Genomic DNA, 144,179 nt, shown 5'->3' with positions numbered 1-144,179 from the left:
CTGAAGCTTTTTCTGATCAACTTCCCCCTCCTACAATGTATTTAATTATTTTTCCACTTGTCCCACCTTATATCTGTGGAGGCTGAGAAAATTAAGGTCATCTCACCTCAAGTTTAGCTGATGTGGGAAACAGAAGCAGAAGAAAATCATTAAAATTCTTTACCTACTGACAAGCCCTTGAAACAGACAGAGTGGCTCTGCCCTGGGGACTCAACTGCCCTCACCTTGAGGTTTTGCTAAGGATAATCCTAGCCTGATGGACCCCCTACCCCGACAGGTCTGACCAGAATCCTGTAAGTCTACTTTAACAATTCCTTTAGGAAACTTTATCTCTAAACCTCCAAGATAGTTCGAGAATCATTCCCAAGCATATGGCCCACTGATACATCTAAAGAGTCTAACAAGAAGATTTTTATTATTGGTAATAAATAACCTTTCTCTCAACAATAGCTAGCCCCTCAAGGTCCTGGAGACCTTGCATCCAAAAATCCTTGGAGACTTACATCATCCATAATCCCCTTTGTCCTCACCCACCCTCAAGTCCACCCCTACTCTGCCTTTAAAAACTCTGACTTAATCTCACAAAACAAACTGAGGGTTGCTGGGGGGAGGGGGTTGGGGGGGTTATTATGGACATTGGGGAGGGTATGTGCTATGGTGAGTGCTGTGAAGTGTGTAAACCTGGCGATTCACAGACCTGTACCCCTGGGGAAAAATATATATATGTTTATAAAAAATAAAATTAAAAAAAATAGTATTAACCCAAATATAAAAAAAAAAAAAAAAAAACTCTGACTGTAATCTAGTACGGGGTCCAAGTCCCTACTCCGCTGTGTTGGGTATACTTGAGCCTTGAGCCCAACCTTAAGCTTGTCAAATAAACCCTCATGTGGTTGCATCGGTGCTTGACTCCTTGGTGGTCTCAGACGCAAAAACTCGGGCATAACATTATCCTTGTGAATTGTCAAGCATACAAATCACATTTTAATCATATGTTTTCACGTTCTTTTTGTGATTCATAGAACAACAGCATCAAAATTACTGGGGAACTTTTTAGATAACGCAAATTTGGGATTCCCATTTTAGAGCTGCTAAATCAAAAACTCTGGGTGGGGCCTAGCAAGCTCTCCAGGTGATTTTGATAAATGTAAAATTTGAGAACCTACTGTCCAAAGAACTTGCTTTACTCATCTTCTATCCCAAATACCTAGCACAAAGTAGATAATAAGCAAATGTTTACTGAGCTGAAACTTTAGCTTCCAACAATAGAAACAATAGTCTTCTGGGTGACTTCCCCAGTTAAGATTCCCAAATGTTTAAAAAAATAATAAAAAGAAGAAAACAGAGACTGAAAGACAGCTATTGACCCAGGCTAATTTATTTTGGCAATGAAACTAGTAAAAAAAATATGTATATAAAGTTGTGAAGAATGTTTCCAAATAATCTTTGTAAAATGTTTACAGAATATGTCCAAGAAACATGGAGCCAATACGAGTTTAGTACCAATTTATTTTTCCCTTCAAAATAATTATCTCAAACCACAAATTTAAGTTATGTGAGGGTCATGAAGTTACTGGCAGGAAATATTCTCTCATTGAAACTTAGGAGAATTGTGTTGTCATAGTTTGTGAGTTTCTCTTTATACAAGAAATTATGTGCTGGGCTATGAATCTTGAGCATTGTGGAAATTCACAGATGCTGTCTCTCTGGCCCTTTATCTCCAAAATAGCATCCTCTTTTATCAAGAATGATACTCTTAAATGGAAGAAATCAATCCTCATCTGCCTGGATTCACCATTGCCTAATTAACTGATTTCGTGCTCTTTTAAATGAGCCTAAAAATATTAGAAGCAATCAAAAGTAGAGCCTGGCAGTAAATGCTCTCAATCCAATCTCTGGGATTACAGCTATCAAATAACAGTAAATAAGAGAATTATTTGGCCGAGCAGTAACCTGGTGTTCTTGAACATTCCTCTGGCACTTTCACTATTTAAGATTAGTACACATACAGATCACTTTGAGCAACTCATTACTGATAACATTCTCATCAATACTTTTAATATTTCTCCTTGTGAAAGAGAAAATCAGAGTAGGAGGAAAAAGATCTTTCATACATAGGATGAGCCTCCTCCCTAGAATTCACTATACCTAAGAGTACCAGTCAGTCCACCAACACTCCTCCTTTTTGAAAAGAGCTGCTCCTTATTCCATGAAAGTTAAAAATCAATGCAGAAGAGTCTAAAGTTGAAGGAAATTTTCTGAGATGACAAGAGGGATGTACAGAACCTTCATGTTCTCTTCCTCTGTCCTTTTGCTTATAGACTAAAACAAAATTGTGTAAACTTCAGCCACAGAGAAGTAGTGCAGGGATTTTGATAAGGGAAGAGTTACAGCCTAATAAGTCTTTGTTCAAAGCATGCAAATCCTTAGAAGTGATTTAAGAAACAAAGTTTTACTCCCTGCATTTGAAACAACAAGATTCCAGAAACTTCTGCATTACCTACTGCTACGGTCTGTTTGTGTACCCCAAAATCCATGTTGGAATCCTAATGCCCAATGTGATTATATTGGGAGGTGGGGACTTTGAGAGGTGCTTAGGTCATAAGGGTCTGGCCCTGATGAATGGGATCACCACCTTTATTAAAGAAATGATAGAGCTCCTTAGCCCTTTCCATCAGGTTGGACACAGTGAGAAGCCATCAGCTCTGAACAACAAATAAAATCCTCACCAGAACATGACCATACAGGCACTCTGACTTGGACTTCCTAGGTTTCTAGAACTATATGAAATAAATTTCTGTTGTTTACTAGCCTCCCAGTCTGTGGCATTTTTTTACAGCAGCCCAGATGGGCTAAGGCACCTACTATGTACCTGCTACATATACAGAAAAACTTACAGGTCTCTGCATATCTATCCAAATTGCTAAAATCACTAAATATCCTACTGTGAGATCAAGGTCTACGTCGGGGAACTCAAAAGAAAGACATAAAAGGTGTTTGGAAGAGCCGAAAAACCAAAGATGGGTCCTTGAGACAACCCAGAAATTAGTAACCAAAGGAATCTGTGACCCCCTTTAGGTCTAGAGGGACTAGAAGAGGAGGAGATGAGGGGACCAATCCTAAAAGCCAAACTATGCAGTAAGAGTTGGTTTCATGAGTTGATGCCCCATAATTAGCTGGAATAATCATGGAGGGCCATTCTACAAAACCCTGTAACCATGATGAGACACAAACACTGCCAGAGAGAAGTCTCCCCAACCCAAGCAAATGAGGGAGATGGAAATGCCCGGACATCTTGTCCTCCAATCTCCCGCCAATATCTTCCATTGGCCCAAACTAGGCAGAATGTGTCTGCAAGGGGAAAAAAAAAAGATGGAGTGGGTAGAGTGGAGTTGGGAAAAGGGATCTGAGAGCAAATAGGTTGCTCTGAGCAGCTCCTTGTTGATAACACTCCTATGGTAGAAGTCATCTCACTTTTCATCCTAGTTTTTGTTTTTAAGGCTTTGGGGGATGTTAAAATGCAATGGGATACATAGAGCTGCAGTTTTAACTTTTAGAGATTAATGAATGAATCTGCAGTTCTTATATATGAAGTATTCCTGTCTTAGAAACAGAAACTGTTTTAAAGCTACTCCCGGAGTACGGCCATGGGAAAATACACCCCAGCATTTTTAAAAATTTATACAGCATCATAAATGTACCCATATGTTATAGTAATTATGCTTCTCTGAAATGAAAGCCTTGCATTCCATAATAGTCTGGGAGAATGGATTGCCTATGAAAGCATAAGGTACTAACTTTATAAAATTCACATGGAAACACATGGGATGAAGTGAGGTTGTACATATCTTATAGAATGTAGAAAAGACTGATGACTTAGGTAAGAACAATTTCTGAAAAAAGTAATAATTCTGATGATAATAACTAAAACACATTAATTAAAATATATTGAATACTAAGTCAAACTTAGTAATCATCTCTTACAAATTTCTACCTACTGCAACCATTGACTATTTCTCCCCCAGATTCTGATCTATTTGAATTCAACCTGGATTACATGCCTCCCATCCATAGGGAATTGTAAGCATACAAGGTAAATTGAAAATAGATATCATGTGTTGAGCACTTGCTATCTGCAAAGTATTGTGCTAAACTTGTTAGATACTTCAATACAGTTAGTCCTCCACAAAACTCTACAAGACGGGTACTGTCAATACCCCGATTTTACAGATGAAGACATCAAGGCATAGAGAGATTAAGTAATTTGCACAAAGTTATATGGCAGATTACCTAAGATGATTTTTAGTCTGGTGGAGTATGTGTCTTTGTCACTAAAATATACTGTTTCTCTTAGACAAAAGAAGAGCAAAACTTAATGTTGGAGATAAAGTAAGTAGTAATGACAATGACCCAAAAATGAGAAAATAAATGCTACAAGAAAAGGTACAGAGTGTTATAGGGTAGGCTCAGATAGGTCTGACCAGATCAGCTCAGTCCATCAAAAGTTCATTCAGCCTCGCACATTCCAGGATTAATGTCAGGTTCTAGGAATGTAAAGATAAAGACATGGTGCCTGCCTGGAAGTACACAGAGGCTAGTGGAAAAAGGGATCTGTGTATATACTAATGGCAATAAGATGCACTATACAAATTATGTACAAAGACAACACATGCAAGGTGTAAAATAGGCACTATCATTTTGAAATTGAGATTGCATATAAAGGTAATGATATATTGTAGATATTTTACTGATCAAGTCCTGAAAAAAATCCCCAAGAATTACAGATTCTAATTTATAACATGACTTCTAGATAGATGTTTTTATTTCCCTATTGCCCAACACTATGCATTCCTTTGCAAAAATTAGTCACTTTTAGGATTGGAGAGATCTTCAGAGGTCATTGCCATTGTCCTACACCCTTACCCCATCTCTGTCTTAACATACCAGACAGATAAGAAAATTCTCCACTTTTGGAGGCAGCCAGAGGATGGGATTTCACAACCTCAGTAGCTCACTCCAAAGTTAAACAGTCCACTGGGTCAGCCAGTTTTCTCTCCCATGTTATCTTTTGGGCCAGTGTTTTGTTCTTTCTAGAGAAAAAAAGTTGAGGCTCTTGGATATCATATGTGTATTGGTTATAAACTGTGGACATTGAAATATCCTCAGAAACCTCAAAGCTTTAACCAGAACCTTTGGTCCCCAGGCATCCTTATCCCTTGCTACCATCATCTTTACCTATAGAACACAGACTAATAGCCTTAAATCCATGTATAAAAAAACAAAAAAACATAATCACACTCCTGGGTATTTATCCCAAAAAATATAAAAACACTAATTCAGGGGGGATGGGGTAACTGGATGAGGGACATTAAGGAGGGCACAGGATGTAATTAACACTGGGTATTATATAAGACTGATGAATCACTGAAGCCTACCTCTGAAACTAATAATATAGTACATGTTAATTCATTGAATTTAAATTTTAAAAATAAAAAAAAGATGCTTCTGTGCCAAAAAACAAGGAACTAAAGATAGATAGAGACATAGCTATTTTTAAAAAACAATTAATTCAAAGCAATTAATTTAAATAATGTTGCAATAAACATAGGAATGTATGTAATTTGCATATATATGTATGTATGTATGTATATACACTCCTATGTTTATTGCAACATTATTTAAATAGCCAAATTATGGAAGCAGTCTCAGTGTCCATCAACAGAAGAATGGATAAAGAAGATGTAGTATATGCATACAATGGAACATTATTCAGCCATAAAAGAGAATGAAATCTTTCCATTTGTAATATTGATAGGTCTAGAGGGTATAAGGCTAAGTGAAGTAAGTCAGTCAGAGAAAGATAAATACTATATGATTTCACTCATACATGGAATTTAAAAAACAAAACAAATGACCAAAGGAAAAAAGAGAGACAGGGAAACCAAGAAACCGACTCTTAACTACGGAGAACAAACTGATGGTCGCCAGAGGGGAGGTGGGTGGGGGGGTGGGTCTAATAGGGTTATGGGGATTAAAGAATGTACTTATTGTTGAATCACTGTATTGTGCACCTAAAACTAATATAACACTGTATGTTAACTGTACTGGAATTAAACTTAAAAATTAAATTAGGGGCACCTGGGTGGCTCAGTGGGTTAAGCCTCTGCCTCCCACTTAGGTCATGATCCCGGGGTTCTGGGATGGAGTCCCGCATCGGGCTCTCTGCTCTGCAGGGAGCCTGCTTCCTCCTCTCTCTCTCTCTCTCTCTGCTTGCCTCTCTGCCTACTTGTGATCTCTCTCTGTCAAATAAATAAAATCTTAAAAAAATTAAATTAAATTTAGATTAAAATTTAAATTAAAATAAAATGAAAACTTAATAAAAAAAAAAAAAGCCTTGTACCTACAGAGTGTTGGGACTTACACCAGGCATTTTCACCTAGAGTATCCCACCTAATTCATTCAACCTAATGAGAAAAAAATATTATATATGTTCTTTAGAGGATGTCTTCCTATTCCATAAGGGATATCTTTCTCCACAGAATAGGTATAATAATTTATTTTTATGAATAAGATTAATAACATTATTTTTTACATAGCAACTTTATTTTCCCCAATGACAGAAATGTCAGAGATTTGAGTGTCACTATGAAAAATTATACATTGTGACACTGGTGATAAGAAAAGAAACTTAATATTCTCTATTACCCAACTGAGAAATTCTTCCTGGAGCTCATTTTCCCAAGTAAATGCCTGCAAAAACACTTTCTTCTTCTTCCATCAGAGATCCATCTATCTTTTTGCTGTTTGAGGCAAAAATAAACCCAGCACTCTCTAGCTGGTTCTTGAATAGTCTTATAGGATGTGCACCATAATTTATCTCTCAGTACTTTATATAATATTTTTAAAGTGTGTATTATCATGTTTAACACTTTAAAATAGAGTCAGACTTTTTCCAACAGAAAGTAAATCCAATTCAGTTAATTAATTTGAACATAAAGATGACTTTATAAATTAAGATGTTGGCAAATATGTTCTACAAATTAAATGAGCTAAATTTGCAACTTCAATATTTGGGGGAATATATATTTAGGGCAATGTGAAAAGATTAAAATATCTTTCAAGTCCTAAAACCATAAAACTCCTAAAATAAAATATAGGCATTAATCTCTTGGACATCAGCCTTCTCAATATTTTCTAGATATGTCTCATCAGGCAAAGGAAGCAAAAGTAAAGATAAAGTATTGGGACTACTTCAAAACAAAAGGCTTTTATACAATGAAGGAAACCATAAACAAAACAGAAAAGCAACCTACTGAATGGGAGAAGATCTTTACAAATCATGTATCTAATAAAGGGTTAATGTCTAAAATATATAAACAACTTATACAACTCACCAAAAAGACAAATAGTCCCATTAACAAATGGGCAGAGAACCCAAATAGGCATTTTTCCAGAGACACATCAATGGCCAAAAGACATGTGAAAAGATACTCCACCTCACTAAGCATGAGGAAAATGCAAATCAAAACCACAATGAGGGGCACTTGGGTGGCTCAGTTGTTGAGCATCTGCCTTTGGCTTGGGCAATGATCCACTGTCCTGGGATGAAGCCCGCATGGGTCTCCTGGCTCGGTGCAGAGCCTGCTTCTCCTTCTCCCACTCCCCTTGCTTGTGTTCCCTCTCTGGCATTTTCTCTCTGTCAAATAAGTAAAATTTTTAAAAAACAGACAGACAAACAAACAAACAAAAACCACAATGAGATAACCCCTTCCACCAATCAGAATGGCTAATATCAAAAAGACAAGAAATAACGAATGTTGGCAAGGATGTGGAGAAAAAGGACCCCTCCTGCACTGTTGGTAGAAAAGTAAGTGGGTACAGTCACTGTGAAAAACAGTATGGAGTTTCCTCAAAAAATTAAAAATAGAAATAACATATGAGCCGGAATGCTACTACTGGGTATTTACCCAAAGAAAATGAAAGCACTGATTCAAAAAGATATACGCACCCCTGTGGTTATTGCAGCAGCATTTACAAGAGCCAAGATGCAGAAGCATTGCTGGATGAGTAGATAAAGATGATGTGATAATTTTATATACACATAAAATTTTGCCACTTGCAACAACATGGGTGGACCTGGATGGTATTATGCTAAGTGAAATAAGTCCATCAGAAAAAGACAAATACAATGTGATTTCACTTATATGTGGAATCCAAAGAACAAACTGATGGTTGCCAGAGGGGAGGGAGATGGGAGGATGGACAAAATGGTGAAAGAGAAAGTAGGGTGTGGCTTCCAGACATGGGATGAGTAAGTCATGGGAGTAAAAGGTACAGCACACAGAATACAGCAATGGTATTGTGACAAACTTGTACGGTGACAGAGGGTAGCTACACTTGTGGGTGAGCATAGCCTAATGTATAAACTTGTTGAATCACTATGTTGTACACCTGAAACTAATATAACATTGTGTGTCAATTATGTTTCGATTAAAATGACACAATAAATAAATATCCTCACTTAAATAAATAAAAAAAAAGATGTGATGTATCACACATACAACACACGTGGGAATATTGCCCAGCCATTAAAAAGAATTAAGTCTTGCCATTTGTGACAAAATGGGAGGACCTAGAAGATACGCTAAACTAAATAAGTCAGACAAGAAAATAGAAATACCATATGATTCCACTTACGTGTGGATTCTAAAAAATAAAATGAGAACAAAGAAAACAAAAATAGACTCATAAATACAGAAAACAAATGCGTGGTTGCCAGGGGTGGGGGATAGGGAGAATGAGCTTAATAGGTGAAGGGGACTAAGAGGTACAAACTTCCAGTCATAAAATAAAGAAGTCATGGGGGTGATCAGTACAGCACAGGGAACATACTCAATAAATTGTAATAGCTTTGCGCGATGACAGATGGTAACCACATGCAGCGTGATGAGCATTTTGTAGGGTGTGTAATTGTCAGATCACCATGTTGTACACTTAAACCTAATATAATATTGCCATGTTAACTATCTTTCAATTTTAAAAAATGTTATATTGGCAAAGATGCACAAAATTAACATCCCAAATTTCCAATCTTTCTAGTATATTGGATTAAACAAGGAGCTTCTAACTTAAAAAGCAGCATATATTACTGATAATTATTCGGTAAGTCTTGGTAGAGCCTTTTGGGATAGGACTCCCAGAAACTGAAAGTAAATGATTCTAATGACTGGGTAACAAATCCTTTGTCAAGTCAAGTGATTTCTTATTCTTTGCTTTTAATTAGAGTTGAAAGAGATGTATACTAATAAATTATTAAATATAATTTTTCATGACAGATTTAGGATGTATATTAGTTGTCTATCACTGGTGATAGATAACTTGATAGATAATTTCCGCCAAATGTGTTGGCTTGAGACAGCAAACGTTAGCTCAAAGTTGGGTCTGGAATCCAAGCATGGGTGAGCTGGATCCTCCAGCTGAGGGCATCTCAAGAGGTTGCAATCAAGGTATCAGCAATGCTAATGTCATCTCAAGAATCAACAGGGCAGAATCTGCTTTCATGCCCATTTAGTGGGTGCTGGCAGGATTTAGTTCCTTGGAGGATATTGGACTAAGGGCCTCTGTTCCTCACTGGCTCCCAGCCAGAGGCTGCTGTGGTCCCTTGCCATGTGAGCCTCTCTGTAGGACAGCTCTTAACAGGGCAACTGGCTTCATCAGAGGGAACGGGTGAGATAGTGGGAGAGTGCCAGAGGGAAGTCCTTTATGACCTAAGCTCAGAGTGATCCACATTACTTTTGTCATTCCATTCATGAGAAGCAAGTCACTGTTTAGCCTGCACTAAAGAGAAAGGGACCACACAAGCTGTGAATGCTGGGAGGTGGGAGTCAGTGGCACTGTCTTAAAAGCTGCTTACCACATATTGGTTTCTGTTGCTTTTAATAACCACAATAACAAAGGCCTAATTTAGTTTGCTGTGGAGTTTTGATGATATTAAGTTGGCATCATGACCTCACTGAAATGAGGGAATACCAAATTCTAACAGAGCTACCCCTTTCCTGATGTTTCAAATGGAATTGTAGCTTCAGGGACAATAACAAAAACAACAAAAAGGCAACATAAAATTTTTTTCTTAACCGAACTTGAATTGGAAACCCCTACACACACGCACACATATGCACACACTCTAGTAAGTTTAAGCTTATGGTTTTGCCTCAAAATAATTCCAAATTCAAAACCCTAATATTACAAAGAGTTGGCCATGTAGGGAGAAAGAAAAACGGAAGAGATGGAAATACCTGAGAATACCCATGGGCATGCCCAGATTCATATAGTAGTCCCTCTCGTCCATGGGGGATATGTTCCAAGACCCCCAGTGGGTACCTGAAACCATGGAGAGTACCAAACCCAATAAACACTGTTTTTTTTTTCTTTACATATATACCTATGATAAAGTTTAATTTCTAAATTAGGCACAGCAAGAGATTAAGAATAACTGATGGTACAATAAGAACAATATACTGTAGTAAAAGTTGTGAGAATGTGGTCTTTCTCAATGTCTATTCTACTGGACTTAGCCTTCTTGTGATGTGAGATGATAAAATGCACACGTGACCAGATAACATGAGGCAAATGACATAGTTATTGTGACAAAACGTTAAGCCACCATTAACCTTCTGACCATAATCAAGGAAGATCATCGGCTTCTGGACTGTGATAACTAAACAGATAACTGGAAACTAGGACAACAAAGCTGAAACCACAGTTCAGAAGCAAATGATCCTTCTGACAAATAGTCAGAAGGTCAATAGTAGCTTAATGTCAAATCACAATATGTATGTCATTTACCTCATGCTATTTGATCATGTAGGCATTTTATCATCTCTCATCATCACAAGAAAAAGGGTGAGTACAATACAACCAGAGAGTTTGTTTGTTTTCTTTTCTTTTCTTTTTTTAAAGATTTTATTTATTTATTTGACAGACAGAGATCACAAGTAGGCAGAGAGGCAGGCCAGGGGAAGCAGGCTCCCCGCCTGATGCGGGCCTCGATCCCAGGACCCTGAGATCATGACCTGAGCCAAGGGCACACTTTTAACCCACTGAGCCACCCAGGCACCCCACAACCAGATAATTTGAAAGAGACCACATTTATATAACTTTTAGTACAGTATATTGTTTCAATTACTCTATTTTATTATTGTTAATCTCTTGCTGTGTCTGCCTTATAAATTAAACTTTGTCATAGGTATCTATAGGAAAAAACTATATTTATATATGGGGTTCAGTACTCTCCATGTGTTCCGGTATCTGCTGGAGGTCTTGGCTGACCTGTGGATAAAAGGGAACTGCTGTACATGCCTAAATCCAGAAAATAAAAGAGGAAATGAGTCTGACAAATAAACAGAGTTTTAAGAGGACATTTGAAAGACAAAGCCCCATGGGAACAGAAGCCAAACATGTAAATGTCATAATATAACTGCTTGCTGGCCTTGATGGAGATGAAACAGAATCTCCTTCCCAGCAACTTCGAATCAGGTATGCGCCATTCTCCATTTCATCGTAATGAAATGGAACACCTCACTTATCCAGATGTCATTTATCCAACAAATCAAATCATTGAAACGCAACTAAACACAAGACAGAGAAATACAGGGATGCCTGGGTGGCTTTGTTGGTTAAGCGACTGCCTTTAGGTCAGGTCATGGTCCCGGAGTCCCAGGATCAAGTCCCGCATCAGGCTCTTAGCTCCATGGGGAATCTACTTCTCCCTCTGACCTCCCCTCTCATGCTCTCTCTCATTGTCTCTCTCTCAAATAAGTAAATAAAATCTTAAAAAAGAAAACAGAAAGAAATACTACAGAACAGCCTCAGTAAATATACAAGGTCCATGTACTTTACTAAGAAAGATTCTTGGGCTCTTATTTTAAAATGCTTTACCTAAGTACACAGAAGAAAGAAAATAAAAAGATGGTGGGAGCGAGTATAAGAGAGCACCTCTATGGTACTCATAAGAAAGAACAGAGGGACACCTGGGTGGCTCATTTGTTAAGCCTCTGTCTTCAGCTCAGGTCATGATCCCAGGGTCCTGGGATCAAGTCCCACCTCGGGCTCCTTGCTCAGTGGGGAGCCTGGTTCTCTCTCTGCCTCTGCCTGCAACTCTGCTTGCTTGTGCGCTCTCTCTCTCTCTCTCTCTCTCTCTGACAAATAAATAAAATCTTGGGGAAAAAAAAAAGAAAAAGAAAGAACAGAGATAGGAAATTAACAATCCATAACTTATAGGGAGATATTTATTGCAGAAAAAGCTCAGTCTTCCCTGAGGTCATCACCCTAGTTCATAAGGCATCATAATTGAGGTCCTCATTTAGCAAATATTTAAGGAGAGTCTACCTTGTGTTAGTCGGGGGCACTGTGAATGCAGCAGAGAAGAAAACACGTTCCTACCTTGGAACTCATCTTTTACCAAAGAGAGATATTACATAAAGAAAGAATATTTCAGAAAGTGCTAAATATGGGTATTTTTAAGTGTGGGTATTTCCCTCTGCTGTGGCTCTGATGAAATGGAAAAATAAGACAAAAATGAGAGATTGAGAATAGGTCAAATATCACCTTTATTATGGATAAAGACTAAGTTGAGGGATATGGCTGACAAGTAAGTAAGCCAGTAATTCTAAGCCCCCAAATTAGACAGGCTTTCCCCACCCAGCCATAGGCAAGTCTAGACAAGGTAAGACATCCTCTTATGGGGAAACTGCTTTGGCTGACTTAGGGCATGTAGAGCCAGGACAAAGCTGACTGCGTAGTCAGAATCTCTCTCCCAAGAGAGAAGTAGGGAGCTGAACCCCATGCATGCACAGTTTATTCTTTCCAAATGTTCAAATTAGGTAAGTCATTTCTCCCTCTGTAGCTCTACACTGAGCAGAGGATTGGAGAGGGACTGTTAGCATCACATTAATTCAACTCCCTCAACATGGAAGGAGACATCAGCATTAAAGAAAAAGCATTTCTACCGTTTTCTCCAACAGTTGCTCACGTTTGTATCTTTTCTTCTCGGGCTTAACCAGTAAGTCTATGGTCAACCATGGGTTTTGCTCTCTTTCCCAAAGTAGCGGTAAGAAATTTACTAGAATAATTGCTGTTGCCTTCCTGAGGCCACACCTCTAATACTAGCCACTTTTGGGAGGATATTTTTGGGAGGTATAGAATTTTCTCCCAGAAAACCCTAAAATGGGTTAGAACAGCATAATTAAACCAACTCCAAGTCACTCTGTACTAAGGTTGGCTACTCACTCCCTATTCAATTTCTCATACCCAGTTGTTGATAAGCCACATTTTCTAAGAAAGCATATCAGAGATTTTTTAGTAAAAGTAAACAATTTAAGGCACTCTACAATAATACGCCAACACAGAGCTACCCCACAATTAGATATAAACTCTCTTTTTTGTTGTGTAATTTCAGAGAAAAATGGAAAGTTCAGAGATTAAATCCCTGTGATTTAATGTCCAAAAGTATGAAAATCCAATGGAATCAAATACTCTCGCCCGTGTAAGTTAAAGGTCAACAAAATTCAGATCCAGATTTTTCCTCCAAAGTGTCTCACATTCGGCTTTGAAGGGGTTCTCGTTGCCTGGGTGAAGTTGGGGGTCCTTTAATCAGCCGCAGTGTGTGCTGTCTCTTACGGGAAGAGAGCGGTTGCCTCAGGGCTGCTCAGCGCAATGCCAAGTCTTTGATGTCCTTCCCTCATTATAGAGTCCAAAAAGTTAATTGTACACATAAGTAGATCATGGCACCAGCCAGCACCCACTAAACTAGAAAATAAACAAATCCCCACACCCCCCAAAACTGTTATCTTAAGAAAAATTATGTTTCAGAAAACTAAATATTTAGTGTTGCAAAGACTCAATGTTATCTTTGAAAAAGGAGGCTAGTGTTGCCAGAATGTTAGTCAGCTAAACCTGGGACCCAAAGCCCCAGATCTAGAGACCTACCTTAGGTCAGGAGAACTTAAGTTTGGCTAATTTTGGCCTTAAACATTTAGCATGAGGAGGAGGGGAGAGGGATTCACTTGTGTGTTTTGTCTCTCTTCTAGGTATGTGGCATTGAGAAGTTACTGTCTTCTTACAAGGCTGAAAGTTTATGCTGGTGAGAGCACCAGACACCAGTTCTTTGTCAAAGACCCTTATATTCCCTTTGTACATGTCTAATTTCCATTTCCCTCTGAACCCCCAATTATGGCACCCCATTAGATAGAACCCAGGGTCCCCGTGTTCACAGTCCCTTGAAATCAGATATTTTTTCATCCTAGGCCACAATGGCTGTTTCCTCTACTCATCAAGGGATTATTAGACCTGAAAAAAGGTGTCTCCTGGAGAATATCTCTCTTGGACAAAATTAACCAATCAAGAACCAACCTGAGACCATGGAGTGAGAGGGAACCCTTGACCTCTGTATGGAAAGAACATGTACATCCAGACTTAACCTTCCACAAGCCTTCCTGAGTGGAATTTGGGGCCATGAATGTCGTGCTGCCTGCGGCACCAACAATTGAGGATAGACTCCCTCTCCAACCACCCCCCCTACAACCCATCCAGTAATGCTCTGAGTGCCCATGGGACTTGGTTGCTTTGCTGTTTAAAGGAAATTAATTCCCTTCACCTACTGTCACAAAGGACCACCGCTTGGAAAACCACTTCAGTCTACTGTGGGACTCTCACTCCAGCGCTGTGCTGAGCAGCTTACCCCGGAGCCCCACAGATGTGCTGAGGCCCTTGCGCTTGCCAAGGCCCGCACCTGAGGGGGGCCCGCCACCTCCTGCACTTTTGCTTGCCACTTTTGTGAGGGCTGCCCACACAGCCAGCATGTGCCAAGGCTCAAGAGACCCCGGTGCCCTGGCTGAGGCCCATTTAGCCCCCCTTTTCAGAGACCTACAGCCCACAGTCTTGATGCTGTAGAAAGAGAATGGCTGTGGCACCTGGGTGGCTCAGCCGGTTGAAGCCTCTGCCTTCAGCTCGGGTCATGATCCCAGGGTCCTGGGATCAAGCCCCACATCGGGCTCTCTGCTCAGCAGGGAGCCTGTTTTCTCCTCTCTCTCTCTGACTGCCTCTCTGCCTACTTGTGATCTCTGTCTGTCAAATAAATAAAAAATAAAATCTTTAAAAAAAAAAAAAAAGAGAGAATGGCTTCTGGAATTAGCTGTCTACCAGGGTAATCATTCGCCCAAGGTAAAATATTGCATGGCTTAAGGCTGAAAGCCTCGTGCCTCAGCCATAGCAGTTAAAAACTGCCCAAGTATAATCCCCTAAAAATAGTGGAAGTCATTATACCCTAGCCACACAATAAAATCCCCAATCAAAGGCTGCATGCTCTCTGGGGTGCCTGGGTGGCTCAGGCCCTTAAGTGTTGGTTAAGCATCTGACTCTTGGATTTGGTTCAGGTTATGATCTCATGGGTGGGTGGTGGGGGTGGTGATGGGGGGACTGAACCCCCGCATGGGGCTCGGTGCTCAGCAGGGAGTCAGCTTGAGGATTTGCGCCCTCTGCCCCTCCCCCAACTCATGTGAGCGCCCTGCGCGCATGTGTGCCCTCCCTCGCAAACAAATCTTTGGGAAAAAAAAAAAAAAAGCCCGCTTACTCTCACCACACCAGAAACCTCAACTGTTCACATATTACTGTGCTTCCCCCAGTTTCCAATCCTTTCTTTATTTCTCAGTGCATCCAACATTAGGGCCTCAAGGGGTCCGGTAGATATCTCTCCTTTTCCCTCAATTCTGAACAGATTAACATATATGATGACAAAGCAGAGTCCGAAATAACACTTTTGTTACTGAAAGGCTAGATATGAGGGTCTTGCTAAAGGGGCCAAAAAGTCATCAAACCTCAGATTGAGCCAAACTTACCCCCGTGGTCACAGGCAGCACTAAAGGGAGCAAGTTCCCTCACTTGCTCTCCGAGAGAAACACACCAGGAGGAAAAAGAAATGAGAGCTGAGCCCAAAACACCCAGCTTGTTCTGACCAAATATGCCAATCAGTTAAGTCATCCCACCTTCCCTGGGGGGAGGGAATAAGGACGACGCGAGTTTTGCCCTAATTGTGCTCCCTCCATATTAAAGGAGACACCTGGGTAGAGTAAGTGGCTAAAACAAGGCAACGGCAAATGGAACAAAGGAAGTAAAACCATGTCATCTTGGTAAGGAATGAGAGCGAGGGGCGCCTGTGTGGCTAGGTCAGTTCAGCATCTGCCTCTTGATTTCCGCTCAGGTCATGATCTCAGGATCATAACATTGGGCCCCACATTTGCCTCCGTGCTGGGTATGGAGCCTGCTTGAGAGTCTCCCTCTCCCTCTGCCCCGCCCCCCAATGCGCACGCACGTGCGCTCGCTCTCTCTCTCTCTCTTAAAAAAAAAAAAAGTAGGGGCGCCTGGGTGGCTCAGTGGGTTAAGCCTCTGTCTTCAGCTCAGGTCATGATCTCAGGGTTCTTGGATGGAGTCCCACATGGGGCTCTTTGCTCAACAGGGAGCCTGCTTCCCCCTTTCTCTCTGCCTGCCTCTCTGCCTACTTGTGATTGCTCTCTCTGTCAAATAAATAAATAAATATCTTAAAAAAAAAAAAAAAGTAATGAGAGTGGGATGGTTAACATGACACTCGAAGCAGAGACCTGGCCAAGCAGGGAAGCAAGCTGTGTGGTATCTGGAAGAAGGCAGAGAGAATGGACGATGCAAAAGTCCTGAGGAAGAAGCATGTTTGACAGGTTAGAGCGGTGGTTCTCCATCAGGATCCATTTTTCCCCCAATCCTTAGAGACCACTTGGCGATGTCTGCAGATTTTTTTTTTTGGTCACAATGGAGGAATGTTACTGTCATCTACTGAGAGGCCGGGATGTTAGCAAACATCTTACAATGGACAGGACAGCCCCTCCGGAGCAAGGCAAGATGGAGAAACTCTGTAGGAGAAGTACACAGAGGAAGCCAGTGGAAGAGACGGAAGATGAAGTCAGAGAGGAGGCAGAGGCCAAGGCCATTCAGACCTTACGGATCATGGTAAGGGCTTTGGATCTGACTCTGCAACAATTATAAAGCCACTGCAGGTTTTTGACCAGAACGGTGGCATAGTCTGATGACATTTTTAAAGAAACCCTAAAATATGTAGGGAACGGGTGCTAGAGAGGCAAGGGTGGCAACAGAGAGAGGTTATTGAACTCCAGCTAAGAGACAATGGTGGTGCTGTTGGAGGTGGTGAGAACTGGTGGACTCCTGAATATATTTTGAGGATAGAATGAAAAGAATTTTCTGATGGCTTAGCTATGTGGGGTGAGAGACACAGAGGGAGAATGGAAATGGCATTTGCTGAAATAAAGATGACAGTAGGAGGAAGAGCTTGAGGAGGAAGAGCTTGAGAAGTAAAAGCGAGGGGCTCATTTGGAGAGGTCAGGCATGAGATGTTCATTAGGCACCGAGTGAAAGAGACAACCATATAATTGAATGTAAGAGGGAAGTTCAGAGGGAGGTTCTGACTGGTGGTGTTTAAAGCTTTTAAGACCTAAGAGGTTAGGGAGCTCACCTGAGCCCCAAGAGGAGACAACAGAGAAGAACTGAACATTTGAAATTTTAGGACTTGGGGAAGCAAGAAGGAACCCTTAGAGGAGACAGAGAAGCCACTAAACTAGGAGTCAGACAAAGTGAGTGGCATCTTGGAAACCAATGTTACTTATAATCATGACTTTAAGCTATTGATAAAAAGATGGAATATTATTCAGTATGCTTTTTTAAAGATATAATGGTGGGGTTATTTAAAATACATATACATTTTAACAAGATACCCACTTGGGTGGCTCAGTCTGTTAAGTGTCTGCCTTCAGCTCAGGTCATGATCTTGGGGTCCTAAAATTGAGCCCCATATCAGGATCCCTGCTCTGGGGAATCTGCATCTCCCTTCCCTCCCCCCAACTCATGTGCTTTCTCTCTTTCTCAAATGAGTAAATAAAATCTTTAAAAAAAAAAGATATCCACTAAAATATAATTTAAGTAGGCTTTATAAGTTATCCCAGTTATATTGAAAATTCATAGATGGTGAATACTGGAATTTCCAAATAGTGTTCTGATATAATATAGGCATCCAGTACAGAATTCTCTTATTCTTATTTGGCTTTCAACTTATACACTTGTTTTTTTATAGCATGCTTTATTTCATTGATCTTTAAGATTCATATTTTTAACATTTTGACAGCTGTAGAGTTAGGACGTGTCTTGCAATTGAGGTGTTGGATTGTGTTTCAATTAGCAGTGTTTTGTTTTGTTTTTTCTTTTGTAGTGTGTAAAAAATAAAGGTGCCTCATATAAGCAGAAGATCAAAAATTTGGTAAAATATTTAGATAATATCTTAGGAATGTGACTGAGGATCAGATCTCCATATACTAAACTGTGGAATGAGGACAGGAAACCAAGTCAACTTTAGCTGACTCACTTTTTATTAGGCAGGCAACCATCACCCCCTACAGGCTAAGAAGATTCTCTCCACCCTGACTAGAATTTGCAGGCACGGAAGGAGGAAGGATGTTGTTAGCAAACCTTCACGTTCTCTCTTTAGTTTCTTCAAGGTGCTGTGGCAGCCCAGAAGAAAGCTTAGGGCTCAGGTATGAAATGAGACAGGTGACTAGTTTTACCATGTAAAGAGTATCGGGGAACACCTCTCCGCCGTACCCACACCCTTTTACAACTACACGTAGCCAGCTTTTGGCATAAAACCCAAAGCCAGACCTCAGTTCCAGCCTTCATCACCCCTCATCTGCTTCCTAACCAGCCATCGCCCTCCCAGACTTTTAGCACTTCTGGCCCCACATGCAATCCATAAACAAATCCATCAACAAATGTTTACCTTCAGAATATCTCCAGAATCCCATTGTTTCTTACTTTCATGCTACCACTCTCTGTTGCAATAATCCCCCTACCTGTTTGCCACTTTCTGCTTTTGTTTCCCCCACAATCTCTTCTCAGCACAGATCCAGAAGGATCCTTTCCAAATGTAAGATTGTGTCACCCACCTGCCCTTGAAACCTCTACTAGCATCTTTTGTCTTCAGAGTAGAGCCAAGGCCCCCACCATGGTGGCCTCTGGGATTGGCAAGTCATAATCCACCTTATTTATTTTTTTTCAAAGATTTTATTTATTCATTTGACAGACAGAGATCACAAGTAGGCAGAGAGGCAGGCAGAGAGAGAGAGGAGGAGGAAGCAGGCTCCCCACTGAGCAAAGGGCCCGATGTGGGGCTCGATCCCAGGACTCTGGGATCATGACCCGAGCCAAAGGCTGAGGCTTTAATCCACTGAGCCACCCAGGCACCCCAGTCCATCTGCTTTTTAATGATAAGTTCCTGCTGTGTTTTGGACACAGCCATAACCTTTCATTCACATATTGTCTAGGGCTCCTTTCATGCTAGGATGGCAGAGTCACACACGGATTATTCATTTAATAATAATGTTATTAGTACTATGCAATAATATATAACATTTGATTCATCACAATTTCAAGAGAAGTAATACTTATGAGAAAATAAATCCAAGGAGAGAAAAGCCCTCGTTTCTCAGGGGCTGCCCCTCGTAGGGATGGCCACACTTCAGCGGTGGGGGCAGTGCCTGAGCATGGGAAGTGTGAGCCGGAACATGACCACATGATGTGGGATGTGGCTCTTCAGGCAAGGGGAAAGGGGGAAATTAACAGGAAGACAAATTTAGCTGAGAGACTGAGAGCGGTTCTTAGCAGCTGTCATGAACGGCATGGAATTTGGAGAGACAATGGAACAAATGACTGGAACTATTCTAGAGTATTTCTTAGAAGCTTCTTTACGTGTTAGACCCTCCAAGATCTCTGGGCCTGCTTCTTTCAGAAAATAACCCCCACATTCCTACATCATTCGTCAAAGCTTCTGGAGTTGGATTTCTACTTCCTTTTATTTAATTCCTTGTAAAGACAGAGGCACGTGGTACATCCATTTTTATTTATGTTGCATTTGCCAACATTCTTTGAGAGCTTCCTGTGTGCCAGCAACTGCACTAAGAACTTCGCATGAATTATCCCATTAAATCCTCCCCCAAAATAAGCCATTTAGAGAATTTTCATTTCCTCGTTTTCACAGATGAGGAAATTGAGGCTTGTGGAGGAACTTCACATGTTCAAGGTCACAGTTGGTAAGTTGTAGATCCTAGGGTTTGAGTGATTGGATTGGCTCTCTCACTGGAAGTTCCAAAAGGATGAATGTGAGGAACTAGTTTCCTGAACAAGGACCTCCCAGCACGGGGTGGGGGATGAGGTGGAGGAGACCCAATGGTAAGCAAGGAGCACTTAGCACATCCCATCCTGTCGCACAACTCTTACCTCTAACTTGGGTGCTTCGTCTCCTCACAGCCCATAACTTCCTTCCATCTTGTGGACTCAGACCATGCACAGAAGATATGATACCACCTTTCTAGTAAAATCTTAAGTGGCTCACTGAAGGCAAGAGTTGTATTTTATTCCTTTGTTTTCCTGTGACTAGGACAGTCTCTAGGAAAATGGTAGGTTTTATTAAACATGTGTTGAATTAATTCTAAGACCCAGAAGAATATTCTAATCTATCTGCTTCCCAGGGTCAAGGGGTGGTATTTAGAAAAACGAGCCCAAACTGCTTGTCAGGGGCTAGAGATGCAGAAAACTGCGGTTTAAATTACAGATCTTACGTGGGAGGAACACCCCACTGCATGATAACCGATCACAGACACTGTACCGAAATAGAATTTTCCGTTTTATCATTGGAGTCTGGAGAGGCTCAGGGGAAATGACACAGGAAGAGTAATGATGATGAAGGGTGATGAAGGGTTAACAGGAAAGGAGAGAAGAACTTTGTGAAGGAGAAAGCTTAGGAGAATTATTTGATCAATTCGCTATTTTACCTACGATTTTAATTATTTCTTGCTCCATATAATTATCATTAGGTCTTTCAAAAACAGAGCAGAAATTCTATAACAAACGAAATTGCAAGCCCTTGCTCCTCCTTCCCATAAGGTCTAGTCCAACTCTACTAAACTTCAGTCTCTGGCATAAAACATACGATCCAACCTTCCTCTCTTAGCCCCCACCAAGAAACCAAAGTGGCTCTCGGAGCTGAGCATTCCCATTGGCCCTGGTACTTTGTAGCTGTCTATTTGGGGAAAATAGCAACGATCTCCCCACACTCCACTTTCCTGGATTTCTTTTCCTTATTCTTCAAGAGGAATGTAAGGTATGAGCGGGTAGATCCGCCGGACCCTGCCAATCTGTGAGGATAAAGACATTATAAGCTGCATATTACCCAAAGCTCGTTTGCCAAAAAGTCTGACTTGATTGTTGGGAATAACAATGTTACTGTCGGGCAGATTGTGCTACACATGCGCGTCTCATTCTTCCTCCAGAGACCCCTGTGCTCATACAGACGCTTTCTCACCAGTAGCATCGAGTGCATTGCCATTGCCTTTTGGTTAAATTAAAAGTCACGTTATCCCACCTCAAGACAGTCACATAAATAATGCGTTATGAGAAAGAAAGTCTGCAAGGAATATATTCTGGATTTGGGTACTGGGATATTTGGCAAAAGCTTGGACTTGCGGTGAAGCTGGAAATGAAATATGAACACGATTTGGCTTTTGGCTACGGGAAGCATAGGAAATCGATCCCAGAATCTCCAGCTATTACAAGCATACCTGAGACGGTAGAAAAGCCCAGACTAGTAGGACTGGTAAAGCTGGAGTTGGGGTTAGTGCCCACATGATCAGTTTCACTAATACCATTGTCTGGCTGCCTATCAAGGCACCTACCCAAATTACTTCAAAGGCCAAGATAACAGAAGTCATAGAAAACATGCAATATGCCCCATTTGAGAGCTTAATAGATCTAGGGTTGTTTTTTTTTTTTTTCACTGAAATTATTAAAATGCGTCTTTTTCCTTTTGTTTCTAACTCTAAATTTTCTTGAGGCTCAGTCCAAGCAAACATTTTCTGAGGTTTCAGGGAAACATTTTTTTCACTAAACCCAGACCATTTTACACATAGGAAAAGAGGTAAAATTCAAAACACTGGGTCTCATCTTTGCTTTATTTGGTTTCATGGCTGCCTAGGGAATAATAAAAGCCATGCTGCGAGTGTTTATTTCCTGCACTGCCAAATCACAGTGCCATGTTGTTAAGTGAACGGTGAAATCCATATTAATTAATGGTTAAAAGACAAAGTCAAATAAAAAATACTCAGTAATAGAATAATATTCTCAACGTTCAACTCCATAAACTGCACAAAAAATATAAGGTGTGATTCTGAAGGGTAGGCTGTCTTATTAAAAGACTGAGTTATTCACTTTTTATATACATACAGATTTCATTTAATCTTGACTTACATTCCTTTCTTCTATTTACCAATATGCTATAAAATGATTTACGTAGTCATATGCTGTTTTTAACACCAAGATGTGTTATTTAGCATAAAAAGCTGAGTTCTGGAATGCCTTGTATTCTTGATTCAGAATGACTTTTGTTTGTCTGTTTGTTTTTCAGATCTCTACACTAAGTTCAATTTCTTAAGTGTATCTTGCCTAAGCCAGTATGTGGGCCATTTTTCTTCATTCTAATCCTATCAGAATGTATTAGAATGGAAATCATCATTCTTAGTACTATTGACACTTGTGTTAGGGTTTCTAAGAGAAACAAAACTGAGAGAACACATATATATACACACATATATATGTATGTGTGTGTGTATATATAAACATGTATATATTACATGTGTAATATATCACATATGTTATGCATAATATATGACATATATATTACATATGAGATATATTACATATGTATGTTTTATTACATGAAGACACTTATTATAAGGAAGTGACTCACATGATTATGGAGGCTAAGTCCCAGGACCCGCAGGCAGCTCCAAACGCAAGAGAACTGAAAGCGTTACTTCCAGTCTGAAAGCTGGCAGGCTTGAGACCCAAGAAGAGCTTGTTTTTCAGTTTAAGTTCAAAAGTAGGAAAAAAGACTAATGTCCCAGCTCAACAGTCAGGCACGAGGAGCTCCATGTTCTTCTTGGGAAGATCACTCTCTTTACTTCCTGTGGGACCACCCACTCGCAGGAAGCAGTCTGCTTTACTCAGTCTTGGATTCAGCTGTTCATCTCATCAAAAACACCCTCCTAGACACACCCAGAATGAGGCTGGATCAAGTATCTGGGCACCCGGAGGCTCCGTCCAGTTGACACATAGAATTGACTATGACAACATTTGAACACATCCTTTGGTTTGGTTCTTCTTCCCAAGAACCAAATCCTGGTTTTCCTGCTCATGAAGGAAAATGGCCACACAGGGATAACAACCTAGGATGGTCTCCCTGATCCTTAATCTCTGGAAACTGTGTGAAAACACTTTCTACTATTTTCCAGAATTCTCAATATCAGTTCTGCTGAGGTTTTTTTTCCTTAAGGTTTTATTTATTTATGTCAGAGAGAGTGAGAGAGAGAACACAAGCAAGGGGGCAGGGGCGGCAGGCAGAGGGAGAAGCAGTCTCCTCGCTGAGCAGAGAGCCTGACTTGGAACTCGATCCAGGACCCCAGGATCATGACCCAAGCAGAAGGCAGACGCTTAACTGACTGAGCCACCCAAGTGCCCTGAGTTCTGCTGAGCTTTTGTCTTTTCTACAAAATATGAAATGTTTCCTCACCTTCCTGTCTATGCCACAGTGGCACAGGTACCTGGGGGTTTAGCCCACACAGGCTTCCCCAATATGAGTGGGAATTACCTGCTCCTGTTCCCAACCAGATGGAAAAAACTCTGAACAATCCAACCCATTCTGTCCCTCCTAATCATTACAATTATATGCACACATTCTATCTTTGAGGTCTGTTTTCATTTTTCTTTTTTTCTTAAGCAGGCCTCCACATAGTGGGGAGCCCGAGGCAGGGCTCAATCCCAGAACCCTGGGATCATGATCTGACCCAAAGGCAGTTGCTTAACCAACTGAGCTACTCAGGTGTCTCCGTTTTCATTTTCCAAGGCAAAGATGATGTCTGTTCTTTAATTTGACCCCAAATGAAAGATTCCCTCATAGTGCTGATGCCCGACACAATCAGTCTGATTCAGAGATGAAGGGTATTGTATTCTTTTCCAATTGCTCTCCTTGCATTGGGTGAAATGCCTTATACATATCCCAAATAAAGACAAATGGTAACCTATAAGTTACCACTTTGAGAAAGAATCATTCAGAGCCAAAAATCTAAAGTTCTTAACATAAGTTAACATGAAAAAAATGATTTGTTACTTATTTCTATATATTAATGGTACTAAAAAACCATTCTGGGGGCACCTGGGTGGCTCAGTGGGTTAAGCCTCTGCCTTTGGCTCAGGTCATGGTCTCAGGGTCCTGGGATCGAGCCCCGCATCAGGCTCTCTGCTCAGCAGAGAGCCTGCTTCCCTCTGCCTACTTGTGATCTCTCTCTTTATCAAATAAATAAAATCTTTAAAAAAAAAAAAAACCATTCTGCCCTCATTGGAACTAAATGATGTAATTTGTATTAGCAAAGTATATCTGAATGGCAGTATGTCACAGTATGCTGAAATTGACCAAATGAGGGAAGGTATCATCGTCAGCAACTCTGTCCTGTGGAACTACCCTTCATCTCTCAGGATCAAAGTTATTTCTACCACTCACGTCATATTTCCTTGTATCAGCAACTCTTCCAAGGGCTTTACATGCATCAGTTCATTTATCTTCAGAATGATTCAATGAAACAAATACTATTTTTATTCCTCTTGTATAGGTGAGACAAAAGAAGCACAGAGAGTTAAAGGTTTCAGGGAAGGTCTCATAAGTGTTTGCTCTAAAAGATAGGACTAGGGGCACCTGGGTAGCTCAGTGGTTTAAAGCCTCTGCTTTCGGCTCAGGTCATGATCCCAGTATCCTGGGATCAAGCCCGGAGTCAGGTTCCCTGCTCAGCACGGAGCCTGCTACCCTTTCTCTCTCTCTCTGCCTACCTCTCTGCCTACTTGTGATCTCTGTCAAATAAGTAAATAAAATCTTAAAAAATAAATAGAATAAATAAATAAATTAGTTAATTAATTAAAGATGGGACTAAAACCCAGACATATGGTTGCAGAGTCTGTGATCCTAGCCATGATGCACATTGCCTTCTACCTCAGGTATCAGACATGGTACCTCAAGTCCAACATGCAATCCAAGTTAGGCTACCAACCTTGATTTATGTATCAGCAAAGCTTCATTTCTTTCTTAATTTTTCGGTAAAGAATAAGTAGAAATAGAAAATAAATGTTTTCTTTCTGTATCCCAGCATTTCATCCTTCTTCAAGGTCTGTACCCATTTTGGAGCCTTCTGGCTAAGATACCAGGCTCACTTTCACAACAATTCCTTTCTTGGAAATTCTGAAGCTTTTTAGTACTCTCTGTTGGGTTGTTTGTTTGTTTGTTTTGGTGGGGGGTTGTGGGTTTCTTTTTCTTTTTCTTTTTTTTTTTTTTTTACTATCCATGTAACGAATAACTTTTGCAGCATGTATGCATCTCCTTTAAGACAAGTCAAGTTAGGGGCACCTGGGTGACTCAGTCCTTAAGCATCTGCCTTTAGCTCAGGTCATGATCCCAGGGTCCTGGGACTGAGCCCTGAATCAAGCTCCCCACTCAGTGGAAAGCCTGCTTCGCCCTCTCCTACTCCCCCTGCTTATTTTCCCTCTCTCACTGTCTGTCTCTCTCTCTCTCTGTCAAATAAATAAATAAAATCTTTAAAAAAAAAAAAAACAGGGGCCCTTGGGTTGCTCAGTGGGTTAAGCCTCTGCCTTCAGCTCAGGTCATGATCTCAGGGCCCTGGGATTAAGCCCCACATTGGGCTCTCTGCTCAGTGGGGAGCCTGTTTCCCCCACCCCCCGACCATCTCCTGCCTCTCTGCCTACTTGTGATCTCTGTGTGTCAAATAAATAAATAAATAAAGTCTTTAAAAAAAAAAAAAAGATGATGCAGAAAAAAAATTAAAAATTAAAAAAAATAAAAGCCAAGTTAGAGGAGTATGAGAGTAGAAGTAAAACTAAGGAATGCTTCCCCCCATGACATGCATTTTGCTTCTTCTGGTTCATTAAATTAATAAGCATTTAGCCAATGGAAACAAGCCTCTATAAATTAAGCAAAATTTATAATGTATCTCATCACCTGCTCCTGTATTTAATAATCAATTATTCAATTCCCTTCATTATTAAATAAACTGTTGCTGATCTTAAGATTTTTCATTTTTTCTAGATAAGCTTTTGGTGAGATTTTCTTACCAGCTCCTTGATTTACTCTTGAGACTGCCTCCCATATCTCAAATGTATGGAAATAACTTCAGGGTCTCTGATCATCTCACAGTGATTTGATTTCCTTAAGAACTGCTTACTGCACCACACCAACTTTCTGCTATACACACACACACACACACACACACACACACACACACTTCTGATCTTATGTTAGCCAATGACACTTTTCTCTTTGCAATAAAGACTCAGACACAGCTAATTAACTTTTGCCATCTGACTAGAACCAAGATAACGCCAACTTGTAGCATAATGAACTGGGGGTAGCCATCTACCCTCATGCACACAAAGAAGCAGATGATTCCAGTTAATAAAAGAGAATAAAGCAGAATGATGAGCAGATCAGAGACCAGAGACTGAAGAGAAAGAGTGTTGCCTGGGTTAGAGATTTATCTTTTCAGTTCCTGCTCCAGTAGGCCCTACATGCAGATGTTCTTAGGTTCTATGAGATAGCAAAATATTTTCCAATACATTCTTTTTCTTGATGTTGATTGTTTGAACTATCTCAAATTGGCTTTATTCATTAAAAACACACGTTATACTGTGTTTCTCATCCTCCCCTATGAACTACTTATGGCAGTTCATGGCCTCACAAGGCCACTTCTATATCAGCTAAGAAAAATACACAATTTGATAAAAATTTCACCCAGTATAGGCTGACATGCTATAATTACCCCAATCCAATCCATTTAGCACAATCACAGTGACTAACAGTTTACGAAAGATGACACTCATTCTCAAAGCTACCAGGATATGAGCAGCCTAAGAAGGAAAGAATATTTGACAGATAAAAATCAGAGTGACTGATTGTGAGGAAGATGGAGACTGGCAAGTATGTTCAGAATCATTCACTGCTTCATCAGTAATTTAGGACCATATCCCATAACCAATGAGAATGCAGCATAGGCTAATAATATAGTAGCCCCCCAAACCCCCGTGGCTTATAGTTCATGTTACACACCTATTGTTGGTTTGTAGGGACTTTTCCACACAGAGTCCTCAAAACTCCAGGCTAAAGGAAATTTCTATCTCCACCATCTGGAATGTGCAAATGGCCACAGTCCCCACAGCAGAGAAAAAGTATTTGGTGAGTCAGACTCCAGTTTTTCTATACTTCTGCATGAAACCAACACATGTCACTTTTGCCCACAGTCAATTGGCCAGAACTGGTAACATGGTCTGTCTCACACAGGGGGCTGGTAAATGTTACGGAGCAGATGGAAGATTTGGTGAGCATCTCTCCCTTTCATACAAATCATGAACAGATTTGAATTTTCTTATTTTAATTGATTCATTGAGCATACTTCTTAATTTCTTGAAGCTATTTTCAGTCAGCATTTTTATTAAAGTAATTGTACTTAACTCATATAAGACATTGGTGACAAAGGACCAAAACAACTTTGTGAGATGTTACACGTCAATGGGAAGATAATGTCTAGAGTATCTAGAAGCTCAACTGACTATGTTCACACACATGGAAAACCCCGTTGTGATATAGGACTGGACAAGGAGTCAGGAGATCTGAGTTTTTGCTCTGGCCTATTGCTAAACATTTATCACTTTCTCATTAGTTTATCTGAATCTTGTGCTTTTTGGCAAGAAAGCACAAATGGCAAAAGGAAGGCATGGCCTGGATCAGTGGCCTCTGACCACAAGCCAACAGATTAAAGCTAGCCTAACGTAAACTCAACTCATATGACACAATGGGAAAATGAATAATGTAAATTTTTCATGAACTAAATTTACTTAATAGAAGGGATAGAAGGGAATATCCTATATACTGAGAGTAGATAGTTCTCAAATTGTTGTTAAATAGCCTATCTTCTGTGAAATGAGAATGATAGCATAAATTTTGCTATTTTTTAAGAGAGTTTATTTATTTATTTTTTTAAGAGAGTGAGTGAGGGTTGGGAGGGGCAGAGAGAGAATTCTAAGTAGACTCCACACACAGCATGGAGCCCATCTCTAGCGCTATACCCCGAGATCATGACCTGAGCCAAAATCAAGAGCTGGACCCTTAACCCACTGAGCCACCCAAGCACCCCGGTCCTTTTATTTTCTTAAACAGCAAATTAAAAGTCCTTAATCCTATTACAGCCATCAAATTTTTAAATAATACAGTATATGAATCCCTGGTTTCAGCCATGAAGAAATAACAGGAGCTGGATTTACCCTCCCGCATTAAATAAGTAGAAAACCAGATGAAATACATCAACAACTGCTTTCAGACATTGGACAACAGAAAGTACAGGGCTGTGATCTCTGAAAATATAAAAATGAATGAATGCACCCTAGCTTCCTGCCTGGAAAATTTCGATGCCTCAAAATATAGAGTGGAAACACAAACAGAACACTGAGTCATCTCACTGAGTTAAGGAAATAGAGATCAGAATATGGGAAAGTGAAAGCATTGAGAATCAGGGCAGAATACCTTAGAGGAGAGAGTTCCTCTTAAATCTTTTGCTCAATTTTGATCTGTGCTTGCAAGGGTAATACTCCATAAGGTGGTAATCTTAAGAACCACCAAACAGCAGTGTGTCAAACAATTCAGAGTTCACTCAGCACTAAGAATTTCTGTCCCACAAGCCAGATTGAAAAGATCTCAATATAGGAGACAGTAGGTAGAGTCCTGAAAAGTATACGTTCATAACCTTAGTCTAAAGACTACTCCAAACAAAGCTTAAAAGCAAGCCTCAACAGGGTCAAACAAATTCCAAGTAACTTACCTGCCTGCTAGAACAAAGCCCAAAAATATTTAAAAGAATATAACAAAACCCAGCAACAAACAACATAATTCACAATTTCTGGCATCAAAACAAAAATTACCAGGCACAAAAAGAAACAGGAAAATATGACCTATAAGTAAGAAAAACACTAACCAATAGAAACCAATTCGGAAATAACACAGTTAATGGAATCAGGAGACAGGGGCATTAGAGCCAGGATGTGGTCATTCCACAATCCCAAGCTGCCATGCACTTGCCCCTTAAAGTTTCCTAGTGAGTAAAATCAACAAGTGCATAAATATAAGTAATATCAGCATAAAACCAACTGCAATAGATGTAGAATAAGAAATGGCAATAGGGAAAATATCGAATTTTGCTAGACCCATCACAGAGGAGAACTGTGGTCATTTGATTTTGTTATTTTGTCAAATATTTTTTGAGCACTTAATACTTGCTCTGCCAATGAGGAAATATTAGCTCCTAAGATATGCTTTATTTATAACCGTATTAAAAGTAATAGCTTTCCTTATTATTAGATAAATGTTAAACATCATAACAAATACTACTCCTCGTAGAACATTTAATGCAAATTCTATGATAAATATAGACCCATTCATTCTATGAGCATTTACCTAACACCTACTTTAAGGTACTATCTAGATGGACTAGACAGATATGATGATGTATGGATCTTTTTCATTGAAATATATTTATTTATTTGAGAGAGAGAGCGTGCGCACATAAGAGCATGCATTAGCAGGGGAAGAGACTGAGGGAGAAAGAATCCTGAAGCTGACTTCTCACTGAGCACAAAGCCCACCTATAGGGGTGGGGCTCAATCCCAGGACCCCAAGATCATGACCTGAGCTGAAATCAACAGGTGGCTGCTTAACCAACTGAGCTACCCAGATTCCCCTGATGAGATATGGTTTTTACCCAAAATAAAATTAAAGTTCATCATATGCCAACTCCGATAAGTTTGCTGAAACCTATAATCACTCTGAAACTTACACATTGTTCTCTAAACTTAAGATTTCACATCAGAAAATTTACACATTGTTCTCTAAACTTAAGATTTCACATCAAGTTCTGGGAGTTTATTTTCAATTCAGTTCACTTAGGAAAGTATTTCTGTAACTATCTCTTTTCTTAGCCTGCTATTGAAATCATGCCACACAGATTTCAACTCTACTCAATTATTTTAGCTCTAAATTGACTTTATATAAGGAAAAGTTAAAAAAAAAAAAACCTAGCAAAAAGAGAAAAAAAAAATAGTACATCAATTGTAGCCAGGCACTGGGCCAATAGTTAACATTATAAAGATGAAAAGATGGAGTTTCCCCTGAAGGGATCACAGTTTGACAGAGGGGATAAAAATGGTTGCAGAGAGCTATAATATAGGGTGCTGTATGCCATACCAGAAGGGAGTATGATGTTCCACGGGAAAAAATAAATGTGCAATTAACTTGGTCAGAAAGCTACAAACTACCAAAAATAAAATCCACTTGTTTTCAGATTATATAATTTTATTGTTTATGCTATTTCAAAATAGTTATATGGTGCCTAGCATACAGCTGGTACTCAAGATATGCTTGTTGAAGAAAATGTAACCAGAATGATTTTTCTGTTTTTCATTCTTCAGTTTGACTTAAAAACAAACAGCTTTTATAATTATCACTTAATGAATAACCCTCCAGACTCCTGTGCTTATTTCTATGGACTTATGAACACATGTGTGAATAATGTGTACATGTGTGCATAAAAGAAAGCTCAAGAGCTTGATGTTTTAAAGTTGTGAGCAGCTTCAAAGTCTCACAGTTATGATGACCTTCCACCTTGGACAAATCTTCATTCTTAGCTGAATCTTTCAGTGGACTATTTTGATCATATGATGTAAAGTAGAAGGCAGAACTAGAGTTTCTAGGTTTGGCCAAGTTATACTCCTTAGTATGCTGAATCTGAGAATACCAGACAAAAGATGCTTGAATTCACATTAGGAGTTTGAAAGTATCCTGTATGAAAGAGATTGAAACTAATTCCCCATCTCTTAGAATTAAATGTAAGTAGAACATCTCTGTAGGATTAAGGAGGTCCCAGTTTAGACCAGCTCTCTACAAAGTATACCAAGGGCTGTGAAGAAGTCACAGGGAGGCGAGGTTTGAGCATGTCAAAAAGCAAAAATTTGAACCCATCCTCCCTATGGCATCAATCACTCTACCACTCTAGGTTGGGTGGACTTTAAGGAAGGTGGTCATACAATTTATTACCCAAATCAAGATATTTTTGAGAGTGAGAAGGAATACTATTAATAACTTTTGCTTTGTTAAAAATAGCTGTGTGTATGACTATCAGTTAAAGAGTTTTAACATTGGGAACCCAGAACAACATGGGTGTGTATCACCTTGACTGTTTATAGCACTGACCATGGGTGAGAGGAAGTTTTCCTCCCAACATCTGGAAGAATAACTGAAACCTTTTTTTTTTTTCCTATTTGCCCTGGGCATGCATTTTGTTTATTTATTTTTATTCTTATTAATTTTTTTGGCCCTGAAAAGCTTAAATTAATTTAAGCCCTAATTTAAGCCACTGGGATTACAGAACAAGTTAGCAACCCTTGAGCTATGTCACTCAGGGTATATAGTAATATTTCTTTACATGAACATTTAACATTTCTTACTCTTTTGTCTATGTTCCAGTTAGCAGAATGAGAGGCCTGCATGGGTACAAATAGAAGATGAAGGTAGAATCAGGCCCAGTGACATTGCATCACCAAATCAGAAAGTGTAGGACCTCAACACAAGAAGGGACAGCAGCAGTAGGTGACAAATGTATTTGGAATGCTGTGTTTCAGATACCTCATGCTTGGTGGCTGACTTAAAAGCCAAGGTAGGCTTTCAGAGCTAATTTCCTATAGTAGTCATAAAGACTTCTGGCCCATACTTATCCTGAAGGTCTCACACTTATCCTGAAGATCTCAGCACTTAATATTACTCCTCAAAGAGCATTTCCCAAGTCTTTCAGTGTAAACTAAGTGCCCCCACTAAAGTGTTGGCACAAAGGGGGTAGGTTAAACCAGAGAGTAGATTATACTGCTTAAAAAAGATATGTAAAGTAGGACATGAGAGCTAGAAACCCTGGAATACACCAGCATTTGAAGGGATAGAGAGAAGTTACAGATTGGTGGCCAAAACTGTAATAGCTAACATTTTCAAGTGATGGCTATGTGCCATGGATTCTATTGTTTCTGCACATAACATATTGTTACTACTCATGAAATGTGAGGTAAAATATGAAGTCAATGTGAAAAATGTGAGGGAAAACGCCACATTGCTGTTTATTCAGTTGTTAACAAGACAGACACTTTAGCTGTCCTGGAGCTTGGACTACCTGGGGAGGAAGATACTAAATCACTAGTTATACAATTATAACTGGGGGAGAAGTCTGACAGGGAGATAGCCCCTACAAATACTGAAACAAGGGAGCCTGGCCTGCCTAATAGGTATGGGAAGGATTTCTGGGATGTTCAAAAACTCAAGTCCAAGTCAGTTTGGTGAGGAAAGGGAACACCTAGAGTTTCCTTCGAGGCACACAGAGTTTGTGGGTACCTGTGACCACACATAGTGGATAGATGACTGCACAACTCAGAGGACGGGCCTAACTAGAAAAATGAATCTAGGAGTCATCAGGGGGATAGATAAGAACTGAACCGTGGGCGTGGATGAAATCACCCGGGGAAAGAATAAAAAATGAGAAGAGGCTTCAAGAAATTCCAGCCACTTAAATATGAAATAAAAGAAGATGAGCCCGAAAATGTGACTAAAAGTGGAGGAGGGGAAGAGAGATTAAAAAAAGAGAGAGTACAGCGTCCAGGAAACCAAGAGAAGCAAATATTGTGGAGTTCAAGAAGATGAGAATGAACAATGCCTGGGATTTCTGGACACAGTATTGCAAAGTACTGAGCAAGTCACTGCAGGGAAGCCTGGGTCTGAAGACTTCAGAGCCCTGAACCAGGGTAAAGAGCTTAGCATGTCCTCGTCTGTATTTTACTGGTACCTGCCCTGTGAGGAGGACACTGTTATTACCATTATCATACAAATGGTGAAACTGAGGTTTGGAAAGGTTGAGAATCTCATGCAAAGCCTCACAGTGAGTAAGTAGTAGATGCAGAATGCAAACCTTGGTCTAGAAGGTTCCAGAGACTACACTGTACAGTAGTGCCATGAAATCCAAGAATTTCAAGGAGCTGGTTAATCTTCTAAGTGATGCAGGGAGGAAAATTGAATGACAAACAATAAAGATTCATTTGGTTTTGTAACTAAGAATTCAATGGAGGGTACCTGGGTGGCTCAGTCAGTTTAGTGTCTGACTCTTGATTTCAGCTCAGGTCATGATCTCTGGGTCATGAGATCGAGTCCTGCATCTGGCTCCACCCCGGGCATGGAGCCTGCTGAAGAATTTCTCTCTCTGGTCCCTGGGTGACTCAGTCGGTTAAGTGTCTGCCTTTGGTTCAGATCATGATCCCAGTGTCCAGGGATCAAGTCCCACATCAGGCTCCCTGCTCAGCAAGGAGTTTGCTTTTCCTTCTGCTGCTCCCCCTGCTTGTGCTCTCTCTCTCTCTCTCTCTTTTTCTCTCACTCTCTCTCTCTCTGTCTCTCTTTTTCTCTGTCAAATAAAGAAATAATATCTTTAAAAATATCTCTCTCAATCGTGTATGTGTGTTCTAAAAAAAGAAAAAATGATGTCAAGTGGTTACTCTCAGGGTGAAACACCTCCTTCTTTGAAAATTAGAGGAAAGACAGGAAGTAGGTTCATGACTTGAGGCAAAGGAAGAGACAGTTGGCTTAATTTTCCTTCTGAAGTAGACTAGATTGTCTTCTGAGACTGAAGGATACCAGGGTCAGGCTTGAGAGATTCAGGATATTGGTTAAAGGGGAAACATGTTACTAGTGGTGAGGGACAATATGTTATTTAAATCAGATGGGGTTTGGGATGCCTCAGGCGGTTAAGTGACCGACTCTCGATCTCCGCTCAGGTCACCATCTCAGGGCTGTGGGATCAAGCCCTGTGTTGGGCTCCTCACTCAGTACAGAGTCTGCTTGAATTTTCTCTCTGCTTCCCTCCGCTGTGCTAGCTCTCCTTCTAAAATAAATAAATAAATCTTAAAAAAAGAAAAGAAAGAAAAGAAAAGAAAACCAGATGGGTCTTGAGGGAACCAACAAATACTCCCTCCTTTCTCCACATTTGCAAATAACTGAGAGAGAGACACATAAAAGTCAAATAAACTGAGATCAGAAGGCTCCCTTTATTGCTTTGGGAGCTATGTGAGAACATACCTTACCTGAGCAGAGTAAAAAAAAAAAAAAAAAAGTGAGGGGGGAGAAACTGCCCCTCAAAATTAAGGTCCTGCAAGTGTGGTGCCCTCCCTCCAGGGGGGCAAACAACAAGACCCGGGAGGAGGAAGGATGTAAGCTGCATGTGCCCGGTCGCTTGTCCCAGATTCGCCAAAGGACAGAACAAAGGGACAATAAGAGACCAAACGTGTTACCTAAATGAATGTCCCTCGGCCTGGAAAAAAGAAACCTGGGGAGAAAGTATGTACTGCGTGAACAAAGCGCTCACTGTAGCCCTCTACCTTCCTGAGGAAGAGAGGCCATACTGGAGAGCATGAGCGGCCTAAGGTGAAGGAAAATCTATCCTCGCAAAGCCTCTGAGGGGGCATCATGCTGCTGACAGAGCACGGAGGCTTTGTTTAGGCAGCTTTTTGATTCGTTTGAGTACCCAAAAGTAGGTCTGGGCTTAAGTCTGCCTTCAGGGCTGCAGAAGGTGGGGTTGCTCTGAATAATAGAATAGGACGAATTTTTGATTTGGGGAGAGTCAGCCCGAGACGGAGTGGAGAAGACAAAATGCAGAACTGAGAGAGCTCCGGACAGGCAGAGGCAGGCATTCAGAGCCAGAGAGGAAGTCAGGGAAATCATACTCCGTACCTCCCAACCCTGGCACCAAAATAAACTTTTTTGCTGGGGGGGACCCGTCTTGACTTTCCACCAACATGGGATGCAAGATTCCAGAAAGGGACTTGCATCCGTTTCAGTTAAATCTGACAGGTAAAATAATCCCAGAAAGCTGGGGCCTTTGGAGAGGGCCCAAGCCCGGGACCCTGCAGCCCCTCCAAACTGCTGACCTCACGCATGTGCAGTGGGATGGCGGGAAGAGCGCGTTATCAGGGATGGTACAAAGTTCTGGGACAAGGTGAGGCTACAAGACCACTGGGGGGGAGGGGGGGTGCGTGGAGACGTGGCACAAAGTTTGATAACTAAAAAATTGTTCTTACATTTGGACCTTGAACATCCTTGGGGACCTTGGAAAGCTTGTTTTCCCAGGGGCTGTCAGAAACAGAGTAGCACTGGAGGCCACTCGAGCTGGGCTCTCTGCGACTGCCCCTTCCCATCTGTTCCTGCAGGCATGCAGCCGGTTTCACTTAATTTACACATAACGACTTTCTAATTACTGATTTAAGTGCCTCGCCTGAGAGGTTTCCTTAGAAACTGCTTCAGAAACAGTTTAACGTTACAAAAATCTAAACTTAGCACACAAAATTGAGTGGAAGATTAAAAGAAAATAAGTTGGTGTCATTATTAGAATAAGTGGTGTAATTGGACCTATCAACAGCCGTCGGCGTCACATCTGAGCCCCTGCCTCACGTGGCTGGGATTTTTCCTCACATGTATTCAAAAGGCTTTTCACGGGATAATAAAGATTTCTAAGATTTTTTTTCCTCCTCTCCCATTTGGAAATATTTGTATTAAAAAAAAAAAAAAAAAAGAGTCTCCTGCCCAAAGCAGAAACTCAGAGCCCTCCTACATCCATTTAACATCTTTCCGGAACATTCCAGGCAACAATCACCGCTCTGGGACAAGCAAAACCACTGGGTCTCAAGGGCACTTTGGCTTCAAATCTTGAACTTCTTCCTTCCTTCTAAAACAGTTCAGGTATTCAGAACTCTGTGGCAAAAGCACGTTAGTGCAGTAGAAGGTTCAAGAATTTGCCTTCCCATTTCAGTTCCACCACTACTTCTGTTCTGTGACCATGGGTAAGCCACAAATGCTCACTGGTCTTAAAGTTCTTAGTCTCATTAATAAAATGGATAAAAGTGGTACCTACTTGAGGGATTTGAGGATTAAATGAGATAATGCATTGTGCATGTCAATCACAGCATCGACAGGATCTTCTTTTCCGGTTATTCAAACTAAAGTAGGTATTAAACTCCTGCTGTATACACACCAGGCACCATACCAGGTGCTAGGAATACAATGACAAAGATGATGCAGACGGCTCTCTCTCTGAGCTCACAGTCATGTCCCCTCCTCCATAACCATTATCAAACTGCTTGGCATCTTGGTAACAACGAGGCTCTTTAATGGAACACTTAAAAATTTCAGGTCGTAATAATAATCCCACAGATGCCTGTTAAATGTGTTCATGTTCTAGAAGTTTTCAGAATACACATTTGAATAACGTTATGTTGATTTAAGGGGGTATACTGAAGAGAAAATAAAAATTAAAATATAAGTAATGAGAGGCATTGACTGGGCTTAACCGAGAACTGAGGGTTTGCTCTAAATGTTGGAACTCTGAATCTTCATATTTGAAAAAATAAAAATAACTGTTATCTTGTGAACTTTTTTCCTGTTTAGTTTATGAATATTTTTAAAAATAGATACCTCATTTGCTCTGAAGCTCTGTCCAGAGGGAGAATTCAAAGTACAGAGTATGTTCTGGGTAGCCGTAGGAAGAGAGACTTTTGAGACCTGTTCTTTCACCCCTCAGCCTCAGCCCACCCATCATTAAACATTTAACTGGAAAACTTTCAAAACTGACAAAACGTGCTGTTACCATCCCTGAAATAAAAACAATAAAACTGTTCTCGAATGACAGCAACGTGCCCTACCAACTAAGGGTTTCACTATCATATAATTAAGAATAGTAACTCGTTTCTCCTCATTGCAGACAGAAAATCACTAGCAGCACAAGCACCAGCTTCAGACTTATTTAAAGATAACACATGAATGAGGTATCTAAAAGCGTTTGGCTCCTTTAATGATTAACACATTTTATGACATTCCTTCGAAGGAGGAATACCAAGGAGAAATACTACCCACCATCTTATTGCCTTCTGTAGTTCCTGCACATAAAATATCCCTTTCCCTGACACAGAGTTTCTTTCTGTTTTTCTTTTTCCCCCTGCTCCTTTGCCAGCTGTATTTTTATGCATGTTCCCAATCACGTTTATCTTACAATGCTTTGGGGAGTGCTGCTGCATTAGTAGGCAAAGAAAAGAATCCCTAAGATGGATACAATTTGAGTATGTGAAGGAAGAACTTTTTTTTAATTTTTAACTTCTTTTATTAAAAAATAATGTATTATTAGCCCCAGGGGTTCAGATCCGTGAATCACCAGGTTTACACACTTCACAGCACTCACCATAGCACATACCTTCCCCAATGTCCATAACCCCACCACCCTCTCCCTGCCCCACTTCCCCCCAGCAACCCTCAATTTGTTTTGTGAGATTAAGAGTCCCTTATGGTTTGTCTCCCTCCCGATCCCATCTTGTTTCATTTATTCTTTTCCTACTCCCAAACCCCCCACATTGCCTCTCAACTTCCTCATACCAGGGAGATCATATGATAATTTTCTTTCTCTGATTGACTTATTTCGCTCAGCATAATACCCTCTAGTTCCATCCATATCGTTGCAAATGGCAAGATTTCATTTCTTTTGATGGCTGCATAGTATTCCATAGTATATATATACACCAATTCTTCTTTATCCATTCATCTGTTGATGGACATCTAGGTTCTTTCCATAGTTTGGCTATTGTGGACATTGCTGCTATAAACATGCAGGTGCACGTGCCTGAAGGGAGAAGTTTTGAGAGAAGAAAAGAGCTTTCAGAACCGATACATGTAGAACTATATGTACAGTGGCTACAATGAGGATACATATACACAGAATGTAAGAATTTATGTCCACAGTGAAAAGTAAGCTCAAGTTCTTGTTGTTTGATATAAATTTTAAACAAAGAAAAATCATTCCGTTTTTAAACATCAAAAGAATGAATGCTTAATAAGCTAAAAGCCTGCGTGTGAAACAAAATCACAGAGTTTAAAGGGAATGGCTTGGATAGTCACAAATCCTCCCACCTGTCTCTTTCTAGTCCCATCTATTAATGGGACTATTAATTAATACTATTAATGTTGCATTAAATACCATCTATTTTGTTATAATGTGATCCTTATGCTCCTAAGAAATCTTAGTTATCTAAAATAATGCTGTAAAAACAATAGTTTCAATGAGGAGAAAAGAGATTGGGAGCTAGAGATTTCCAGAGTCTTAACAATGAATTTCATTTTCCTGCAGGACTTTTCATAATAAAGCTGACTTTTTAATGGCTCTAAGCTATAGATATAGCTATAAGTGGAACTTCCAACTCTTGATAATTACTTACTCGAGAGAAAGACTGTGCTTTTATAATGTTCCATTGATTAACACAGTATTTCTCAGATTTTTATATTTGTTTTGCCTATTGTTATTAAGAACAAATCTCAAAGCCAGTCAAGTGAGCTGCTGCAAGGGAAGGGGTTTTTTTTCGTTTACCCCTACATTCATTTTCCTATGATTTATTGCATTATAGCCACATATCCATATATTCTATGTAATATAAGTCATAGTCCTTTATTAACCATTACTTTTAATTTGGGAAAATCGGCATGTTTTTCCTTTCAAGATGAGTTTTGGCAAAAGAAAGTATGATAACCACCGAGTCACCAATGAAGTCTCTAATTTCTCCATAATGCCCACAGAAATTTAAGGATATATCTGCACACATGGGCATTTTAAGTGCATCTCTGCTTTGAACTAGGAGACAGATCATGATATCTACTCTCTCAACAGTAACCATCCTCACGAGAAATCTGGAGAGGTTTAAGATATTTACTTAATAATTCAGTCGAGATGTTATGGAATTATGGATGTGTCAGTTAGTTTAAGCTTCAACTCTAAGGCAAGCAATTACTCTATAAAATTCAGACTATAGCCACATCCCTATGGGTAACGCTCAGGCTTGATCCTTAAATGTCCTGCTCTGAGCCCTTGGATTAGGAGGAATTCAATTACCTTAGTCCTGCCTCTGTACTGATGGATGTGTGCCTTGAGCAAACTGTTCTTGTAATGAGGCAGCCAAAGCTTCTAAAAGGACACAGAGCTGGGACTGCATCAGGCTTCTGGAGAAAAGAATATAAACTGCTTTGTACCTATTTTATTTGCTTTTCTTTTATAAGATTTATTTATTTGGAAGGGGGAGAGGACAGAGGGAGAAAGAGAGGGAGTCTTAAGCAGACTCTACACTGAACCCAGAGCCTGATGCGGGACTCAATCCCACAACGCTGAGATCATGACCTGAGCTGAAACCAAGAGCCAGACACTTAGATGATGGCACCATCCAGGTGTGCCATATTTTGTATCTATTTTCTAAAGAACATTTATCTAAGAAGTACCTGGGTGTGCATCATTTTTGTTATGCAAACTGCTGTCATTCTAACGTAGTAGTCAGGTTATATAGGGTATTATTAACTTAGACCAGGTCCCAATAAAAAGTGGCTATAGGTAGCCTAAAAGTTTATGTCCTGGCTTCCAAGCAAAAATTTCTATGTGATATTGAATAAAATCTTATTAAAGTAAGAAATAATATTTATTCCCTTGATTTAGGTGAGGGTGATTTAGGAGAAAAGGATGAGTAAGGTTAGAAAAAGTAGATGATCTATAATTACTTTGTTGCAGTCATCACTGGACTAAAAAATTTTGAAAACTTGCCCAGAGTAATCTTCTGTTTTTTTTTTAAAATTTGAATAATGTTGATTTCTCAGGAATAACAATTTATCCCATGTCTTAAGCAATGAAATGGTGAACAAAGTAGCATAGAAAAAACAACTTGAGGAGATACATGACCAATTCAGTAGGTAAAAGAATGGTGGGTTTTTGATTCTGAATCACCAACAAATATCTTACTTTCTAAATAATCAATAAGTTAATGTTCATAAGAGATGAACAAGTGATGTAATTGAGTGAAACAAACTGGGTATAATATTGAAGGACTACGATAGGCTGGAAAGAACATGCCTTTTCTAAAGTAAAAACAGCTGCTCAGCTCTTATCACTGGAGGCCAAGTCGACACATACGCCAGTTTGTCCACTTTTTGAAGAAAATCCAAAAATCCATATTTAATGTGAAATTTCCTAAATCTCATAGGTTTCTATTAATACTATGTGGCCTAGGATTCACTCAGCTGGTCTGGGTTGACTATAGGCCACACACTACAAAGAAAGGTGTGGCGTTGGTCAGGCTTCTAGAAGGTACCCTGGAAACCCTTAGAATACCCTGCCTGATAAGGGTGTTTTGTTTACCTAAAGGCCTTCGACCATGTCTGAGAGTCTATGCCAACAAAGTGAATTATGGCTTCTGTGATATCAGCCTGACCTCTAGACAGAATGGACCCCTATGTGACCAACCAAGAAAAACACTGGACACCAAGTTTCAGGTGAATGTCCCTGATTGGCAATACTCCATGCATGCTGTCACACATCATTGCTGGGAGAATTAAGCACTGCCCCCATGACTACTGGGATAGGACACCTGGAAACTTCTGCTGGGAGTCTCCTAAACATTGCCTTATGTACCTTTTCCCATGGCTAATTCTAATCTTTATCCTTTTAATGTAATAAACTCTAACCATGAGTATAATAACAGTTTTTTTTTTGTTGTTCTGTAAGTCCTTCTAGCAATCATGGAACCCAGGGATGGTTTTAGGGACCCTGAAATAAAAATACCAATTTCTAAAATGCCAAACAAAGCAACTATGTGAGCCTTATTTGGATGTAGACCATTAGTCTGCAATTTCTGATTCTAGTTCTAACCCCTAACAAGTTAGAAATAACCAAATATAGGTGGTACAGTGGAACACCAGTATATGAGAAGACAAAGGGGGCATATAGCTATGCATTAGTTGCCTTCTGGAGAAAGTTCAGGAAAAAAAATTCTGAAGAATTTAAATTGAACCAAACTCACTGAAAATCAACATTTTATCTTCTTTGGGTAGGGGCTCGAAGTATATCAGGGTTTCTGTAGCCATTAACTTATTTAGAGATGGATGTTCTATATTCAATCCTGAAATTTGCCTCTAAAGTCTCCTTTTGTAAGTTGATTCATAAAAACAAATTATTCATAAAAACAATGTTACTATTATGTTACTGTTACTTAAATACTTCTACTGGGCCTTAAAAGAATATCAATGCCAGTGATTCTAAGATCTCACAATACAGCACAATAAGAAAAGCTAGTATTAATCGTATATTAATAGTGAGAAATCAGTTTAATTAACTCAGCTTAACAAATATTTCTTTAATAGGCAATCTTATTCGAGACCAATGTGAGGTTCCAGAGACACTACAATAAATAAAACAGTCCTTGTACAAATGAAGCTAGGGGAGCAGGAGGCAAAACAATGCTCCTGTGGAGAAAGAAATGCTACCTATAGAACACTATATTCAAATATTTAAGATCTTTTTCTCTTGCCTTGAACCTCTCCAATGGGTAAATTCCTTTTTCTAGAAGAATCTCAAAGATAACTGTGAGCATACCATTCTCATCTCAAAAGTAACCTCAAATCAAGATAGTTAACAGGTGATGGTGTCTTTCTCAAAAGCTGGTGATGTTTTGAGTTGTCTCCTTGGCCACTTCCTACAGTTGGAATAGCACTCTTGTTCATCAAATTGCTGTCTTCACAGATCACTCTGACCAAGTACTTTCTCCTTGCATTTACTTGCTTTGGAAGCATGAAAAACGTGTACTCTTTATTCCAGAGTTTGATGTCCAATCTTTTCAGTCTTTAAAAAATACTGAAAGTCTCCTTCATCACCTTTTTTTCTTTTCTTTTTTTTATGAGATAAAATATCAGTCTCTTCCTGAGCAGCAAAATAGATAAATCAGTTATAACCTTGGCCCAAACCAAGGAAGCAGCATATAAGCAAGGAATCATGTTGAAAGAATACAAATGAGTTGTTAAGAGGGCCTGAGAAACTTTGTTGTTGCTGCTTTGGGAATTTGGCTATATGGTGTCATTATAAGCAAATATGTCATGCCTGTCATTTCATAATGAAACACTTCTTTTTTTTTAAGGCGTATTTCACATCTGGATAGCACTAGAATTCTTAAGGTACAGAGAAGAGAATAATTAAATTAGCAAGAAAATATTGTTCTGTGGGGGAAAATCTATTTCAAGGGGAGATACAGCACTACACAAACTATTTTTATTCTATGATATACATTGCTAAACTATGTAAATTTCTTTTGGCACTCAGAGAAATAGAACCTTTATTATTCATTACATTTACCACTAAATTTGAATAAACGTTTCATTTATCTATTGTTCGGTAAGATGAATGTACCTTGCCCCTTCCTTTTGCCTCAAAGACAATTACCAAATAAGCAAATATAAAAAAAGATACATACATTTTATACAGAACAATCTACTAAAAGCATGTTCATTTATTTCTTGCAAAATGCCATGATTTACTGAAAAGCTGCTGAAGGAAATAGCGACAAATAAAAATGGGAGAATTAACAAAGGGAAACAGTAAACAGATATAGGAAGCAGAGACTTAGGAAGAAACACAGATGAAGTAAAGACTGGGACATCATGAACCCATGATCTCTAAAGAACACAGAGGTAGTTCTTCAGTGAAAGACATAGGTATTATTTAGGAGGAGCTATTTCTTTATAACACTATGCCCAATATTTACTCAAAGAGGAGAAATTTTTGTCCAAGCAATTTAACTTAAAAATTCACAGTCATTTTAGCTGCCCCAAACAGCATGCTTTCCTTATCCAAATGAAGCTTTGATTTTTCTAATTCTGTCATTTTCCACAAAATAAAATGTAGTATTTTATCTTTTATTAGGGCATATTTTCATCTATTGGTAAAAGAGTAATTATACAGCCAAAATGTCCTATTTCTTTTCTTCTTAGTATGTGACAGTTAATTGTACGTGTCAACTTGGCTAGGCCACAGGGCCTAGAAATTGGTCAAACATTCTCCTGGATGTTTTCATGAAGGAATTTTTTGGATAAAATTGACACGAATTGGTGGACTTCAGGTAAAGCAGATTACCCTCTGGATGGGAACTCGCCAGCACAAAGACAGTCGCCTTCACCAGCACCATCGTGTCCCAACCAAGAGGGAATTCTGTCCTCAGACTGTCTGGACTCAAAGCGCAGTCTGTAGCCTATTGGCCTCCTCTGACGATTTTGGACTTACAAAGCCTCCACACTCAGGTGAGCCAATTCCTTAAAATGAACACATTCTGTTGGTTCTGTTTCTATGGAATATGACTAATATGTAGTAGGATGTATATTCCTTGCTATCTAAATGTATTCAGGGGCACCTGGGTGGCTCAGTGGGTTAAAGCCTCTGCCTTCGGCTCAGGTCATGATCCCAGGGTCCTGGGATCGAGCCCCGCATTGGGCTCTCTGCTCAGCAGGAAGCCTGCTTTCCCCTCTTTTTCTGCCTGCCTCTCTGCCTACTTGTGATCTCTGTCAAATAAATAAATAAGATCTAAAAAAAATTAAATAAAAAATAAATGTATTCAGTTACCGAATTCAGAAAAGAAAATTCAGGTGGAGGAGGGAACTTACATTTAAGCCAAGATAAATCTTAGAAATCATCTAATACTCTGGTGTCCATTTTTCAAAAGCTCTATAGATATTTCTTGAAATGAAATGTGATACAGAAGCCACTCTATGAAGCAGATAAAAGAACTCTACCAATTAAAACAGGAGCAGGCATCCAAAAGCCACCCCACTGGCTCCTGACTTATTTCTAGAGCAAATATGGGGACCTCTAAGAAGGGCCCAGGGTTCTAAAGTGTGGAAACCACTCCTTTGAATTAGAAATGTTAAGGGTCACCTGGCTGGCTTAGTGGGTAGAGCATGCGACTCTTGATCTCGAGGTCATGAGTTCAAGCCCCATGTTGGGCATGGAGCCTACTTAAAAATAAAGAAAGAAAGAAATGGAGATCTGAATTACAATTGTTAAAAGGTAGAGCCTGAGAGAGAAGAGAAGAGATTTGCCAAAGATGGCAATACTAGCTAATGGAAGTCTGAAGACTGAACTCTAATATAGTACAACATTCTTTCTGACATTTTACATTGCTTCTTGAGCTTTGGATAACTTTGAAGAAAGGACTTTGAATTAAGGAGTCATGAGATTAGGTAAACCCAGAAATTGTATATTAGTTATTTAAGAATCACTATACTCCAAATTCCAGATAGAAATAATCACAAGGTCAATTTGCATTTGTAAAAGTTGGGGAGGCTATAAACCCTTACAGTGAAAACAAAGTTGAAGATGATGAGAATGACAGGATGAAAATTTAAATAAAATAGATACTTAAGGATGGCACGTATTGCATGGAGCACTGGGTGTGGTGCATAAACAATGAATCTTGGAACACTGAAAAAATAAAATTAAATTTAAAAAATAACATATTGTATACTTGCAATTTGTTAAGAGTAAATCTAAAGTGTTCTCACCACAAAGGGGTGGGGGATAACTATGTGAGGTGGTAGATATGTTAATTAGCTCGATTGTGGTAATCATTTCACGATGTATGTGTATGTCAAAACATCACATTGTACAATTTAAGTGCATACAATTTTTATTTACCATACCTCAATAAAGCTGGGATTAGAAAAATAGATACTTAAATATAAAAGGCGACAGTAATAAAGAGTGAGAAAAATCTATTAACCAGGCAATCCTCTGTAAAAAGCATATAACATTTTTCTTTGTTAACTATAGGTTTGCAGTGAAAATCCTTTGTATTAACTGAGTTAAAGGGCGCTTTCCATTTGAGTTAACACATTTAATGTTACTAAGGGTCATGCTGAGGGAGAACAGTCAACAAACTCAAGAATAGTGCTCTGGATGCATTTCCTAACGTTCTATAGATGCCTCTTGAGACTGTATGTCACTCTGTGGTCTACAGAGGACTTCCAAATACGTTGCTTTCTTTATTATTTATTTCAGTTTAGATATTTGCTATTGAATCATTGTAAACTATTAATTTTTCATACGTTTAAGTTATAAACTTGTGATTGATCAAAAGCATCAAGACAATGTCATAAAGGTTAAGTATCAGCTAATACTTTCACAAGCTGACATATTAGCTTTGTGCTGCTGCATTACAAATTATCGCAAAATCAGCAGTGTGAAACAATACCCATTTATTAGCTTGCAGTTCTGTATGTCAGAAGTCTGGACACCTGGAATCTCTGCTTAGAATTTCACAGGCAGGGGTGCCTGAGTGGCTCTGTGGGTCAAAGCCTCTGCCTTCGGCTCGGGCCATGATCCCAGAGTTCTGGGATCGAGCCCCGCATCGGGCTCTCTGCTTAGCAGGGAACCTGTTTCCTCCTCTCTCTCTGCCTGCCTCTCTGCCTACTTGTGATTTCTGTCTGTCAAATAAATAAACAAAATCTTAAAAAAACAAAAAAAGAAGAATTTCACAGGCAGAAATTAAGGTGATGGCCATGGTGGGATTTTATCCGGAAGGTCTGAGGAGAATCTGCTTCCAGGCTCATTCACATTGTTGGTAGAATCGAGTTTCTTGCCTGCATAGGACTGAGGTCTTCATTTATTTGCTGGCTGTTGGCCAAAGGTTATTCTCAGTAAGTAGAAGCTGCCCTTCAGTTCTTGCATTGTGGCTCCTTCCATCTTCAAAGCCATCAGTGTTGCAGCAAATCCTTCCTGAGCTTTCCATCTACCTGACATCATCTTCTGCCATCAGCTGGAGAAAACTCAGCTTTTAAAGTGCTCATGTGATCTGGGGGGCCTGGGTGGCCCAGTGCGACCCTTGATATTGGTTGGGTCATGATCCCAGGGTTGTGGGACTGAGCGCCCCATTGGTCTCTGTGCTGTGTGTGTGGAACCTGCTTAGGATCCCCTCTCTCCCTCTGGCCCTCCATCCCTAAAAGAAGTGTTCATGTGATTACCTTAGGTCTACCTTGATGTCTCCCTTTTGATTAACTCAGAGTCAACTAATTAGTAACCTTAGTTATATTTGAAAAATGTTTTTGCCATGTAAGACAACAGAATCACACACACAATATTCAGTCCTAGAGATTAAGACAAGAGATGTCTAAAGTCATCTTTAGATTTTAACCAACCACAGTTGATATCTACAATTAAAACAACTGCTTTGCCACTCTTCCCCAATAGAAAAAGTTCTTTAGAGTATTTTTAATTTCACCCTCCCAGTCCCCAACACCCGTCATCTCCCTCTCCCCCATGAGAATTTCATAATGCATTTGTGCTTCCCCACCCCTTCTCTTAGGCTTTGTGGGCATATTTTAGTATTTATTTTAAAATCCAATACAATGTATTCCTTGTGTTTGAGCCATCCTTAATCAAACATTATGTTATTTATTCTCAGATGGATTATATTCACCCATTAAGATTTAATTCTTGTTTATCTTAGTCACTGCAGTATCCTCGTTGTCAACAACCATGTTGGTATGTATTAGGCACTTGGTAAATACCCGTCCACTGAAAGTGATCCGTTCTATGGCAAGGCTCCTTGTTCATCATTTATTCCTATCCTCTTCATCTTTCCTCTGGCCTGATTCTTAATTTGAGTTCATTTATATCTCAGTTAGACTATCTCAAATATTTTTCTCAGAGGGGTTTCTTGGACAACGCCGTTTTGTCACCAGTCCTTGAATGTCTACGCAGGTGAATAATACGTTGGCTGGATGTAGCGTTCCTGAGTTATGTCTCTTTTTCTCTGATGTTATTCAATTGTCTTTTAGTTTCCTTTGTTTACAGTTGAGTATTCTGGTGGCATTATGATTCTTTTATCTCAGTAGATAATTTAATCTTTCTTCCTGGGCGATTGTAAAAAGTTTTTTCTTTATCCATTAAAGTTTAAGAATTTGACCAGAAAATAATTGTGTATCTTTTCTGAATGGTTCAGCCTGGAGCCCTGTGAGTGCTTTAAATCTGCAGACTCCAGACAGCTCAGCCTTGAAAAATATTTCCCTAGAATTTGACAGGATCTCCTCCATCTGTTCTCTGTTCCCCTTCTGAATACCTACTACCCATATGTTCAGTTTCCTGGATTTACCCTCCAATCTTTTATCTTTTCCGTCATAATTTCCATCTAGCTGATTAGAAGCCAGGCCCTTGGGCAGCAGCTTTTAAAGTATGCAAATACACACAGTCCTGTGGGACAGCAAGCCTGAGCCCCACTGGCCACCAGAGTAGGCAGTGTACAGTTGTCCCCTGGTGGCAAGTTGCAAAAATCAGGGCACTGGATGAACATGTAAGTTTGTTTGGGGGGATACAGTAGGCAGTAGTTGGGCAGAGGAAGAGTGTAAGGATCATGTTCATCAGCCTCCATTCCTGGAGGGCACCTCTGTTGGCCTCTAGGTATGTGCCAGACCAGAAGCCTGCCCCTCGGACCAAAGCTCCAGGACAAGCAGCAGCAAGCAGGCCTTTTTGACAAAAGACAGGAGTGTGTCTCCGCCTGCTGTTTGTGCAGTGCCCCAGGAGTGGTAGCCTGCCGAGAACGGTCTCTGATTGGTACTGTCCCATGGGACTCAGGATCATAAGCACCCCTGGCCTCAGAGCCAGGTGATCAAGGGGTGTCCCCTGGGTGGCAGCTACAAAACCAGGAGCACCAGACACATGGAAAAGCTCCCCTCCAGGAAATACTGATGCTCTGGAGTAAGGCAGAGGGAGAGCACCAAGAGGGTGGCCACTGGCTGGAATGAGGCAGAGGGAGAACATATAAATGGGGCCTGCAGGAAAGAAAGAGACAGAGAGAGAGAGAAAAAATAAAGAAAAAAAGATAGCACCTGCTGGCTAGAGGGATGCAGAGGGAGAGTGTAAAGAAGGTACTCACGAGCCAGCAGGCCCCTACATGTGTGATGAATTAGATGCTTGCCCCTAGACCAAGTCTTTAAAAGTAGCAAATGAGCCTCATGCACACAAAGTCTGGGCAACTCTCTATCCACTGCTGCTGCACTGAGCTCCGAGGCTGGTGAGTCCAAGGGCTCAAATACTTTACGAGCTGTTTCTCAGAGCCTCATAGCCTTGTGGGTCTGATGGACATGAGCCCCGGTATTTTTCAAAGCTAGATGTTTTAGGGCTTGTCTCTTAGGTCTTAAAAGTTGGGTGCCTGGGTGGCTCAGTGGGTTAAGCCTCTACCTTTGGCTCAGGTCATGATCTCAGGGTCCTGGGATTGAGCCTGCATTGGGCTTTCTGCTCAGTGGGAAGCCTGCTTCCTCCTCCCTCTTTCTCTGCCTACTTGTGATCTCTGTCTGTCAAACAAATAAATAAAATCCTTAAAAAAAAAAAGTTGGGTGCTTGATGTAGGGATAAAGCCTGTCCTCTTCAGGAGGAAGCTCAGTGTTTGGAGTTCACTCCCAGTTGTGGGTCACTGCACTGGGGATAGGGCTTATGGCAAGATTGTGTCCTAGTTTCTCCTACCAGCTTCGAAGCAAGACTTCTTTTGCTCACCAGATGCACGAGAGTTGCTCAGATAATTTTTAAGTTTTTTTGTTTGTTTGTTTTTGTTTGTTTGTTTTTCCCAGGAGACTTTGTTCTATATGTAACTGGAGATTGGGCTTGTCCATGGGAGGACGTGAACTGGGGATCCTCCTACGTCGCCATCTTGAGCCAGGATGTCCTCTCCGGTGCTTCTATTTCCTTTCTTCTGTGGCATGTTCTGATAGCCCCACTTGTTCTTTCTCTCTTGGTGGCTCTCAACTAGGTTGCTATCTTTCTTTGTAGCTTCTTTGGGACTTGGGTTTTATTGCTAAGAAAGCATAAAGGGCAGTGAGACCTGTGGGCAGTGAAAGGCAAAGGGTTCTCAGCATCTGGGGCGTGTGATGAAAAATCAGGGTACCAGTCCTGCAGAATTTCCCTGTCATCTCCCATTCTGACTGGCGGGGTAGATGCGAATTAGCCCTCTCTCTCAGTCTGTGGACATTTAGGGAAGGGGAGACTTAACACATACCTGAAACTGAGGTCGATGTTCCCTCAAGATTTTCTGAAGTTAAGTGCCTTGTGCTTGACATGGGCTTACACGGTGCTCTGTAATCCAAGCAAACCCTGTACCAATTCTCACCAAAAGGACCTACCAGTGCCTAAAGCCTCACCCACACCCCAAAGCCGACAGGTTCAACAGGGGAGTCAAATAATTTCAAACTGGAAGTGGAAGAAAGCAAGCGGTGTCACCCCGTTCCTGGAATTACTCAAACTTACTTAATCACAGAAAACATTTTCACCAAAGGAGAACTGTTACCATCCTAATAACCAGGGTTTAGAATGAGAAGTTTGCAGAACATACTTTGGGAAATGCAGGGAAACATCCCCTTGGGAGCATTTTAATGCAAACTGACTTGTTTGGTAAAAGATGTTTTCATAATGCAGGTTTTGGTTATGACCAATGTTTCAAAAACAGTGCTTTTGATAAACCAGAAAAGAAAATCCCTGAAAAGGAAATAAAAGTAAAACAAATGCTCTGACTTTACATGATGTTATCTGCATATTTTGAAACAGTTTCACTGTGTAGTGGGAATTTAGACGAAGGCATACACAAATTTAATATTCAAAAGAGGGGAAAACTGGCATCAGGGCATTCTCCGCTCGCCAAGCTGCAAAAATGTTATTGAAGATTCCTTACATAAATGTTCCTTGACCTCTGAGTGAACCAGCAGGTCTTAAACATTGCATTAGCCAAAGCAAATTCCCATAGCAAATAAAGGTTTCAGATGAATGCGTTAGATTTTCCCCTCTTCAGTCTGAAGAGGGATAACCGTCAAGCATCACCAGGAGCAGCAAGCTAACATGTTCGGGTTGATTCTCAAAGGCCACCGAGAGCCTGATACACAATAAACATTGTTCTGATTCTAACGGAGAGGTAGGGATCAAGTAGCTGATGGAAAATTGACTCAAATCCTTAATATAAGACTGTTGCCTGAAACAATCACTGCTCAAAATGTCCAGTCCCCATATGCAATGGTCCTCTTGTAAGTGCGGATGGCAGTCTGTAGGGAATGGGATGATGTGGGTTTTTTAACATTCATTACAGAAATGGGATGTTTCAAATAATGTTTTATTTGAAAAAAAATGTTTTACATTACACTGACCACTGTGAGACTTCTTTTTTTAATTAATTAATTTCATTAATGCTTCAGTCACATGTTTAAAAGGTACTTTGGCTGCCCGGGTGGCACAATGTTTTAAGTATCCAACACTACATTTCAGCTCAGGTTTTGATCTCAGGGTCCTGAGCTCAAGCCTGGAAGCCTACTTGAAAAAAAAAAAAACAACTTTGGCATTTTCCATATTGTCTCCCTACTCCTTCCCTCTTCTATTCTGGCATAGCAAGAATGCACAGTGCTTAAAATTTTCAAAATCATTTATATGTCTGGTTTCCATTATTTATTTATGAAAACATAAGATCCATCTTATTTTTCTTATCTCTCTAGATTTCAGAATTCTGTCTGTAGAAAAAACTTTAAGTCACATCAATTAGGCCCAACTTTCTCAAGTGTTAAATGACAAGTTAATGACAAGCATTTTCTGTCAAGTAACCGTGTTCTTAAGACAGATGTTAAAGTCCAAAAAAAAATTAAGTAGTTCAAAAATGCTGGGACCATAGCAGAAAAGCTTGTTTTGTTTCCTTAAGCCTTCCGCAAAAGAAAAGATAAACTCTGAGGTGGTACGGAAGTATGACAGTGGCATACGCGGGCTCGTCCAGGAAATGGTTAACCAAAACCAACAGTCACTTACTCTGTGGCACTGGCTTTGCCACTGTTGGTGGCTTAAGTGATTTTATTTTATTTTTTTATTCTCTTGTCATCTGTTGGATGCTTTTAGCAGTTGCTAAGGATGAATCTGATGAAAAAACAAATACTCCAAACCCAAAATATTTTCTGGAGACTTCGCCAAAGTAAATAACAAAACAAACGACTTTCCACATGATGGCTGTTCCTTCTGTGTCTTCTGATTTTTGCTGCTCCAAAGGAGCAAAACTCAGCAAGTGGGCCTCTGCCCTCAGTGGTCTCCACTTAGCTGTCACTCCTGTCCAGGAAAGGTGACCTCCGCAGCGTCTGCTACTCCACATTTGCTTCTTCCAGGAGAGAAGTAATATGCTATAGTGTTCAAGGGCTTTTGAATCAGGTAGCCATCCGTGATTCCAAATCTTACAATTTTCTAGACCTCTTCTAAGCTGCAATGTCCCCCAGCAAAACAGCTCAGTAGTCCTACCTCGTGAGGATGAAATGGGATAAGGTTTGGAAAGGACACGCTAGCATAGGGTCTGGCATGTTATAATCAGTAATGAGTGTACCTGAAAATACACAGCCTCTGTCCTGAGCCTCTTCTCTCTCTTTTCTCCTTGAACAAGAGACATGCAGAAAGGAAGTGTTGGGACAAGGCATCACAGTTGCATTTTCTGGTCATGAAGCCCTTCGTGCTCCTGCTATCTGTTCTACAGTTGAAACAGACAAGACTTTTCATAATCAGACCTTCCATATTCTCTCAGCCTGAGCTCCTGCCTCTTCTCCACCCCACAATTAGCTTTTCTCCAACTGTCCATGCAAACACTCCAGGCAACTTCAAACTATATGCAGGTGCAGGTTGCTCTTCTTGCCCAGATGGCACGTCTCAACTTGAGTACACCAAGGTCCTACTCGTCCTTTAGCACAAACCGACTTCTTTTTTGAATTTGAGGTAGATCCCTATCAGCCTGTTGAGCTCCTCTCTCGTCTGTACTCCCACAGCACTTTGTTCTCAGCTTTCTAAGTCTTGGATCATCTTGGAATTTAGTGATGAATTACTAAGATTGTCTTTCCTAGAAGAGTGTGAATCTGTCCAGGACAGCACCCATCTCTTACACTAGTAGGATTTAGACCAGTGTCTGCCACTTAACACTCAATTAGATGTTTTTAATTAAATAAATGGACACTCATCTTTTCAGTCCGCCCCATATATCCCAACCTTTCCCATTCACATCAAATCTCCCATAATCTCTATTTTGATGTTCACTGCTCTGAAAACATACAAGACATATATACATGTATCAAATATACACTTTATAGACCTTAAACTTACACAATTATGTGTCCATTGTATCTCCATAAAGCTGCAAAATGTTAATCAACAAATCATGACAGATGGCCCCTGAAACCCTGCCTCAGTCTGGCTCCCCCCAGAGCAGACTCTGAAACAAGAATTTTTAATGCAAGCCACTTATTTGAGAGGTAATCCCCCAAAACACCAAAAGGAAAGTGGGGGAAGTGAGACAAGAAAGAGGAGGCAGCAAATAAAAGTGGGTCTCACGTGGGTTCCCAGGGTGCGGTCCTGTGAGAAAGCAACATAGAAGAGAATCATCTCACCTGAGGGATAAAGGAGCTCAAGAGCCCACCCAGCAACTCCTGATAGTCACTGGGAGAGACTCTTCCTGAAGAATGTTGAGTCCCTGGCCTGTACCCTGGCAGAGAAACCACTCGTGGCTTTGAAGAAAGTAGCAGGCAGATTTGGCCTGTCTTACTGAAGTGTGAGGCTTGTCTGAGAAACAAGAGCAGGGCACCCAGAGCAGCCTACCTCTTGGGCATCGATCCCCATTGGTAGCTTTGGCATAGCCCCATCCGCAGCAGGACCCTGATTCCAACCCACATTCAGGGTGACAAGCACGGAATTTAAAGAGCAAAAACTTTCTTCCCAGAGATAGCAAGCCAACATGAAAGAGCAAAAAGGATTTTTACAACAGCTGCTCCTTATTTATAGTTTGCTGCTAGGATTGCGAGCTAGAAAAATACATAAATGGATCATCTGGAGAAGAATGTTGCTTGCGGACAGAGGGGACCCCCTCACAGTCTCATGGCTCTCTAGGGAAGAATCCATTCCTTTGAAGATCTAGTCCAACATTTAAATGTCCTTGACTTCAAACTATAAAAATAGCTTAGTGGACATTTATGGTGCATCAGGGTGCAAAGATGAGCTCATTTAATCCTCACAACCACCTTCTTAGATAATTATTGCTATATATTTATTTTTCCTATCTGAAAACCGAAGCCAGTTAAGGAATCTGCCCGAAGTTACAGACTGCAAATAAGTGATTGGAGATGGGACTCTAACCTGTCTCTTCGAACTCAGTATTCATATTCTTAACTTATATTGATTAAGTTCATTATCCCATATGTTCAATAAAGAGAAAGATCCAGCTGGTCAGCATTTTCCATATAATTCTTCAAATATCCCTTCTTTAAGCTAAATTGTATTCATTGCTTTAGCCATTCCTCATATAACTTATTTTCCTGTCTTTTACTCACATATGTTTCTGTCTCCCAACCTCTTGATCTACTATATTCTTTAATAAAATATGTCAAACTGCTGGGTGTACAGACCTCATCTAATTCCTGGCAATTCCATACATCACAAAATTATTATTGAAAATTATGCATAAACACTTATGTTCAAATCTTGAATTATGCTAGACAGATAAAGGTATTATGAAATTACTCCTGGATTAAAATGTCGGACATAAAGCAATTCTGAAGCAGAGTAAATTCATTATAATCTCACAAATAACTAAATGGTGCTTTGGGTGGTGAAAGTATTCTGATTCTGCTCATAAATTGGCTAACAAAGAAAATTCATTCTTCAACTACCACATTCAAGGAAAATTTGGTTTAAAATTGATTTATGTTTGCAAATGGATGATGTGATCTTTCAGCAAGAATCCTTTCCCAGACTCCTTAAACTGGCACAGTTTCTTTTTTTTCCCCCATTTTACTTTATTTCTTTTCAGTGTTTCAGCATTCATTGTTAATGTACCACACTCAGTGCTCCATGCAATATGTGCCCTCCATAATACCCACCATCAAGCTCACCCAACACCCCCCCACACTCCCCTCCAAAACCCTCAGTTTGTTTCTCAGAGTCCACAGTCTCCTATGGTTTGTCTCTCCCTCCAATTTCCCCCAACTCCCTTCTCCTCTCCATCTCCCCATGTCCTCCATGTTATTCCTTATGCTCCACAAGTAAGTGAAACCATATGATAATTGACTCTCTCTGTTTGACTTATTTCACTCAGCATAATCTCTTCCAGTCCCATCCATGTTGATAAAAAAGTTGGGTATTCATCCTTTCTGATGGAGGCATAATTCTCCATTGTGTATATGGACCATATCTTCTTTATTCATTCGTCTTTTGAAGGGCATCTTGGTTCTTTCCACAGTTTGGCGACTGTGACCCTTGCTGCTATGAACATTGGGGTACAGATGACCCTTCTGCTCACTACATCTATATCTTTGGGCGAAATACCCAGTAGTGCAATTGCAGGGTCATAGGGTAGCTCTATTTTTAATTTCTTGAGGAATCTCCACACTGTTTTCCAAAGTGGCTACACCAACTTGCATTCCCACCAACAGTGTAAGAGGGTTCCCCTTTTTCCACATCCTCTCCAACACATGTTGTTTACTGTCTTGTTAATTTTGGCCATTCTAACTGGTGTAAGAGGGTATCTCAATGTGGTTTTGATTTGAATCTCCCTGATGGCTAGTGATGATGAACATTTTTTCATGTGTCTGTTAGCCATTTGTATGTCTTCTTTGGAGAAGTGTCTGTTCATGTCTTTTGCCCATTTTGTTGTTGTTGTTGTTGTTGTTTTTTTTTAATTTTATTTTTTATAAACATATATTTTTTTCCCCAGGGGTACAGGTCTGTGAATCTCCAGGTTTACACACTTCACCGCACTCACCATAGCACATACCCTCCCCAATGTCCATAATAACCCCACCCCACCCCCCCTCCCAACCCCCCTCCCCCCAGCAACCCTCAGTTTGTTTTGTGAGATTAAGAGTCACTTATGGTTTATCTCCCTCCCAATCCCATCTTGCTTCATTTACTCTTCTCCTACCCCCTTAACCCCCATGCTTTTTGCCCATTTTTTGACACGATTATCTGTTTTGTGTGTGTTGAGTTTGAGGAGTTCTTTATAGATCTTGGATATCAGCCCTTTGTAGTGTCATTTGTGAATATCTTCTCCCATTCTGTGGGTTGCCTCTTTGATTTGTTGACTATTTCACTTGCTGTGCAGAAGCTTTTGATCTTGATAAAGTCCCAAAAGTTCATTTTTGCTCTTGTGTCCTTTGCCTTTGGCAACATGTCTTGAAAGAATTTGTTGTGGCTGATATCAAAGAGGTTACTGCCTATGTTCTCCTCTAGGATTTTGATAGATTCCTGCCTCACATTGAAGTCTTTTATCCATTTTGAGTTTATCTTTGTGTATGGTGCCAGAACTGGAGAATCAACAACAAATTAAGCCAACCCCACACTTAAGAAGGAAAATAATCAAGATTAGAGCAGAGATCAATGAGTTAGAAACTAGAGATAGAGTAGAACACATCAATGAAACTAGAAGCTAGTTTTTTGAAAGAATCAATAAGATCAATAAACCATTGGCCACACTAATCCAAAAGAAAAGAGAGAAGACCCAAACTTATAAAATTATGAATGAAAAGGGAGAGATCACGACTAACACCAAAGAAATAGAAACAATCATCAGAAATTATTATCAACAGTTATATGCCAATAAGTTAAGCAACATAGACAAAATGGATGCATTGCTGGAAACCTATAAACTTCCAAAACTGAATCAGGAAGAAATTGACAACCTGAATTGACCAATATCTAGTAACAAGATTGAAGCAGTGATCAAAAACCTCCCAAAAAACAAGAGCCCAGGACCCAACGGATTCCCTGGAGAATTCTACCAAATATTCAAAGAAGAAATAATACCTATTCTCCTGAAGCTGTTTCAAAAAATTACTCAGCCATGAGTACTGACACATGCTACAATGTGTATGAACCTCAAAAACATTAAGCTTAGTGGACACATAATTGTAGAATTCTAAAAGGTCATATATTGTAGGACTCTATCTACATGAAATATCCAAAATAAATAAATCCCCGAAGACAGAAAGTAGATTGGTGGTTGCCTGGGTTGGGGGGGTGGGAAGGCATGGAAATGGGGAGGGACTACTTAGTGGGTATGAGGTTTTGTTTGGAGTGAAAAAAATGTTTTGTAATTAGTATGAGGAAATGTTTCCACATTATGAATATAGTAAATGCCAATAAATTATCCTCTAAAATGGATATTTTTATAGTTCAATAAACAGAATTAATCAACAGTAAATACAGTGGCCAATAAGCTTTTTACCAGCAGAGATAACTGGAAATTACTATGTTAAGGTGAGTTAATATCAGTTAAAGGCAAAAAAAAGAAGAAAAACGAACAAAAAACCCAGGATTTAATTTGTCCATAAACTAATCTTTTCTTAAAGATTTTGTTTTTTATTTAAATTTAATTTAGCTAACATGTAGTGTATTGTTAGTTTCAGGGGTAGAATTTAGTGATTCATCATTGCATATGACACCCAGTGCTCATTACATCAACTGTCTTCCTTAACGACCATCACCCATTTATCCCTTTCCCCCACCCACCTCCCCTCCAGCAACCCTGATTTTTTTTCCCCTATAGTTAAGAGTCTCATATGGTTTGCTTCCCTGTCTGTTTTTATTTTATTTTATTTTTCCTTACCTTCCCCTATGTTCATTTTTTCTGACCTCATTAATCAGACAGCTTTCTATCTACCAGTTCTATATCTAAATTATCCTTAAACCAAGAAATGAAGTACTTTTGAGAACCTGCCCAAGCATTCCAGGTACTATACTATGTTTCATATAAATTTATATATTAACTTTCTGCTTTATGTAATAAAAGGAGTCATGATAGTAACAAACCAATGAAAATCCACAACACAAATTATTGTCGTTATCTAACATCTACTGAGCCTTTAGTATTGCCAGGAATGGGCTAAGTGCTTGAGAAGCATCATTTCATTCACACTTCACATTTTAGTCACATTATTTCACTACAATAGTACTTTATTACTCTACCTTTTCCAGATGATGACACTGAGACTCAGAGGTCAGATAATTTGACCAAGGTCAAAATCCAGTAAAAAGCAAAGTCAAGGTTTAATCGAGCAGTCTATCTGCAGCAATTGGTGTGGTTATGTCCTTGCTATGCTGCTATACACAGCACTTTGGTGGATTTGCTAAGCTCTGTTTCCCTGATGACAGGCAATTCAAGCATTAACAAAACTAAGTGAGTACCCAGGCCAAAAGGCGAGGGCCAGACCACATATGGTGGTAATCCAGAGTCCTAGAAAAGCCCAGACTTGGTATGTTGACTACTTGATACACTCCCAGGCAAGGTTTATGGTTTCCTAATTGAAATATAATTGACACACAATGCTATATTAGTTTCAGGTATACAACATAATGATTCAACAAGCATATACCTTATGTTATGCTCACCAAAAGCGCAGCTACCATTTGTTACCGTACAATACTATTACAACACCATTGACTATATCCCCTCCAACACTGTACCTTTTGTTCCCACGACTAATATATTCATTCCATAACCGGAAGACTGCACCTTCCAGTACTCTACACCCATTTTGTCCATCCTCCTATCCTCCTCCCCTCCAGCAACCATCAGTCTGTTCTCTGTATTTATAGGTCTATTCTGCTTTGTTTGTCTCTTTAAATGAAATTACATGATATTTGTCTTTCTCTGCCTTATTTCACTTAGCATAAAACCCTCTGGATGCACCCATGTTATCACAAGTGGCAAGATTTCATTCCTTTATATGGCTGAGTAATATTCTCCGTTGTGTATATACCCACATCTTCTTTAAGCATTCACCTATTGATGGACACTTAAGTTGTTTCCGTATCTTGGCTATTGCAGTTGTAAATTGTAAATTTATTGTAATGCTACAATAAAAATGGGAATGCATATATCTTCTCAAATTAGTGTTTTGTTTTGTTTTAATTTATTTATTTACTTATTGGACAGACAGAGATCACAAGTAGGCAGAGAGGCAGGCAGAGAGAGAGAGGGGAAGCAGGCTCCCTGCTGAGCAGAGAGCCTGATGTGGGGCTTGATCCCAGGACCCTGAGATCATGACCTGAGCCGAAGAAGGCAGAGGCTTAACCCACTGAGCCACCCAGGCGCCCCTAGTGTTTTGTTTTCTTTGGGTAAATATTCAGTAGTAGAATTAGTGAATCTTATGGATCTTATCTTATTTCTATTTATAAGATCTTATGGATCTTCTTTGGGTAAATATTCAGTAGTAGAATTAGTGGATCTTATGGATCTTATCTTATTTCTATTTATAATGTTTTGAGGGACTTCCATACTATTTTCCACAGTGGCTGCATCAATTTACATTCCTACCAATACAGCATGAGGGTTTTCTTTACTCCACACCCTTGCCAACACTTACCTTTTGTCGTTTTTATTCCAGCCATTCTGACAGGAATAAGATGATATCTCATCATGGTTTTGATTTGCATTTCCCTGATGATTAATGACATCGAGCATCTTCTCGTGTGTCTGTTCACCATCTGTATGTCTTCTTTGGAAAAATACCTGTTCAGGTTCTCTGCCCATGTTTTTTAATTGAAGTATAGTTGAGCTTTGCCATTTTTTAATTGGAATTTTTTATGTGTGTTAAGTTGTGTAAGTTCTTTATATAAGTTCTTTATCTCCTCATCATATATATCATTTGCAAATATCTTCTCCCAAACTAGGAAACCTATTAAAAAATAGTCTTTTTATAAATATTCTTTTATTTAATAATTCATCCAGTGAATCACTAACATATTGGAGTATAATATCTAAAAATAGGTTCTTCAATTTTAGACTCATAAAAGTATATCTATTCCAATAGGTTCGATTTTACAATAAAGCAGCAGCAAGGTGACCCTGTAAAGTTGTGTCAATCTGGAAAATTCTTCTAATCCACTTTGCCCTAGAGGTATAGTTTGGCCAAGAGACAAATCGTTTTACATTTCTGTCCAGTAGATTTAATGGCAATGTTCTACTAGACTCATATCAGCAATTCTATATGATATATGCTATTTTTTTAAAGCTTTATCTATTTGACATAGAGAGACACAGCAAGAGAGGGAACACAAGCTGGGGTAGTGGGAGAGGGAGAAGCAGGCTTACTGCTGAGCAAGTGATGCAGGATCCTGGGATTATGACCTGAGCCTAAGGCCGATGCTTAAGGTGCACCTTATAAGGGGCCCTGATATATGCTATTTTTAAATTTAGGTATAAAATTAAACTTCCAGTTATTTAATCCTTAAGAGAAATAAGTCACTGTTATTATCAAGCAATAGTTTATTGGCACTTTTTAAAAAGATTTCTTTTTATTTTAGTGAGTGGGAGAGAGAGAGAGAGAGAGAGAGATGGAGCTTGCAGCAGGAGGGGCAGAGGGAGAGGGAAAGAATCTCAAGCCGACTCCCCACTGCGTGCAGAAACCAACGTGGGCTTCAATCAGTGAGACCTTGAGATCATGGCCTAATCCAAAATCAAGAGCTGGATGCTTAACTGACTTAGCCATCCAGGTGCCCCAGCTTACTGAAACTTTAAATTGCCAGACACGTGCAGCCGTTTTTAGGACTTGCTATAGAAAACAATAACATAGAAACATTATCCCTCAGTTCACGAGGACTAGAGCACACCAACCCCACTTGGAATTTATCATGATCTGTGACTATTTAAATGCGTATGTGTCACGTATATCACACATAATGTTAAAGATGCAGAATAAAGTGTACTGAACATCCCAGATGTGTCATGGTGCAGGTGATAGGAAAATACTGATTTCTCAGAATGCCTGTAAAGTAAGAGTTCTGATTAATTAAACATTCTGGTTTATAAGAAATATTTCTACATTTCTGTAGTGGTTGAGACACTCCTTAGGCAATGTTTGTGTTGACTATGGTATTTGTGAACACAGCAAAGTGACAATCTCTTAAGAGTTAAGTATTTTTCTAATTTCTAAAAATTATTAATATTCTCACCATGATTTGCACAAAGAAGACACTTAACACAATACATCAATGGTCACAAAGAAATATAAAGATATCCCATGCTTATGGATCAAAAGAATAAATTGTTAAAATGCCTATATTACCTAAAGCAATCTACAGATTTAATGCAATCTCTATCAAAATACCGATAGCATTTTTCACAGAACTAGAACAAACGATCCTAAAATTTATATGAAACTACAAAAGACCCTGAATAGACAAAGCAATTTTGAAAAAGAAAAACGAAACTGGAAGTTTCACAGTTTCAGACTTCAAGTTATAGTACAAAGCAATAGTGATCAAAACAGTATGGTACTGGCACAAAAACAGACACATAGATCAACAGAACAGAATAGAAAACCCAGAAATAAACCTACAATTATATGATTAATTAATATTCAACATAGGAGGATATAAAATGCAAGGGGAAGAAGACAGTCTTTTCAACTGATGATGTTGGGAAAATTGGACAGCTATATGCAAAAGAATAAAACTGGACCAGTTTCTTCCATCAAACACAAAAATAAACTCAAAATGGATTAAAGACCTAAATATGAGACATGAAACCCATATAAATCCTATAAGAGAGCACAGGCAGTAATTTCTCTGACATCAGCCATAGCAACGTCTTTCTAGATATGTCTCCTGAGGCAAGGGAAATAAAAGCAAAAGTAAACTATTGGGACTACATAAAAAAAAAAAAAAAAAAGGTTTCTTCACAGCAAAGGAAACCAACAAAACTAAAAGATAACCTTTTGAATGGGAGAAGATATTTGCAAATGACATATCTAATAAAGCGTTATTATCCAAAATATATAAAGAATGTATACAACTCAAAAATCTAAGTAATCCAATTTAAAAACAGGCAGAAGACATGAACAGCCATTTCTCCAAAGAAGACATATGGCCAACAGACACGTGAAAAAATACTCAGCATCACTCAAAATGCAAATCAAAACTGCAATAAAACTACCTTACATCTGTCAGAATGGCCAACATCAAAAACATAAGAAATAACAAGTGTTGACAAGGATGTGGAGGAAGAGGAACTCTTGTGTCCTGCTGGTGGAAATGCAAACTGGTGCAGTCACTGTGGGAAACAGTATGGAATTTCCTCAAAAGGTTAAAAATCAAACTACCCAGCAATCCAGCAGTTGCACTACTGGGTATTTACCCCCAAAATACAAAAACACTAATTTGGAGGGATAAATACACTCTTATGTTTACTGCAGCATTAGTTACAATAGCCAAGATATGGAAGCAGTTCAAGTGTCCAGTGATAGGCGAATGGCTAAAGAAGATGTGGTTATATATACAGTGGAATATTATTCAGTCATAAAAAGAATGAAATCTTGCCATTTACAGCAACATGGGTGAGACTAGAGAGTATAATGTTCAGCGATATGAGTCAGTCAGAGAAAGACAAATACCATATCAGCTCATTCACATGTGGAATTTAAGAAACAAAACAAACCAGCAAAGGAAAAAAGAGAGAGAGAGAGAGAGAGAGAGAGACAGATACACAAACCAAGAAACAGATTCTTAGCTCTAGAGAACAAACTGATGGTCACCAGAGAGGAGGTGGATGGGGGGATGGGCAAGATAGGTGATGGGGATGCAGGAGGGCACTTCATCCCCATGATACATGGGGGAGCATCCTGTATTGAATGGAATAGTTGAATCACTACACTGTACACCTGAAACTAAATAACACTGTATGTTAACTATACTGGGATCAAAAATGAAAAACTTAGTAGATAAGGAAATCATATTTAAGCATTTTAAAAAATTAAAAATTTAAACAAAAAACAACAATACGTCAACCCACTGGCAATGCTCTTGATGCTGATGAATGGAGAAGGAGACCACAAAAGATGTTGCTACAAGGATATTCCCAGAAGTTCACTGACTTCTTCACGTCCCCTTTGTCTGTTCTTGCTCAGGGAAGGACTCTATGAAATTCTAAGTTCCTGCTTTGCTCTCAGGCCCCTTCTAAGAACAGCAGCCCAAAAGACACTTTAGTAACAGTTGCTATGATTCACACCAGGGACGCTGAGTGAAACCTGGTGTTTCTGGCCCCAGAGAGGAGTGCCCGAGTTAAACATTAAGTTAGCACACAGTCTGATGTGGAGGAGGCCATACCTCTAAAGTGGCTTGCACAAACCCTGCCAGGCCAGGAATTTCGTTGTGGTTAATGACAAATAGACCACGACGTATTGCTTTTCTCTCAAGAAGTACTAATTCTAGTTGGGGAAAATCTGGGGACCCAAAGTGACTATATATTTGAAGACTCCGGGGTCCCTTGTGTCCTTGCAACTAAGTCTCATTACCTAGAATCACAACACACTAGCACGAGAAGAGTAATAAAAAATATATATAGATTACTGCTGACCAATCATTTTTAGTGATTAAACAATGTAAACATAATCGACCCAGATTTTATTATGTAGACAAAAGTGTGGCAGTGGAAAGAATATGGGCTTTAGAATAAAAATCATGCTTATAGCCAGATACCTTGACTTTACCATTTAATAGAACATCAGATAATGTGAAGCAATTTATGAGGACCCTTTATGAGTCTCAGTCTCCCTTCTCTAAAATGGGCATAATATTTTATACTTCACATTTTCTTATAAGGAAAGGAACTAGTATAGGGGTCTGTCACACAGACAGAACTCAAAAAATACTTGTTCCCTTTCCAATCCTCCCACTGATTCCCTATTTTAACTTTTAGATCTATTTGTCCCCCAAAATCCAGTTAATGAACTTTCTGACTGCCAAAAACAAAAACAAAACAAACAAACAAACAAACAAAACAGATAGAGTTAAAAGAAGAATCCCGAAGTAGACAAAAATGTTGGGAATTGAGGAAGGGCGATAAGAGACCTTGAAATGGTAGCAATTATTATTTTTTGAATATTAATATTGAACTTCTTGTTCATTTTATAAGTAATACTTAAGATGGGTGACACTTTCCAAGTCTAACAAAGGGAATTCAGAGACAGAAAAAAATAGTCTCTCATGTTCTATTCATTTCCATAAGAATCCAAGAAAATCAGAGCACTCAAGACACAACCAAACACTAGGACATCTTAAAAACTTTATTTCCCCCTGAACTGCATCAAACTTTTTTTTTTTATAAACATATAATATATGTTTATCCCCAGGGGTACAGGTCTGTGAATCGCCAGGTTTATACACTTCACAACACTCACCATAGCACATACCCTCCCCAATGTCCATAACCCCACCCCCCCTCTCCCAACCCCCCTCCCCCATCAACCCTCAGTTTGTTTTGTGAGATTAAGAGTCACTTATGGTTTGTCTCCCTCCCAATCCCATCTTGTTTTATTTACTCTTCTCCTACCCCCTTAACCCCTCATGTTGCATCTCCTCTCCCTCATATCAGGGAGATCATATGATAGTTGTCTTTCTCTGATTGACTTATTTCGCTAAGCATGATACCCTCTAGTTCCATCCACGTCATTGCAAATGGCAAGATTTCATTTCTTTTGATGACTGCATAGTATTCCACTATACACCACATCTTCTTTATCCATTCATCTGTTGATGGACATCTAGGTTCTTTCCATAGTTTGGCTATTGAAGACATTGCTGCTATAAACATTCGGGTGCACGTGCCCCTTCGGATCACTACGTTTGTATCTTTAGGGTAAATACCCAGCAGTGCAATTGCTGGGTCATAGGGTAGTTCTATTTTCAACATTTTGAGGAACCTCCATGCTGTTTTCCAGAGTGGTTGCACCAGTTTGCATTCCCACCAACAGTGTAGGAGGGTTCCCCTTTCTCCACATCCTCGCCAGCATCTGTCATTTCCTGACTCATTAATTTTAGCCATTCTGACTGGTGTGAGGTGGTATCTCATTGTGGTTTTGATTTGTATTTCCCTGATGCCGAGTGATATGGAGCACTTTTTCATGGGTCTGTTGGCCGTCTGGATGTCTTCTTTGCAGAAATGTCTGTTCATGTCTTCTGCCCATTTCTTGATTGGATTATTTCTTCTTTGGGTGTTGAGTTTGCTAAGTTCTTTATAGATTTTGGATACTAGCCCTTTATCTGATATGTCGTTTGCAAATATCTCCTCCCATTCTGTCAGTTGTCTTTTGGTTTTGTTAACTGTTTCTTTTGCTGTGCAAAATCTTTTGATCTTGATGAAATCCCAAGAGTTCATTTTTGCCTTTGCTTCCCTTGCCTTTGGCGATGTTCCTAGGAAGATGTCGGTGTGGCTGAGGATGAAGAGGTTGCTGCCTGTGTTCTCTTCAAAGATTTTGATGGATTCCTTTCTCACATTGAGATCCTTCATCCATTTTGAGTCTATTTTCGTGTGTGGTGTAAGGAAATGGTTCAATTTCATTTTTCTGCATGTGGCTGTCCAACTTTCCCAACACCATTTATTGAAGAGGCTGTCTTTTTTCCATTGGACATTCTTTCCTGCTTTGTCGAAGTTTAGTTGACCACAGAGTTGAGGGTCTATTTCTGGGCTCTCTATTCTGTTCCATTGATCTATGTGTCTGTTTTTGTGCTAGTACCATGCTGTCTTGATGATGACAGCTTTGTAATAGAGCTTGAAGTCCGGAATTGTGATGTCACCGACTTTGGCTTTCTTCTTCAATATTGCTTTGGCTATTCGAGGTCTTTTCTGGTTCCATATAAATTTTAGGATTATTTGTTCCATGTCTTTGAAAAAAATGGATGGTACTTTGATAGGAATTGCATTAAATGTGTAGATGGCTTTAGGTAGCATAGACATTTTCACAATATTTATTCTTCCAATCCAGGAGCATGGAACATTTTTCCATTTCTTTGTGTCTTCCTCAATTTCTTTCATGAGTACTTTATAGTTTTCTGTGTATAGATTCTTAGCCTCTTTGCTTAGGTTTATTCCTAGGTATCTTATAGTTTTGGGTGCAATTGTAAATGGGATTGACTCCTTAATTTCTCTTTCTTCTGTCTTGTTGTTGGTGTAGAGAAATGCAACTGATTTCTGTGCATTGATTTTATATCCTGACACTTTACTGAATTCCTGTACAAGTTCTAGCAGATTTGGAGTGGAGTCTTTGGGTTTTCCACATATAGTATCATATCGTCTGCGAAGAGTGGTAGTTTGACTTCTTCTTTGCCGATTTGGATGCCTTCAATTTCCTTTTGTTGTCTGATTGCTGAGGCTAGGACTTCTAGTACTATGTTGAATAGCAGTGGTGATAACGGACATCCCTGCCATGTTCCTGACCTTAGCGGAAAAGCTTTCAGTTTTTCTCCATTGAGAATGATATTTGCAATGGGTTTTTCATAGATGGCTTTGATAATATTGAGGTATGTGCCTTCTATCCCTACACTTTGAAGAGTTTTGATCACAAAGGGATGCTGTACTTTGTCAAATGCTTTTTCAGCATCTATGGAGATTATCATATGGTTCTTGTTCTTTCTTTTATTAATGTGTTGTATCACATTGATTGATTTGCAGATGTTGAACCAACCTTGCAGCCCTGGAATAAATCCCACTTGGTCATGGTGAATAATCCTTTTAATGTACTGTTGAATCCTATTGGCTAGTATTTGGGTGAGAATTTTTGCATCTGTGTTCATCAAGAATATTGGTCTGTAGTTCTCTTTTTTGATGGGATCCTTGTCTGGTTTTGGGATCAAGGTGATGCTGGCCTCATAAAATGAGTTTGGAAGTTTTCCTTCCATTTCTATTTTTTGGAATAGTTTCAGGAGAATAGGAATTAGTTCCTCTTTAAATGTTTGGTAGAATTCCCCCGGGAAGCCGTCTGGCCCTGGGCTTTTGTTTCTTTGGAGATTTTTGATGACTGTTTCAATCTCCTTAGTGGTTATGGGTCTGTTCAGGCTTTCTATTTCTTCCTGGTTCAGTTGTGGTAGTTTATATGTCTTAGGAATGCATGCATTTCTTCCAGATTGTCAAATTTGTTGGCGTAGAGTTATTCATAGTATGTTCTTATAATTGTCTGTATTTCTTTGGTGTTAGTTGTGATCTCTCCTCTTTCATTCATGATTTTATTTATTAGGTCCTTTCTCTTTTCTTTTTGATAAGTCTGGCCAGGGGTTTATCAATCTTATTAATTCTTTCAAAGAACCAGCTCCTAGTTTCATTGATTTGTTCTATTTTTTTTTCGTTTTTATTTCATTGATTTCTGCTCTGATCTTTATGATTTCTCTTCTCCTGCTGGGTTTAGGGTTTCTTTCTTGTTCTTTCTCCAGCTCCTTTAGGTGTAGGGTTAGGTTGTGTACCTGAGACCTTTCTTGTTTCTTGAGAAAGGCTTGTACCGCTATATATTTTCCTCTCAGGACTGCCTTTGTTGTGTCCCACAGATTTTGAGCTGTTGTGTTTTCATTATCATTTGTTTCCATGAATTTTTTCAATTCTTCTTTAATTTCCTGGTTGACCCATTCATTCTTTAGAAGGATGCTGTTTAGTCTCCATGTATTTGGGTTCTTTCCAAATTTCCTCTTGTGATTGAGGTCTAGCTTCAGAGCATTGTGGTCTGAAAATATGCAGGGAATGATCCCAATCTTTTGATACCAGTTGAGACCTGATTTAGGACCGAGGATGTGATCTATTCTGGAGAATGTTCCATGTGCACTAGAGAAGAATGTGTATTCTGTTGCTTTGGGATGAAATGTTCTGAATATATCTGTGATGTCCATCTGGTCCAGTGTGTCATTTAAGGCCTTTATTTCCTTGTTGATCTTTTGCTTGGATGATCTGTCCATTTCAGTGAGGGGAGTGTTAAAGTCCCTTACTATTATTGTATTATTGTTGATGTGTTTCTTTGATTTTGTTATTAATTGGTTTATATAGTTGGCTGCTCCCACATTAGGGGCATAGATATTTAAAATTGTTAGATCTTCTTGTTGGACAGATCTTTGTGTATGATATAGTGTCCTTCTTCATCTCTTATTATAGTCTTTGGCTTAAAATCTAATTGATCTGATATAAGGATTGCCACTCCTACTTTCTTCTGGTGTCCATTAGCATGGTAAATTCTTTTCCACCCCCTCAGTTTAAATCTGGAGGTGTCCTCGGGTTTAAAATGAGTTTCTTGTAGGCAACATATAGATGGGTTTTGTTTTTTCTATCCATTCTGATACCTGTGTCTTTTGATTGGGGCATTTAGCCCATTAACATTCAGGGTAACTATTGAGAGATATGAATTTAGTGCCATTGTATTGCCTGTAAGGTGACTGTTATTGTATATTGTCTCTGTTCCTTTCTGATCTAGTACTTTTAGGGTCTCTCTTTGCTTAGAGGACCCCTTTCAATATTTCCTGTAGAGCTGGTTTGGTGTTTGCAAATTCTTTCAGTTTTTGTTTGTCCTGGAAGCTTTTAATCTCTCCTTCTATTTTCAATGATAGCCTAGCTGGATATAGTATTCTTGGCTGCATGTTTTTCTCGTTTAGTGCTCTGAATATATCACGCCAGCTCTTTCTGGCCTGCCACGTCTCTGTGGATAAGTTTGCTGCCAATCTAATATTTTTACCATTATATGTTACAGACTTCTTTTCCTGGGCTGCTTTCAGGATTTTCTCTTTGTCACTAAGACTTGTAAATGTTACTATTAGGTGATGGAGTGTGGACCTATTCTTATTGATTTTGAGGGGGGTTCTCTGCACCTCCTGGATTTTGATGCTTGTTCCCTTTGCCATATTGGGGAAATTCTCTCCAATAATTCTCTCCAATATACCTTCTGCTCCCCTCTCTCTTTCTTCTTCTTCTGGAATCCCAATTATTCTAATGTTGTTTCATCTTATGGTGTCATTTATCCCTCGAATTCTCCCCTCGTGGTCCAGTAGCTGTTTGTCCCTCTTTTGCTCAGCTTCTTTATTCTCTGTCATTTGGTCTTTGATATCGCTAATTCTTTCTTCTGCCTCATTTATCCTAGCAGTGAGAGCCTCCATTTTTGAATGCACCTCATTAATAGCTTTTTTTATTTCAACTTGGTTAGATTTTAGTTCTTTTATTTCTCCAGAAAGGGCTTTTATATCTCCCAAGAGGGTTTCTCTAATATCTTCCATGCCTTTTTCGAGCCCAGCTAGAACCTTGAGAATCGTCATTCTGAACTCTAGATCTGATGTATTACCAATGTCTGTATTGATTAGGTCCCTAGCCTTTGGTACTGCTTCTTGTTCTTTCTTTTTTGTGGTGAATTTTTCCGCCTTGTCATTTTGTCCAGATAAGAGTATATGAAGGAGCAAGTAAAATACTAAAAGGGTGGCAACAACCCCAGGAAAATATGCTTTAACCAAATCAGAAGAGATCCCAAATCATGAGGGGGGAGAAAGGGGATAAAAAGAGGTTCAGAAAGAAAAAAAAAAAAAAAGAAAGAAACAATTAAAAAAAGAACACGAATAAAGAAAAAATATAAAAAAGAAAATATATATATATATTAGATAAACTAGTTAAAAAAACGTTAAAAAAGAAAAGGGTACAAGTTAAGTTTGGCAGAAGAAGAGAAAAAAAAAATTGAAAAAGAAAAAAAATTAAATTAACTGCAAGGCTAAAGAATCATGGGGAGAAAGCCATGAGTTCTGTGCTTTGCTTTCTCCTCCTCTGGAATTCCACTGCTCTCCATGTTACTGAAACTGCACTCCTTGGTAGGTGAACTTGGTCCCGGCTGGGTTTCTTGTTGATCTTCTGGGGGAGGGGCCTGTTGTAGTGATTCTCAAGCGTCTTTGCCCCAGGCGGAGTCGCACCGCCCTTACCAGGGGCCGGGCTGAGTAATCCGCTCGGGTTCGCTTTCGGGAGCTTTTGTTCCCTGAGCGCTTTCCGTAGAGTCCGGAGGACGGGAAGGAAGATGGCGGCCACCCAGTCTCCGGCCCAGAGGAGCCGAGAGCTCGGGGCCCCACTCCTCAGTGCGCCCTCAGAGAACAGCGCCCAATTACTCCTGTCACCCTGGCCTCCGGCCGCGCTCCGAGCTGACCGAGCCTGCGAGCGGTTCAAGGTAAGCCCGAGCTGAGAGTCACTCCTCGGCTCCGTCTCTGTAGCCGGCTTCCCCGTTCTAATACCTGCGAGCTCTGCGACACTCAGACACCCCCGATCCTTCTGTGACCCTGCGGGACCTGAGGCCACACTGAGGCCACACTTAACTTCCAGTTAAGCCTCTGGAGCGATGTCCCTCAGCGGAACAGACTTTTAAAAGTCCCGATTTTGTGCTCCGTGGCTCCGCCGCTTGCCGGGAGCCGGCCCCTCCCCCTGCGGTCTATCTTCCCGTCGGTTTGGATTCACTTCTCCGCCAGTCCTACCTTTCAGAAAGGGGTTGATTTTCTGTTTCTAGAACTGCTGTTCTTCTTCTCTTCGATCTCCCGTTGGATCTGTAGGTGTTTGCAATCTTTAGATGAGCTATCTAGCTGATCTCCCGCTGCCTGAAGTAGTCTCAGCCGCTACTTCTCCGCCATCTTGACTCCTCCCTCGGCATCAAACTTTTTATAAGCTCACCTTTGGTGTCAGCTAAAATTCCATGTTTTGTCTGAACAGGCCCATCTGATTCCCCCATTGTAAATCCAGCTCGTGCTCTCAGAACAGGGTTCTTCCTCCCGTAGGCCTTCACCTTCCATTTAATACCCTCTGCTACTTTCTTCCAAATTCCCTACAACAAATTTTAGCTCACACACAAGGAAAGCAAGCAGCGTTTCAAAATGGGCCAGAGGCAGCATTCTTAAAAATAACTCTGAGGAACAACACTCACTTATCCAATAAAAACAAGAGAAGAATTCAGAATAGTTATACTGTGGGATTTGTACATTTATCTGCTCTTTGAAAAGGTAAAATAAACATGAAACATTCCATAAAGTCCTAACCAAAAGTCACCTGCCATCACCACCACTCTCCTTTCCAATAAACACTTGCTGGCAGAAGCAGGAGAGAAATTGAAGTTTCTTGCCTCTTGAAGTGACAAGTACATTCTTTCCTCACTTGCCAAACTGCTTTTCTCCCTCCGAAGCTCCAGCTGTTCCCCAAAACGCAGACATTGTGCCCTTCACTGAGGAACACTGAGGAACGGAGCCTTACAGAGCCTCTGGCTCTGACCCTCCGCCAAGGCTACATCTCCCTGAAATCTCTTGGGGACACTAACAGCCAAGACTTGGAAGACTGTGCCTGCTTAAATCAAGTTGGGTTTTTGGCAGGGAGAGAAAGGAGGGGAGATGAATGGGAAACACTGTGTGTCGGTGCAAGAACTCAGACAATTGCGTTTGGACAATGCCTGATGCTCTGGTGCTTCCAAGTGATGGCTGACGATTCTCATACTGGTTTGCAGACTTTGGCTGTGGGCTTTGTTTTCACTGTGGTTCACAGCTTGGGATCCCCAAGTTCTGCTATGGAAAATAAAAAACTTTACGAAATAAGTATATCTATTATGACTACATTTTCTTTCAGTGATATGAATGAGAAGATCCACAGGACCATGGGATCTTGGGGGGCAGTTTTTTAAACCCATTTATTTATATAAATAAGCTCCCCCACGAAGTACAATATGAATTAATTCTTCCTCAGAGATAATAAGGAGTGAATTGTTTATGTTTCTCTCAATTAATAATGTTCCACTCTTGGCCATAATACAATAGAGGTGGGAGAATTGGGATACAAAGGCACATTTGTTCTAGTCCAAATTGCAGGAAATCAACAATCAGAAGAAAAGGCAAATACCTGCAATTTTTAGAAATTCTGGGTTTTTAAAAAAGTTAAAGCTATCCTATGTCCAGAATACCCTGACTTGGTAGGTAACAAAGAATGAATTTTCTGTAACTCCACACATAGCTGTTAACCACTGTCTGCAGTGATTCTTGAAAGTACAACACATTAACCTGCTTTACTTAAGAGATGTCAGCCAAAGACTAATCAACTAAATTAGTTAGAGCTCACATTTGGTGATGTATGAAAGGGATCTGAAAACGTAGAGTCTATTTCTCACCCTTGTAACAGTATGACTGCTTAAGAGCCAAGGCTAGGAATTCTAGCTCTGTTAGTTCCACCATCCCAAGGACATTTCTGTCATCTTCATGGTCCAAGATGATCTTCACTGTAGCCACTGAGAAGTGAGAAAGAATAAAGTTGGGGGTGGGGTGGGGAAGTCCACCACTTCTCTTTAAGAGCTTGACTCAGAATTGGCACATATTATTTTCACCTACATCCCCTTAACCATAATTTGGTCACATGACTATTGTCTGAAATATTTTGAGCATCCATGTGACAGTTAAATATCAAGAACTCTATTAACTTAATACGGGAATCAGCAAACTATACCCAAGGGCCAGATCTGGCCCACAGCCTGGATTTAAGTGACCTACAAGCTAAGAATGATTTTTCATTTTTAAGTGGTTGAAAAAAAATCAAAAGAAGAATAATACTTCATGATGTGAAACTTATGTGAAATTCAAATTTCAGTGTCCATAAATAAGCTTTTATTAGAACACAGCCCTACTCATTCATTTAAATATTGTCTACAGCTGCATTCATGCTATAAGGGCAGAGTTCAATAGTTGTGACAAAGACCACATGGCCCACAAGGTCTAAAATATTTACTGTCTGGCCCTGTATTAGAAGAGCTTTCTGACCATCACTTTATAAGAAAGAAAAATAAAACAAAACAACAAAAATAGGAATTGATGGATAACTAGCTAACCTGGCCATAACAAAGTGGTGAAAATGGGATTGAGGAGGGTGGGTTTTAAAAGGGGGCTGTAAAAGAGTCCCGTTTCTTTAAAAGTTCTTAAAATTGTTGAATTAGTTATCCATTTATATTTTAAATATTATCCTAAACTCCTAACTCCTACAATTCCTTAGTTTCATGTATTGCTTAGTTTCTATGGATCAGGAGTTCAGAAGTCACTCATTTGGGTGGCACTGGCTCACAGCCTCTCATGAGGTTGTAGTTAGGATATTGGCTGATCATTTTCATCTGATGGCCTGACTGTGGCTGAAGGTGCCACTTGCAGATTGCTCACTCACATGGCTGTTTGTGGGAAGCCTCAGTTCCTCACCACATGGGCTTCTAGCCTAGCTGCTAGCTTCTTCCATGGTGAATTATCTGAGGGCGAGAAAGATAGAAATAGAGAGAAAGATAAAGAGAAAAAAAAAGCAGGAAGTCATAGTGTCTTTTATATCTAGTCTTTGAAGTCTCACACTGTCACTTCCATTATATTCTTTTCATTGGAAGAGATTCACTAAGTCCACCCCAGCCCACACTCAGTGGACAAGGAATTATCTTCCATCAACTGAAGAGAAATATCAAAGAATTTGTAGTCCTTTTAAAACCACCACAAGAGTATCTGAGGGGAAAGAGTGAATAATCTGTCTTCAGATAATGCTAGGGACATGAGGCTAGGGATTATGAAATATGTATGTTATTTGACTGGGAAAAAGGAATATTAAGGCTTATATTGAGATAGTTTTAGCTCTTTTGCTTATGCCAATCAACTGATAGTAGTTGCCTAGAGTACTATGTTGAGTAGTTGCCTAGAGTACTGTGTTACCTAGAATACTCTGATCGACAGTATCAAGTTCACATATTTCCTGTCAGTGGAGTAAAACTCAGAATTATAAGCAATGAGAATATGGAGAAAAAGCAATATGTGAGGCATGTTCAAGTCTCCAGAAAGCTTTTCAAATCATGGATCTTACACAGCTTCCCCAGGGTATTTCTCTAGAATACTGGTATCCCATGAGATTCCTTACCTCTCTGCATCAATCCTTCCTTCCATGAAGCCTTCCTTCCATCAACAAGAATTTACTGAACACGTTTGTGTTACACATAGGTACTCTGGTTACCAGAGCTTAAAAAAGGAACAAAATAAATGTCTCACCTTCATAGTAAACTAGGTATTTCAGTCTTCTGTAAAAAGTTTTCATTTTTCTTCCCTTTTCCAAAAGTCATATGTTTTATTTCTGATTACTATCTAATTGAACTAAATAGTCTAAATCAATACCATAGAATAGTAATTATTTTTCATGTTTCTGGTCCCTATATTGCAGGGTTTCCCAGAGTATGTGTCACAGAAGTATTTCCACTGGTCATTATTAATAGGCATTACTTGAATAGAAGAGTTTCATGGCACCTAAGATTGGAAAATGCCAGATTACACAAAGTTAAGCAGATTCCTCTACCGCAGGCAACTTTAATAGACCCATGAATCACCAGGAAAAAGATGGTAAGACGCTGTATTTCCAAAAGTTCCTTGAGTTTAAAATCCCGTGTGTTTGTTTCATTTTGTTTTTACAGAATGCTTATTCAGGTGGCCTGACAAATGCTGGAGATCTAAAGCCACTGTTTCCTTATCTCCCTTTCAGCCACATCAGTTCCCTTACATTTCTCGAAGAACTTAGATTTCAGTGAGACACATAAATGTCCATCATTACAGTAATATACAAATCCTAATTGGAAAAGAAATAGTGACAATTATTCTCATAGAGTGATTCTTTAATATCTAAGTGTTTCAATGCCATACAAGTCTTGGCAAGTGGAAAACACGTAATTTAAAATGGAATGTTTGCACATACATACATTTATGTAAAGATGTCCATCTGTGTGTGGGGAGGGGGTGTGGGTGTGCATTTCGGAGCCAAACGGCTTTCTAAATTACCTGGAAATATATATTTATTAAGTGCACACAATGTGTCAGGAACTTACAAGCATTTAATACAATGATGAGCAAGACAGAATGCTTTACAAATGTCAAGTCATTGATGTAATTAATAGCTCAGTATTTGAGGACAAAAACCATTAAGCACATTATTGCCCATTATGGATAGTTTGTAAATAAAATACAAGATACAAGAAGACGCTATATCAAGGGGTCTGCCTCATTTAGCATTTGTGAGTATTGTATGTATCAGAAATCTGATGACAGTGGCTTAACCAAATAGCCTTGCATAATCTGCCTCACATAAAAAGAAGTACAGAGACAAGCAGCCCAGTGGCTCCATGGTGCCATCAGTGCCCCAGGATCCTTTGCTCCATGGTGCCATCAGTGCCCCAGGATCCTTCTTCCTTTCACTCCTCATTCTCCTTATGTAGCCTAATTCCTCATCCTGACTGTGGGATGTCTCCAGTTGGCTGTTACCTTCAACCTCACTATCTGCTTTCCAGGCAAGAACAAGGAAAGAAGAGTAAAGAAGTAGAGTCTAGGAGATTTCATCAATTATTCATCAGCCAAAATGTCATGTCAGTACCCCAAATTGTGAGCAAGTCTGGGGAAGTATTTTAGCTGGATCCATGGAACTCACTGAGAACAATTCCGTTTCTGTTAAACATGAAAAAAAGAACGAATGTTTGGTAGTCCACTCACTGTATCCTTTTCAGACTCTTTCACAGTGTGTAAGGGTCAAAGAAGGAAGAAGCTAATAATAATGTTTTTAAAATAGATACACTCATTTCCTTCTAAACCGTCTCCCTTTATCATCCTTCTAACCTCCAAATAACTTTACACTAGCAATTTACTTTTGTCATAAATACAAACTTGCATGGAATCCTACTACTTCCTTTGAATACCAATGAAATAAATGTGAAAATAATTTCCATTAAATGTTTGAAATTTTCAACTTTACTATGTTAAGAAATGGTGGCTTACTTCTGTTTTTCTTTGAACTGTTTTGGCCAGCAAAAATAATTGTTCACATTGGCAGAAGTAGAACATTTGCCAGCATGAAAAAGCACTATTTAGAATAATATTTAGCATACCATAACATATATTTTCTTAGTTTAAAACCTTAATATTTTATAGCTGTGGCCTCAATACTTCAGAATTTTAACTTTTTTTTCAACTTCGCAGAATATAAAAGTACATGTGTGAGCTTATAATGCCAAGAAAAGTTTTCTTAACATTATTGCATTTCTAGTTGGAATTCTGGCTTCATTTTGCAGAGACCATGCCGAATGCCTTCTTATCCAGAACACAGAAATACATTATTATAGTCACTAATCTCTCTACTAATGCCTTAAATTTCTCTTTAACTCTCTTTGACACCCAAACAGCACTTTTCATTCCTTTCTTTCTTTTTTAGAGTACTAACTCCATGGTACCAAGTTTCTAATATTCATCTTCTACAAATGGCTGGTGGAGCAGGTACTAGGTAATTCTCATTTTTAATAAATTCTTATGTCTAATGAACTCAAGATGGTGCCTAGAAAATGTATTCCCCCCAAATACAATGAATCAAAATACCATCTATGAAGAATATAATTCAATTTACCCATAAAAGTACATGTTTCCCGGGTGCCTGGGTGGCTCAGCTGGTTGGGCAGCTGCCTTCAGCTTGGGTCATGATCCTGGAGTCCCAGGATCAAGTCATTTAGAGGGCTCCCTGCTCTGTGGGGAGTCTGCTTCTCCCTCTGACAGTCTCTCCTCTCATACTCCCTTTCTCCCTCTCTCATTCTCTCTCTCAAATAAATAAAATCTTAAAAAAAAAAAAAAAAAAAGAGTACATGTTTCCCAATATCCCACCATAGGAAAGTGGTTTAACATACATAATACGATGAACTGGTATCCTGCCACGTAAAATGATAATGATAAAGGCTATATATAAAATGCAGGAAAACATTTATGATTTAATATTAAGCAGGTTACAACTCAAGAAAAATGAAGGCATTAGATAAAAACTAGAGGGCAATGTGCAATGATGAAAATAATTGTGGGGCACCTGGGTGGCTCAGTTGGTTAAGCGACTGCCTTCGGCTCCAGAATGTCCTGCATTGAGTTCCCTGCTCGGCAGGGAGTCTGCTTCTCCCTCTGACCCTCCCCCTTCTCATGCTCTCTTTCTCTCATTCTCTCTCTCCCTCAAATAAATAAATAAATAAAATCTTTTTTTAAAAAAAAAGAAAATAATTATGGTAGAATGTTCATAGTATATTTTTTCAAAGTTCCTTTATTTTTCCCATATGGTCTGATTATTCTTCAGTGTCCATGTATTACCTTCATAATTATAAAAGGAGGGGTAAAAACTTTTTTGATGACAATATATTATGAGAGTATTTGAGGACAATTTGAACATCCCCCTAAGTGCTCACTGCTTATCTGGATGACTTAGATGATTAAGCTGACTGCTTAGAAATAATCCCTCCTTTGTTTTTTTATCATTGTGGTTTATCTGTCAGATAATCCCATAGCTCTATGGACTTTGGCCACCCACAATGCAAAAATAACCTCCTTTTTGCCTTTGGGCGGCAGCATACATGAATTCCTAATCCTTTCTTAAACCTCTAGGTGAACCTTGAATTCTCATGGGACTCATTATTTCCTTCAGAGGGTCTACTCCATAAAGGGCCATTCCCTCTATGGAGCTCTTTCCTCATTGTTTCTCACAAACAGTTAAGTGTGAAAAATGACCACCATGGCTCACTTCCCCTCTGGTTACTTCTGTCTATCCTTTGGCCTGAGTTTTAAGGTAAGATTACCACCAAGTTTTTTCCAACCTTTTGTAGCAAGATTGAGAGGGAAGGGGTGAGTTTTACTGGACACTGGTGGAAGGTTCCTATAACTCCCACATACAGAGGGAATGTGGGAAAGCCAAAGCAAGCAGAGCAATTTAAAACCAGCTGGAATACAGCCGGGAAAGAAGTTAACACCCTAGGCTTTCCATGAACTTTTCTACTGTGAGTCCAAAGCCAGAGGATCCTTCATTATCAGAAAATTATTGGAAACCCAGTTTCAAAACTCACTGGAAAAATGATACAAGAAATGCCTAACAGGGAAGGTTTTACTTAGATTACTTGATTAATTAATGACCACATTTCAACAACTTAAGGTTACTTTGTGGATGTAAATATATGAGTAATACCCAAAACCACAAACCCAGGAGCAATAAAAGGGCTTAGGTTGAAAGTTCTACTGTCAGAATTATCCTGATTTTCCTCTGGGCAACTAGGGAGATGAAAATAAGGAAACCAACAGGAAAATTCATAAATCTGTGACTCTGGAAGGAGACAATCACATTCTATTGAGAAGGCACTTTCCCTGGGTCCAGTAGGAACTGTTTTCTATAAAGTGTTGGGATATGAGTCCAGAATAGAAAGGTTCTTTTCAACTTGTGTCTGGACTTGTCTACCTCCCCTGCTGGCTCACCCACACATTACCACCGCCTTCACCCCTGGTGAGCTCCATATGCCAAGCCACCTCTGGAAAGGAATTATGCTTCTGATGGACCTGTCCAGCCTCCAAACAGTTCTCCAACCAGCAACGAATACCCAAAGTCTCAGTTGAACCCTCAATTTTTATTGACTCAGGACCGAAGAAAACAGAATATACAAACTTATCAACATTCTCTGGATATGAGTTAGCAATTTCTTTCCTCCAGAATTCTTTCTCCTTGCTATTTGTTGAATTGTATCCCCCAAAATTCATATGTTGAAGGTCTAACTCCCAGTACCTTAGAATGTGACCTTATTTGGAAATAGGGTTGTTGCAGGTTCAATTGGTTAGGATAAGATCATGCTGGATTAGGATGGGCCATTTATCCAGTAAGACTGGTGCCCTTAAAGAAGGAGAGGGGTGCCTGGGTGGCTCAGCCTATTAAGTGGCTGCATTCAGCTTAGGTCATGATCTCAGGGTCCTGGGATCAAGACCCACATTGGGCTCCCTGCTCAGTAAGGAGCCTGCTTGTCCCCCTCTCTCTTCCTCTGCCCCTCCCATAGCTTGACTTCACTCTCTTTCTCTCTCAAATAAATACATAAATAAATCTTTAAAAAAAATAAAAAGGGGAAATTTGGAACCAACTCTCACAGAAGGAAGAGGTGAAGACACATAGGGAGAAGGCAGCCATCTGATAATAGAGATTGGAGGGATTCACCCAAAGCCAAGGAGTGCCAAGGATTGCTTACACACAGCAGAAGGTGGAAGAGGCAAGGAAGGACTCTCCACTACAGATCTGAGAGAATGGGGCCCTACTTGACACCTTCAGACTTCTCTAGAACTATGAGACGATGAACTTCTGCTGTTGAAGCTACTCAGTTTATGGTACTTTGTTATAGCAGCTCTGGGAAATGAATACAGTGATCCATCACCAAAATCTGTTAATGATCTATCAGCTGATTATTAAAGAATTGGAAACTACCTTACTTTGAGAAACAATTGTTACTCACTTGAATCACTGACTTTTTCACTTTCTGGGAGGAATTCCACCAAGGAATTTACCTAAACTTCCCAAATAACTACTAACTACCTTTTATTTTATTTGGAGCCTTCTTATTTACAGAGTTAAAGTTCGATAAAAACCAGGATAAAATAACCCTAAATATTGGAAATTAAATGGTTAATTTCCCCCTTCTCACTGTTAGACATATTGAACCACCTAAATTTTCCCACAATAATGCAGAAAGTCTTATCATTCTTTAAATGAATGAGGGTCAGTTTAGTATCTCACCTAAGTGAGAAACAAAACTAGGATGCGAACTCATTCAATGACCAGTCATGTCCTTTCACCAAAACTGCACTGTCCTGCCTTATTCATTTAGTATGTCTCCATTTTGGAAGTCCTGGAAGTGATAAGTGTGCATAAAGGGAAACTGTAAGCCAGAATATAGTAAGACAGTGAAGACGTAGTGGCGAGCTCTAGAAGCAGACCAGAAGTTCTAAATTGAACTGTTCTTTATCTTTGATTAATTAAGAATGAGAAGCAACTATCTTATAATAAGTTCTCCCTGCTGGTAGACATTATTACTCAAAATGTGGTAGGAATAACTAGAGGAAAATTTGCTGACCAAAAAAAAAAAAAAAAATGGGGGGGGATTGCTTTATATCAGTGTTAAATTAAGGTATGTGCATTTTAAGGGAAAAAAGAGGCGTTAGCCAAGAAGTGAAAAGCAAAGAATAGCATCTGTCAGGAGATTTAAAAAAAAAAAAAAATGCAGGGACATGGGAACGCCACTGGAGCCCTGAAAACACCTGAGTGAGGCTGACTCAAGTTTCTCAGCTCGTCAAAACCACTAGGAGTCAGAGAAGCTGCTCTTATCCCACAACGGCCTCCGTTTAATAGTCGTGGGTGAACCCATTACACACGATTACTGTGGCCTTATGATTCTTGTTTCCTTGTGAAAGTGTGTTTCCTGCTCTGAATCATCCTGTAATTTGCTCCACGGGGTTTCCCATCTGTTTAGATCAAGTGTGAAGAAGAACTGTCTGAATCACGTACTTAATTTGGTACAATGACAATTCATATGGCAACATAACAAGGTCATGCCACAAACTTTACATCCACATATGGAGGGGGAAAACACGGCATCTTCTTATTTTAAAACTGCTCTAATCTCCCGTGCCAATTAAAGACATGTCTTCCTGCTTAACTATTTCTTTCAGGTCAAATCTCTTTGGGGTAAATTATTCATTTATGTAGCCAACCTTCTTTCCCTCTTTTTGCTCTCTAATATGTTATCTGTGGGTATGAGGGAAATCATGTGATTTTAACATGTGATTTAACATATGATTTTAATCACGTGATAAATCGTGTGATTTATCAGAGGAAAGGGTGCTTACACGCCCCCCTGTAGGTCTTTATGCCTTTCCCTGGTATCTAGGTTTATGAAATAGTTGGGTATGGTTTGGCCTCTGGGAATTCTGCGATGACATCTCCTGAAATGTGGCTGATCACTCCTACCCCTACTGGCCAACATGCAGACACCCACTGCTGAAGTCAGTAGACATAGCCATTGGTTTGTTCTCGAAAAGTCCCCACACATGGCTGCCTCATTGTCCTAAGCCCATGTCTCCAGTCCTCTCACTGCCCCCATACCATCCGCAGTATGGAATCAGGCACAAGACCTCAGAGTCATTCCTCTAGACACCATCCTCCAACTGTTTATTTCCTTCTCTCACCATGTTAAATGTGGCTCAGGCCAAAGGCAAGGCTTTGCATAAAAATCTGCACAAACAGCCAAGTCACTTTGATTCCCCCGAACCTATCCAGACGATTTTATAGCTTTCCCTCAGAACTCAAACCCAAAGGAAAGAATAACAAGCTTACAAACATCTCACCAACCTGCTGCCCTACTTTCTCCTCTCTTCAAATATTTCATGATTTCATCGGGCCTAACACAACCATGATTTCCTATTTTAACATTACTTATCTGTATCTTCATAGATATGTGCAAGAAATTCTCTGGGATAAACACCCAAGAATCTGCCAGCCCATAGGGCATAACAGCAATGAACATACCACTCCACACATCCATGGAGAATGTTCAAGTATCCATCGTTACTATGCTGACCTGCACTTTGTATGTGCAGTTCTGATGTGAGCTGCTCTGATAGCTTTAATACGGCGTCTCACTGTTGCTTTAACATCTCTGATGACAACATCTGAGGTTGCTCTTGATGACTCTGTAGCCATTCAGAGTTCCCTCTTTATATCGCTTTTTCATATCCTTAACCCATTTTTTAATCAGGTTTGTTTTTCTGTGTAAATATTTTTTACTAGATTTAGAATTTTTAATCTTCACAATGATGTCTTCAGTTTATGCAGAAGTGCCTCTTACACAGTGTAAAACAGGGATCTAAATTTCTTCTTCCTGTGTGAGGACTTTTCCACTGATGCTAAAATAGTCTGTTCTTTCATCTTTTTTTAATACATCACTCTGTCAGCTGTATAAATTCCCCATATACACAGTTCAGTTTTAGAGTCTATATTCCATTTCACTGATCTATTTGTTCCATAACCAATAATTTAAAAAAATTTTAAACCACATAATTGTCAAGTGTCTTAATATGCAATATAGTAAATACTCTTTCTTTTTTCAAATGTAGCTTAGCTATTCATAGATTTTTATTTTCCCAAATTTTATAAAGAGTTTTTCAAGTTCTTCAAACAATATGAAAGGAATTTTGACTTGAACTGTAGCTTGTAGATTTGTTTGAGGAAAATTGACATTTGTACCACATTAAATCAGTCTGTCCATTTATTCAAAGCTTCTTTTATATTTTTAATTCAGGTTTAAATATTTCCCCACAAAGATATTGGCTTTTTAAATTTTTTTTAATTTTTTAAAGATTTTATTTATTTATTTGACAGAGATCACAAGGAGGCAGAGAAGCTGGAAGAGGGGCAGGGGGAGGCAGTCTCCCTGCTGAGCAGAGAGCCCAATGTGGGGCTCAATCCCAGGACCCCCAGGATCATGACCTGAGCTGAAGGCAGAAGCTTTAACACACTGAGCCACCCAGGTGTCCCCTTGGCTTTCTTTTTTAAGTTGGTTTCTAGATATTTATTCATTTGGGGTGATATTATAAATAGCATCATATTTCAATTATATTTTCTAGTTGATAATGACATAGGAAAATACTATTGATTTTTATAAAGGGGTTGTATACCTAAAACTTTCCTGAACTCTTTTCAGTTCTAACAGATTTCTCTTAATTCTGTTGGAATTTCTATGCATCTGATCATTTCACCACCAAAATGACACTCTGTGACACTAACATTTAGCGCTATGTTGGCTGGCATGTCACAAGTATGGAGGAAACTGCTTAGTCTCCCTCTTTCCTAAACCCATAAACTCAAAGACATTCACAACTGATAGTGAAACATCTTCCAAGTAATACAGAAAAGAGCCAGCAGGCACAATATGAAAAATTCTCTACAGCTCTTTTTTATTCTCTTGCTCAGCTTAAGTTTGATCTTTATTGTTTTCAGATTTTGAGTTATTTGAATTTCATATATTCTATTTCTGTAATTTTAGTGGTTACCTTTATAATTTCCACATGCATGATTTGACTTAAAATCTGAAAGAATTTCTCTCTCTTCTTCCTGGGTAATAAAAGGTCTGCAGAACTTTTCACTCTACTCACATTCCTCCTGTTCTACACATTATTGTTGTTAGTATTTTAACTCCACATATGTTTTGTCTTTAATCAGTACTGTGTTCATTGTTTTATAGAGTTAGTGATTATTTAGATACTGCCATGTTTACTAATTTCTTTTGATCATATTTCCTCTTGCTTCTCCTATTTTCCTTCTGTACATTCACAAGTCTTTACTCCCAAAGTGTGTCCTTTAAAACTTTTTTTTTAAGTTTATGGGTTTAATTGTTAATTTTTTAAAAGATTTTTATTTATTTGAGAGAGAGAGCATAAGCCGGGAGAAAGGCAGAGAGAGAAGCAGGCTCCATGCTGGGCAGGGAGCTTGATTCAGGGCTCGATCCTAGGACCCTGAGATCTTGACCTGAGCTGAAGGCAGACACCTAACCACTCAGCCACCCAGGCACCCCACCTAAAGTGTGTTCTTAAGTAATTTTTCCATGAGAATGTTTAACTGGTAAATTCTTTCAAGATCACTTTTCAATGTCTTCATTTTACCTTTGCCCTTAAATCATAGTTGGGTATACTAGATTGACAACTATGTTTTCTTTGAAGATATTTCCCTTCTTTCTTCATTCTTCTACTGTTGCCACTGAGAAGTTTGTTGCCAATCTAATCTAATTACCTACCTTGTAGTTAATGTTTTTTTCTTCTCTGTTAGTATTTTAGGCTTTCTCTTTATTTTCTGTAGCTGGTGCTCTGCAGTTTGATTCTGTTGCATAAAGTACAGACTTATTCATTTACTTATTTTTCTTCCTTGGAGCTTATTTGCCACAAAATTCAACTCTGAGATGATTATTAACCTGCTCTACAGAAGTCCAATTTAGACACAAATGTATTGGAAGTTAGCCTAACGGATTTACTATAAATCATTCTAGTCTGGAAATTTGTCCATTTAGATGTCATTAGCTTTTCCCAACACAAAATCATACAAATTGAGTTACACACTGTTGACATGTCTTTGGCTATTATCAACGTTCAACATTAGCCACATACATAATGTTTCTGTAGAGTCTACAAATCATATTTGAAAACATTATGTTATAAAACTAAGATGTGAACAGTTCCACATTTCTCTATCTCCACCCCCAACTATTAATCATTCTCTCCTTCCACCCTGGCTCTGAGAAACAGAAGTATTTTTTTTCCCTTCCCAAGTTTCACCCATCCTTTCTTCCACTATCTCTTACAGTTGGCTCAGTACTCATACCTTCACTCCGAGGCCATTTAAGTCTTTTACACTCTGCCCACTCCTTCTTTACAGGTAAAGAAAATTCAGGTTTCACACTTTCTAAAAAATAAAAAAAAATTTCTTTATCCCTCCCCATCCCTCAAGATAATTATGTCTCTTTGCCATCCTCATAGCCAAAATTCTCGAATGAGGGAGAGCTGGTCTCTCCTATACCACCCATCCCTGACAAGACATCAATTTAATCCCAGCTCTGCTGAGATCTGGCTTCTCCCACCACTCATTGAAACCACTGTAGGCAAGATTACTAAAGACTTCCTAATCTCCAAAACCAGAGGAGTCTTTTCAAGGCAAATCCCATTTGGGTGCTCTAAGGCTTTGGACTTTTTATTTTTTAAATATTTTACTTATTTACTTATTTGAGAGAGAGAGAGAGTGGAGGGGGGAGGGACAAAAGAGGAGGAAGAGAGAGAACCCCAAGCAACTGAGCCACCCAAGCACCTCGGCTTTGGACATTTTTGCCTAATTTGTCATTGACTTTATCACTCCCTCAGAATTTTTCTCTGGCTTTTCAGATACCTTAGATCACTTTTCATACTGTATTACTATTTCTCTACTTCCCTTTAAGTGAGGGAGATCTATGGCGGTATACCTGGTCCTCTTCTCAAACCACTTCCATGGCTTCAGCCTGTATTTATAAACTGAAGGCCTTGAGTCACAATTCCAGACTTCAAGCTCTATTACAAAGCTGTCATCATCAAGACAGTATGGCACTGGCACAAAAACAGGCACAAATAGATCAATGGAAGAGGATAGAGAGCCCAGAAATAGACCCTCAACTCTACGGTCTTCTAATCTTGACAAAGGGGGAAAGAATGTCCAATGGATAAAAGATAGTCTCTTCAACAAATGGTGTTGGGAAAATTGGACAGCCACATGCAGAAGAATGAAATTGAATCATTTCCTTACACCACACACAAAAATAGACTCAAAATGGATGAAAGACCTCAATGTGAGACAGGAATCCATCAAAATCCTGTGGAGAACCGAGGCAGCAACCTCTTCGACCTCAACCACAGCAACTTCTTCCTAGAAACATTGCCAATGGCACAGGAAGCAAGGGAAAAAATGAACTATTGAGACTTCATCAAGATCAAAAGCTTTTGCACAGCACAGGAAACAGTCAACAAAACCGAAAGATAACTGACAGAATGGGAGAAGATATTTGCAAATGACATATCAGATAAAGGGCTAGTATCCAAAATCTATAAAGAACTTATCAAACTCAACACCCAAAGAACAAATAATCCAGTCAAGAAATGGGCAGAAGACATGAACAGACATTTCGCCAAAGTAGACATCCAGATGGCCAACGGATGCAAGAAAAAGTTCTCAACAACACTTGGCATCATGGAAATACAAATCAAAATCACAATGAGATATCACCTCACATCTGTCAGAATGGCTAAAATTAACAAGTCAGGAAAGGACAGATGTTGGCAGGGATGTGGAGAAAGGTGAACCTCCTACACTGTTGATAGCAGTGCAAGCTGGTGCAGCCACTCTGGAAAACAGTATGGAGGTTCCTCAAAAGGTTGAAAATAGAGCTACCTTACGACCCAGCAATTGCACCACTGGGTATTTACCCTAAAGATACAAACGTAGTGATCAAAAGGGGCATGTGCACCCAAATGTTTACAGCAGCAATGTCCACAATAGCCAAACTATGGAAAGAACCTAGACAGACGAATGGATAAAGAAGATGTGGTATATATATACAATGGAATACTATGCGGCCATCAAAAGAAACAAAATTTTGCCATTTGCAATGACATGGATGGAACTAGAGGGTATTATGCTGAGCAAAATAAGTCAACCAGAGAAATATAATTGTCATATGATCTCTCTAATATGAAGAATTTGAGAGGCAGGGCGGCATCTTGTGGGGATTAGGGAAGGAAAAAATGAAACGAGATGGGATCAGGAGGGAGACAAACCATGAGACTCTTAATCTTGTGAAACAAACTGAGGGTTGCTGGGGGGGAAGTGGGGTAGGGATAGGGTGGTTGGGTTATGGACATTGGGGAGGGTATGTGCTATGGTGAGTGCTGTGAATTGTGTAAGACTGATGATTCACAGACCTGTGGCCCTGGGGCAAATAATACATTATATGTTAATAAAAAAAGAAAAAATACTGAAGGCCTTGAAATATCTGTCTATAATCCTTGCCTGTCTCTTGAGTATCAGACCTAATTTCCAACAGCTTCCTTAACATTTTCACTTGGATGCCAACAAATACATTAAATGCACTGTGTCAAAATAGAAGTCCTTTTCTTTTTCTTCCAAACTTTTTCCTATATTCCCTATTTAAGTGCCACTGTCATTCACTGCCCAAATTTCAAACAGTCTTTAATCCACTGCTGTCCAATAGAACTTTCTGTGATGATGGAAGTGCTCTATGTCTGTGCTGTCCAATATGGTGTCCAAGATACTCGTGGTTATAGAGCATTTGAAATGTGGCTAGTATGGCTGAGGAAATGAATTTTCGCTGCATTTAGTGTTAATTTAAATAGCCACATATGGCTATCCTACTGGAAAGCACAGCTTCAGTTCTTCCTCTCACCTAAATTATTTTTGTTATCAGTTCTCATAGTTTTCTATCTCCTAAATTTTTCTTGAAAACATCCTTCTCAAAACAATTCTGCTTTCCTATCTTCACCATTACCATTTGAAAATACCAATATCTTTATGTCCTTTCTCCGTCTTAAATGTTTTCATTAACCTCACATTTTATATTTTACATAAGATGATATCTGCACTTCTAGTCATTGCCTACAAAGCCTTCTGTGATTTGGTTTACCTTCCCTCTGGCTACTCTCTCACCACCACCACTCTTCCAGCATCCTCTATAACAAGCAAACTCAACACTTTGCTCTTTTCCTATGTGCCCTCCAAGCTCTTGCACACTCTGTACTTCTGCTCTGTATATATCTTCTCTCTCTCTGTTCCATGAATTTCTACTCAAACTAAGAAGACCAGATCAAATGTCACATCCTCAGTAACACTGTTGTTGACCATCCATGGATATATAGCTACCACTTTCAATGAATGTTCATAATATGTAATAAATACTCTATCATAGCAATTAGTACTTTTTCTTTTTTTTAAGGATTTTATTTGACACAGAGAGAGAGACAGTGAGAAGGAACACAAGCAATGGGAGTGGGAAAGGGAGAAGCAGGCCTCCCACTGAGGAGAGAGCCCGATGTGGGGCTCGATCCCAGGACCCTGGGATCATGACCTGAGCTGAAGGCCAACGCTTAATGACTGAGCCACCCTGGTGCCCCAATCAGTACTTTTTCAACATTTGCTGGTACATCTGTTTCATTCTAGTCCAAAGCAAGGACAGTGTCCTATGGAACATTTTGACTCCTGCATGTAAATGAATGAATGATCATAAAATTCCAATTTCTTCTACAATTAAAGGCCAGAAATGTATCACCTGAAAATTTTGAGTGCTTTCTTTTTTTAAATATCTAAAATTATAAGCCTATATATTTTTTCTAATTGTCTCTATAAGCCATTGATTCTTATATATGTGAAAACAGAGCTTTCTTTATTTTCTATAGCTGAATTTAGGCAATCATATCACACCTCTAGATATAGCACTTACTATCCCACTAAGCCCCAACTTTCCCATCTGGAAAAATGGGGATAATTATATGGAGACAATGGGAATAAAAGAAAAGAAAGGTGGGGGAGGAAACATGCAGTAAACCCTCACATGGAGGTACACTTTCCCAGGCTTCCCCGAGTGCTCACAGAAATACGAAGATGCCATTGATTTAGAATTAAGATTTCACTAGATCTGAGAAGCATCTCGCTTTGTAATTCCCTCTGTAAAGAAAAGCAAGTTGTAGATTAATTCCAGACAACCCTGGGTGTTACCCAGGATCAGAGCTTTGTACAAGTCATGGCTGAAAACTAACCCAACCTGTGCCTGACTACATTTTTAGGTAGACTGTTCTGATTCTGAGTTTGAGCTAGAGACCATAATTATAAATTCATTCCTCTGCAATAACAGTCTATAACTGAGAGATTCAACAAGATCTTAAGGTGATAGTCCTTTTGAAGTGTCTCACCCATAATAAGAGCTCAATATGGGATAGGTAGGATTATTATTTATAGGATTCAATAATTTTGCAACATCTGAAACTATAATAATTTTGAGTTGCCAAACCATAAATTTCTTGTAGTCATGTGCTGAGAAGTCAGATTGGAACATTATTAATGGCTGATATATGTATTATGCACAGCATTTACCAAGTTTCTATTTTTTTATTTGATTATCTGTTTGATGTCTATCTCCTCCACTAGAGTGTAATCTCCATGAAAGCAGAGGCCTTGTCAATTTCTGGATTCCTAGCACTTTAAAGAGCTTGGCACATGTGAAGCACTTAATAAATATGCTGAAATAATTTGCTCACTTATTTGAAAAACACTCTAGGTATCGTGGTAGAAACCATGGATACAAAGATGTTTCAAAGTAAGTCTTCTGCCATCAATGAACTCCAGTCTAGTTGACAAGTCCCTAAATCAAACCAATGATTACCATAGAGCAAAGTTAGTGTTACAGGAACAGCATCGAGTGCTGTAGGAAAATACCAGAAAATATAAGATAAATAGTGACAAGTGTAGGGAAAATTAGGAGGAGATTTCCAGAGGTGATAATAGAGATGATCTCAAAATAGGCAAGGGAAAAAGAAAGCAGTTCAGGGACAGCAAGAAACACAGAAATGAGAAAGTTAGAGGAACGGCAAGTTTTTCTGTTCAAATAGAGAAGTACCTCCCAAATAAGGAAGGTAAGAAACAAGGTAGGGAGATATCAGAACATGTTTTGTGAAGCGTGTTAAAGATTTTGAATTTCATGATGGAGGCAATCTGGAGACACGGCAGGATTAACAGAGAAAGATGATAACCTGGAAAATGAGTGGGGTGGACTAGATCTCTAAGGTGTCTCCCAGTTTTAGCAGTCTCTGATTCAGAAATGTTGAAAGCCGAATTTAATACTCAAATACAGTAACCCTATGTATCAGCTGAACTAAACTACTGTAACAAACAGATCCGAAGTATAATGTCAGGAGAGGCTCACTACACACTCAGAGAGCAGCCCAGGGCAGGAACTTCTATTGCCTTTGGAGGAAAGAAACGGTCTGTCTGTCTGCTCCTCACACATACATTCTAGGCTAATACACCTCTAGCATGTTCAACACATGACTTCTAAGATCACTCTGGTCTTCAGGTCACCATTCCGCCCTTTTTGAATGGGTTATGCTGTGAAAAACACCCTGTAGGAGGCTTTATGGGTCAGATCTGGAAGTGGCACAGATCACTTCCATTTACTAGGACCCACTGGCTAGAACCAAATCACATGGCCACATCTGATTGCAAAGAACGCTGGGCATTGTAATTTAGCTGTTTGCTAAGGCAGTTTCCACCACACTAGTTTAGTTTAGGACTTATAGTATATTTGTGTTCTCTTTCGCCTAGACAGTTTTGTATTTTATTTTCCATTTTAATTATCTGTATTTCACTATGTCTCAAATTTATTTTAAATGAATGCAGAGTACAAATGATAAATAAAACAATAATCATAAATTTGGTTAATGTCGACAAAAGTGTATAGTATTTTGCAGTTCACAGTGGGCTTTCACACTCTGTTTGTTTGTTTGTTTGTTTGTTTTAAGCAACTCTTGGATGCAACAGGGTCTGTTGTTACCACCATTTTTAAAATACATGACTCAGGGAGGTAAATGTCTTATCTGAGATTGCCCAATTACACTCATCCTAACAGACATTTAATGTGGAAAATATTTACTTCCTTGAAATCCATGTAAAAGTATTTTTTAAATCTTTTTTAAGAACTGTTTTTCTTGATTCAAAAATAAAAGACATCTAGAGCTCTTGCTGAGGTCCATTTTTAAACACTTGGATTCATAGAACTCAGCAAAGTTCACCTCAACCAGAAATGCAGAGTACACACAGAAACACAACCACTGGGAATGATACTGTAAACAGACTCCATCTGAGCTAGTATCTTCCTGCTCAGGGGAAAAAAAAAATCTGTAAAAGAGGCAGTGAGAAAGGCACTTGAAGCATAGATTCTGGCACTCCATTTGTTAAAAGAGTTCAGATGGTGTGTTAATTTCCTAGGGCTGCTGTAACAAAGTACCTCAAAATGAATAGCTTAAATACCGGAAACATATTGTCTCACAGTCCTGGAGGCCAGAAGTTTGAGATCAAGGTGTCAGCAGGGCCATGCTCCCTCTGAAGGTACTAGACAAGGATCTGTTCTGGGCCTCTTTCCTCTCTTCTGAGAGCTTTCTCGGTTGTGGCAGTGTAATTCCAATCTTCACAGAACTGTGAGATAATAAATTTCTCCTTTGCTTACCTTTGGCTTGGATTTAGTCAAGGAGACAAAGGCCTACATGTTAGGGAGTTAACAGCCTGCAAGGGAATGAAGAGAGCTTTCCTATGCCCAAAGAGTTGGAAATCACAGCAGTAGAAAGAAGCCAACAAAAAATTCCAAATGCTCAGGCCACGTAAGGTTTGCCCTCCAGAACATTTTTACCGGCATTTGGCATGTTGCCCTCCCACCCAACCCTCCCCTGGAAAGTGAACAATGTGTCCGCCCCCCACATCTATGTATGTTTCCCACTTGTCTCCACTGAGCAACATTCTTCCCATGAGGTCATGTTCAAGCACCTATTCTTATTCCAAATGACTTTTCAATCCTTTTGGCACCAATGCCTGTGTGTATTGCAACCATGAACCCATAAAAACCAAACCAAACACAAGGTATGGTACAGAGACCTCAGCTGTTCTACAGAAAAATGCCTTTGCAGTTCTTCCTCAGTCCAACCCAACTTTTCCACCCAACCATTCTCTAGCACCCCAGAGGAAAAAGGAGGAGAGGAGAGAAAGTAAAATGTTTTCACTGTTCACCAGTGCACTGGGAAGGTATTGCTTCCTTGAAAACTCAAGCCCTGGTACCTGGCACCGTGAACCCTCTGCTGCTTCGCTTTTCTGACTGCAAGGTCACACTTGCCAAGCCAGCATCTGTGGATTTCATGGCTTTACAATTAGAGGAGGTGGAGAGTATGTGTTTAGAAAAATCTTCTTCAGAGAAGAACATCATCTTCAGAGAGAACATCTGATAGGATTTGCCCCTTAAACTCCCACACACCTTTCTCTTCCTTACTACTCCAGGGCTCTTGTCCCTAAAATTAGCTTAAGAGATGGAATCACTTCTGGTCCAGATGGAAGCTAGTTTGGAAGCTTTAGGGATTGAATTGGACAACTTCGTAACAATCTGCTTTTCTCTGCAAATTGCTGAGGCAATGGCGGTCCTTGGCTAATTCAAAAATCAGGGGACGCCCAAATAAACTACAGCATGTTCTTGCCTAGGTTGTCATCCCAGAGCCAGAGCCAGGTGCTGGCAGAAGCTTCAGGTCAAGTCTCCTGCTGAAACTCAGTCCCACCATGAGACTGGCATCGCAGGGCTGTTTCTTCTAGAAGGCGTTGAGAGGTGGGACAAAAGTTTGGAGGGTTATAGGGTAAAAGGCAGAGAAGAAGATAAGCAGAGAGGGTAGTTGTCTACTGGCTGTGCTGCTTCCGTCACTGTGGTCATGACAAAGACCAAGTTGGGCAGCAGCTTTATAGGGTGTCACACCCAGATGTGAACAGTCTGTGCTCCATATTAACGTGCAAGAGGATCTTCTCCGTTATCTTTATTTCAGTTCTCCCCCTATTTCTTCCCATTATGTTAAATGGTATCCCTGGCTTCTACCTCCAGTCTATCATAAGTCCTGTCAATAAGAGCTACTAAGTAACTCTCTCAGACACATCTGTTTTCCTTCATAACCATTGCCATCAGCATAGCTCTAGCCATCAGCATCTTCTTTCACTTGGATTAATGACAATGGTCCCTTCTTACTCCTTCCCTTCCCTACTCCCACACTTTTGTTTCTTTATAATCTATTTTATAATCAAGAAGTTCTTTCTCAAATGCAAACATAAATATATCACTTGACTGCTTAAGAACCATACACAAAAATAGACTCAAAATGGATGAAAGACCTCAATGTGAGACAGAAATCCATTAAAATCCTAGTGGAGTACACAGGCAGCAACCTCTCTGACCTCAGCTGCAGCAACTCCTTGCTAGACAATTCTCCAAAGGCAAGGGAAACAAAGGCAAAAATGAACTATTAGGACTCCATCAAGATTAAAACCATCTTCACAGCAAAGGAAAGAGTTGACAAAACCAAAAAACCAACTGAATGGAAGAAGATACTTGCAAATGACATATTAGATAAAGAGCTAGTATCCAAAATCTTTAAGGAATTTATCAAACTCAACACACAAAGAATAAATAATCCAATCAAGAAATGGGCAGAAGACATGAACTGACATTTCTCCAAAGAAAACATACAAATGGCCAACAGACACATGAAAGAGTGCTCAACACCACTGGGCATCAGGGAAATACAAATCAAAACCACAATGAGATACCACCTCACACCAGTCAGAATGGCTAAAATTAACAAGTCAGGATATGACATGTTGGTGAGGATGCAGAGAAAGGGAAATCTACCTATACTGTTGGGAATGCAAGCTGGTACAGCCACTCTGGAGGTTCCTCTAAAGGCTGAGAATAGAGCTACCCTACAACCCAGCAATTACACTACTAAGTATTGACCCTAAAGAAACATAGATAGTGAAAAGAAGGGGCACCCTAATATTCATAGCAGCAATGTCCATAATAGCCAAACTATGGAAAGAGCCCAGATGACCATCAACAGACAAATGGATCAAGAAGATGTGGTGTATATATACTATGGAATATTGTACACCTATCCAAAAAACGAAATCTTGCCATTTGCAATGACATGGATGAACTAGAAGGTATTATGCTAAGCAAAATAAGTCCATTAGAGAAAGACAGTTATCATATGATCTCACTGATATGTGGAATTTAAGAAACAAGGCAGAGGATCATAGGGGAAGAGAGGGGGAAAAAATGAAACAAAACGAAACCAGAGAGGGAGAGAAACCACAAGAGATTCTTTTTTTTTTTTTTAACTTTACTTTTTCAGTGTTCCAAGATTCATTGTTTATGCACCACACCCAGTGCTCCATGCAATACATGCCCTCCTTAATGCCCACCACCAGGCTCACCAAACCCCCACCCCACACCTCTCCAAAACCCTCATAAGAAACAAACTGAGGGTTGCTGGAGGGGATGAGAGTGGAAGGATGGGGTAACCAGGTGATGGACAGTGGGGAGGGTATGTGTTGTAATAAGCACTGGGTATTACATAGGACTGATAAATCACAGACCTGTACCCCTGCCTACTTGTGATCTCTGTCTGTCAAATAAATAGATAAATCTTTTAAAATAAATAAATAAATAAATAAATAAATAAATAAATAAGTAAGTAAGTAAGTAAATTAGCACTACTTAAAGAAGATAAGAACTACCTAGCCCCAGTAGGATTATCCCAAGCCCAAACCACTCTGTCTTGTCAATGCTTCACAAATGTATTGTTTCTTTGCCTCAAAGGTATCAGAGCTTCCTGCTCTGGTCATTTCTTCTCGTCCTGAGTCTCTTGTGAAGGCTTCTATATACATGTAAAAAGTTAATAAATAAGTATGCTTTTATCATATTAATATGTCTTTATTCGTTTACTTTTCAGACCAACCCCGGTATTCTAAGAGGATTGGGAAAAAAGTTTTCCTTCCCTGCACCACTTTATCTCACCAGCTACCAAAAGAAAATTGCTTTCATCACTAGACATATCTAAGATCTAGTTCAGTACTCTAATCATTCGACTCCTTACATGCAAATAGAACTATATTAAATTCTACTTCTCTTCTTAGACAGGCCCAGTGTTCCAAGTCAGGAGCACATCAATCCACACACCTTACTACAAGCCATTACTATGAGGTGAACCAGGCCACAATCTCTCCAGACCATGGGCCTGGGGCACGACTCAGGTCGGTTACTAAAATCTGCACTCTGCTCATGTATGTCGGAGCTGATACTTGGACTGAGTCACAAAGTCAACCAACCAGAACACGGAAATGCCCTAACTGCTTAGAATCCACAGATAATTGTTTCCTTACATAACTAAGCGGTCTCGTATCTGATTTTGCATTTTGTAAGCAACATACCAGATAAAAACGTGGATTTACTCTTGACTAGAGACTACTAACTATAACTAATGACCATAAACATGAGACTACTAGTAACACTATTATAAATATTATAGAAATGTCCAAAAGCAACGAAACATAAGAACAGAGGAAAACGGGAAGATCATGTTCCTATTATGGTCAAAAACTTGCAGTGAGGGGCACCTGGTGGCTCAGTCGGTTAAGCAGCAACTCTTGATTTCAGCTCAGGTTGTGATCTTACGGTCCTGGGATCAAGCCAGCGTCTTTGAGTCCCCACTCAGCAGGGAGTCTGCGTGTCTCCCTCTCCCTCTGCCCCTACCTCCACTCATTCTCCATCTCCCTCTCTAAAGTAAATAGATATTTAATAAGGAAAATAAAACTTGCAATGAGTCCTCATTCCTTTAGAACAAAAGCCAAGATCTTTACAATGGCCTACACCCAGCTAATCCCTCCATCTGGCTAACTTTACCACTCTGAGCTCATCTCCTCTGGCTTTCTGCTTTGGTTATTCATCTCCTCACTGGTCCTCAAGTGTGCCAAGCATGCCCCTGCCCCAGGCCCTTTGCAATGAGTGCCCTTGCTGTCTGGAAGTCTCTCCCTCAAGGTATCCAGTGGGCCATTTCCTCATTGTCTTCAAGTCTTTGCTCTATGGTCACCTTTTCAATGTAGGAGGCATACCCTAAATAAGTGAAATACATCATCTACCTAATCCCCTTATTGTTTATTGTCTGTCTCCCTCTGCTGGAACCAAGATAAGGATGAGGAATTTTTCCAACTGGCTCATAAGCAAACAGTACAGGTTCCTAAGCAAACAGTACAGGACCGATACAGAGGAAACGCTCAATGATTATTTGTTGAATGCTTTAAAAGAAGTAATAACTTAACTATACAATAAGACAAAGTGACTCTTTATGGGAAAAGTCAAGAAACACTAATGGGATTTAATAACTTCTAAAAGCAACAGAAATGTTAACTACATCTGATTATTATTTCAACAGGCGAAAAGTGCTTTTCCAAACTGATATTTTAAAAAACTTCAGGAAGAGACAGTCTATATCTGGAAGGATTACCTACATTGGCTACTGGATATGTTAAATTTAATCTGACTTAAAATTGTGTTATAGATTACTTTAATACTTCAATATGTATCACAATTATAATTATAATCTTATCTTTAAAAAAATAATGACAATTCTTCCGTAATGTTGAATTTTGCTTGTATGGTTTTTACTCAGTGAGTCACAAGCAGCAGAATTAATGAAAAAACCTTGCCTAGTGCCTGACATTTCCTCCTCTTTACCCCCAGCTTTAGGGACAGTCTCCTTTCTGCCACAGATAAAAAAAATCAAAGCATTTGGTAGAGAAGGAGGAATAGAAGCGTGAAGGAAGCTGATTTTGCAAAGCTGAAAAGATACATTTCAACCTTCGAGAACCAACTGAACCACCTCATTCCAAAGATGCTTTTGAGTATGATAGTTAAATGCTGAGCTCCCCCCTGTGCCTGAGAGAAGCCATCCAACAATTTCTAGAAAAGCAGACTGGCGTTTGGAAGCCTTCCGTAATGCAGAACAACTCATGACTGCGCTTCCCCACAGAAAGAATTCTCAAGATACTACTTTATAGAAAGGAGTTCTCCCCTTTGCTTGGAAAGAACAAAGACATCATTCAGCAGATTTCAGGTGCAGCACCTAAAGAAGAGAAAGGGCTGCCCAAATCCAACAAAGGCTACACGAGAGCGGATTTTAAGGCACCTGTATGTATAAGCTTGCTTCATGAAAGAACTATGTCTGTCTTCTTCATCCCTGATTCTCATGATGTGCACATGCTAGACTTTCATTAGTTGCTGAATGAATGAATGGTTCAAAAAACCAAAAAGAACCAATCACTGCTGGAGCACCCCGGTGGCTCAGTGGGTTAAGCCTCTGCCTTCGGCTCAGGTCATGATCTCCAGGTCGTGGAGGTCATGATCTCAGGGTCCTGGAGGTCATGATCTCAGGGTCCTGGGATTGAGCCCCACATCGGACTCTCTGCTCGGCAGGGAGCCTACTTCCCCCTCTCTCCCTGCCTGCCTCTCTGCCTACTTGTGATCTCTTTCTCTCTTTCAAATAAATAAATAAAATCTTAAAAAAAAAAAAGAACCAATCACTGCTTTCTAGGTTTAATTTAGTGTGGGACAATTCCTAAGTGCTGAGTAACTTTTCTTATCATAGTAAGCACATAACATTTACTTTCTCAAAAAATTATTAAACCGCATAAATGTTACATTTTTTATTGCTTACTTTTACATTTCTGCAATACTTCATTTACCTTTTTAATTAATTCAACAAATATTCGTTCATCCTTAGCCAAACTTCTACTTCAGAGAAAATGAGAGAATAAATGCCTTGGAAACAGACATGTGGATCTAAATACTTATTCCACCGATCTCTAGCTAGGTGTCCTTGAACAAGCTGCCTACCTCTCCCAGCCTCAGCAACTATGTATGTAATCCAGAACCATACCCGTTTCAGTAGATTCTTTAAGGGCTAACTGACTTATCTGATAAGTGCTGTTGTCTTCCCTGCTTCCATTTTCTCTAAAAGGTGGGAAATTTAGTGGCTGATGACCAATTCAACCTCTCAGAAATTAGAAAAGTTCAGCCTGAGAGATCCCTTCTGATGGCACAGACTATGCTGTGTGTCATCTAGATCTCACTTTGTTTTCCTCTGAGAATGCAGAAAGACTGCATTTCTCAGACTTCCTTAGAGCTGGTGGGTTGTGTGGCCATTAGGGTATTGTAGAAGTGACATTCGGCCTTAGCCTCTATAAAAATCTTCTAGTCCTGGCCCCTATCTGCATGCAGAAGAGCCAACAGAAGACTCCAAGGCCCTGTGTGATGTTAGAGTTATGGGACCGAGGTATAGGGTCCTGGATTATCCTTCCACCCTCACTGATCTATAGTGAAGATGATATATAAACAGTTCAGTTTGGGAGTTTTTCTGTTTTGATTTTACAGCAGTTAACCTATCTTGAATAATTCACCACACAAATTACCACTCAATCCTAGAACTGAAAATCTGGAAACAGATTATTAGTTGTTAGTTCTTTCACTAGATTTCTTGAGAGATAAACTAGGTCCTAACTTCCTGGTATTCCACTCAGCACTTAACCCAATACCCTAAATAAATATATTTATAATATAAATTTTATTTTATTTATAAATATATAAAATACATTTATATTTATGAAACACCACATATTTTAAATGAAGTCCATCCTCCATACCCTATTTTAATTTAAAATATAAACCTTATTTTCTGAAATTATTCCCCTTCAGGACACAACCAAGATTTGATGACAATTCAAATGGCAATCAGAATGTGATCCCTGTTTTCACAAGTCACTTGTAGGAGAAGGGCTATCATGGGGAGGAGGAAGTTATAGAGACAATCAAGTGTGTAGATAAGAATCCTAGTTGTGCATTCAATGCAATCCCTATCAAAATACCATTGACATTTTTCACACAGCCAGAACAAACAAGCCAAAAATTTGTATGGAACCAGGAAAGACCCCGAATAGCCAGGGAATGTTGAAAAAGAAAATCAAAGCTAGGGGCATCACGATGCCTGACTTCAAGCTACATTACAAAGCTGTGATCATCAAGATAGCATGGTAGTGGCACAAAAACAGACACATAGATCAATGGAACAGAATAGAGAGCCCAGAAATGGACCCTCTACTCTACGGTCAACTATCTTTAACAAAACAGGAAGAACATCCAATGGAAAAAAGACAGTAAATGGTCTTCAATAAATGGTGCTGGGAAAATTGGACAGCCACATGCAGAAGAATGAAACTGGACCATTCTCTTACACCATAAACAAAAATAGACTGAAATGGACGAAAGACCTAAATGTGAGATGGCAATCCATCAAACTCCTAGAGGAAAACACAGGCAACAACCTCTTCAGCCTCAGTCACAGAAACTTCTTGCAAGACACGTCTCTATGGAAAGGAAAACAAAAGCAAAAATGAACTATTGGGACTTCGTCAAGATAAAAAGCTGCTGCATAGCAAAGGAAACAGTTGACAAAACTAAAAGGCAGCCTATGGAACGGGAGAAGATATTTACAAATCGCATATCAGATCAAGGGCTGGTATCCAAAATCTAGAAAAATTTATCAAACTGAACACCCAAAACACAAATAATCTGGTCAAGAAATGGGCTGAAGACATGAACAGACATTTCTCCAAAAAAGACATACAAATGGCTAACATACACATGGAAAAAATGCTCCATATCACTTGTCATCGGGGAAATACAAATCAAAACCACAATGAGATACTACTTTATGCCAGTTAAAATAGCTAAAATTAATGAGACAGGAAATAAGAATTGTTGGTGAGGATGTGTAGAAAGGAGAACACTCTTACACTGTTTGTGGAAATGCAAGCTGGTGTAGCCACTCTGGAAAACAGTATGGAGGTTCCTCAAGAAGTTAATAGAGCTAACCTATGATCCAGCAATTGCACTACTGGGTATTTACCCCAAAGACACAGATGTAGTGAAAGGAAGGGGCATATGCACCCCAATGTTCATAGCAGCAATGTCCACCAAAGCCAAACTATGGAAAGACCTGAGATGTCCTTCAACAGATGAATGGATTAAAGATGATGTGGTTCAAATACACAGTGAAATATTACTCAACCACAAAATGAAAAATAAAATGCACTCTTGGGAAGACACATTCATGGGAAAAAATTTTCTGTCACTTTAATTTCTGCTAAGGTTGTAATAATGGGGTTTGTACCAAAATACTAAACAAAGCAACAAGGAATCTTTACAGGTAGAACTACAATTTAGCTGTATGTGCATCTGGCAACATGGTCATTTGTATATATTAAGAAGAGTGTGTGGTGATAATAATACACTGAATAGATTATCCATGATTTATAAAAAGAAATCAGTATCTGCTACCAAATTTATAGGGTCAGCATATTCTGTGTGTCTTATTGCTTCACCTGTTTATTAAAATAAAGATGAGAAAAGTAAAAATGGAAGATGACAATTTTCTTTACAGTAGAGACGGATGTTGTAAAATACCTGGTAAAATAGAGCAGATAAATTCATGAGCAAACTAGAAATTTCTATTCTGTGTATAGTTCTAATGTACCTGGAGAAGAAAACATTTCAAAGTCTTGGCTGTAGTGTTTTCTGTGGAGAACAATAAAGTTCTTAAACCTTCACTGGGCTCTCCAAAGAATTCAGGGAGTTGCCTTTGATCTTCAAAGCTCCAATATCATTCGGGTTCAGGTTTCCATAGAAACTGCCTTTATGTACCACCATGCCTATTTCAGCAAGCCAAAGAACAGCTGCCAACAGGCCTTAGGTGTGAGTACCAAGGGCTGGAAGCAACGTATTTTCCGTGGAGAAATTCCATCTTTGGAATTCATTTTTTCAGTTGGTTTCACCAAGTTCAGGAATACTGGCCTTCAGGCCGTAGAATAAAGCCCAATTACCTGATACTTATGGGAATATTTACTGGTAAAATAAACATCAAGTCACAACATTATTAAGATGAAATAAGTATCTTGGCTTAAATTCTCAAAATTCTTTGACTTCCTTTTGAATAGTTCCAAGCATGCCAACGTGTGTTGAAACTATAATTAAGTCCTCCCACTTCTCTGTAAAAAATTCAAGTCTGCCTAAATAATAAAGGTTCCTTTGCAAATGGAAGGGGTTTTAGAACAAATGTGAATGAGTTATTCTAAAAATAAAGTTCTCAGAACTAGAGCATTTATCTGTATTGCACATCTGGAGAGCTAAAGCAGGAACACAGAAATTCCCATCAAGTTCATGGGTTCATGGAGATGCCCAGGGAAGGATCATCCAACCCATTCAGAGTTTATAATTCAGTTGGAGAATAGCCGATTATTTTTAGGGAACAGATTTTACTATGACCAAGTCTTAAGTGTTGTCTCCTCAAAGGCCTTCCTCTGCATTATAGGTAAAGTAGTGTTCACAGCAAAGTGGCTCTGCTTTCTCATAGCAGAACTGGTAGAAGAAAGAATCAGAAAACTTGAAAGTAGGTCTATTAAGATTATACAGAAAGGAAGATGAATGAAGAAAATGAACAGAGCCTCTGACAACTGTGGGAAACTGTCAAGCTACCTACATATATAAAATAGGAATCAAAGAGAAAAGAATAGAGCAGAAGGGGCAGGAAAAAAATGTGAAGAAATAGTGGCTAATAATTTCTCAAATTTGATTTTTTAAAAAAGTTGATCTAATGTTCAACTACTATTTGACAAGGGAGCCAAGAATAATCAATGAGGAAAGGATAGACTCTTCCATAAATGGTTTTGGGAAAACTGAACAACCACAAGCAGAAAAATGAAATTGGACTCTTGTCTTACAGCATGCAAAAAACTAACCTGAAATGAATTAAAGACATAAATGTAAGACCTGAAACTAAAACTCTTAGAAAAAAAAAAGGGGGGGGGTAATCTCCTTGATATAAGTCTTGGATATGACAATGACTTCTTGGATATGACACCAAAAGCACAAGCAACAAAGGTAAAAACAAACAAGTGGGACCACATCAAACTAAAAAGCTTCTACAAAGAGACCATCAACAAAGTGAAAGGACAGCCTATGGGATAGGAAAGACTTTGCAAACCACATATTAGCTAAGAGGCTAATATCCAAAATACACAAATAAATCATACAAATCAATAGCAAAAAGACAATCTGATTAGAAAATGGACAGGGGAACTAAAAAGACATTTATCCCAATGAAAACACACAAATGGCCAACAAGTATGAAAAAATGATCATCATCAGGGAAATGCAAATCACAACTACAATGAGATATCGCCGAATGAGGTGTTAGAATGGCCATCCTTAAGAAAATAAAAGGTAACAGGTTTTGGTGAGGATGTGAAGAAAAGAGAACCCTTGTGTACTGCTGATGGAAATGTAAACTGGTACCACCACTATGGAAAACAGTGAGGAGGTCCCTCAAAATTAAAATTAAAAATAGAACTACCATATGATCCAGCAATCCCAACTCTGGGTATATGTCCAAAGGAAATGGAAATAGGATCTTAAGAGATATCTGCATTTCCATGTTTACTGCAGCATTATTTACAATAGCCAGGATATGGAAACAACCTAAGTGAACACTGACATATGAATGGATAAAAAAGATTATTAAATATATAATTAAATATATTTGTATGTGTATTTTTTTAAGATTTTATTTATTTATTTGACAGAGAGAGAGAGAGACATCACAAGTAGGCAGGGCAGCAGGCAGAGAGAGAGGGGAAGCAGGCTCCCTGCTGAGCAGAGAGCCCGATGTGGGGCTCGATCCCAGGACCCTGGGATCATGACCTGAGCCAAAGGCAGAGACTTAACCCACTGAGCCACCCAGTCACCATATTTGTATGTGTATTTATATGTTAAATGTATTTAGTATATTTCTATAATATATTAATATTATTTATTAAACATAAGAAATATGTTTAATGATATGTAAATATTATATTTATACATAACAAAATATTATTCAGCCATGAAAAAGAAGGAAATCCTTTAATTTTCAACAATGTGGATGTTCCATCAGGACATCTGCTAAGTGAAATAAGTTAGTCACGGAAAGAAAAATACTGTATGATGTACACAGAATCTAAAAAAGCTGAGCTTATAGAAATAGAGAGTAGAAAGGCAGTTAACAGAGGCTGAGAGGTAGGGGAAGTAGGGAGGTATTGGTCAATGGGTACAAACTTCTAATTAGAACATGAATAAGTTCTGGGGATCTAATGCACGGCATTGTGATTGCTAAAAATTCTATGATGTACACTTGAAAGCTACTGAAACAGTACATCTTAAATATTCTCACCCCAAAAAAGAAATGATAATTATGTGATATGATGGAGGTGTTAGCTAACACTATGATGGTAATCATATTGCAATATATAAATATATCAAATCAACACATTTTACACCTTAAAGTTACACAATGTTATATATCAATTACAGCTCAATAAAGTTGGGGAAAATTAATCTACATATTCAAGAATTTCAAGTAGGATACACTCAAAGATCAAGCATTTTTTTTTTTTTTACTGCTGAATTTGCAGAGCTTAAAACAGTGCCTAACACATAGGAGGCTCTCAATAAATAAAACAAATACTTGTTGAATCAGTAAATGAATTAATTTCCATTTCACAAATGAAAAACCCAGGGGCACCTGGGTGGCTCAGTTGGTTAAGCATCTGGCTTTGGCTCAGGTCAAGATCCCAGGGTCCTGGGATCAAGCCCACATCAGGCCCCCTGCTCACTGAGGAGCCTGCTTCTCCCTCTCCTCCCAACTCGTGTGCTCTCTCTCGCTATCTCATTCTCTTTCAAATAAATAAATAAAAATCTTTAAAAAAATGAAAAACCTGAAGTCCAAAGGAGCACAGTAATTTTCCCAAAGTCAGCTAGTCAGCGATGAAGTCTGGTTTTCATCCCAGGCGGTATGCCAACGAAACCCTCAATCTTAATCTCATGCTAATCTACATCATGTACCAGCCCTCGTGGTATTGAAATATCCAGAATATGCATCTTTTTGAAATCCATGTTGAATAATTAAACATCTTCTTTTGCCTCCCTTTGCTTCCACCTGAATATATTTGTTCACAGATAATGAAATAAGGACAAATGAGTAGAGCCCATTGTCAGTCTCAGATTGCCCCAATCCTGCCTCTGTTGTCTCATGCCTAAATCAAAGAGGATGGGCTTCACAATGAAAAGGAATTTTCCTGAAATTAGATAATTACTGTGTATTAGTCTGTGCTGATAAATCTCGAAATCTCAATGAAATAAAAAGTTGAGAGGGAAAATATACATAATCAAATATCAAACAAGAAAAGATCAATAAGCTTTGAAGAAATTGAAAGCTATCACCTAATTATTTCCAGTAAAAGATTTTAGGACCAGATACATTTTTTTTTAAGATTTTATTTATTTGACAGAGAGAGAGAGATCACAAGTAGGCAGAGAACTAGGCAGAGAGAGGGGAAGCAGGCTCCTTGCTGAGCAGAGAGCCCAAGGTGGGGCTTGATCCCAGGACCCCAAGATTATGACCTGAGCCAAAGGCAGAGGCTTAACCCACTGAGCCACCCAGGCACCCCAGGCCCAGATACTTTTTACTGTTAAGTTATCCAGTTCATTTTATCAAGCTAGTATGACCAAAATAGCAAAGGTGACCAAAGAGAGTCCAAAATACAAGTTATAAATCAACCTTGCTTATATGGATTAGAAAAGGGCAAAATAAGAACAAAGTAAATTAATTGATCAGTAGACTGAAGCAAACATCTAACATAATTGAATAAGATTGATTTAAAGAGTCTGATAATTGCTTAATATTAGAAAATCTATAAATCTTTCCTTAAACCTACAAGTCAAAGAACAAAAACCATACAATCATCAAAAGATACTAACAAGGAATCTGAATATCCATAACCCATTCTTAAGGGGAAAAAAATTAACTTAAAAACTAGAACTAGGGCTTCTGGGTGGCTCAGCTGGCTAAGCATCTGTCTTCAGCTTAGGTCATGATCCTAGGTTCTGGAATTGAGTCCCACATCAGGCTCCCTGCTCACCCAGGAATCTGCTTCTCTCTCTCCCTATGCCCCTACCCCACCACCCCAACTCATGTTTACTCTCTCTCTCTCTTGCTCTTGCAAATATAAATTAAAAATCTTTTAAAAAGCCCTAGAACCAGAAGGAAATTATTTAAATGTACAAATAAATATTGTTAAATAATAACCTTATATTAAACATATATCTGAATCATTTCTATCAATAACAAATAAGCAGAGATATCTATCCAGTATCACCCTTGATCTAGTAGAGCTATGCAAATACCATCTCCTTAGAGAGGACCATGTTACCCAATACCATCTCCATCATTCTCCACTTTGCCTTGCTTCTTTTGTTTGTCACACCTGTCACCACCTGACATTGCACTATATAGCTACTCCTGTTTTAGTCTATCATCGGTCTCCTCTATGAGGTTGGGAACCCCATGACAGCAGTGACTGCCTGTCTTGTACACAATTGCATTCCATCCCCAGCACCTAGAATAAGGAGTGCCTAGCCCAGTGAAGGACTCCGTAAAAAGTTATCAAATGGAGTAGGAAAAAATCCTAACTGGATGACATTACAAAATTATTCTAAGTTTAGCCTAGAACTATAAATAGACAAGATTCAGAATAATTTTTAATGCAGTAATAAAGGAGTCTTGATTTACCAAATGTTAACATTTATTTTAAAATCACAGTAATTAAGTCAATGTTGGTACTGGGAAAGAGACAAACCAACAATCAAACAAGACTGACAAACCCCAAATAACCATAGTTCATAAAAGAATGTAATATGTCACAAAGGTAACATCATAAACAAGAGAAAAAATTAATTATTCAACAAAGAATGTGAGGCACATTAGGTCAACCTTTGAGAGAAAAAAAAGAGGCTATTCTATAAAATCTATAAAACTTCATGTTTTTAACATGGCTTTAAAATAAAACAATTAAATGGAAAAATATATGTGAATATTTTGCTGATATTTGGTTGTGAATGACACTTGCTAGGATATCACCAAAAATATGACAAAAAATGGATATATAAAAATTTTAAGTTTACATCTATCAAAATGCTATAGCCGATATGAAAAGACAACCCGATGTTGAAAGAACTCTTGGCACAATTATGACAAAGGGCCATTATGCTCACCATATAAAGCAAGTTCATAAATTATTACGGAAAGCATTAAAGCTTTTATATAGAAATATAAAAGCCAACAATGCATATTAAAATGTACATTCTTGGTGGTAACCAAAAAATGTAAATTAAAACAATTCTTCTTTCAAAATGCCAAAAATCATTGTTAATAAAGATACAGTGGGATAGCTCTCATACATTGCTGAGAAAGGAAAATTGGTGAAAACTAATGGAAAAAAAAATTTCCTGTTTAATAAAAGCCAGTAATTCTACTAATAGAAGCCATTCCTAAAGAAATAAGTATGGGCTGAGATTTATATCTGAAGTTTCTCATTACGAGATTTTATATAACAGCAAAAATTTACAAACAAAACATAAGCACTCCAATAATATGGTGAAATCATTTATGGAACATTCACACAATGGGTGATTATATAGGTTTTGAAATTGTTTTCAAGGAATATTTAATAATATCTGTTAGCATTTATTATATATAAAGTTAGTTAGGAAGAGGAGGAGGAGAAAATAATTCAAAATTATATATATAGAGAGAGAGAGTTATTACAGGATATTATAGCTGAATCAAGGCTCAGATTTGTAGATTAAAGGAATTATGTTTCTCTCCAACACAGCAATTGAATTTAGAGGTCTGGTCTGTTTGGTGGAGTTGAGTAGAATGATCTGCTTTTATAAATGTGTATGAAGTAAAAAGTGCCTCCTGGTAAAGAATGAAATGAATCCCAAAGCCACACTCTTGAGAGTCAAAGATATAAAAAACTTGTCTGAAGAACTAGGATGGGAGAGGATGGTTATATTCAAGCCAGATGTCAACGAGATCAGCTGCTGCCCACAAGGAAACCCACATAAGAAGGGTTAGGCCACAGATCATCAGAACTGAGACCTAGGGCCAAAGTCATTGAAGGGAATGTGGGTTTCAGGACCAGTGTGCACCTCATGTTGGAACCTGTTCCAACACAGACTCTCACCATGACTCCCCACCCCTCTCAGGCCCTTTGAGGACACCAGGTGGGAAATTATCCAGCCCTTAGTATTGTCCCTGACATGGAGTTAGTACTCAACGAACATTTTTCTTGAATGAAAGAAAAAAAATGAGTCAATGAATCAATAAGTGAATTGAAAATTATCTACCTTAAAGCAGGCATTGTTGTTGTGGGCACCTCAATGAAGTATGATGCTGAGAAGTATCCTCTTTCACACCTCAAAGTATGGATCCATAGATATTTCCACCAGGAACAAGTATGGCGTGAGGAACACCACGACAGTGAGGAAATGTCTGGGGGCAGTTGAGTTCCTGGCAGAATTCTCCTGGGTTTGGGGGGATACAGCCTATGGCCCTCAGGGCTGTATTCATTCTCAGATGACAGCGGCAGGTGATGAACGGGTAGACAGAATGGAGGTAAGGGTGTAAGTGAGCTGGGTGGATTTCAGGACACTTGGGAAAAAAACACACAGTGAAAAGCGTGAAATTTGCACTCCTCTGCCTAGTTGGTGCCCAAGCCATGTTATTTGGCTGTTTCATAGAAAGCTTGTTTTATTTTGTGGACAAAGACTTTTGTGAAATAAATTCTTTAAATTATACAGTAATATACCTATCTTGTAAAAAAAAAAATCTAATGTAAAAAAAGAGAAGTATATACACATACACGTACACTTATACCTCAACATAGAGAAAAACATTTCTGTATTTAAAACTTTTCAAGGTCTTGGATTGTGTAAATTGGGAAAAAAATGGTTTTTCATTTTAAAAAAGCTGAACAAAGGGCAACAAACACTAAGATATTTTCCTGCACAAGGAGCCGGGGAAGAGGCCAGTTTGATGGGCAGGACTATGACTATACTGCAGAGACTCCAGATGCTTCCAGTGGCAGCAGCAATGGCATCACTGCAGGGGTGGGGGGGAGGGAATGGTGGACAGTGGGCACCAACTCCTCCTGGGAGCAAGTGACTGACAGATGCACCCACAGAGGGAAACCCAGGCCGACTCAGAACTGGTTTGGAAGAATCCAGGGGAGCTAGAGTTCTCACACAGTGGGTAAGGATGGAGCCTGATGTATGTTTTACCCTTATCATTGAGACCCTAGTTTCAGTCCTATACCATGGTGGCCTGGGGAGAATTTTCAATTGTTTCTCCTTTGGGAGTTCTTAACCCTACAGAGGAAGGAACGCAATGGAGACGCTAATGGTGTTAGACAATATAGGACTACGTAGGGAATTAGGAACTGATCCCTAAATGCTATAAGGGGTTAGGAGAAGTTCTCTAGAATCAAATAGCCAGAAAATATTCTATTAAGGAAAAGGGAATTTAAATTTGGCTGTAAATGATGGGCTGGAACAAAAGAAAATGAGAAAATTAGAGGTGAGAGGCAGAGAGCATTCCTGTGGCATGTTTATCCTATATCATTTCATGGAAGGCTCTAGAAAGGTTATCTCAAGAAGCAATGGTCAAGGTAACTAATATAATATATGGCCTAATCCATAAAAAGACTATTTATTTTTCATGGAATATTATTGAAGCTCCAAAAGTCAATATATTAAAGGTAAATTATCTGTCCCGAAAGGATGGACATTCTGAAGAAGAAAGGAGGGACAGAGAGAAAAGATGTAATTACAGAAAACCTGTGGTGCTGATGTTACTGGAGACAGAACCACCAAAATCCGACAGTATTGAACACCCCCTTGTGGTCATATTAGTGAAAACTGGTTACTTCAAAATGTTCACCCATTTTTCTATATGGGAAAGGATTTCAAAAGATGAGATGGCGTTCATTGACTTGATTCTCTTTCCCCTTCATTAATTTGCATACAAATGTAGTTCATCTCAATTTAGTTCCCCCCACCAGCACCATTGGGTAATTCTAAAAAGCCCCTCTTTTGACCAGAGCTATAGTACAATGAAGAACGAGGGAGAATTTATAGATACATAAACAATAATATCATTAATTCCAGATGGTAAGAAGATACTGTTCTGTATGTTCTGTGTTTCTAAAGAAAAGACCAAACACAAGGAAACTCAATGGTGTGGAAAATTTTGGCATTTAATGCTATTCACCCAGATCTCAGTTGTTGCTGTGAGACAGGCAAAGGTTAAATAACTATGCAAAACACCTAGCAAAATCCCTGTCACAGAGCAAGTACTCAGTAAACATTATTCCTTTCCCTTGAATTCACATTGATGTATTTTTTTTTAAGATTTTACTTATTTGTCAGAGAGAGAGAGAGAACAAGAGAGCAAGCACAAGCAAGGAGAACAGTAGGTAGAGGGAGAAGCAGGCTCCCTGTGGAGCAAGCAGCCTGATGTGGGACTCGATCCCAGGACCCTGGGATCATGACCTGAGCCAAAGGCAGACGCTTAATGACTGAGCCACCCAGGCATCCCACACTGATGTATTTCTAAATGGGACTCAGAAACAAAATGGACCACACACACACAAATGGTATCTATGTGAGGTGATGGATATGTTCATTATCTTGATTGTGATAATCGCTTCAGATTGTGTATTCATATCAAATCACCATGTTGTCCATTTTAAGTATACGTACTTCTATTTTTCAATTATACCTCTATAAAGCTGGGAAAGGAAAAAAATGGAAAAGAAGGAAACAGGACAAGGGGGAAAAGGAAACAAGTTAGGTTTCACAGGAAATAAAAATGCCATTGTGTCACAGAATTGAAAATTTTGTTATGGGATCTATTTTCTGCCTGACAAATACAACCTCTTCTTAGCTTTTGTATATGTCCTTCACTCAGCAACAGATAAAAAAAGAGAAAAATGGGAACAAGCCATCTGAGCTTCTATCTATTGAATTAATAAGAAATTGAATTAATAAGAAAAACTCAGTTCTCTGCTACATGCAAGACATATGACCTTAAACAAATCACTTAACTTATTTGGACCTCAACTTCTCCATCCAAAAAATGAAGATAATTGTCTTAGATCAGTAGTTCTCCACTGCTGCTCATGGATTACCAACAAACTAAGAGGAGATCATTTATCCTTGGTGAAATGAACAGTGTAGAGTTTTACATAAAGTTAAATTATTAAATTAAAAGATTGATTCTGGGATTAAATTGATATGGTGTTAAAATATCCCTTCTTTTAGGGTACCTGGGTGGCTCAGCAAGTTAAGTGTCTGACTCTTGATTTTTTTTTTAAGATTTTATTTATTTATTTGATGACCGAGATCACAAATAGGCAGAGAGGCAGGCAGAGAGAGAGGAGGAAGCAGGCTCCCCACGGAGCAGAGAGCCCAATGTGGGGCTTGATCCCAGGACCTTGAGATCATGAACTGAGCCAAAGGCAGAGGCTTAACCCACTGAGCCACCCAGGTGCCCCTGACTCTTAATTTTGGCTCAGGTCATGATCTCAGGGTCCAGAGACTAAGCTCCAAGTCAAGCCCCATTTCAGCCTACATTGGGCTCCACACCCAGCCCGGAGTCTACTTGGGATTCTCTCTCTCTCCCTCTTCTCCTCCAATGAGCTCATGTTCTCTCTCACTCTCTTGTTCCCTCAAATAAATAAATGTCTTTTTAATCCTTTCTTTTATGAAGCAGTGGTGAGATGCTATTAGGGGTGACTTTCACGTCCTTACTAAGTAAAACATTGCCAATCCTAAACTGACCCCCCAAATTTTTGGTCTATGAGGTCCATGAAAATCCAATGAAAGAGATGATATGGTAGAAAGACAGTGAAAGCTGGAGACAGTTGACCAGGCTGCGTTGATTCAATCCAGGCTCTGTTAATTACAGACTTTCCTGACCTTGTTTGTTTTATTTAATTATTCTATACCCAAAATGTGATTAGGCAATCAATAACCTTAAGAGGTTATTGATCACAAAACCAAAGGTTTGAAAACTCTTTTCCTTGCTGATCTCTAAAGGTCCTTCCAGCTCTGCTTTCTAGAGGGACACACAGACATTCACCTTAGTTCCACTGTAACACTGATAGAAACTCCAATCACACATGATGTCAACACCAGAGTGAGCAAATCCACCTCCCCAAGCGGCAGTGAAGAGGGCTACAACACAAAGGGAGAGGAAAAGACTTGCTCTGCATAGTCATTACAAAGAAAGATAGTAAAATGCTAACAGAATGCCTTCTGTGTGTACTCATTAGATATATTTTATGTGCAATATTTACATGCAAGTGTCATTTTATCACCCCTAAAAACATAAATGGCTAGTCATAAATTTTAAAAATTCCAATTCCTTTCTGGGTTTCACCCCTTTTTTATGTCAACCTTGTGAACTCTTTTTCTAAGAAGGGAAAAGACAAAGGATATTGGAAAAATGAAGACTGAATAACCACATAGGGTTCCTGAGCTCACTCGTTGGTCTCTAATACTGCCTCTCTACAGAGCTTGGAAATTGGCACGTGCGCACACACACACACACACACACACTCCATCTCTCTCTCTCTTTCTCCTCTAAACTGTTCTTCCTCTGCTTAACACACAAAGCTACTGACTCCAAATACAGGTCACAGGCACCACCTAGAGGCATTAATCAAAAGTCTCTCATTCCAGTGAACTCTGATACAAATCAGTTCAAAAAATGCAGGTGAGTTTCCTCCCAGTCATAGACTTGAAAAACAATAAAGTGCTCTCCTATCTAACTGCAGTCAGGGGAAGGGAGTAGGACCAAATGAAGAGGAGATGTGCAGATACACACATCCTGCCAAATCATTAGAATTACTGTTATCACCATCTCATTAATTAACATCCCTGCAGTTTCACTTGCTGCCTATTCCACAAGAAAATGCATGACATAAAGGCCGCAATTCCACCTTTGGGTGTCAAGGAGATGAAGAAATTGAAGCCACAAGCCTTAACAAACAACATGCCCTTTTAATAGTAAAAATACGTCTGCAATAAAGGACACTAGATCCTGCCGATTACCATTGTGAGCAGGAACAAGGAGGGCATTCCAGAACACTCAGCCTTCATGTGTTGGCTTTATCTCGTCAACAATAACCACATATCTGGGTGATGTTTTAACTTAACCACCTGCACATCATATCTATGTAGCATGAACTGGAGTAGATCAATAGGTGTCCCAAACTCAAGGGCCCATCTCTAACCAAAGTATCACAAGTTCAGGGGGAGCTGAAAGTAATGCAGAGCTCTGAGCTTCCTACACACAATCGAGTTTGCAGCTCAGAAATATGTTTGACAAACACCTCAGAATTCTAGGATACTAGCAAATTAAAGCTAAGTCAGCTCAGATGGGCAAAAATTATGTTGGCAAGGGACAGTGGAGTCCCAGGGTCTAGTCCCATCTTTATCACAATGTAGCTGTTGGAGCTAAGGCTATTCATTTACCTTATTTTTCTGATATATAAAATAAAAAGGATGTTTATTATGAATTATAAAGCTCCATAAGCATAAAAAATTGTTCATTATAATTTAAAAGTCCTAGGGGTAAAAAAGCTTATACAAAATACCTACCCTTAGTTGGCATTGTTGCTTTGTTCCTACAAACTGCTAGTGGGTAGTATTAGGCTACCTGCCTAGGACACCCACAGGGTGAGAAATGAGATTCCTCTGGCAATGAAGAAAAACTTCTGCAGTATTTTTCTAGGAATTGTCTGCAGCCCACCTACCACTACTGCAGTCGCTATCTTGTGTTTGCTATATATATACATACATATATATATATATATATATACCAACCAAAATTTAAAGAATAAAAGTCTCAACACTAAACATTTTTTTTTGTTATCACAGTAAGTTTATCATTAGTCTCTAAGTGGTATCATTTTTAGCTCAATCTTTTTTTTTAAGATTATATTTATTTATTGGACAGACAGAGATCACAAGTAGGCAGAGAGGCAGGCAGAGAGAGAGGAGGAAGCAGGCTCCCTGCTGAGCAGAGAGCCTGATGCGGAGCTTGATCCCAGGCCCCTGGGATCATGACCTGAGCCGAAGGCAGAGGCTTTAACCCACTGAGCCACCCAGGTGCCCCTTTAGTTCAATCTTTAATTAATCACTTTAATTATTGTATTAAGTCACTAAAACTACAACTGTTTAAGAAAGAATTAGAATCTTATTTAATGGTCCAGAACAATTATTTAGGTTCCTGCGTTACCCAAATAGGTGCGTTTCTTAAAAGATGAGTATAGCAACACTTTTCATAAGGACAAAAGTAACACATTTCACCCAATAAATTTTAACTTCATGGAATAGCCTATATAAATCCAACCAAATCTTAACATTTTGAAAATATCTCTTTATGATTCATGCTTTTACCTTTCCACAGGCAAAGAATTTGCCTTTAAAGAATCTCCGCACATATTGCTCTATAACGTGCTTTCCCCCCCATTAATTATGTCATGAATATTTCCATGACACTATCTTCTCCATCAGCCTTGTTAGTGTCTGCACAGTAGTATTACATTAGGGAGATAGAAAAAAAACTGAGTCAACTTCCTTTTTTGCAAACTTAAGATTATTTCTAATTTCACAACACAGAAACGAATACTCTTACTGGTAAGCCTCTGATACATCTTTGATATCTGAGCATAACTCAAGGTTTAAAAACTAGGCAACAATTTCAGCCTTTTCAAAATTCAGATGTCTTTGTCTCAAACAGACTGTCTTAAGTCAATTGCCGAATATCTGAAGGAGCCTGGTGGTGACAGTTTTCTAATTTTGACTTACACCAACTCAGATGCTGTCTTAGTCCATTCCGCTGCTGCAACAGAATACATGGACTGGATAGCTTATAAACAACAGAAATTTATTTCTCACAGTTCTGCAGGCTGGGAAATCCAAGATTAGATGAGGCGCCAGGAGATTCCGTGTCTGGTGAGAGCCTACTTCCTGGTTCCCTGACAGCTGTCTTGCCGTGTCCACACACAAACCAAAGCTGGGTCTTGAGTGGCCAGCTACACCCAAGGGGCACAAGGAACACTCCCCATGTAAGACTTCTTATTGACATCCTCTACCTCAGAGCTTATCTTTTCCTCACAATTACTGGAAGGTTCTACAATAACAGAAGCTAGCAGAGAAAGTTAAGTCAGAGACAAGAACACAACAAAGAGTCACCAAATAGTTAAAGAAAATCACACCCTGAAATAAAAGCATCAACCTAAATATGCTGAACTCCTGAGGGGGGAAAAATACACCAAACAGAGAGAGATTTTCTTACTTTTTAAAAAAATTTTTAAAAGATTATTTATTTATTTGACAGAGATCATAAGTAGGCAGACAGGCAGGCAGAGAGAGAGGAGGAAGCAGGCTCCCCGCTGAGCAGAGAGCCTGATGTGGGGCTCGATTCCAGGACCCTGAGACCATGACCTGAGCTGAAGGCAGAGGCTTTAACCCACTGAGCCACCCAGGTGCCCCAAGAGAGATTTTTTAAAACGTATAATTAATGTCTTCAGAAGCATTAATAAAAAAGGTATCCCATCCATGTAGCAAAATAGGCTGCTATAAAAATTGATCAGAATCATTAAAATTTAAACTACTGTAACTGAAATAAAACACAGTAGATGAACTGAGTAGATGCGCCTGAAGAACAGACACAGCTGAAGATCACATTAGTGAACCGGAGCACAGATGCAGAGGTCAGAGTGATGAAAAGTGGGAGAGCGTGAAGAATGAGAGAATGGGGGCAGCTGGTGTGAGTGACATAAATAAAAGGACCACAAGTGGGAGAAGACAGATGGAAGGATGACAGGGAATACTGAGAGGTGCAGAATTAAGGGGTGCTGGATGATGAGGAGCACCATAAAGTTAAGCAAAGGACTCAGGTCCCTGCTGCAGGAATAACTAATGATAAATTATAATGTGGAGCAAAAAAGACGTTCATATTTTATAGTACCAGGAGAGGAAGAGGGGGAAATATAATGGATATGAAGTTTGTAAATTGGCGTCAGGAAGTTGTAGAAACTAACATATGCCGCCTTGGTTTGTTGGTTTGTTTGTTTGTTTTAATATAGTGAGATGAGTTTTTGAGGCGTCCTGGTAGCACAGCTGGTTGAGCGTCCAACTGTTGGTTTCGGCTCAGGTCATGATCAAGCCCCGCATGGACTCTGGGCTCAGTGCAGAGTCTGCTTCGTGTTCTTTCTCCCTTCCCCCTTCCACCTCTGCCCCTCCGGGCTCATGCTCATTTGAGCTCTCTCTCTCAAATGAATAAATGAAATAAAAAAAAAAAAAAGACCAAAAAAAATCCATAGTGAGATGAGTTTTCTCCCACCGCACCACTACTTCCTGGAAGCCGAAAGCTTCTATATGTAGGTGATAGAATGGCGGCTGTCCGGTGGGCTGGGGACAGTCTCTTAACATAAGATATAAGAGGAAAGGGATGTGTTGATAGGAAACAAACATCTATAATATAAAGTGTCAGATGTTTTTAAAATTTGTATCCTACTTTCAGGCCAGATTAGCACTTTTACCTACCTCTCCTATCTTCTGCCCAGCACAGAAATCTTGTGGAACAGGGAAGGACACCTATTTCAGGGGCACCCACAGCAGAGTAGGCTGGGATTGGGAAGAAAGAGAAGTAGTTAATGAGGATCAACGACTTGAAGGAGAGTCCAGAAGAGAGACCCTATGGGCACCCCCTAGAGTTATAAGTGAAAGCTCAGAGAATGAAATGTGAGGAGTGAAAAGTGAGCAGAGAATGAAATGAGTAAAATAAAGAAAACCATTCCTAAATTCTTACCCCCTATGGATATTATATGGGTTACAATATAGTGCAAACCTAAATTAAGAACAAAATGGTCTTCCTTTGCAACTCTGTTGTGTGTTTTTCCAGCTGAGAAAGAGGTAGGGCATGCTTTCTCTCATCAATTAACAGCAGCTACCTGCATTTCTCCAGTGGAAAAAAACTGTGTGTTGGAACAAATGCCTTTCTTTTAAAGATTTCACCTTACTGTCACAGTCTTCCACCTCCAAGATAATAGGCAGAGAAACCCAGTTATAGTTCACGGCTTCCCACAGGGGTGTCTCCAGGGGCATTTGAGTGTCCAGTTGTACCTGAATCAAATCAAAAGAGAACTGAGCTAAGAGACAATCCACCATGGCAGTCAAAATATTAGCAAAATAGTACCAAGAGAATAATAATATTCCAGAATAATGTGGTTTTGAGGTTTAGAATCCTCAGACAGAGGGAGAGAGAAATAGTATACCATTTTGTGATCTGGTGACTGGAACCAGTGAGTGAGTATATAAATTGAGATGAATGGAACCATGCCTTCTGCAAAACCAATATTGAGCTTTCTTGCTATATATGTAAAGTGGTATATAGATCCTCATTTTCAGACTAATAACTTGTTTTTGAAATCTGGATCACTTCTGGAAATAGAAGATCCATCCACAGAACTTGACCAGGGGATAGAAATGCAGAGATTATGTCAGAATCAGTGGGATGAGCTGTGATGGTCAGGGGAGAGATAAGGTTGCTTATGTTGTATGCTATTACATAAAGAAAGCTAACGGTATTTGTCAGGAGCACAAAATGTTTCTCAGATGGCCTAAATCTGACTTATGGGCTGTGGTAAGAATAAGGAGTAAGAATAAAATGTATCAGAACTATAAACAGAAGAAGAAAGACTCTGAAACATGGGCAGCTTCTGCCTTCAAAGTCATATGTAGGTCAAACACCACAGATGTATTGGCCTTGATGCACGATAGACTGGTGGCCTTCATCCAAGACTGAAGAATATTGAGAAATTTCATTCCAACTGATCACTAGCAGGAGAGGCCAAAGAGAGTGCTAATTAGATCATGAGACTATAAATAGATATAAACACACACACAAACACACACATGTATGTACACATGAATCCCACAGAGCAGCTAAGAAGCATGATGGATTCATTCCTTCCTCAAGCTCCTTGCATGTGGTTTGGGTTGGACTTACTCCAACCCTGGCTCTGGGAGTGCACATAGCCCATATCTGAGCAGTGTACTATCCTTACAGTCCTACACCAAAGTTTGACCAGTTGGTTCAGGGATGGTCAATCATCAAAAGCTGTATTTGTTTGCTATCACTGTTATAAGAAATTACCACAAACTTAGTGACTTAAAAAAAGAGTTACTATTTTATAGTTCTGAAGATCATTGTCTATAATGGGTCCTCAGGTCTGTGTTCTTCTGGAGTTTCTAGGAGGCAGTGTGTTTTCTTGCCTTTCTCTGCCTTCCTTGATTCATGGCCCCCTTCCTCCATCTTTAGAGCTAGGTGCAGACCTCCTGCCTCCCTCCTATGACTAGGTCAGGCCCATCTGTATGCTCCAGGATGTTCACCCATCTTATGAGCCATAACTTAATCGCACCTTCAAAGTTTCCTTTGCCATATAAGGTAGCATATTCACAGGTTCTAGAAATTGGGACATGGACATCTTTGGGAAGCCATTATTCCACCTACTATGCAAGCCTAGTAAAGTCTTTCCTGGCACATTTTCTTGAAGTACAAAAAGCACTAACTGAAGAGATACCATGAGCCTAGAACTACTAGTGGCCATATTTTCCACTTGAGACTCAAGAATCAGGCCAACTCAAGGGAAAGCAAAGTTGGAAGAAAAGGAAAATGGTCCTGAGGATACTGTTTAACCTCCTGGGTCCACCCATGCCTGAAACCAACATTACCTATAGACTATAGCTACGTGAATATTCCCTTTTTGTGGAAGTTAGATTGAATTAGGCTGCTATCCATTATAATATAAAGAGGCCTTGTGATCAAACTAAGTAATGGAGAAGCAAATGATCGATTAGAATTTATCCATCATCATTTATCAACCACTGAATCGGATATAAAATGTGTTAAAGAGAAATAACATTAGCAATATGAAGCCCCTCCACTTTTTAAGGAGTATCCTAGAAAAAATTGCTTCATTAGAGAAAATTACTGACTTAAAAAAACATACTAATGATGTATTAATGTCAGAGTATCTGGATTTTGGGATCCTACAAAATTAAGATATATGTAGAAATATGGCATGGGACAAATTGGCTAAAATAAATTAGATTAGTATTTCATGTTGGGAATTCAAAATGCTCTAACTGCTGAGCCAAGTGCTCAGTGGTAGTGGTAGGGATGTTAGTGGTGGTATTTATGGTGATTGGTGGTAGCGGCATTTCTAAATTTAAGAAATGGGTCTTTTCCCAGAGGACTCATCCTATTGTTATGGGAGACACTGGGACCCTCAACCATTACCACATAACAATTCTTTCTTCCCATGGAAATTAAATGAATTGGTAGATTATGAATACTATTTCTTGTTCTTCAATGATACACTGCAAGGATGTGTATGTCCCTGCCAGAGGTACACATGCTATGAAGAAAGTGAATATATAATGTTTGTAAAAATATTATGAAATAGCCTTCTTTTCATCTGCAAAACATTCTTCCTTTCTTTTATGTTAAAAATAGTGTAAGAGACCCTGAAGAACTCAGAAGTTTGTACTGAGTCCCTGTAACTACTCTTCTCTACTCCCTCCTATACAATGTCTTGGCCCCTCACTGTTCTCCACTCCTCTTGATAAAACCCGAATTGCCCTGGGGTGCCTGGGTGGCTCAGTGGGTTGGGACCTCTGCCTTCAGCTTGGTCCCGATTCCAGGGTCCAGGGCTTGAGCCCCATATCGGGTTCTCTGCTTAGCGGGGAGCCTGCTTCTCTCTCTCTCTCTGCCTGCCTCTCTGCCTGCTTGTGATCTCTGTCAAATAAATAAATAAAATCTTTTTTAAAAAAATCCAAATTTCCCAAACCATGGCTACTACTATTAGGAGAACATCTTTGCCTAGTTCTTGGAACTGCCGAATTGTCAAGTGCCCCTTCCTGTAAACCTCAATAAAATTTGTGCCCTGTCTCCTCCCCACAAGTTAGAATGTTCTTCTTAGGCCCAGCGTTTTTGAGTCCAGATTTATTCTAATTGTGCTCTGGGTAGTTTCTGTCTACAACAGACGGAGAAGGGGAAAACCTTTTCTCTTCAGTATACGGAGTAAGATAAGAATGTTTTGATTTAATATCTCCCCAGGTCTATTATTTCTTTCCAAAAGAAAGCGAGAAATTCTGAATACTTTCTTCCAGCAACACACAAAGGACTGACTGATGGTGGCAGGTCTGACATCTGACCCTTCTGACCAACTGAACTGACACCATTTTAGACCTGTTTGAAGATACCTGTCTTAGGCAGAGGACAGTATGCATTTAACATCTGAACATACCTGCAAATAAAAGAATGACTCCAAAGAACAATCAATATAAGTCTTATGGAAAGGAAATAAAATTAAAATAAAATAAAGGTCTAGCTCAGAAAAAAAGTGTTAACCCTACTTTAGGTGGAAGAAAAACACCAAATCTTGAAGTTGTATCTCTTTTTGCAGCTGAGCTAGAGAGAGTGCTTGGGAACATAAATTCCATGGACATAATGGTATAACTAAACAATTTCATTCTATTTGGTAAATCTTTGGAAGAAGAAGAGGAGACTTTAAGCAGCAGACCACCTCCAAGAGGCAAATTTGAAACTTTCCCAATTGTCAATTATGCTATTTCCCTGTGAAGTATGTGGGACAGTGTGACCTCAGCCAAAGACAAACACAGTCCCTTATAAGACCTCTGTTCAAACACTGGCCCTGTCCCATTCACTTTAGAGAGCTAGAGATAATATATTTGGGAGTTACAGGTGGGTTTTTTTTTCTTCTTCAAGAATTTGGATTTCTAATTTCTCTATTTTGACCTGAGGTTACCCTTTCACAGGGTAACCACCTTGTCTTCTCTCTCCTGATGGTCCCTGGTGGCCATGGGCAATGGAGGAAGAGTGGAGTCACTCTACCCTGGTCCTTCTGGGGGAGGAAGCCTGAAGGCAAGCATTCTGTGCATAAGTGGGGGCGCAAATGAACACTGAGCTCACACAGGAAAGCCTTCTCAGGCCAAAGAGAAGTGACCATTTAGCCTACAATGTGACTCCTGCAGCTAATACATCCATTTGAACATGTTACCCACCACAGTGGCATTCTGAGCTGATTTTAGATACCAAACCCATAGAATTTGTATCCATGGACCTTTTTCATAAAATCGAGAGTAAAATCTGCATACATACTTTTGTTGATGGATCATTTCAGTCCCTACATGCAAGGAAGCCAAACTTCTAACAAAGTTTTACAGGGGAAAATACCTTTGCTTTATTCTATGTGATTAAAGGAAAACTTGAGAGGTAGTTATAAGAAATGTCCTACTTGGCAGGGCTTTTTTTCGGTGGGGGCGGTCTATTCCCTTTAATCCTCAGGGGAACCTAAATTCTAAGAATTTTAATAAAACTTCATCAACAATGTCAGCAACTCTGCATATAGAGCAAAAATGAAAATGGAGTCCATGTGTGGGTTGCCATGCCTCTGAGGCCACTGGGAATTACCAGCTGCAAGGCTGCCTCACCATTTTGATCTTTGAGTGTGTATCCTCCTTCCATTAAACAACGTTAGGGTAAGTGACAAGGTATCAGAGATATTAAGCCGGGGTGGGGCAGGAGAAATAAACATCTTATCCCTTGGGCACTGGGTTGTTGAGCACATCACTGAAATACAGATGACATCTGCCACTCAGGTGTAGCACCAGGTATGGCAAGACAGATTATGGCATTTGTACATTCCAGACATAAAAAACAACTGACCACTGGAAACTCATTATATGTGTGGTAGAATGAAGCAATCTCCTTGAGATGGATGACATCTGAGATCAAGGTCAGGATTATCTTGATAAGGCATTTTAATAACCTCCTGCCCAAAGAAGAGAACAAACCTTGCCTAAGGCACTGACATTAATATCCAACACAAAAACTGGCGGGATTACTTTAAATAAAAAAGCTGACCTGCTCTCCCTACCACCATCACTGTAAGCAAAACAGGGGGCTAAAGACAGAAAAAGGGAGGAGACAGAGATGGAATGACTCCTTGCATCTAGAGAGTATGGGATTATCCACCACTGTGGTGTGGAAGCTAGAGAAGCATGTTCGTGTCCGCAGATCTGAATCAAGAAGTTCTCGGACCTGAGGAACATGATCAATAATTGTGACTAAGCATTTTGAGATGGGAGGATCATCCTGGGCTATCAGGGTGGCTGAAATACAATCACAAGAGTCCTCCTAAGAGGGAGGCAGGAAGGGGAGCGGGAGAGCAGATGCAACAATAGAGTGGACACAGTGAGGCAGGTCAGGAGCCAAGGAAACTTCAGAAGCTGGAAAACCTCAGAAACCAGATTCTTGACTACCGTCTCCAGAAGGAACACAGCCCTCTGGAACCCGTTTCAGATCTCTACCCTCAAGAATTTGTCAGATAATAAATTTGTGTGGTTTTAAGTCACTAAGTTTATGGTAATGTGCTGCAGCACCAATAAGAAAGTAATGAGTGGTTGCAATTTCAAATTCTGGAATTTTGGGCATGCTACGGGGGTAGAGACTGTGGGATCTCAGTCTCAGCTTCTTTTGCAAGATGGTGTTATTTTTGTCTTTTCTCTTCTTACGGAAGCGTTCTCTGCTACCCTTGTCTTCTGTGCAACATCCTAGCTGCATAATGCCTGTGGGTTTGGGCTGCTGTGATGGCTGGTCCAGCATGAACCACTTACCCAACTGACTTGGTCTCTTCGTATCTCTCAGGTCATATTTTAAGAAGAGATTTGATGGTCCTACTTGGGCTACCCGAACAACCCAGATCCAGTTGTCTATGGCTTGCCAAGTACAAGTTGTCATCACCTGGTGAAAGCTACTCTATCTTCCATGTCACAGTGGTAGATAATTCTGCACTCTCTAGATGCAAGCGGTCACTCCGTTTCTATCTGCTCCTTTCCTAACAGTAGCCTCCTATCTGTTTATCATGCTGGTGGTAGGGAGAGCAGGGAAGCTTTTTTATTTAGAATAATCCCCTCAATTTTTGTGTTGATGTTAATGTCAGTGCCTTAGGCAGGTATGTGGACACAAACAGCTCATATTTCTGTGCTCTGAGCTCAAAGAAATCCCTCCCCTTGAGGGGATTTCATCCCATCTTGTATGAAGACTAACTACAGGCAGGATTCTGTTATCCTTGGAAGAAACAGAAATACTTATGCAGATTAAGTCTCAGGTCCATCCCTGAGGATTTACCAGATTCTTATCTCCTATTCATTTAAATGTAGGCATGTCTCCTAAACACATCTCAACCAATCCAAACGCCTTCAATCCTAAACACATCTCAACCAATTCATACAACTAATCCGACCAATGAGAATCCATTTTAAATAATCTATTGTCTGAGCAAAATGCCAATTTCATCAATTAAAACCCTGTGACATTGTGATGAAATAAGAAATACATATTTGGTCTCCATCCATGGTTCCTGGCACACAGCTTCTAAAATCGTTGTAACTTCTTTTTTTTTTTTTTTTTAAAGATTTTATTTATTTGTCAGAGAGAGAGAGGGAGAGAGAGCGAGCACAGGCAGAGAGAATGGCAGGCAGAGGCAGAGGGAGAAGCAGGCTCCCTGCAGAGCAAGGAGCCTGATGGGACTCGATCCCAGGACGCTGGGATCATGACCTGAGCCGAAGGCAGCCGCTTAACCAACTGAGACACCCAGGCGTCCCTCGTTGTAACTTCTTAAGTGAAAAGTGATAGAAGCATCTTTTGTTATATTTGGCCTTCTATGCTCCTGAAACAGCTCTTCAAGGAGCTGAGTTTTGTCATTCATAATAAAAAGGCCCTTTGACCACACCTAAATGTATGCTAATGAGGCAAGTTTTGCCCGCTTTTCGCGGCACCTGGGGAGCTCCGTGGGTTAAGCCTCTGCCTTAGGCTTAGGGCATGATCCCAGAGTTCTGGAATTGAGCCCCTCTTCCCCTCCACTGGGCTCTCTCTTCATCAGGGAGCCTGCTTCTTCCTCTGCCTGTTGCCCTGCCTACTTGTACTTGTACTCTCTGCCAAATAAATAAAATCTTAAAAAAAAAAAAAAAAAAGGCGTCTCCTTGATAATCACAGAATGGGGGCTGGTTGCCATGGGGACCATCTAGGTGAGCAGCAACTCAGAACTTTCAGCCCAACCCCTTGACCTCTCCGGAGGGCAGGGGTGTCGATTCAATCACCAATGAATGGCCAATGATTTAATCAATGGCGCCTCCATACTGAGGAAGTGGGGTCTTGCGATCTTTCATGAGTTGAATCTCGTGACTCTTTTTATGACCTGCTGACTTTTAGGTTAAAGGTCAGCCTAAAAACCTCTCCACACTGAGAATGGGAGCTCTGAGCACCGTGCCTGATACACTGCCGTATCCATCTTTTCCTGAGTTTTACCCTTTACTATAAACGGATAACAATAAGGGCATTTCTTAGTTGTGTGAGCCATTTTACCTAGCATATTATCAAAGCCAAGGCAGGGGGTGTGGGAACCCTCAATTTGCAACCAAGTCAGACAGAAGTTGTGGGTAACCTGAAGATCCACTACCTGAGACTGGTGTCTGAGGAGGGGCAGTCGTCTGTGGGACTGACCCCTTAACCCGTGGGATCGGACGCTAACTCCAGGTAGTGACAGAACTGAATTGAACTGTAGGACCCCCAACTGGTGTCCGCAGAGAACCGGACAATTGCTAGGTGTGGGGGAAAAAATACACATATTTGGTGGCTAGAAGTGTTCTGAGGGTAGTATATAGAAGAAGAATTTTCCATTAGCTGGAATTTTTCTTTTAAACCCATTCTGCTATGATGAACTGTCCCATTTTAAACTTTCTATATTTCTGACCATTACTTTCTGTAAGTTGGGAATACCGTGATGCCCGGTAATGTCAACATATCTTGTATACTTCTAGCACAGTGACCGTGTCACTGCATAATAAACACAATGTTTGCCATCTGATTCAGTAACGTAATTCACATTGTACTGTGCCTTAAATGCAGGACATCTGAAGTCCACTTTTCTTATTATGACTGAATATGAACTGGTAAAAAAAATAACAAAAAGCCACAGTAGGGCGGTAGGCAGAGCACTGTAAATGTGGAGTAGAAGCTGCATCACTGAAATCAGAGTGCACTGAGCGGAGTAACAACCAGTCAGCTCTGCGGCGGAAGGGTGAAAGCCACAGAAATAGGTTAATGAATAAGCACAGCTGTGTTCCAGTAAAACTCTATTTATAGGCACAGAAATACAAATTTTATGTAATTTTTGTATATCACAAAATATTATTCTTTTGATTTTTTCAAGTATTTAAAAAAGTAAAAACTATTCTTAGTTTTCAAGCTATACGAGAAACAGCGGTAAGGTGGATTTAGCCCCAGTGTGGTAATTTGAGGACCCCCATTTAGACTATCATATGAATATCATACCCCAGACACAGGTTGAAGAACAGTAAATTTTCATTCCTCGTGGTAGTTTTGTTTTGTAAAGCCACTGGAAACACCAAATTCATTACTACCATACTAAAGCAGAAGGCAAAGGAGGCTTGGACAAGTTGACCAAAGTAACACCATTTTGGTTTTTAGGCTGACCTTTAACCTAAAAGTCAGCAGGTCATAAAAAGAGTCATGAGATTCAACTCATGAAAGATCGCAAGACCCCACTTCCTATGACAGCGAAAGCAATAAAAGCTGGACATTCTTAAAATTGCTCCCCATGGGTGATTCCACGACCTGAAGACAATGGAAAAACTGACCACCCAATGTAAGTGATAAACCCAAAGTTAAAGAGTAAGCCCCTCCCTATCCAGTTAGCTAATTAAAAAACAAAAACAAAAACCAATTTAGAAAACCCTTCATTAGAGGCAAAGGTGGGGGGATTCCTCTTCCTTGCCTGGGGGGACAGACCACTACTTTGTCTGTGAAGCAGCTCCTTTCTTACTTCTATACTTAATAAATCCTTGTCCCTTTCTCCAAGTGGCTTGCTCTTGAATTCTATTTTGTACAAAGCCAAGAACCCTCTTGGAGAGGTGACTGAGGCCCTCTCGGGGCCCTGCCCATCTGGCATCGATACTATTGTTCCTAGGGGAAACACAGGGTTAGGTTCCTGCAAGCCTGTGTCCATAACATTTTCATCAACCAAACAAGACAAATTTTCTCCTATGTGTGTGCTTCTGCTTAAAGACATCTTATTTAATATATTTTGCTGTTTCATTAATACTGAACTCCTGGCCAACAGCCCTGTGACTCATGCTTGAACAAAGCTTATTTAACATACATATTCTCTCCCCAAACTTGTGTTTGGGGGCCATTTTAAACAGAGAAATCATCCATAAAAAGTATAAAAATTAGAAAAATGTGGCAGTAAATAGACCGGGAGAAAGACACTTATTTACAGTATGAGAACTGAAACAAAAAGGCAGACTGTTACCTTGTTTGATCTCAGCGGAGTGTGAGCATTGGACAGTGTGGGGATTTTTGTTGTTTTTTCAAATAGACTTCATGCCCAATTTGGGGCTTGAACTCAGCACCCCGAGATCGAGAGTCACATGCCAGCCAGGTACCCCACCCTTAGTATTTTTGCTGCTCTCAGCATGTATGTCTGCTAATACCAGAAAAATCATCATGAGGATATCACAAATATATTTTAGTGAGCAGATAAACTCACAAATATGAATCTGTGAATAACGTAGACCAACTGTATTTTAACGTAAAATAACACATTATCAGGTAGGTGAGGGTTAAGGGTGAGGAACAAGATAATTCATTTCAAAATCTATACTTGGTTGCAACTGTAATTTACAATGGGAAGCGTGGTTTTTATTTGGACCCCAAATAGCCCATTTATATTTGAAAACTCAAGCACAACTGAAGCTTTTATAATAAAACTTTATGGGAATTTCTTACCTGTAGCAACACGTATAATAAATCTTAAACAGCATGGAATATGAAGCTGTTAATTCTTTCATAGATACAGGATTTATATTTTTAATATTCCTTACCCTCAGCAGCAACCTTCACTCAAAAAAGAGCCAGGAAGCCTGAGGTTATAATTAGAAGAAATTCCTCAAACGATTTGTGCTATGATTGGGACACGGCAAAATGCAGCTGCAATGAAAAGACTATGGTTAGGTATATTTCATAATTCATTGTTTTAAGTTTCCTTGGAAAGCTACAATTTAGCCAGAAGACAAAAACCAGACCTAAATGAAATACAGTGCTGCCTTCCCAACCAAGGCAAAACAAATGTAAATTGCCTTATCAGGGACACAAAGAGAAAGAAGCACACCTGTGCTATTTTCTCAAAATGGAAAAGATAGAAATGGGGCGCTTTCCAAGAGTCCTCTTTATCATGAAAATCTTGGCCCTCTGGAGTTAGCAGAGACTCTCCAAGATAGAAATTTCTTTTTGTTGCCTTAGATAGAATAACTCAGTAGCTATTTTCTTGGAGCACTTTTAGTTTTATTTCAGGTGTTTCCATTAACGCTTTTGTTCCCAAACACCCAGAACTCCTCATTTTATTAAATGAAACCAGCAGTACAGGACTAGGCAATTAAAGGTAAGGCTACTTTGTAAAACTTACCAAAATACAGGGCGGTCAGGAAGGCAGTCAGTGGTAGAACACAAGGGGCCAGGGTTCTCTCTGCACCTATTCCTTTGGGATAGTTGTGTCAATATCGCCCTCATGTTCAAGTTAAAAGGAGCAAAGCAAAAAGTTACTTTTTTTTTTTTTTAAAGATTTTATTTATTTGACAAAGATCACAATCAGGCAGAGAGGAAGGGAAGCAGGCTCCCTGCTGAGCAGAGAGCACAATGTGGGGCTCAATCCCATGACCCCCAAGACACCCCATGGCCCCCATGGCCCTGGGATAATGACCTGAGCTAAAGGCAGAGGCTTCAATCCTCTGAGCCACCCAGGCGCCCCCAAAAAGTTACTCTTCTAAAAGCTAGGCAAGGCCTCTGTATGAACGCACGTTCTTGATTCAGCTGATTCTTGGGGATTTTGCCGCCATTTCTCAGCTGGTTAACTTTTTCTTTCTCTTTCTTTCTCTTGAGGCCAAGCCTTGTGGTTCCTGCGGATGGGAATCAAGCAGGATCAAAATGCTCTTACGCATTGCTCCTGAGACTGTGGAAGGCCTTCGGTGAAACAGATATGAAGGCTAGGCTTTCTGAGTGTGGGGTGGAGACCTGTGGGGAAAGAGGACCCTCTGTGGGGCCCATTTCCTTCTCAGGGACAATCCCTGAAGCCATCTTGGAAGAAAAACTTGAGGGTGCCTGGGTGGCTCAGTGGGTTAAGCTGCTGCCTTCGGCTCAGGTCATGATCTCAAGGTCCTGGGATCGAGTCCCGCATCGGGCTCTCTGCTCAGTGGGGAGCCTGCTTCCTCCTCTCTCTCTCTCTCTCTCTGCCTGCCTCTCCATCTACTTGTGATCTCTCTCTGTCAAATAAATAAATAAAAATCTTTAAAAAAAAAAGAAAAACTTGAAAAAAAATGTATCTTCTGTATCTCCACTATGTGGCAATAGCATGAAATGATGCTTCACTTAAAACAAACTCCAACAAACACAGGCAACAATACCCACCCCTCGGCAGCACGCGTAGCACGAAGGACGCTGTTACAGCATTCAAAGAAAACTAAGAGACCTCACAGACATCACATAGTTTACCTAACAATAAATTCTAAAATAACACTGCAGTATTAATAAGAGCAACACAATTACTGAATAAAGTTCGTAAATTTTCTAATAATTCCTTTGGCTTTTAGACTATATTCCACCAATGATCCTCTAGTAAATTTGTTCACCAGATCGCTCCCTCTCTGTGGCAGCGTCGTGCTCATCTGATGAGGTTTCAGTTTGCTTTGTTTGTTGGCGTTCCGGCAGTGTGAAAGCTCAAGGCTCTGACCAGGTGGCTCTCTTTTGCGGCTGTCTGCTGCCGGCTGGGACAGGGAAGAGTCTCCTGTACTTTGAGATGATGTAAAAGAATGCTCAGGACAGCTCTATCTCTGGAATCTGCAAAACAATCTTATTTCACAATTACGTGATCTGCGTACATTTTTTAATGACTATGTAATTATAAATACATAATTCACATGCATACTTTCTGGCTGAATAAGCTAATTCTTCACCTATTATTTAACTTCTAGTAGTAGTAAAATCAATGTACTTCTATATATTCAGTCATTATTTTTAAACATTTGCTAAGTATTATCCTGATCTTTCAAGCTTTTTAAATTTAATTTGCTTTTTCCTAGACACGACATTATAAATCTTATAATATCAAGATCCCTACACTAACTTAATGTTACATATTATCATACCATGGCTTACAGGTCTAAAGAATTCCCCCAATTAGATTAAGAGTACACTTGTTGTGATGAGAGCTGAGAAATGAACAGAATTGTTGAATTACTATATTGAATGCCTGAAACAAAGAAAATACTGTACGTTAATTATACTGGAATTAAAATTTTAAAAAATATGTGGATACACAAACATCTTAAACAATAAAAGAATTATACAAACATAAAATAATTTTACCATCATGAAAACACAAAACATGACAATAAAAATAAAGGATTCCCCCAACTAGCACTAGCTTGATCCCAGTACTAGTTTTTCACGTTCTTAAAAGATTATGAGAGATACGTGGTATCTCTGTATTTCATACGATTAGCAAAGAATACATGCAAATTGTCTTTAAGGTTTGCTTGAAATGTTCATGGATGAAAATTCATATATATGAATACATTAAGAATATATATGAATGCATAAATTCTTATTTTACTTGTTGAAACACAGTACAGAAGTCCAAAATTTCAGAAGCATCTAGGTTTTATTACTGCACAAATTCAAATGTCCCAAAGCTAAATCTTGATTTCACAAAATTCAGTATTTAAAAACAATAATTAGAAAATACCAATTATTACAACTTTAAAATATATTCATAAGGTTCAAATAGAAAATTTTCTGTGGATTCCTATTATTTGCAGATAATTCGTGTCCTGGTAGAATCCGCTCACAGAAGAGGCGAGCATCAATGACGGCCTATTTTAACTAGTGTCGTGTTTTATGTCATGTTGGCACATTTAGCTTTAACACAGAAACCTAAATTCTTGCATGGACTCATAGGTCATACCTGAAATCTTAAATTTTGCGTTCTGTGTTAACTTCATTTATCGTCCAGGGAAAAAACAAAGGACATTCTTTGTGTTTAGGATCTGAGTTACTACTGCTTTGGGGGCTTAATCTGGTATTAAAGCAATTTAAAAGGTGATTCTCACAAAAAGATAGATAGATAGGTAGGTAGGTAGGTAGATTGATTCCTGGAATCCTCAGAGGAGGAACCTATGAAGACACGTGGATAAATTAAGCATAGGTACAAAACTGAGAAATTACTGAGGTTTATTTGGGCCCTCATTTTTTTCCACTTTTCCCCAGAAACAATTTCCCCACTATGGTCTAGAACTGGCTGTATCTCTTCTAAGATGTGAGGGTTTGTTTTTTTTGCTCTTGAGTGCTTCTGAAGGTACCTTAGAAAGGCTTGCTCTCTTCTCTGAGAGGTTTTGAAAACTCTCCGGGGTTATCCGTGAAGGTGGCAATCAAGGATTTTGCTTTTAAGTAAGCTTCATCTTCCCACCTATGACATCTGGCCCAGATAGGGCTGCTCAGGTTTTCTCTCACCAGGGTTCTAGGGAAAACTTGGGTTGTTTGGCTATGCCAGTTCCATCTCCTAACATACATTTGAGCTCTAGTATCATTATAGAGTATAAATTGATCCAGGAATGAGTCCCTTTTCCTAACTCTTGGGCTGAGACACACCTATAAAAAAGTGAATCTGGCCTAGAGACAAAAATAAGGCCCACATGGAGTTAAAAAAATAAATAAATAAAATAAAAAAGACTCCCTTTCAGAGAGGAGGAAGACAGATAGACAAATAGACTATGGTCTCCATTTGAAATAAAAAAAAAAAAAGACTTCCTGAACTCTGCAGGGTCCAGGACTGAGCTCTGCCAGTCCCTCAGCAGCCGAGGAGAGAAGCATCCAAGGGATCTTTACAGTGTGTGTCCTCTTGTTCCCATCTACTTGGGCTCTGGAAGTGCTCCTATGACAAACTGCTGGGGAAGTAAGATCAGAGACCACGGACCTGGGAGTTTTCAGAAACATGACTTGCTATTTACTAAAAAATCTGCCTGGAGAAAGAAGTGAGAGGAGTTATTTACCAGCTTGAAGTCAGGTGACTGATTCACCTCAGTTCATAATGTATCAGTTCTCTTTATTCATGAGTATCTTCAAAGATTCCAGCCACCTTCAACCCTACCAGAAATTATTTTGAGATCTGGGAGGAAGGATCTTGTATTTTCAAATAAATTTGCATATATTTTCAAAGCAATTCAAAATGCCTGAAAACAGGAGAGCAATAGGAAACAAAGTAAATCATCCCTTGAAAAAAGATGTTAAAAGTACATTCAGAAATCGAGGGGAATCCAAGTAAACAAGGTAAAAGCACACTCATGAAAGGAGATGTACTGGAAAAGGGAGTCACAGCAGTCCTTTATTTCTTAATTTCAGAAAGTGACAAACATTTTCAGAAAGTCTGAGTAAGATGGGGGAAGAGAGCTGATTTCCTCCATCTCACTATGAGAGAAATATATGAATCAGTACCCAATGATACACATGGAGAGACTCAACTTGTTCCAGAGATAGCCAAAATTTTTCTCAAATTATCTTTTCTCTTTTTGCTATAATACAACGAGCACAGACATTTCTGCCTCTGCTTCCCTGATTGTACATGTTCCAAAAGGTCAATTCTTGTTATCTGAGGTAGTTATATTCTATAAAATTACCACAAACACTGAATTCATCAACACTAAACCACTGCTCCCAGAGAATTTACCGGGTTACCGTCCTATGAGCCTCTTGTCAAATCTTCAACAACCCATCAATATAAAATATTGTTGATTCATTAATGGTAAACTCATGGCCAACAGCATCATAATTCGTGCCTGAATGAAGTTTCTTTAATGTAGGTATTACTTTCTCCTTAAGGAACATCACAGGATTCTTGTGCCTAGGAAAACTAGACAGCACTTCAGATGACAACGGTTAGAGGCCATTTTAAATAGTGAAATCACCAACAAAAAGCAAAAGAATGAGAAAAAACATGGCACTAGACCATGAAAAGGACACTTGGTTATTATACAGTCTGAGAGCTGAAACAAGAAGACACAGTGTTGCCCTGTTTGACCTATCTGGGAACATGTACTTTGAATGACTCAAGCTTTTTGCCACTCTATGTTTGTCCAAGAATAACATCAAAAGCACTGTATTGATTTGGGGGCGTACACATAAATTTTAGTGTGTAGGCAAACCGGCAAATACAAAGTCTGCAAATCATGAGGACTGACTGTGCGTAGGTTTCAATGCCTGCACCGTGATTAGAAAGACAGGTACCTCAATAGGGCAGTCACGACTAGGACTGGGAAGTCAGGAAACGAACCAGATTCCAACTGCTACCTCTAAATTTTCGGTGAGGTGACAACCAAAACAGCTAAGATTTAACAGACATTATTAAATGACTTTAAAACATTAAAAGACATTAAAAATGATTAATTCCGCTTTAGTTTTTGCTTTATTGTTAAACATGAGATGGGATACAGGGCCTCTCAAAATGAGGTTCATATTCCAACTCAATGACAACTTGTAATTTATAATCTTTTCAGATGCCTGTTAAATTTATTCATAAATATCCCAACCACAGTTTTATCATCCTTTCAGATCAAACAAGCAAAAAACTGGATCCACAATTTATATTACCTATTAATTTTTCCATCTACCATAGTCTAAGCCCATTAGAATTCTCAAACCCTCCAAATAAAGTTTATAAAATCACCTCCATGACAGATGGCTGACCTTCAGGTTTTCTTCCTTTGACTAAACAAACTTAACATTTAAGATTTTCTACTTTGGGCTCTAGCAGTACTTAGTGCTATACTCTAGTACACTCTTCTTAAGATACAGAAAATGGAATGTACCCTTCTTACATTCTTTCAGAGCAGGGTTGAAAGGCAACATCACCTACCATATTAGGTACTTTCTTATAAGGACTACTCTATTGCATGAATCTCAAGTCCATTTTTTTTTAGAAGTCACACATTAACTCTTCATCATTGTGTGTTCCATTAGAGTAAGAGTAAGATTTCTCAACCAGGAATTACCAGAAAGCCTCAGGGCGGGGGAAGAGAGGCTCATCAATGAAGGCCTCATGTGCTGAGTCCCAGGATTTTTCTGAAAAGAAAACCATAGCCTTAGCAGATGAGCAAATGGGTCTATGATCCTCCACACCTCCAAAATTTTAAGAATCACCTCACTGTATTTTCATTATAAAAGCTTTAATGTATGAGATTAGTTAGTGTAATCGGACATCATTCAGTATCTAATCCGGTCTTCCAAAGTTCTGGCCCCTCTAGCAAGTTATAATTTTATAAGGTGCTTTGATTTTACTTTTATATTTTTAGGATACAACCAAACATACATTTCTAGCATTTAAAGGATTTTTGGTATTGTCAAATATATTTGGATTATATCTTAACCCACAGTACTTCACACAATTCACGGTTTTAAATAAAGACAAATTAAATCACATCCGAATTTGTAAACGTAAATATATTGTGATAGTGACACTTGCAATTGTTTCAAAATTAATGGAAAGCACATCATTTTCTTGAAATGAACTTGGCGTAAAAGGCAGCAAAGAGGTCCTTATAAGGGGTGTCTGAATCCGACTTGGTCAACGGTATCCGGCAAAGGCGACGAAACCTGGGAGAGCGCAGCAACAAGTTCTGTGAAAGGCCCACGAGGCTGGAGCAGAGCCAGTACAGCACGATTGACTAGAAAAAGAAAGCGCGTGAATGTCAGTACCTCTCAACTCTCCAAGGGTACCGACGTCCAGACACTGGCACGCAGTACAGGAGAAAACGACCACGTGGGGAAGCAGCATGGGCCAGGACGGCACGAGACCTGTGGCAGCTACCTGATACCTGTGATGATTCTGATAGGTGAGAAAGAAGGCTGAAAGGGCGAAAAAGTGAAAAGAAAGCAGCAGGAGAGCTCTTCACAATAGGAAAGTGGATGACAGACAGCAGCGCTCGGGCGGAGGCTCGAGAGAGATCTCCCCTCTCCTCTTTGGCAAGAAAGCACCCTTTTCCCACACCAAGAGTCCTGACAAGCTGCTATACTGGAGGTAGGGCACCAGGGCACAGCCATTTAGGCTCCCTAGACCCCATTTTTCTCCACACAGTGATTTACCACCCCAGAATTTCCCAGTAATTGGTTTCTTAGTCGGGAAGGCATTACCTTTGCCTTTTTCAGAGACAAACAGTCTCAACATTATCTTCAACTTCTTTTGTACTTCCATTCAGAGTGATTTATTAGGTTATTGACTACATTCTGGAGCCTCTCAAGACCCTCCCATACCTACATCTGTTGCCAGCTTTTCTCTGGCATCAGAATGTGATCAGGCCCCAGAGGCAGGAGCCTGTGGTGGTTGAGTCCAGGTCTTGGAGCTGAACTGCCTGAGTGGGAATTCCATTTATTTGACTGGAGGCAAGTTATTTTCCTTCTGCTTCGGTCTCCTCATCTATAAAATGGGGACTGAACTATCCCCGCCTCAGAAGGCTGCTGTGAGGAGAAAGGGAGGTAACTCACACAGACAGGTCAGAACAGAAGGTGGCCCGTATTAAACACTTGCATTTGTTCCAAAGCAAATTTTTCAGGACAGAAGGTACCACAGCCTCAAAGCAGATTAGCGTATCAGTTACAGGCAGGAGCCAAACCCCCTGGATGTGCCTGAGATACGTGCATGATATTAAGCATCATGTAATGGATGAGTTGACCTTGAATGAGCTTCTTACCCTCTCTGTGTTTCAGTTTCCTCAACACTAAAGTGGAGATTGTAATAGCACCTACTTCAGTGCCCACTGGATGAATTAAATGAGCTATTACATGTAGACCTTTTAAAATAGTGCCTGACACAAAGTCAATATCGAGTGAGTATTAGCCATCATCATCCTCATCATCATCTGACTTATCCCGTACGCAAAAAGTACTCTGAAGCCAACTATGGTAAACTACAAACTGCCTACTAAGAATCCTTCTTCTTCCTTAGTAATAAAATTCTCATTTTAAGCTGGGTATACTACCATCAAAAAAAAAAAAAAAAGACTAATTCCCAGTATCTTCTGCAACCGGGTGTGGCCCAAATAACTAGGATGTGAGCACAAGTGTTTGGTGTGACATCTGGCAAGGCTCCTTAAAGGGGCTAAAGGCACTTGAAGCACCCTTTCACCATTCCCGCAAGATGAGCTCCAGCAGCCATCATGACATGTTGCGGCCTTAAGGACAGGAATGACCGGCTGTGGATGGTGGAGCAGAATGGAAGAGGCAGTCCGGTTCCTCACGTGTCTTCATGCAGCTGCTACATCAGTTCTACGCTAAACTGCCAAACTCTGGATTTCCTATATTTGAGGGAATAAACTTTGAGGTATTTCAGACATTGCTTTTGAGATCTCTGTTACTCACTTTAAACCCAATCCCTCACTGAAAATTCACTGCTCCTATTTCATTTGCTCAGGCAGTTTCCTCAGTTACCACTGGTATGATTTCTCCCCAGAAATGCAGTGAACCTGTACTGTTCTTTATTCACAGGGTATTTTACAGCAATATTACTGTTACATGGAAAGTACTATAATAAGCACTTGATGCTATTTTATTAGTTTTCACAGACATTATGAGGTCTGTTTTAGAAATGTGGAAACTTACTTATTTTACACAGGATTAGTGGCAGTATTATGTTCAAGGGACAGCTTTAAAAATATATTTTTGATGCTGAAAATGCACTGTTTCAGATTCCCAAGACAATGAAGTACTTTGTTATATGCTGACAGAGCACTAACTATCCCCGACGAATGAATTCTACTTCATGGTCTATGTGCTGGCCCTGAGAAAAGACAGATATAATATCTAAGACAGCTTTTGCCCTCTTTGCACTAAGTATCACTGGGAAATAAGCAAAAGGCTAAAAATATGAAATAACTACAAACCTCAGAATTTTTTTTTTCTAATTCTATCAAAGTGTAATGACATACAAATGGGGGCAGGTGTACCTACCTCACTGCACTGTTACGAGGTTAAACACGATTACATACGAACCCGTATGGACTTGGCACAAAGTTTTGTTTCTTTTTTAAGAGCTAAATTCCTTGGCCCAGTCTATGCAGACAGAAGGAATTCAGTATTTCAACTAACCAAACAGAACAAATACTATGTTTACAGTGCTGTGCAAGATGAAAAAAAGGAAGGAAGAAAGAAAAAGGAGATGAGAGTTAACTCACACTCACACAAAGGAAGATTATCTAATCCCAAGAAATACCAAGTGCCACTTGGTAATAGTAATTACTACAGAAACTCGGAAACCAGGAAGGAATTTAGCAGTCAGAGGCAGCGCAACAGAAGACACGGAGTCCTAGCCAGTCTACGTTAAGCACAGAGCAGACTGAGCATGTGCTACACACAGTGTGGCTGCTTACTCACCGAAGGTACCGTCGCGGCAACTGGAATCATCAACAGCGATACTGCACGAACGAAGTACGTCACGTATGTCTGAAAACGAGACGTTCCTATTTTTTGCAGAGCAAAAATCTGAGAGGATAGAACAATAAACACACACAATGATTTTAAGCATATTAAATTAGACAAGCTTTAAAATACAATTTGATTTTTGCTGGCCTCCACCTCTATCTTAATAGAAGCAAAAAAACCTAAAACACTGATAAATGTATACAGCTGACCGTCTGTTTCTGGAAAACTTAATAATTAGGCAGATTAAAGGGAGCTTTAATCAATAACAATACAAAGATTCAGCTATATTAAACAGTATCATAGCACAATTTTTACAAATCAATCTTTATGAAAAATTGTAAGACTGAAAGTCCTTTCAAGATAGGTGCTGTGTATGAACCGCTACCTTGTTTTAGTATTTAAACACGGTGCCTGGCATAAAGAAGGATCACAATAGGTATCTCAAAGGTTTGTGATCTGGCTGTACGGAATAAAAGTTAGAACCAGGCTAGGAAAAGCAGTTATGACTCATAAATAACTTATTTAAGAGACAGAACAATGAAATGATTATGAGCACAGATTCCAGATCCAAACGACCTAGATTTGCATGGCAGCCCCACATTTAACGGTTATGTGACTTTGTGTAAGTTACTTAAGCCTTCTGTGCCTCGCTTTCTCCACCTTAAAATGGGGATAATATTAGTACCTGTATCACAGAATTATTCTAATTAAATGAGTTAATTCATGTAAACTGTTTACAATAGTGCCTGGTACATGATGTATATTATGTAATAAGTTGTTTTGTTTTTTTTAAGATTTTATTTACTTGTTTATCAAAGACAGAGAGTGAGCACTCACATAAGTAGGGGAGTGGCAGGCAGAGGGACAAGCAGATTACGAGACAAGCAAGGAGCCTGGTGCGGGACTGGATCCCAGGACCCCAGGATCATGACCTGAGCCAAAGGCAGATGCTTTCTTTTTCCCCCCACCCCTTCCCAGCAAAGGCAGATGCTTAACCAACTAAGCCACTCAGGAGTCCCAAGAATAAGTTTTTTTAAACTTTTGTACACTGGGTTGTTAGCTGGTCAAAGGAAAGACGTGAGGACTGACATTAATTCACTGTGACCTTGTGTTTATCATTTTCTTCATTCTAATAAATATTCACTAAGTACCAACCCCATTCAATTGTGCTAGGTGACCCTAGGGAAACATACTGGGACTACACATGGAGTCTTTCCTCAAGAAACCCTAGCCCAAAACAGTATCATCTTCATCTTCATTCTTCTCATTTGAAGAGTACCATCTTCATTCTTCTCATTTGAAAAAAAAATAAGAGGTTTGGGGCACCTAGATGTCTCAGATAGTTAGAGTCTGTCTTCAGCTCAGATCATGGTCTCATGGTTCTGGGACTGAGCCCCATATCCGGCTCCCTGCTCAGTGGGGAGTCTGCTTCTCCTTCTCCCGCTGCCACTCCCCCTGCTGGTGCTCTCTTAATAACTAACTAACTAACTAACTAAATAAATAAATAAATGTGTATTCGATTTCCCAAACAGAGACCAGTGATGGGTCTTTGAGACGAAGTTCTAGGGATCATTTCTAAGGTTTCTTCCAGCTCAAAGAGTCTATGTTCTACTCCATTAAGAACAGGTCCTTATACAATTAAATGCTTGCTTCCACTAAACTGCTGAGTAACACAGCACGGGATAATGGTAAGACATAGTTGACAGATCATATTTTATGTGTATGTGTTTTTCCATCCCATCAGTTAAAGAAGTATTGACTTCTCTAGGGTCATACAGCTAAAAAAAAAAAAAAAAGACAATCAGACACTGTTTCCTACTTGCAAATTTACATTTTAAACATATACACAAAATAAAAATCTACCGTGAGAATAAAACCATACTGATTAACCATTTTAATTACTGTCTTTACCAAAAACAAATCAAAAAATTGTGTGTATTAGATTCATATAATTGTAAAGAGATTTTAGAAGTTTCTAACTCAGCTCTTCCATTCCAATTATGAGCATTCTGCCCCCAGAGAGGTTAAGGAACTGGCCTAAGACTTGCCAATGGCTGATCTATAACCAGAAACCAAGGCCTCTCAATTCTAGCTCAGAGCCAGAATATCACTACCAACTCAAACATTTATATTTGATCTTGCGACAGCAACAAAAATCCCAATAATTTAAATGGCACAGAAATCTCATTTAAAACCACTGACCTCCACTATTAATAAATTGATGATACCAACGGAAATAGGCAGAATCCAAGTAGAATCCAGTGCAGTGAGATCAGGAAACCACAGGATTCCATCCGTAGCTAACTGTTCCTGAACAGAAAAACCTGCTAAGACAGTTTTATAAATAAAACATAGCAGAAGGAAATATACAACACATAAGTTGTCTAATTCAAATAAGATATCCTTCACACTAAAGACTTGCATTGGTTTCATTCACTTTTATTCCACAACATAAAGTAGTCCTTCCTGCACTGAGAAAGCAGCAGCTCTCTGCAGCATACAGCTGTAGGAGCACAAAGATACATAGCAGTACTCTTTTCTAACTTATATTTATATAATTGTCCACAGGCTACTTTCTTTCAAGCCTGTTCAGGTATTTTCTGGTTAGAAATGCCTTTAAGCAATGCTTTAATTTATAGTTTCTTTCTTTTTTTTTTTTTTTTTAAAGATCTTATTTATTTATTTGATGGAGAGACAGTGAGAAAAGGAACACAAGCAGGGAGAGTGGGAGAGGGAGAAGCAGGCTTCCCGCCGAGCAGTGAGCCCTATGTGGGGCTCGATCCAGGACCCTGGGATCATGACCTGAGCCAAAGGCAGATACTTAACGACTGAGCCACCCAGGTGTCCCCAGTTTAGAGTTTCTTAATAAATGTTTACATTTATAACTGTTAATGCTTTTCTGGTCCCTTAATTTTATAAATGGAAAAAATTCTTGGCCAGGAAACTGAATCATGGAATTGTAACACTAATTTTATTAGGACTTCCATGAAGAACTATAGTTGACCATTAAACAATTCAGGGCTTAAGGGTGCCAACCCTGGTGCCGGCCCTCCGAGCAGCTGGAACTCTCTGTATGGGGCGCATGGCTGGCTCAGTGGCAGAGCAGGCGACTTTCGATCTCAGGATTGTGAGTCTGAGCCCCACACTGGGTGCAAGATTACTTAAAAATAAAATTGTAGGGGCGCCTGGGTGGCTCAGTGGGTTAAAGCCTCTGCCTTCGGCTCAGGTCATGATCCCAGGGTCCTGGGATCGAGCCCCACATCGGGCTCTCTGCTCAGCAGGGAGCCTGCCTCCTCCTCTCTCTCTGCCTGCCTCTCTGCCTACTTGTGATCTCTGTCTGTCAAAAGAAAATAAAATAAAAACTTAAATAAATAAATAAATAAATAAAATTGTAAAAAACAAAACAAAACAAAAAAAACCTCTGTCTGTGTATAACTTTTGACTCTCCAAGAACTACAGAAAGCCTACTGTTGTCTGGAAGCCTTACCAATAGCATTTATATGCTTTAAATATCATATACTATATTCTTACAATAAAACTAAAGAAAATGTTATTAAGAAAATCATAATGAGAAGCACCTGAGAGGCTCAGTCGGTTAAGTATTTGACTCTCGATTTCAGCTCAGGTCATGATCTCAGGGTTGTGAGATCCGGCCCTGTGTGGGGCTCTGTGCTCAGTGGGGAGTCTGCTTAAGATTCTCTCTCCCTCTCCCTTTGCCCCCATTCCCTGCTCTCTCTCTAATTAAAAAAAAAATTCATGATGAAAAGGAAATATATTTACAGTGCAGGACTGTAACAAATATATCTATAAGTGGACCTGCCCGAATCAAACCTGTGCTGTTATTATTGCTGTCCTTCCTGGATCCATGTTTTCTCAACATGGCTAGTTTGCTTACAGTTAATATTTTAAAATCTACACCCTTATAAGAAAGATGGTAAAAATATTCTAATTATGAAAAGCACAGGGATTTTTTTTTCCTTTTTTTCCCCTTGAGGGTACAAAGACAATGTTAGAGCACATATTTGGGGGAAACAGACTGCTATAATAACTACCTTCTGAATGTGTGGCCCCTGTGCTAAAATTCCGGAGAGCAACAGACATGAAGATCCACATTGGAAACTGAATCCAGACCAACACAGTGGCTTTGAACGGGTGGCAGTTATCCCGAACATACAGTTCTGAAAGAAGCCTCCGCATATTCTTTAGATAAGTGAGCCTGATTTGAGAGAAGAGGGGAAAAAGGGAAAGGAGAAAATACATTCATACCCACAGCACAAACACACCCATGTCATAGTTAATAGCTAAAATTTGTGTGGGATTTTTAGTGGTCATACACTATACTAAGGGATTGCCTAACAAGAGGCAAAAAAGCCTTTTAATGAAAATTCTCTAGCAATGTACACAAATTACATAACACTTTGATAAATTTGACATTATCAAATTATAAGCTTTGGCTCTGGTGGTCTTTGGCCAATTAGGTTTTAACAAGTGAAATTTTACTACTGGCATGTTATGACCAGTCTGTATCACAAATTCTAAAGGTGAAAGCACATTTAACTCAAATCCCTCCATTCCAGCCAAGCTCAATTACTTGATCCCTGAATATACCTTTTGTAGCAATGTGATTTTGTAATATATATGCTCTTGACCTATCAAAATGGTTTCCATTCTTCAACCAACTCTTTTTGAAGATTTTTTAAATCTGTTTCTCTGTTAACCTTATTCGTTATTCCTGTTTTTAAATCCCACTTTCTATAGTCTCCTCAAAGATCAAGTGTTGGGTCTTCATCTCTCAATCTCCTGTAGCATGTTTTATACAATGCAGACGTCCAAGGGGCCTGAAGCCAATATACTAGAATTATAGTGTATTACTGCACTAAGACAGTACATGAACATTCCAGGCTTTATAATCTAGGCTCTGCCTACTCTTCCAACTTTATCTCTTGCTACTCTTCTACAGACACCTGCATATTCTGGTGCCTACATGCAGAGGCTATCCAATAAATCAAACTTCTACATCAGCATGTTTTGGAAATCATTAAGTCATCTATGTGGACAGTCCACCTGGCTGTCCACCTGACAAACTCTGTTTTAGCCTTCAAGACTCAGTTCCATTGAAAATGCAAGAAACTCTCGGATGTGGCTTCCTAGACAGTCATCTATCTGTGCAAAGAATTGTCTGGACAATCATCCTGCCAATACTACATAAACAAGGTACCAGTCTTGCTAGGCTGCATTTATAATTCAGATGAGCAGCTTGCTAATCTGGTCTTCTGGCCTGGAGTTATCACTCTTAGATTTCTCTGATCAGTAAAACTTCAAAACTGTTAAGTTTGTCAACTTTCTATTTTATCAAATAAAGATATTAAACTACCATAATGGTTTTTTAAAATATCAGATCTTTCTAACACTAACTAGAAGAGCAATTTCACACTGAAGAGAGCTGGCAAATTTATACACGTATAGGTAAAAATATACAACCATATATACCTTACATATATATATATATATATAATGTAAAGCCCTTATTTTTCTCATTGCTGTGAACTGGTGAACAGTTGGTCACAGCCTAGTAAGGATTATAATTTGACTAAATACTAACTTGGGATGACGGAAGCAGGATTTACAAGTCCCCAGTGGATGACGACAGGCACAGGATTGCAGCACGGTCAAGCACCTTCTAAGGGCTTTCTAAAAGCCCAGGCAGACAACTACACAGGGTAACCACAGCAGATAGACAGCACCTTGGCTATCTAATTTCTTCTACCAGAGCATTTACACTTTCTACCTCCCCCTTTTTGTGGGCTGCTAGATCATTCTTTCCAAAATGGTCAAGTGTGTAAATAATCTATCTGTATCATTTGCAGACTGAAATCCCAACAGACTAGCACAGCATCTCCATCCATGAAGCCTTCCCTGACTTTCCACTATGACTGAACTCCTTGTTCATAACCCTTTTTATAGCACTTAATTTAATCATTATTTGATTACAGGTCTTCCTCAGGAGACTGGAGTTCCTCATGAAGGAACTTGCTCTGTTTCTCCATTTCTTGCTTTCACAATACAAAACTCATACCACACAAACTTCTTAAAATATTAAGGAATGAAAGGACTACTTTGCTGCTAAAGCTACAGAACACCAAACCTAGAATTAATATAATCACTTACTCAGCGTGTATATATATACACGTATACACACACACACACACACACACACACACACACACACACACATATATATATATATGGTCTAAATTCATAGAATTAGCTTACCTGGCAACTCTTTTGGACCACCTCAACTGATCTGCACGAACCGCAACTTCTTGGTTAAGATGCCTTGCAATGCTTTTTATTTCTGGCTGTAAATTTTCCACCTAGCTAAAGGAAAAGTAGAATTTGTTATGAGCACATAAAGGATCTTTATTCATAACTACTCAGAATTTTACTCTCTATTCTTCTCACTGAAAAATGTGGTTTACTGATTATCTCAAGAAAATTTAAGGCTAAGGATAAGGTGTCAAATTTGCTTAAGATATCCTCAGTTACAACCAAATTCAAATTCCAGCTTATACTCTTAGCTATGGGATCCTGGGCAAGTTGCTTAAGTTCTAAAACTGTTTCCTCATATATAAAATGTTTAACAGCACCTACCTCAGAGTTATTATAAGGATTAGATAAGAACTGAACCCTATACTTTAATGTTTCACCCCTGGACTTCTGAGTAATGATACTGAAAAAAAAAAAAAAAAAAGTCGTCAATTAAGTCAATATGCTCTGTGACAGCCACAGTCACAAAAAGTTTGCATTAATTTCTGCTCTGTTAATTCTTTCTGTAAAGTACCTCTCTGCCTTAATCGTGCTGATGATTCCCTTTGCTTATGGGTTCCACCCCCATCCCCAATAATAATTTGAAAACATGAAAACCATTATTCTTGAAGTCTTACATTTGAATAATACTTTGCTTTCAGAGCACTTTAAGCCACATTATCTGACTTGATTTCATAACATGGTGAAGTAGACCACGAAGCTATTACTATCCCGATTCCACAGGAGAGAGAGAAGCCCTGAAGCCCAAGTGGCTGCGATAACCAGAGTCGCAGGTGGTACAGCCAGAATAAGGATATCAAGTTTGCAAATGGCTGGCTTAGCAGTTTTTTCTAATTAGAAAGATGAATCGGAATCCTCGGGGACAAACGATGCTGTAGACACACAGGCTGTTATGATCTTTAAGACGGGAATTTTACAGGTTTCTCCATACAATTCTGCTACCGCTTCCTTTATTCGTCTCATTCTCCCAACAGCAAGCTTAGTAACCACTAGGGCTTTGAGCACGGACCCAGTAGGGTAAACGAAATGACAGGTACATGTGTCACCAAACATCTCTTAACTCACATACCCAATGCTAGTTAAATGTCTTAGCCAAAAAAAGTGGTCGCGATCATTTACACTAAGCAACTCCAGAAGCACCCGGGGATTCTAAGCCCCCGGCAGACACACAGCACCCCTCACCGCCCAAGCGGATGCGCAGGGTGCAGGTGCCCCTCACCTTGGCCAGGATGTAGTGTTGGTAGGCGGCCAGGGGTAGCGTGACAGCGCCGCGGAGGGCCACCGTGGTGAGACCGATGCAGGCCCACCAGGGCAGACCTGTGGCGGAGTGCACGCCTAGCAGCACCTCCTCCGTGCCCTGCACCGGCGCCGACGTGGCTAGGGCCTCGTACCAGCTGCCAGGGCCGCCAGAGTCAACCGCAGAGACGGACGCCACCGCCCACACCGGCGGAGCAGAGTGTTTAATGCCGCCCGCTGAGGCTGGCACCAGCGGCGGATCCCGGGTCCCCACTTGCAGTACGGACAGCGGCCGCAGCCACCTACCGCCCAGCCGGAACAGCATGACTGCGCCCGGGCTGAGCCAAAACACCGGCCTCCGCCAAAACACCGGCCTCCGAGACTAGCGTCGGAGTCCGGGCCGCCTGGGAAGCCACGCGCACGCGCCGGCAACACCGGAGGGAAAAATGGGTGCGCGCCCTCCCTCAGGCACGATTGACCTTCCCGGTCAAGGTAGTGACGTCTTGCGTCGCGCTCGAGATGACGCAATGGCGGGCAGGTCCCGCCTTTTCCACGCGGCACTGGGCGGGCCTTACTGCGCAGACACAAAACTTTCCCGCTGCCGGCTTGGGGCTCCTCCGAGGCCCGACCAGAGTTGCAGAGCTAGGGGCGGGGCTTGCTGCCTCGGGCCCGACTGGGCGGTCGCTAGAAGCCCTTGCCTCTTAAATCGGCCTTCAGCTGGTGCGTTTGCATTCCTTTTCACTTAAAACTAGTCGTTTGCTTTGTAGTGGATTAAATTTGGTAGGTGGTTTTCGTGACCTAGGGGGTAGCCCCCCCACCTCTTTACGTGCACCCTCATTGCTTCTGCGAGAGACGAGGTGGATCACACTGCCAGAGTCAGCACGTCGCGGAACTGCAGGTTGGAGAGAGGCATGCGCTTCTGGGGGACCTGAGTTTTAATGCGCATCCATTATGCACTGGTCATAGTTCAGTATGTGGTATAAAGATTTAACTGGTTCATCTGTTCAGTTAACATTTTCAAACCCAACTGCAAGCCGAGTGTCAGTTTTTATCTCCCATCATAAGTAGCAAAACTACTACTTCATACCAACCATCTCCTTCCTTGAGGCGTTATCACTAGCAGGGAGACGGGGTCTTCACTAGAGCTTACAGTTATCTTATATAAAGGTTCAAGAGCCTGAACAGTAACATTAACCGTCTTCGACTTAAAAAGAATACGCCTCATCTATATGGACTAATTTTGACTTTTGTGTTCGCGGCAACAGTATACAAACTGGAATGGAGTGAGAGTTTAATCACATAAGGGTCACCCCTAAACCTAGAGCCCAAATTGTGTTGTGCGGAATAAAACGTTGGTTAAAACAAGCCTCCGACAAATGTTGGGTAATGTTAAGTTGCAGCTGTGGTTCTTATTATGCACCTACACGAATTTTGAAATGCGTTTAAATACAAATTCCAATTTATGCTCTACAGAGCCTTTTTAAAAGAAGAAGGTACCGATCTATCTCCCTATCCATTTAAGTTTTAAAAAAAGCAACCCTGGCGTCTGTGTGGCTCACAGCGGACCTGGTGGAGGTCCTAAACCGAGACCCCGCTTGGGCTCCGTGCTCAGTGGGGAGTCTGCTTGAGGATTCTTTCCTTCTCTTTGCTCCTCCTTCCCACTCAGATTCTCTCTCTCTCGTAAGTGAGTCTTTAAAAAATATTTTTAAAAACAAGCAAAAAATAAGAAGCAACTGGTAGCTAGTGACTACTAGTTCAATTTGGGATTTTTTTTTTAAGATTTTATTTATTTATTTGACAGAGAGGGAGAGATCACAAGTAGGCAGAGAGGCAGGCAGAGAGAGAGAGAGAGAGAGTGGAGGAAGCAGGCTCCCTGCTGAGCAGAGAGCTCGATGTGGGGCTTGATCCCAGGACTCTGGGATCATGACCTGAGCCGAGGGTAGAGGCTTAACCCACTGGGCCACCCAGGCGCCCCTGGGGGAACAAAGTTTAAATGGAGTATCTTCGCCTAAAGATTGTGGAAGTAAAGGAGCAAATTCTATGCTGCTGCATTTCTGTCCAGAGAACGGATATCATTGGAAATTGGTCCTTCCACAGTCGCAGTTAAGCCTAGAGATTCTAACGGTTTAATATTCAGGAGAAAGAGTTGATTAAGGTTCGCCTTTTCCAGAGTCACATTATATTCTCATTTTAAAGTGTTTCATTGCTTGAGTTTCAATATTGTGACCTCAATAAAATTTATATTTAACTTCTGCTAATTTCATATTTATTAACATACATTTCTAAATTCATATAATAGAGATGATCAGAACTTATCTATTTGGTAAAGAATGCCGGGGGAACTTATTTGTCAGTTATATAGCTCAATACAAAGGGAGTGTTTGCGCTAACGTGCATGTACTGATTATCCAAAATTCTTGGACGATGAGACCATACAAACATTGAACTAACTGATATCTTGTCAAATCTAACACTGCAAATGAACTTGTGCAGCATACTAGGACATTTTTTAAAGTTCAGCATTTATAATTAGCCATTCTTGTCTTTACTATGTCACACAACTAAATATTTTTTTTTTTAACTTTAAGCGTCTCAAAAATAGATACTGTCTCATTTTTTTCTGCAGTTTCTGAAATTCTTACCCATCAGTGCTGAACAGAGTGGGTTCAAAAATTCAAAATTGGAGTACAGGCTATTTACACATATAAACTATATAAATGTAAACTTAAATTTCTCATTTCCCAAAGATGCCCTCTGAAATGCTTGACAAAAGAACTTTTAAAAGATAATTTTCGTGAGTAATTGTTAAAAGTGACCTCTCAGAATTCGAATTAGGTTGAATTTCTTTTTCTTTCCTACTCATTTAATACATTGCTTTTTAAAACCAAAGTTAGGGGTGCCTGGGTGGCTCAGTGGTTAAAGCCTCTGCCTTGGGCTCAGGTCATGATCTCAGGGTCCTGGGATCGAGTC

The 144,179-nt window shown here is 39.6% G+C and overlaps 1 protein-coding gene across 3 annotated transcripts; it reads right to left on the bottom strand.

Annotated features, from left to right (window-relative positions):
* Positions 1-72,018: 72,018 nt before the first annotated feature.
* LOC116858075 (cytochrome c oxidase assembly protein COX18, mitochondrial) lies at positions 72,019-141,557 on the bottom strand. 3 transcript variants are annotated; one of them, XR_004380877.1, is made up of 7 exons: positions 141,193-141,557; positions 139,920-140,020; positions 137,699-137,862; positions 135,849-135,973; positions 133,599-133,706; positions 72,865-72,962; positions 72,019-72,217 (listed from the first exon to the last, which is right to left on the bottom strand). XR_004380877.1 is itself a non-coding variant. In XM_032842672.1 (6 exons), exons 1-6 carry the CDS (start codon positions 141,532-141,534, stop codon positions 130,724-130,726), a joined length of 1,014 nt encoding a protein of 337 aa, XP_032698563.1. In that variant the 5' UTR covers positions 141,535-141,557; the 3' UTR covers positions 129,617-130,723. The 3 variants fall into 3 exon arrangements, 2 of the variants coding, with proteins under 2 accessions (XP_032698563.1, XP_032698653.1); XM_032842672.1 differs by lacking the exons at positions 72,019-72,217; positions 72,865-72,962 and adding an exon at positions 129,617-130,897; XM_032842762.1 differs by lacking the exons at positions 72,019-72,217; positions 72,865-72,962 and adding an exon at positions 129,617-130,897 and having other exon boundaries at positions 135,849-135,970.
* Between the last annotated feature and the right edge of the window lie 2,622 nt (positions 141,558-144,179).

Source organism: Lontra canadensis, unplaced genomic scaffold (assembly GCF_010015895.1).
Source record: "Lontra canadensis isolate GAN:19392208 unplaced genomic scaffold, GSC_riverotter_1.0 scaffold1, whole genome shotgun sequence".
Lineage (NCBI taxonomy): Eukaryota > Metazoa > Chordata > Mammalia > Carnivora > Mustelidae > Lontra > Lontra canadensis.
This window is presented reverse-complemented; position numbering and strand designations above follow the sequence as displayed.

Excerpts from the sequence above, each read along its gene's own strand:
- LOC116858075 (XM_032842672.1), bottom strand. The coding sequence starts at position 141,534 with ATGCTGTTCCGGCTGGGCGGTAGGTGGCTGCGGCCGCTGTCCGTACTG. Across the intron at positions 140,021-141,192 it reads AACACTACATCCTGGCCAAG|GTGGAAAATTTACAGCCAGA; the intron begins GTGAGGGGCACC and ends TCCTTTAGCTAG. Across the intron at positions 133,707-135,848 it reads TCAATTTATTAATAGTGGAG|ATTTTTGCTCTGCAAAAAAT; the intron begins GTCAGTGGTTTT and ends CTATCCTCTCAG.